The sequence below is a fragment of the Euleptes europaea genome, chromosome 16, assembly GCF_029931775.1.
Source record: "Euleptes europaea isolate rEulEur1 chromosome 16, rEulEur1.hap1, whole genome shotgun sequence".
Classification (NCBI taxonomy): Eukaryota; Metazoa; Chordata; class Lepidosauria; order Squamata; family Sphaerodactylidae; genus Euleptes; species Euleptes europaea.
Genome location: NC_079327.1, coordinates 41,734,513 through 41,841,340, shown reverse-complemented (window position 1 = coordinate 41,841,340; position 106,828 = coordinate 41,734,513). Strand labels below are relative to the sequence as shown.

Genomic DNA, 106,828 nt, shown 5'->3' with positions numbered 1-106,828 from the left:
ATTCCAGGAAACCTTTATTAATCACAGAAATTTATGACAAGGGTCCAATTCTTCTGCACATGGAACCAGCAGCATCAGAAGAATATCTTCCTTCCACCACTGTCACATTCTTATACCCCCCCTTTTCTCCTCCATGAAGACCCAATGCAGCTGTCCTCCATTCTTTCCTCGCAACAACCCTATGAGGTAAGTTAGGTTGAGAGTGACTGTCCCATGGTCACCCATCAAACTTCCAAACTTGGGCATTCATTTCAGGGTCTCTGAAATCCTAGCTTGACACTAACAGCCCATTCCTGAGCTCTGGGGCCAAAAGAGCTCAGGAGGTGTACAAGTGACCGCGGCGGCGGCCAGGCCGCTTGCACTGGTGCCCAGGCCACTTGCACTGCTGAGAGAGAGGCAGGGATGCCGGTGTTGGCCCATGCGCATGCCAGCCTCCCTTCACTGGCTCAGCAGCACAGCCCCGGGACACCAGCTATGCTTCCCGCCAGTGTCCCAACGGCGCAATTCCCCGCGCCGGCATCCTGGTGGGCGTTCCTGGGGTGTCCCGGGGGTGGAACTGCAGGTAGGCAGCTTCCTGACCCATTTCAGGCTGGGAATGCCCCCTCCCACAATAGCATTGCTATGCCAGGTTTTTCCTGGCGCAGCCCCGCTGTTTTCAATGGGGGAAATGCCCCATTTTCTGCAAAGAAAAAATAATTAAAAGGCTTTTTAAGACTTTCAACAGCCAGTGAATGGCTTTGGAGGTGCCGCAGCAGCGCATCGGCCACGATGTCCCTGGCCGCCGAAAGCTTAGGAATGAGCTGTAAGCACTGTAAACAATTATATATCTGCATTATTTCCCTATTGAGTCAGTTAAGAACCTAGGGGTTATACTCAACACAGTATTATTGCTGAAGCAAGTTAATGCTGCTGCAAAAAAGGCTTTCTTCCATCTTCATTTAACCCAGAAGATAGCTTCCTACCATCACTTGGCTGTTCTTACGAAGTGGGCCCATGTCACAGTAACCACAAGGTTAAATTATTGTAATGCAGTCTACATGGGTCTAATCTTGACATCAACTCCGAAACTCTAGTGGATGCAGAACACTGTAGCTTAGTAACCATTGGGAGCTAGATGGAGTATACCTATTCTATAGTCAATCCAATCTATTACCTCGTTCAAGATACTGGTTATCCACTACAAAGCCCTTTGTGGCTTTGGTCCCACATGTTCTGCCAAATGCTCTTCCATGATGGCTTCACTCACCTAATCATCTGAAGGTGCCATCCTGCAAAGGAATAAGACCAGCAGATTCCTGTTCCCAAAGATTTTCTGTTGTGGCTCCCATCTTGTGGAATAGCCTGCCTGAGGAGGTCAGGAAGGCTCCCACACTTCTATTATTCTTCAGAATGTGTAAAACAAAATTGTTCGGGAGAGCATTTATAGGAAGGAAATAAGATTGTAATATAATGCTTCAGGAGGATACGTTTACAAGTTTTTTATGATGGTTGCATTGTTTTTTTAATAGATGAGTGTGTGTGAGAGAAATCCATGAGTCTCGGTGAGAGATGGCCTATAAATTCCACCCTCTCTGAATGCTAAAAGTTCTTCATACTCCACAGAGAAGATTGGATGGGGTATGAAAAGTATGCACAGACCACGTATTCACTGTCCTGTCCTGGGATGGTTTACGCTTGCACGTGGTGCAAAGAGAGCTCTGTTGAGCCCTGTAGGGATCCCCCCACAATCAGGTGCTGTGCCTTTGCTTGAAAAGGGATCACAGCACCAAACCAATTGATAAAATTCGAATGTAAAGTTTATGCCTTTATTTTATCAATCACTTATTACCTGCCGACATTAGCCAATTAAGACTATATTTTGCAAGCACAGGCAGACCTTGCTAACTATTCTGATAATTAGGGTGTAGACCCTGGCTAGTATTTGGATGGGAGACGTCCAAGGAATACCGGGGTGTGACGTGGAGGCAGGCAATGGCAAACCACCTCTGAACGTCTCTTGCCTGGAAACCCTACAGGGTCGCCATAAGTTCGCTGTGACTTAATGGCAAAAAAAAAAAGGTAGTTGCTTTGGAAAGCTGAGCTTGTTCTTTGAGTATTAAGCTCCTGATTACCTCCAACTGCTCCAAAGCATGAATGAGCTCATTTTCAGGCTTAGCCTTGACTTGCAGCAGAACTACAGCTGAGCCCTGTCCCAAACTAGAGCCCCTCAGGGCATATTAGAACAATCAGAAAATGCTCCATCCGGGCCCAAACTGGAATGATCCAGATTCAGCCCCCAGAATTTTGAATTATAATACACCTTGCCCAGACTCCTGGTTTTCTTCCACTCGTTGGGTTGTGTCCACAAATCTTTGCTCTCTTTCAAGTAACGTTTCTACTTCTGGTCCATTTGCAGCACTGCAACCCAGTTGTCTCCACTGAACACATATTATTATTTAGACTAACTTTACCGGGTATTTTAGACAATGGCTTCATAAATTATTTTCATTATGTAACAACAACAACAACAACAACAACACCCAGTATCAGAGTTTTTTGTTTGCTTGTTTTACTATCAAGTTGCAGCCAACCTATGGTGACCCTGTAGGGTTTTCAAGGCAAGAGGCGTTCAGAGGTGGATTGCCATTGCCTGCCTCTACACAGCGACCCTAGTATTCCTTGGTGGTCTCCCATTCAAACAATAAGCTGGGCGAACCCTTCTTAGATACCATCTGATGATATTGGGCTAGCCTGGGCTATCCAGGTCAAGGCACACCAGGTAATTAGGGCTGCATTAATTTAACTTTGTAACACTGGGGAGTAGTGATGTTCTTGGGGAAACTAGGAACCATGGGGTGTCTAACACAGGGACCTTTTCTGGCAAAAACAGAGATATGGAGTCTTCTCCAATGCAGCAGCCATAACTTTGGGCTGTGAGAATGTTGCCTTCATGTTTTAAGCAATCAGAAGGTTAAAATTTCTGCTGGTGTGCAGGAATAAACATCATCAATACTTACCTTGCCAATCTGTATTTGCATGTGTGTACTACCAGTATGTGTTAGAAATTTGGAGGAAAACAGGTTGCTTACCTGTAACTGTTGTTCTTCAAGTGGTTCACCTCAAGGTTCACCTAGCAGTCATTTTGACTTTTCTCTCAACAGCTGGTGAAACTATTTTTCTGAGGCTTTAGATTTTATCCTCTGAAATTTCCTCCTACTCCTCATGGGATTTTCAACATGTCCTCAATCAATTTATGGGGAAACCATTTGATCCTATTGCAACCTGGGACCTCAGGAGATTATCATTTAAGACAGCTTTCCTCATCTCTATTTGTTCCAGCAGACAGGCGTTGGAATTGACACCCTTTCTATGATTTCACCGTGATAAAGTAAACCTGACCCAGCCTTCCTACCTAAGGTGGTAACAGAATTTCACAACTCCGGATATAGTCTTACCGACTTTCTTCCTGTTGCAAGCTTCAGAAGCAGAGAGGTCATTCCATTCCCTGGATTTCAGAAGGGTGCTAGTCTTCTATGTGGACTGCTCCTCCTCCTTTAGAAGGCATAGAAAACCTTTAGTAATCTACTTGGGCGGGCTGTGGTAATCTCCTATGTGCCCAATGTATCAGCTGCTGGATATATAGTACCTTACACATTTGCTATCAGCTGGCACATAAGGCTCTATCTGCCCATATCAAGGCTCCTTCTGTTGCTTTTGCAAGAGGGATTTCCTTGCCAGAACAGTTTTGTACAACAACCTGGGCTCAAACATCCACTTAGACATGCCTGGACACTAGGGTACATTGGGACGCCTCTTTTGGCAGACCCGTACTACACTCTTTTCTCCTAAACACAACTGTACTAGCCTCCTCTGGGTCACTCAGCTCACTAGTCTTCACCCATTGATGTGATTCACAGAGTCTACAAAGAAATAAAAACAAGTTCCTTACCTGTAACTTGTTCTTCAAGTGGTTAGTCACCTGTGCATTCTCATGACCCACCCACCTTTCCCACAGCAGGCATTACATTTTACACTGCATCGTATTTTATTAAGTCAGAAGGAACAGAGTGGGATGGAGCAATTCCTCCTCCAGGAGCAATCACAATTTGCCCCCCCCCATCCCATGTTCCTTGGGGGGAGGGGCTTCAAGCCAATTTTGTAACTCTAAAAGTTTCCAAATTTGATCTCTGCACAAGTGCAAAGCCCACAGAGATCACACAAAGACCGCACAGATGAAATCTATAATAATACAAGGAGGCATCCGTTTGTCTGTAACATGCACAGCTCATCAGAAAGCAAAGCTAAGTGCCTCAAAACTGGCCAGCAGCTTCAGGAAGATTGTGGGAGTTGCAGTGCCAAACATGAAGGGAATTGGAATAGTCTGGTTCACATTAGATCCAGACCCACCACGCTATTTGCAATGGAACCTAAAGTTGTCTGTGGCAGACGTAACTCAACAAAAAATAAAGCCAAGGTTCTTTGTTTATTGCAGGTATAACTTAATCCCGACAAAATGGAGGTGCTACTGGGGGTGGGGGGGATGGTCTGACCCAGGAACTGGGACATCTCCTGTTCTGCGTGGGGTTGCACGCCCCCTAAAGGAGGTTTGTATTTTGGGGGTGCTGCTGGACTGTGCCTCCTGCTTGATTCAAGGTGCTGGTATAGTCTTTTAAAGCCCTATAGGGCTTGGAGACCGCATACCTGGCCAGCCTACCCTCATATGAACCTACCCAACCACGACAGTCATCTTCTGAGGCCCCTGCCATCTGAGCCTAGACAGCTGGCAACCTGAAGAAGAGCATTCTTAGTGCTGAAATTTTGTCACTCCTTCCCCAGGGAGATTCATCTATCTCACTCTATTGTTGTCTCCTGCCAGCACGTGAACTTTTTAATTTGCAATTCCCTTACTAACACTTATCAGCCCTCCTCCCTGATCGTGTGTTTATATGTTTTGTTTTAAATATATATGTGTATGTATGTATGCATTTAAAATACCTTTAAATGTTTGAAATGTTTTGATGGTCACTGTCTTGGGGGCCCTGAGTTTGGGTAGAAGGTGGTATAGAAATGGTTTGTTTTTTTAAAAATAAGTAAAATGTAAAAATGCATCAGAATATGAAGCCAGGAGTCTCAAAATTGGCCACCAGCTTCAGGATGATGATGGGACTTGCAGGGCTGAAAATGAAGGGAACTGGAACATCCTGGCCCAGATTAGCTCCAGAACATTCCTCAGCAATTTACAATGGAAGCAAAGGTTTGCTCATGAGAAGTCAGGAAGGTGCAGCCAGCACAGACAGGGATGGTGAAAAATATTCCGTTACAAAATATCCTCCCTAACCTATCAGAACCTGTGTGGTGTAGTGGTTAGAGCATCTGACTAGGACCTAAGCGTGTGTGTGTAAGTGCCGTCAAGTCGCTTCCGACTCATGGCGACCCTATGAATCAATGTCCTCCAAAATGTCCTATCTTTGACAGCCTAAGAGACCTAAGGTTCAAATCCCCGATCTGCCATAGAAGTTGCTTTGTGACTTTGGGCCAGTCACATCCTCTCAGCTTAACATACCTCACAGGGTTCTTGTTATGAAGATAAAACGGAGGGCAGGAGAACAAGGTGAGCCACTTTGGGTTCGCACTGGGGAGAAAGGCAGAGTATGACATTTGTTATCAATTTAACTTTGGCTACAAAAGAGGATGATCATTCTGGCTGTTGCTTCATCCAGTATTACTGAAACTCTTTTGTGAGGAGGCAGAACTGCTCATTCAGTATTTAAACTACCGTTAAATACCACAAGCGCTGTGAGCTACAGGGTTTTCAAGCAGAGCGAGCAGGCTCACCTAGTTTTGCAATAATTCTTAACATTTTGGAAAACAGCTTTTCACTGAAATCACGTGCGCAGTTGCCTGTGCTGGTCATTGACTGTAATAAAGCTCTAATCTAATCTGTGCACAATTACATTAAATCTAAATGATTTAATCCTACGTAAATATTCCTAGTATTGGGTTGTGTTGCTGTCATTTTAAAGTCTCTATTTTAGGAGAAAAGGGAGGACATTTTGGAAGCACCAAGTCTTTTTTGGTGTAAGAGTGGCAAGGAACCAAGTAAAACCTTCCTCTCAGAAGTGGTACCCTGTTCCTTCCAGTCAGTCTTTGAAAAACTGGATGAAAAGCAAAGCAAAAAAATCTTAGGATCTCCAAATGTCCATGTTTCATCGAACAAGATGAGGCTACTGGGAGGAAACAAAAACCTGTTTCTCAGTCAGAAGTAAAAGGGTGTCAGGAAAGCACTGAGACTTTATACATGAAGTTCACACACGAAGCAGTTAGAGATCCCAAAGTTACATGGTTATGCCTGATAATGAACAGATCTTCGTTTTACAGAGTAAGTTTTAGGTCTGATCGACATAAATGTTATATTTTATACAATACCTAATATATAAAGATGTTCATCTCATAAGGAAGCAGAACAGGCACAGTTCTATGACCCAAATGCCATGCCTACTGTCCCAATATGAAAAATAGCAATGTTTGAAAGCAAACTTGCAGTTGTTTTCCACAAGAAAATACCTTCAGGATTTTTAAATCTTAAAAGAAAAGCAAACTTTATCTGCACTCATCACTCTCACATGCCACACCAATGGCTACATACAAAATTCTAACTCATGAGCAACCCCTGGCAAGTGTGCCAATTAGGTCCAAGTGTGACACATTAGGTCCAAGCAACTGAGGAACTGCCAGCATTGCTGGGGCCAGTGGTGCAAGAAAAGAGAACAGGCATTGCTTACACCCATCATTGTCTCTCAGACCTGCACAGCCCCAGCTGAGTCAAAGGTGGATCTCTGAGATGCTGGCAGCGCCCACTGGGGCTTGGCTTGCACCAAGTGTGTTTGGTCAAGTAAAATCCTTATTCTCCCCCACCCCCATTTTGTTTGCTAGAATATTAGTATCTTCATAGGCAATTTTTGCATTTCTCCAGCACTTGGGGCTACTCCTTTTCTAGCTATTGACCAGAATTCAAAGTACTGAGGACAGTGTTCCATTTACTCATGAGGACATCTCAGTTGCCCACTTCCATGACATTCCTCTCACTCCAAGGAAGCATCTCACCCAGGGTCAGGAGGTCCCCCATACTAGCACCCCATAAGATGCAGGGGCTTGCACCTATAAGGGAGAACTATGCTTCCCCAGAGCATGTGCAAATTGCTTTCCACTTGTGAACTGGGGGCAGAATTCGATCCAGTCAGTACTCCTTTTATAAGCTGGAATTATATTGGAAAACACGTCTTACACATTTGAAATGTTAAGCTGTGTTTTCAGAACGTGGACATTCCTTTCTATTGTTGTGGGGGGTGGGGGTCAGTGAATGAAAAGAAACCCCAAAACTCTCAAGTGTTCAGTTGAAGGAGGATGGATTAAAAATGATAACTATGCCCAGTAAAAGCTGAGCCAAATGCAGTGCGTGTTAATGCTGCTGGGTTGGATTCCATCTCAATTCTGTGCACAGAAACGTGACCGTCCTCCCTCCCACTGCAGCCCAAAATGCCCCCTGAAGTGCTACTCCTAGGGGAAAGGAGACATCCCAGGAGCAGCATGCAGGGAGATGAAGGACTGCTGCTGCAGGGGGCCAAAACTGCTCTCCTCCTCCTCCTCTGTGCATATCTGTTCCACAGATTCCAACACATTTCCCATGAACTTGTGCACAATAAGAGACCAGAACACATTATAATAGTAAATCTAAATCTAATATTAAATCTAAGCCTCAACTGTCTGCTTTTCCAAATCTCTTCCCTGGACCACCGCTTAATTCCTCCCCCCCTTCCCTGGAGTATCCTACTGGGAGAATTTGCCATACTGAAACAGCAAAACATTTTAAAATTATTTCAATCACACGTATACTTGCTGTTCTAAAGTCAACTGGTACAGAATTGGCCCAAGCATGTGAGAATGGTTGCCACCTGCTTTGAGTTTACTGGGCATGTTATGGCAACCAAAACAGCAGTATGCTCGTTGTTATCACGATACTGAATGTGGCCATCACGTGCTGCAGCACTGTGTCACAAGCGCTTGGAAAAGTCCGGGCTGATAGCAGTTGCACTGCCCTAATTGTGGGGGGGAAATAGCCCAGGTCCACACTTAAGAATGTTAATTAGCCCAGGTTCTCTTTAAATGTTATTTATTTAATTCTAGTTGTAGTCAATTGTAACACATATACACAAAGTGCTGTATTTATGGCAAGATTTTTTTTATTTTTGCAGAATACTTTTCAAATATAAATGACACAATCATTCAGAAACTGTGACAAACAAGAAATGAATACTGAGAAGTATATTATTTTTAACACACTGAAATAGTATTCATTTTGACAGTCAAATTCTTGTCTTCCCTTAACACCAGGGGTAGTGTACAGAGACCACCAAATACAACCCAGTAACACTTTCTAGCAGGAGCTCCAAAAGCAGGCAGAGTTCCACTTAATACCATTTGACTTAACCTACACAAACAGAAGTTGATCACATTTTTTTGCAAGAAGTGTCAAAACGTTAAGACGAATTGCTGTCATCACACACAAGTATAATGATGATGAAAATTGCTCTGTGTATGCACTAATCATATACCTAGCCATTGAAAAACAAAAATAGGAAAGCCTTCCGTTACTACAATCCAAAAGGGCATCAGAGCTGCTGAAACTCAACCCCAGCAGATCAAGGATGATGCTGTACAAGAATGAAATAACTCAAGACCATTTCCTGATGACTGTTGGTAAATACTGACATTTTAAATGGCAGCCATTGTAAACAAATTTTCATTCCTCCTAATTACAGAAAATACCATTATTTTCCTTTAGGCTTCCATCCCCTCTTGAACCATTACTTTCAGTTAGCTTGTTTTAATATTCTGGGATCAGTATTTAAAATTTAACACACCAAAGAGATGTAATAGAGCAGACATTAATGACAATGCCAAACATTTTTATTTTTGGTTAAGATTATGCAAGTTTTTCAATCAGATGAAGACAGAGATATGATTTACAAAACCAAATGTCATGTTAATTTAACATATTCAGACATTACCCGAATTATAATTATCTGCCATAAATGTTGCTTAATCACTATCGCAAAATGACAATGAAGGTTTAATAGTTTAAATAAATTTAACACAATGTTTGTGTTCCAAATACTGCAGGGAATGTGGATTTGTTTCTGACACAATGATGACTTTCTTTGGTATCAGGCCTCCATAAGGCATTCTTAGATTGTAAGTAAAACCAAAAGTTTGACTTGATGGTGTCCTATATAAAAACTGTATACATTTTACAAAAAAAAAAGGCTCGCTTTTTGTAGGAAATAATTCTTTGGAAAACTGAAGCTGAATATAATAGCATAACATTTTCATACACTTGCAAGACACAAAAAGTGGCACTTTCAGGAATTTAAGGTGACAGTTCAACGTTTATAAACTTTAACAGAAAAGTACAAGCAATTGGTGTACAGGCTAAGGGAACTTTTTCTTCTAAAGCTATAGAGCCCAACTGAAGAACTGATCTAATGTGACATTTAATGATTGCAGTATGTATTGCAATTTTACCAGTTTTGAAGGAACTTCAGCAGTGGTGTGCATCCAATGATCTGTGGACTTTCCCTCTTCCTGTTGCATCTCTCTGCCCCCCCCCCCCCACACACACACCAGTTTTGGCCTGGAATAAGTGAACCTTCAGGGACACCACAGGGACAAAGTGGGGTCTACCCTGGTTCCAGACCATGCAACATCCAAGGAGATTAATCCATTATTACTGCTAGAAAAATGGCAATGTCCTTAAAAACATACATGAAATGCAAGGCCAGAAAAGGCTATAAGTCCAATGGAAATTAGGATTACAATGTAAAATGAGTGATTTAGAAGAAAAACCATAGAACAGAAATAAACAGAAACAGAACAAATGGAAGAATTAGCAACAAGTTTAAAATAAACAAATTCACCGCTAGCATTTTGGTTTATATTTGTAAGATTGTAGGAGCACCCCACATGGTTGAATGTGCATAGCAGCAGATGTGGAATCCTGAAAAGCCCTGGTTTTCATTCCAAGCAATAACAAAAACAAAAACCTAGCAGGTTTCTAGTAAAGAGTAATCAGAAAAACACTGAAGAATTACAGGCAATTTTCTGCTAAGGCTCAGAAACTGAAAAGGACTGGTACAAAATCTGAATTATTCTGCAGAGTAGACAAAGCTCTGGCTTCATGTAAATCACAGCCAAAGGCCACATTATTGCTATTGTGCTTCTCCAAACATGTTGCTGTTTGAGCTGCATCCACACTACATGAAATGGGTCCCACTTCACTGGGGCACTAGGATTAAGCATTTGTTTGTTTTTTTGAACCATGTTTTAAAAAAAGAAGTATGCCACTGAACATAATAAAACTTGGAATGTAAGACCTAGGAAGAACTCTAAGGAGGTGAGTAGTTCTGGGATGATTTCCTGAATCTGAACCTAAATGATTTCTGTAACATATGCATAAAAAACTCTGATAGTACTATATTACTCATTAATACAGTAAGCTCACAAGCCCCTTTCCTAAAAAAGCTAAATAGAGACCTGTCACCTTGTTCCTTCCCTCGTTCAACAGGAAAAAATGTTAAAGCCATAAAAGACATATTTGACACCACTGAAATTAAAACAATCTACTTATGCAGAATAAGAAAATGTAGGTGCACCATGCAATGTTTAATGGTGTTTAAATTTATTTATTTTTAAAAAAAGCCAACATTGCAGGTGATATTTTGATTTCAGACAGTGCCAAGGATACGTGGTACAATATAAGACAGACAGCAAAGCTGATTAAAAAGTGACAAATAGAGAACATAGTATTTTCATTTCAGCTATCAGAAACAAAACCAGCTCTATGGTTCCATTCTACTGTATGACAAATACTGAGTAACAAAATTTCAGTCTTTAAAATACATCTTAAAGTAGATCTTTTCCTTCAAGGAAAATGAGTTACTATAAATAAATTACAATACAGTGAATTTGCCTGAACTCACTTTGTTTCTGTCTTCCAGCCTTTTAAGTCAAATAAAATGGCGTAAAAACTGTACATGCTCTAACAGGATAATTGATTTTTTTTCATATAAAATAAGTTGTCATCAGAGATGCCAATTTCACAACAAGGAAAAACCAAGCCTTGTTGCTGTCACTATTATAAAATATATATGTATATATTTATATATATGTTTTTGTTTACTTTTAATTTTTTTTTACAAAATGTGTATATTAATAGTCTTTGCACAACAATTTTACAAAATAAACTTAACTAGCCTAGTAACTTCATCTTAAAATAAGAACAAGCAGAGGAATACTTCATGTTTACAAAGTAACATGTCATACATCATCAGCTGGCAGAGGAGGTATGTTGATCCTGGGCCTGGTAAAGAACGCCATCTTCTCCCTGCCAGCGCAGAGGGGAAGGAGAGATTGTTAGTTGTAAGTGACGCTGACATGAATAGCAGACCTCAACCCCACTATTATAACAAATTCTAACGAATTTACCTATGTTCAGACTGTTTAAAGACAAGAAACACTAATTTTAGTACCACAAATCCTTCAGCAGTTTAACAGCCCATTCCTGAAGGGTGGGGGCAAAACCTCTTAAAAGACAGCGTGACCCCGCCGCCAGCGTAAGTGCATGTAATTGCGCGATTACACGCAGTTATGCTGGTGGGGACCGCGCCTCGCCCCTCCGCCGCGACCTCTCCATGGCGCAGGCCACGGTGTAAAGAGGCCGTGCCGGCACAGGGGGGCATTCCAGGGGAGGCAGCTTCCTATCCCGGTTCGGCCTGGTACGCCGGTGACGGGAATGACGGTGCTGCGCCTGATTTTTAGAGGGTGCAACCTTGCTGTTTCCTATGGGGCAAAAGGCCCCGGTAAAAATTTTAAAAGCCGCAAAACGGCTTTTTTTGTTTTGTTTTACGGTATACAGGAAGAGGCTTAGGAAGAGGCGCCGTTGCGCCTCTTCCCCGCCGTCCCCGTACACCATCATTTCAGGAATGGGCTGTTAGTCTCACGCTGTTAAAGGACCAACAAAGGTTCGCCACATTTGTCAATCATGCAAAGACCCTGTATAGAAGTGAGGGGTTTTTAATTTTTACACTATATAACTATTCTACATTTGCTACATTAAATGTAAGCCACTATGTGTAAGCTAGTAAATTTAGCTATAAGAGGCATAGATATTTTTGCATAAGGCAAACAACAAAAAGTAAAAATGTGAAGCACCAGAAGACTTGAAAACGTGACTTCTGTATCTTACACCCGCCACAAAGTAAATGGTTTTGTTCCTATTTTATTACTAACAGGGTTGCAGTCTGGCAGCCCATTCCTGACCCTTTAGTGGCTGGGGACGGTGTGGCAGAGGCGCGGCCACAGCACCTCCAAAGCTTTTTCCCAGACACTAAAAGGCTTTTAAAAGTATTTTAGAGGCTTTTATTTTTTTTAAATAGGGCATTTTGCCCCATTGAGAACAGAGAGTTTGCGCCAGCAAAAAAGTGGTGTACCGGGCTGAAAGGGGACAGGAAGCTGCCTACTGGCAGCTCTGCCCCCTGAGACACTGGTGTGGGGCTTTGCGCCGGTGGGATGCCAGAGGAAGGCCCAGTCAGCATAAGGCCCAGCCGGCATCCCTGGGCGGTGGTGAAGTGGCAGCACCAGGAGACTGGCATCCGGGTCCCCCAGCTGGCATCCTAGCTCACCTGGATGGCGTATGTAGGACAGCCAGCGGCCATTCCACTTATGCTGGCAAAGCCCTTTTTTGACCTCCAAAGGTCAGGAATGGGCTGTTAATGTCTGTGAAAAATCTTAAACACTGAAAAAAACTGCTGTTTACTGAATGTACAATATTATTTTTCTTTCATTGTTGTCTAGTTTTGTAATCCAGTCTTATCCCATTGTTTGCTATATGTATTATACCAGTCTCTTTTGCACTGTTTTGCCATTCTGTAATTCACTTTGAGCACATTGCTGAGGGGTGGAGCGAAGCTCCATAAGAGCAGGTGTTCTTATGCCATTAAAGGTTTTTTTAAGAAGAGCTGGTGTGACTCCACACTGGCATAAGTGTGACCTTATCACGAAATAAGGTGGCACGTACACCGGCACGGAGACAAAAATGTTAGCATCCGAGAGCCACGCAGCTCCGCCAGCCCCTACTGCGAGTGCAGCCACACTGGAAGGGATTTCCCAGAACGGAAAGCCCATGCCAGCATGGGAAGTGTTCCCGGGAATGCTGCCCCAGGAATGCTCCTTGAGCAGTGGCGTTGCTACACCACTTTTTTTGGTGGCATAGTCCTGTTGCTTTCTATGAGGGCACTTCCCCCTTTTCCATTTTGAAATTACTTTTATTTTCCTTGCAGCAGCCAGGAAGCCTCTCTGGAGGTTTTGGCTACTCCCGGCAGCTGCCTAACTGCCCCCCTTTCAGGAATGGGCTACCTGAGTCTCAATGAAAAAGGCATACTATAAATGAAGTAAATAAATATTTGTGGAAAATATTCTTCCTAGCACTGGAGCTCAAACTTGGATCCCAAACTTTAAATTAAGAGGGACCAACAGGAACCATTCTCCCTGTTAACTACATTTCAATCTACAGGGAAATTTTTGAATGGAAGAGCATTCAAGTATTTGATCCTAGGAGTAGTCTGAAATGGTACTATCTTAGCGAGAACTAAATCTTTGTCTGGGGTTCTGAGCCATCTGTTTAGGTTGAACTGTTCCTAATACATTTTTTAAAAATTACTATAAATCAAACCCCAAACAGAAATAAAAAATATATAACAAAATATAGCAACTATGGTGGTGTCTGCAGACAAGCATCTATAAAAGGTTTCCAAATATCTAAATATCTAAAAATACGCCCATGTGCAATTGTCATCTATGTGTCATCTATGTTCCAGTGTTGATCAGGTTGTAAAGTCCTCAATCCACTGGATTACTGAAGGTGGACATTTATCTTTTAGCAACAGTAAAAACATGGAGGGTCAATTTTAATGGACCATCAGTTAGTCTCCAGGCAAACAGTTTAAAAGTACATAAGCATCCACAAAAATCAATGACTATTCAAAGACTACATAACTGGACAGTCACAAAGTATATATTTAAGAGACACATCATTTGATTTACAACATCAGCAATTAAACACTTTACTTAGTCCTTTACTGAAAAGACACTGTGGTGACCAGTACATTCTAAACATAATTTTTTGCTGAATCAGTCATAGCTGGACATCCACAGAAACAAGAGGTATAAGGTTTAGGGCCATATCCCATTGCATCGCTCCTAATGAATGGCTTCCTGGGGACCAACACACAAAGTCCCCCATGATTTTAGAATATTTACAAGTTGGGACCCGCAAGAAACTTGCAGGGAGGGTGAATCTCATCCCCTTGCCTTTGCTTCCTTCCCTCTCCCCCATCCTCAAACAATCTTCCACCCCTTCTTTCTCCCCCTTCCTCTTCTCTGAAAATCTCCCCTTCTCTTTCTCCCTCTTCCCCATCTCTTGTCAATCTTCCCCCCTCTATTTCTCCCCCTCCCCTTTCCTGACAATCTACCCCGTCTTTCCCCCTTCTCTTTCATTATTCTCCCCATCGCTCTTTCTCCCTCCTCCCCTCCTTGCCATGACCTTGTTTTTACCTGCAGTGTCGTCAGCAGGCTCCCAGGAAGCCACCGCATTAGTGGCAGGGCCCGACGGGGTCCTCTGGAGCCATGTTGGCAGCAGGGACCCCAGCAGACAACAGGGCTCCTGGGAGCCCCTGCATCAGCTGCACAGGTAAGTAATCTGAGCATGTGCACATAACATTATTGTTTGGGGGATTAAATATACATAACTTGTAAGATTTTTCTGCAATCCTAGGGGTCCCCCAAGTTTGGATAAAAATTTCCTTTCTCTCAGTGTGGGCTCAATCCACTGATTTAGATCCACAGATCTGCCCACACTTGAGAAATAGATATATAGATAGGTTGGTCGTCCATTATAAATATTACTTTACTATAAATCACAGCTATGGAACACCTTTGTATATTACAGTACTTGCATTCTATATGATGAACTCATACTATGTCAATGGAATTTGAACTCAAACCGCAGAACTGTGTAGGGGTTCACATATTAGGAGCCCCGTGGCGCAGAGTGGTAAGCTGCAGTACTGCAGTCCAAGTTCTGCTCATGACCTGAGTTCGATCCCTACGGATGTCAGTTTCAGGTAGCCGGCTCAAGGTTGACTCAGCCGTCCATCCTTCCACGGTTGGGAAAATGAGAACCCAGCTTGCTGGGGGTAAAGGGAAGATGACTGGCGAAGGCACTGGCAAACCATCCCGTAAACAAAGTCTGCCTAGTAAATGTTGGGATGTGACGACACCCCATGGGTCAGGAAAGAACTGGTGCTTGCACAGGGGACCTTTACCTTTTTTTTTTTTTTTTACACATTATATGGAGAAGGAGGAGATAAGGTAATGAACAAGGTATCATAAGTTAGCAACATGAACGTCAAGGAAGATGATGCTCTGCAGCAACAACATATTAGCACGTCAGAATCTATCTGAAAGGATAAACACATTAGGTGCATCGAACTCCTTACCGAAACGTCTGCACCTGAATAGGCTCTTTCTGGTTTTGACCACGTAGCTGGTACACTTCTTTGGATGCTTTCTTGAGCAATTTTTCAGCTGCTTGTTGTTGGCGATGTTCAAATTTGGTCTGTCTTGTCTAAAGACAAAACAGAGGAGCGCACACTTTATGTGTGAAAGTATTATATGTATTACAAAAGTTTGTTTTCTACACTGGAAGGAATACTGGAGTCAGCTGCTTTCACACTAACTCCTAAGGCAGGGCAAAATAAAGTTCATCCTAGTCAACTGCCCTCCCCTAATTTCCTAACGGTGTCATTATCCAGATGCATTTGGTGTTTGAAGAGCTTGGCAATCAGAATATTTGCAGGAGAGTGGGGGTGGGTGGGAAAGGCTGACACCTCTCTGTCTCTCTGGCACTGAAATTAAACATTTGGTCACATTTACTAAAATCACCATGCACGATTTATGGGGGAATGGGAGGCTTGGATGAAATATTGTCAATATGAATTAGGACTGGGGAAAATGGAAGACTACCTTTTAATCTGATCTAAACGATACTATTAATATCAAGAATTACAATTAATTATACTTATAGAATATGTTATATGAAACTTAACTGAGATATAAGAAGATCAGACCAATCACGATGGGTTAGAATACTTTACTAAGAGGCGTACGGAGGTGATGGGGAAGTCGAAAAATTTTCCGTTATCTGGTAGTTTATAACGTATATAAGAAATTACAACAACATCTAGTTAGGATTTAGAATTACATGTTACCCTTATTGTTGTTTGTTAATATGGGAAATTTGTATTATAAAATCCAATAAAATTTTAATTAAAAAAAAACGTTTACTAAAATCACTGTTTTAAAACTCTTATAAAGCCCAATTGCTTATCTCAGTTCTTTTTTATAATAATCTAAACCCGAACAGCATCTTCTACAGACTCCCTGTAGTCATACCTGCCTCTCTGCTTCCTTCAGCAAGTTTCGGAATCGGTCATCCCGAAGGACCCAATGAGGCAGATCAGTTTGCCCTCTACGCTGGGCATCCTCCAAGCGCTGCTGCAGCTCTCTCAGAGTGCATATGTCCTCATTCAGCTGCCTCTGCTTTGTTCTGATGGCCTGGAGATCCAGCTCCAGGTCTAGTGATGTCCTTTCCATAAGGTCAGCCAAAGAGGACCTACAGGACTGCTGAAATATTAATTTAAAAATGCGGCAGTAAGAACCAAATTAACAAACAGAAGAACAAACAGAAACAGTGCTAGATACCTGGATATGAGGTGGCGTTTTTTTTTCCAGATTCTCTTATCTTACAAGACCTCATGTAGCCCTCCAAACAAGCTAAATCAGTTCAACAGAAATCTACACATTGGTTCACTATTGCAACCATTTTTTCTTGACTATAATTCACATTCCCTGACTAGTATTCCATTGGAGACCTCCAAGAAATAACAGGGTCGTGACTCAGAGGCAGGCCATGGCAAACCACCTATGAACTTCTCTTGCCTTGAAAACCCTACGGGGTCACCATAAGTCAGCTGTGACTTGACGGCAAAAACAAACAAACACCTTTGCTATATGGTAACCTTTACCTTTAATATTGAAACATTATTAACAATGAAGTCAAAATACCCCTTCCTTTTCCCAAAACATGTTAACGGTGCAAAACTGTAGATGTTACCTTATTCACTCATATGCTATACCTGCTTATAACGCAGCGTCCGCCTTTCCAGAGTATTTCTGATGAAGGGTGACTTTCTTGGCAGGGTTGAACTGTCACTGTCACTACGGTACAGCTGAGGGAAAATGATATGATACATCAGTTGTCAGTAATCGGCAACAGGAAGAGGTATTAACAAAATGGTCCCATTAAAAGCAGCATGCATTGTAGGAATCCCATAGTCCCAAAATTGTCTCTGTTCTTCTCCTGAGGAAATTGAGAGCTCAGATTTTGCCAGGGAAAGGGACCTGAGGGGATTTTCAGCAGTTGATGATCCTGGAGCTATCAGAGCCATGTGAAGATACAAATAATTCTTGGGTATCAAATCTAGAGAAGGAATTTACAGACAACGGCCTATGATTCTTCTACCTACAGCAGTCCCTGGAGTGGCTCTTGTATTGGTACTTTTTTACTACCCTTACATACACTTTTCTTTGGGGTCCTGCAGTGAAACCAACAGGCTTCCCCCTTGCTGCCTTGCTTCACAGACACTGCATTTTGAACATCACTAAAAACAAAGCCTTGATCTGTGAGTGGAATTGGGTTGCACATTGTTTGGCCAAGTCTGGGAGGAAAGGGTTGGCCATGAAGAGGGTGGAGGCTCCAACCAGTAAAGATGCTGATGGACTGGTCTGATGCAGGCCCACAGCGATGGTTTAAGCTTCCTTCTCCAGGTTTGGTGTGTCCTATCTAGATGTGCCATGGTGCAAGAATGTGCCAGGACAAAAAATGTACACACACACAAAAGAAAATCAAAAGACTTGGTCCTCAGAAGCACAGCTTGAAACATGCTTCCAAAGGAAGCAGAAACCAAGTAAGAGCTGGTCCTGCCAAAGACCCTCCTACCTACTAGGAAGAATAGTAGTTTTACACTAAGTGCAGGATAAATATGATGTATGAAACAGCTTTCTGCCATAAAAATTTTCCCCCAGCTAACTTGGAAACACATACTCAGGTCCTGAGAACAGTTTCGAAGGTTTCAGGCAGAACATTTTCCTGTGAGATACTGGGATCTAACCATGTGCCCTTATATAGGAAAAGCAGTTGCTCTTAAGTGAGGCTACAGCAAATGATACTGTATTTTATGTATAATTCAGCTTTAAATCCTAGTTCCAATTTGCTTGTTTGAGGCCAATGCCATACGTAATTTCTACTCACTCGACAAACATACTGACTTCGTGCACCAGGAGAGAATGTCTGTGAGCGAACAATAGTGCTACTGCGAACAAATGCAGACCCTCGGGATCGACGGCCAGATCTGCTTTTGTGAAGCAAAGCCATTTCTTCCGCGAAGAGATCTTCTGTGTTGGTCTCCTTATCCACCTACGTCAGATTCAAAACCATATGTTCTATTCCAGTTTTTCAAAAAGAAAAGCACAATCCCATTTATAATATCCTCTAATAGTAAACTGGCCAAACACAATGTTGATCACTAAGGCACCAATACAATATCAGTATAAATGATGTGAATGCCAGAACTTCAACACACCCTAACCGAAAGAAACTGGAATATATGCCACCTGCTAGAGCTGCATCCCACCTCAACCCAAAGTATTGAAGTCTAGATGCCTATCTAGAGAGATGAAAACGAAGCTACATTGCTTAGAAAGCTATACCAGAGCACCCCAAGATGTAGACTGGCAAAACCAGGAAGGGAAAAGTTGGAACACAAGAATCATGATGGCATAGCGATCAAAATGACTGAGTAGGATGTGAAGACCAGGGTTCCAGTCTTCGCAAGAGTCTCTAGGGTGATATCAGACCAATCACTCTTTCAACTTAACCTACTTTAAAGAATAAATTAAATAAAGGAAAGCAGAGTCAAGCTGAGTTGCTTGGGGGAAAGGTGGGATTAAAATGTGAGGGAGTACGAATTCCAGATATTATGTGCACTAACCTTTAGAGGAGGAGGCTGGACTTTTCCAGAGGTATACTCATCAGTCTGAGTTGCAAACATATGTAATGTTTCACCACAGTAAGCCTCGGAGTAATGAGGGCTGGTCTGCGTGCAATTACTACAGCCACTGTCAACTGATTCTGCTTGCCAACTCCTGCAGGTGAAAGATAAGAATCATACACAGAACAGCTGAAATTTGTCTGCGTCGATACATTTCACACTTGCTTTTATGTGTTTGGCTTTTGGATGTGAGGGCAGGGAAGAGACACCTACTTGCATGGGAATTATTAAAGTTCATTGTTTCTCCAGAACCTGCTCCAAATGACCACAAACTACAATAATCAATTAGATAAAGATGACTACTGCTGCTGCTTTGTTATGAATCAGTCAATGCAGGCTTACAAAGATTAACATGAAAAGTAACAGGATTAACATGTAGCAGCATCAGTAGTGAATCAGACACAGAGTACATGAAATAAGACTAATTCTATGTCGTTTTTAGAACGTTACCTCTCTGACACAGCTTCCACCTGATCTTCCTTTTGATCCATCTCTAGTAATTCCTCTTCTGTGTATTCCAGTTTCACTGTCTCCTTTGCTAGTTCTCTTTCGACAGCTTTCAGTTGAGCTTTGGTCTTAGCTAATAGGGCAGTCACAGCATCCTGGAATGGGAAGTGACATTCAAAACACATGCTACTCTCTTTCAGAGACAGAATCATAATTAACTTTTCACTGGGAGTATAGGGATGACAGTGGAAGAGAAGGCAGCATGGTATAGCCCAATCTTCTCAGATCTCGGAAGTTAATCAGGGTCGGTACTTGGAAGGGAGACCACCAAGAAAGAGTCTGCAGAGGAAGGCAATAGCAAACCATCTCTGCTTCTCACTTGCCTTGAAAGCCCCTCGCTGGGGTCGCCATAAGTTATATGTGACTTGACAGCACCTTACACACACAACGGGATGACAGAGTGCAAACTGCAACAAACCAGCTATGCAAAGCAGGCTACTTCATTATAGAGTTAAAATGCGGCAATTTGGAATGGCTCCGATTTTTCAATAAGCCACTTTATTTAACACTTTAGGCACATTATGTAACTATCTCAATCCTTTTTTCAAACCAAATGTCACTTATGAATATTAAGAACACATTTATCTCCACACACCAGGTAAATATACATGAGAAATCCAATTTATTGTTTAAAAGCTTTATCTATGACCATACCATTTTCACTGTAGTCTTGTTTTCAGAACAATGAGAAGTGCTTTCTTCACACTTGGGACTGTCCTTGTTTAGCTGACAATCTGAGCCACTGAAGATCTGGATAGGATACCAGTCGAGCTGCATCTCACTCAAACTCTCACAGCCAGCTAGGCTAATCTGAGCAATGCCCTATGAAGATGATAAAGCAAGATGAGTCAATCTGTCATCATTAGTGAAAACATTTCCTATACACAAGACTATTCCCTAAAATATGAAATGCTCATTGGAATGCCCAAAACAGGTCTGCATGCATTATTTGACCATACCTATATCCTGTTTTCTAAGAGCAAATGGAGTTTATCTTCACATCAGCCCTTTGAATAATGCAGGCTGAGTTAGTGACTTGCTTCAGAGACAATACAAAACCATGGTTTATTTTAACTATGGTTAGCTTGGGAAACCAGATTCATCTCATAAATCACTCAATCCCGACTTGCCTCTACAAACATTGGCTTCATCAACTGTGCTCTTTCCCCTCACCTCTCTCATGGAGACCCATCACCCAAGCACAGAGCACTCAAGCTCTTACTTATGGCAAATGGTGTGCCAGAAAAAAACTAAAAGGGTTTGCCAACCTCACGACTTGCTAGAATGTAATGGACAGCCAAATGGCTAGTTTTCTCTTCCTCTTGAGACAGGAAGATCAGAAACACCCAGGGCCAAGGAAGACAATGAAGATGCAGGCCAAAAAGCTCTTCACCTTGGATGGGCACAAGACATGAAGGACTAAATCTTTACCTAGAACTCCCTCTTGCCCATGTGGCAAGGGACAATGGGGAGAAGTCCCAAATCTGAGGACTAAGGTCATAATGGCCTTTTATCTACTGCAAGTTCAAGAAATACTACCCTCGTTAATTGTTTAAATTTTCTTATATTTTGAATGTTTAAAGCTTAATCTCTATAAACACACCATGCCTATTCAGGCTTGATATCTAAAGGGCAGTAACGAGGACAGGTAGTGTGTAGGCTTACCTACAATACACAATAGCTCAAAATTGGGCCATTGCAATAGATCAAAATTGGGCCATTGCAATAGTATAATGACAACACAGATTCAGGGTGCTAGATGTGCAACTCTTTCTAGCAGGAGGCACTCTCAGATCTCCCCTGGATCAAGTCCATGATGTTAATGCTTCTCATTATACTACAGTGCCTCTTAAGAGAATGAATGGGTAGAAAAAGATTGAAAAGTAAATTAAGAGGAAAGAAAAAATAACTGATGTTCTATAAAGAAGAACTCTCTTAATGTTTGACAGAGCCTTCCACACACAGAGAATGGTAGTCCTGAGTGCAGCATAATTTCTGAAAGACATTATGAATTAGATCCTCTCTGGTTTGCACAAGAGGGTTTTCTGTTCTACCTCTCAGCCTAATTTCTTGAATGACATGGATGGCATTAGAAGATGGGGAAAATGGGAAAGATCTGATCCATAAGTGGAACTTTGCTTATAGTTCTTTGGATTCAATTTGTATGTGCAAATAAAAATTTATTTTAAAACCCTAAAAATATTTACAGTATTATTTACCTTCACATTTACCTCTAAATTATGTGCTTCCTAACAACATACCAGTAGGGGGCTCTTTTGTTTAAACAATATGGGTATAATTTTTTTTTCATTTGAATGGTATGCAACAATTCAGCAGCTGTACAAGGCCATTCAGAAATACTAACTTTATTTCTGCACCCACACAAAAAAAGGTTAGAAAATATGTTAAATATTTGTTTTATTGCATGCACGAAAGAATGCTCCCTGGAGCTGTGTTTAAACAGGTGGATAGAGTATAACAGAGGAGTGCTTAAAATAAATATAGAAAACAGCTAAATTATAGCAAATTATTCAAAGAATTTAGTGACAAATGCTCATTTATAGTCTGCTGTGCATTTAAAAAGAAATTCTCAGGCCAAACTCAGACTTCTTCCATAAATATTGACATCCTTCAGGCACAGAAGGATCATTTTAGCGTTTTAAGCAGACAAACACATTTAACTTAAAGCCAAAATAACAATAACAATAATAATAACTCTTTTTTTGAAAAAAAAATCAATTAAAGCAATTAATTAGTTATATTTTCTTCATTAGTTAGGCTGCATTATCTGCGAACTGACAAATTCAGAAAAAAAAATTGTATGCATAGCTACTAGACCCTAGAACTGAATTTACTTAAGAAAAAGGACCTGGGTGGAAAATTTATTCTTAAGTAGAAGCATGATTAGAAAATACATGCTGTTTCCCATATTGAACACTTATAGCATGGGCATTCCATTGTAATTTAAATAACGCTATGGGAAAAAAATCACAATTGTATACAGGGTACATTCACTACCCCAAGCCAAATTCCAATGCATCTCAGAGTAGTCTATAACGTCCCACAAAAATCAATCAATCGTGGGAGGGGGTTGAGGCAAAAGACAGTTTGTTTCACAACTTCCAAATATTGTTTCAAACACCCAAAACCTAGATACTCATTCTCACAGGAGATGGAACATTTCTTTTGTTTAGAACCCTCCCCCTGCATATTTATTACATCACACCAGTCCTTGAGAAATATTATCAGGTTATCTTTCTGTGAAAAGAAAGAGGGGCTATATCTCTCCAGCACACTTAACAATGCCTCCCTGGAGCAGTGTTTCCTGGGGAAAAAAACTCGTGGGGGCTTTACCTCCAACATCCCCAACCCATTACACAGTCTGGGGCGCACACACAGGCATTGCAAAATGGGTTGATTTTTCCTCGACTGTTTTACGACAAAGTGCTTTTTTTGTTTGCAGAAGAAACTGTAAGCAGCAAGTGGCTATACTTTGTTTACTATAGTACAGATGACAGTCCTAAAAGGAAAAGATTCATAGAGGCACATTTCTATGTATTCTGTCAAAAAAAGGTGCATTTCCCCTGGAAAATGAGTAAAGGAATTACTAATCCTCTGCTAAACACAGCGACATCACGAAGAGCACAAAAAGAGAATTACACATTGACAATTAAAGCTCTGCTAGGCTCACCCGATCTCATCAGATCTCAGAAGCTAAGCAGGGTCGGCCCTGGTCAGTATTTGAATGGGAGACCACCAAGGAATACCAGGGTCACTAAGCAGAGGCAGGCAATGGCAAACCACCTCTAAACATCACTTGCCTTGAAAACCCTACGGGGTCGCCATAAGTTGGCTGCAACGTCATGGCAAAAACAAACAAACAAAACCTATGAAACAGGAGATATATCTATATCTATCTATATCCCCCCTTTTGCTTTGTTGGAATATTGTATTTTTGCATTCAAATTACACTTTATGCTGCTCTGAGCTACAGGAAAGGCAGACTGCACATTTTTTAAAAATAAAATGAAAAAAAAAACTGGAAATTCCAACTAAAATTGTAAATAAAATGTAATACATAACTCATTTGAATTTTCAGAAAAAGGCAGCCCTTACCAACAATTCTTCTTGTTGCTGCTGGCCAACTGAACATATATAAATCTGTAGTGATTTTAGTTGCAGGATACTTGAATGAACAGGGATCCGGAAGACTTCATTAAATATTAAAGGTGTTTGGAATTCCAACGCTCTAGAACAATGAGTGGTTGGAGAACCAGACTCAAGAGATGGTAAATATATTCTCACATGTCTGTAAACAGGAAAATAAAGTCAACATTTTCAAATGGTGGCACTAGTCATTTTAAGTAGCTAAGTAAAATGAAACAAAATATAATTCCCATTATTGCATCTCAGAGTTCTCTTAGTTCAAACAAGGGCTTTATTGGTAACAAAGGTCTGCAAATATCTGAACACTACAGAGAATGTCCACAATTTTAGGAATGTTGGTGTTCACAAGCAAATGCTGACAATCCCTGATGAACTTTGAGAATGTCTGAGGGTATACAGAATTTACTTATTCAAAATATTTGTATGCCATCTGTCCGGTCAAATGCTCAAGGCTGAACAAGAACTGGCTGCAAAGATGCATGAACAGAAACAAAATAGCCATTATCATTGTTATTTATTTAATTTCTACCCTGCCTTATGATCCAGAAGGAACCCCAAGGTAGCTTATACAGAATTATAACATATAGTTAATTTGAGGATGTTTCCGTCTCTTCTGCTATAGCAACACCTGAGTTGGCATCTCATGATTCTCTTCCATTTTTCCCTAGTTCTGTCTACCCTGATGATAACTGGATGGTCAGGCTTGTGCTCCGTATGTCTTCCCCAGAACTGGTGGGCTTTTATGCCTGTCCACGAGCAGAAAGGAGAAGGCTGCACAGCCTTGCCTCAGCTGAAGTTCTGGGTGATTGCAGTTACTTGAATTCACAGCTCTCTACTTGGTAGGTTCTGTCTCAGTTCTCTTGCTCCCACTTGTGAAAACTCTTCTGCAAGTAGAATCCACCTTCAAATGCAATTTTACTTCTTTTAGCTTCCATGAACAGAAAACTCTTTGGCACAAAGAAGGGCATAAATTCCCAACTTTAAGGCATGTACAAGGTGAACACTGACAATCACCTTCCAGTAACTGTTAGCATTCAACAGTGCATCTTTGTATTTTTGGTCATTTGCAAAATTGGCCTGGACTGTCAATGTTCACACAGTAAAATTCATCGACATTCACTGTGACATGTACATAAAGGTTCTTCGTGCTATTTTCTTAAGGCCTTCGTTTTTAATGTGTTTAGTGAATGAGCTGCTACATAAACTGAAAAATATGTACACAGACATTTGGAATCTTTCTTTTTATAGGTTCTTGTAGGTTATCCGGGCTGTGTAACCGTGGTCTTGGAATTTTCTTTCCTGACGTTTCGCCAGCAACTGTGGCAGGCATCTTCAGAGTAGTAACACTGAAGGACAGTGTCTCTCAGTGTCAAGGGTGTAGGAAGAGTAATATATAGTCAGAAAGGGGTTGGGTTTGAGCTGAATCATTGTCCTGCAAAAGGACAATGATTCAGCTCAAACCCAACCCCTTTCTGACTATATATTACTCTTCCTACACCCTTGACACTGAGAGACACTGTCCTTCAGTGTTACTACTCTGAAGATGCCTGCCACAGTTGCTGGCGAAACGTCAGGAAAGAAAATTCCAAGACCACGGTTACACAGCCCGGATAACCTACAAGAACCAATGAACTCTGACCGTGAAAGCCTTCGACAATATTTCTTTTTATACTTTCACATTTCAAGAGACGGCATAGCTGGAAGAAAATCGATTATTACAACGTGGAAAAATATTTTGCTTACATTTTACAGCCGTCTTTCACAGCAAGACCCGTAAAATTCATTAGTTGTAGCACATGGACCAGCAGGCACTCACTTCCACTATCGTGCCTGGAAAAAACAGATGCCCAATGAGTTGCCTGGCCAACATGGGCTACACAGAGACCATGAAGATGAAACATGGCTAAAAGACAGGGTCATATTGTTGGAGCCAAAAGATTTATCTTGATCTTTAAACTACTGTATTATTCAAAGGTAGGCCTTGTACCTGAACCTGATAGCCAGTTTACATTAGGGATGCTGCAAATTTTGCCATTGACATATTTGACAGTGGAACTTACTATGTTCAACAACGCCAATCAAACATGAGCCGATCACTCAGGTTTTTTTGGTTCATGCCTAACAGCTGTGGACGCCTGCCAAACAAGTTTGCACTGGGTTTTTGCAAAACTGTGTATATGCAAGAGCACTGCCAATTCAAACTGATTGGCAGCTATTAGTGTCATGAGGGACTACTTAGGCAAACAACAAAAGCCAGGATTTTATTAAAAGAAATCATTTATTTCTGACATTTATATTGGGGGTTCATTAATTGGCCATTTAAACTACTGCCTGCTGAGTGGAGTGATCAGGCAGCTAAGGGGGGGTTAGAATTCATTCAGGCTGTGCAAGATCACGCATGTGCAAAAAGATGATTGCGCTCTACTAGACAAAGAAATACAGAAAAGCAACCTGAAGGAGCCATCATCACAGATCTCTGTCTTTTGGAATACACAAGAACATTCTACAAGACAGTCTGAATTATGTTTAGGCTGCAGTTCTGAAGGGGGGGAAGCTCCTTAGGAGCTGGCATGACCCTACACTGGCGTAAGTGCCCATTTAACCCAGGATAAGGGGCACTTATATCTGCCCCGAGAAGCCATGCTGCTGCGCGGGGCTCGGGCATAAACGCAGCCTCCCACTGACGTTCTTCCTGCATATTTCCCCACGTCAGCATCCTGGGAGGTGTTCCCAGGGACACAGCTGCCTTTAGGCAGCTTCCTAACCCCTTTCAGGCCGGGAATGGCCCCTTTGCCCTTACTGCACATTACACCACCTTTTTAGGTGGCGTAGCCCTGTGAAACGCTATAGAGAGGTTCCATGGGGCTCGCAAGTAATGGCAACGTTTTAGCTTCGGCAGGGGGCTGGATCCTGCTTTGGAAGCAGTGTGGCTGAGCTTGCCTCCAGCTGCCGCCTAACCACTACACTATCAGGAATGGGCTGCCCTTCTCTGCTTTCATAGTCTCTAAAGTCACAACTCTTAACATTGAGTATCTTAGGCACCCTGGCTTCCATTTGTTCAGGCTAGCTCATCAGATCTCAGAAACTAAGCTGGGTTGGCCCTGTTTTTTATTTGGATGCACTAGGGAAGTACAGGTAGCTACACAGTCAATGGCAAACCACCTCTGAACATATCTTGTCTCGAAAACCCTTCCAGGGTCACCATAAGTCGGCTGCGACTTGACGGCACTTTCCACCACCAATTAACAATGGCTAAGGAGGAACAATACTTACAAAAATCCAACTTGCATTTTGGGCTCTTCACTGACTGTATCACTGTACAATGATTCTTCAACATCCTCATTCCTATGTGATAAGGAAAATAGATAAGCAATAAATATTTAATCATAGAACACCACTTTGCTACCGTTTGTGATAAAATAAACCGAGCTATTCAGAATATGCAAAGTGTACATTTCAACTGCAGCTCAAAAAACAACTTTATCTGGATGAGAAATTTTATACTAAATTTCCAATAAAAGTTAAATTTAAATTACAAAGAAGCTGTTGAACTCAATGATATGTTGAAAGTCTCTTCAGGGTGGCAATCAAAATTCACTCGCTGAGTAAAATATATATTCCTTTACCATCATCAAACATGATGGTATTCTACACACACAAAAAAACTTAAACTGGATATGTTTTGTTTTTCCAAATTCCTGAGTACCATCATCAAATTTCTAGGCACCCAAGATATATTTTTGCAGTTCTCTTCAGGGTTTAAGATACTGTTTATAGAAATAAGTTTTTTCTAATCATTCAGTTAAGACATCCTGAGTGTTAGATTTTATATTGGGTCTTGCTGCATGTGCTCAATTTTCCCGTTTCCAACACGTCACAGCTTTACAAATTTAGAAAAATTGTTGCATGCTTCATAACAGAAATCAATTCATTCTTGAACACAGCAGGGGCCTCCGTTTCTAATATACGGTCATTTTGCACTGCCTTTTGTGTCATACAAATACAGGAAACTGTTTTAGCATTAAAATGTATTCCTAATATTCTTAAGTTATAAAACATGTATCAAATGATCATGTGCCATGACACTCTCAATAGTTTGTTACCTTTTTAAAGCAGCTGTAGATCAAAATTCCAATACTACAGAAATGTGATAGTGTTGAAGGGGTGATCAAATAGAGCATCAGCATGCATTTTAGAGGGAAATACATATTGTGAAATAGTGTACAAACAAGTAGTATGCCTGAAGCAAGAATACCATGTGCCCAAGACACATGATATATCTCACTATTGAGTGTTTGGGAATGTAGTTACAGATGCAACCATGGAAGAGTTTGCACAAATCACTTGAGCAAGAATAGGGGAGAGCAAGACCCCCTGATTTTTCCTTTGTAGTGCAACTGGCCGTCTGCACTGCATCCCACGCTGTTCCTGAGGGATTCAAGCCCTTTAAAAACTTTAATCAACTATTTTTAAACATAACTGATCTTTAAAAATTTGACTTGTATAAAGTGTCTTTTCTAAAAAATACTCTGGTTTAAATGAAATCTGAATTTAATATAAAACTGCTAAAAATCTAATATGCTTTCTTGCAACTGAATTAATGAACTTCGCAAACCTGTTGCCAAAAGCCTCCTTTAATTTATCAAAGGCTCGCACACAGTGCATGACCAAAGCTTTTAGAGTATGTCGCTAGATAGCATTAAAAGGGCTCTATTTAGCCAAAAACAAATATGTCCTAACAGCAGCAAATGCATGTATTGCAAAATGGGAAAGGGTGAACTAAATCACTGGTTTCAAGTCGTTTCTCTTGTCAATTTAATTCATTGGTCTAGTTGTATGGTTTAAATTAATTCATCCTGCTATTTTACAGCATTAAGCATTAGTCATAATTCAATAGTAGATATTAAAAAGGCATTTACCAAATATTTTTTGCCTTATAGTTCCAATTTACAACACAATTATACACCTGACCTTTTGCTTAAAGCTTCAAACACGCCACTGTCACTAGCCAGTGAATAATTGGACAGACATGCTGAGACTCGCCTGGCTCTCCTCTCCAACCTTCTAGCACTGTCTTCACGCAGAGTCACAACTGTAACATGGGAAAACAGCAAAGACAAGGTCACACTGAAGGTATTTCCAGCAACAGGTCAAAGCCAAAAGCTCTAGAAAAGCAATCAGTACAAATATGACATATTTAGGGTTGCCAAGTGCCAGGTGGTGGCAGGCAAACCCCCGCCAATCCACCTGGCTGCCCGCCGACCAGCTGAGGGTCGGTGGGCAACACGGGCACGCATGCCTGCCACTGCACCATGTCACTTCCAGTTGTAAACCGGAAGCGCCGCATCGCAAGGGCCATTTACCACTCAAACTCCCAGTAAAAGGCCCGTTGCGATGCGTTTACACCCGGAAATGCAGCATCGCAATGGGCCTTTTACCACTCAGTTTGAGTGGTCGTGTCGGTGCGCGATCGTGTCGGTGCGCCCTCACGCGCCCATGCGATCTTTCCCTACCTCTGCCCCAAAAACCTCCCGCCAGAAGAGAGGGAGGACCTGGCAAACCTAGACATATTACAAATATGAAAGAAAATATGTTTTTAAGCTGTTCCCCATAATTCAGTGGGGGGGGGAATTGATTCAGCATGATTCAGCCAACACTAACACTTTTAAGTCCCTCTGATTTCAATATACTTGCCACGTGAATACATCATTATCTCATGACTGTATGCAGTTCACTGCAAGATGAGCTGCTTAAGAAAAATAAACTTACAAATTAAAAAATAAATTTAAAATATTTTATTTGTACTTTCTTGCTTTGCCCCACTACAAGTGTAAAGGTAAAGGTCCCCTGTGCAAGCACCGGCTTATTCCTGACCCATGGGGTGACGTCACATCCCGACGTTTCCAAGGCAGACTTTGTTCACGGGGTGGTTTGCCTGTACTCAATTTAAAATATTAGATTCTTGCACAATGTAGTATTTAGTTTGCTGAAAATTAGTTCTTTATACTACGAGAATACTGCTGCTTTCTAATACACACAAACCAAACCTGTGAACAATTTTGTTTCAAGTTTTTAACTTTACTTTCATAAATAGATGAACACATTTATTACAGGGCACACTCTAGACCATTTCATTTGGAACACACACCACATGACCAATTACTCTCACAAGAATTTCACAAACATAAAATCTATCAGAAGGTATTCATGTACAGCAGTCAAGATATGAAACAGAATTCTGAAATTCTCACTCAATAAAAGATATAGACTACACATATGAAGTGGGAAAGCTGTTCAAAAGGGACATATAAGGTACTATTACTCCTGCTGACTTTGAATTAATTTTGTGTTCATGCCAAAATACTCCAAAAGGCGTTTTAAAATTTGTGAAACTGAAATTATTTCTTGCGACTACACGCTCTTGTATTGTTTTTATTAGACTAGACATATGAACTGAGAACTACAGAAACAGGCAATGTGATGTATATTCTCTGCATAGTTCCTCCAGTCTGATTTCAGTGAGCTTAGACTGGAATCCCTCTGCACAGGATTTCGCTAATAACTTCTCAAGGACTATGTCTAAAGGCTACAAATGTCCCACAGGACAAGCTCGTATATGGCAGCTATTTGCTTATTTAAAAATGTATCAGTCACAGTTCAGAGTTGAAAGCTCTCTGACGAAGAGTTCAAAAGTAAAGGCCGTGGAATAACGTGTGTGCAAAGTGCCTTCAAGTCGCAGCCGACTTATGAAGACCTCTCATGGGGTTTTCAAGGCAAGAGACTAACAGAGGTGGTTTGCCAGTGCCTTCCTCTGCCCAGCAACCCTGGTATTCCTCGGTGGTCTCCCATCCAAATACTAACCAAGGCTGACCCTGCTTAGCTTCCGAGATCTGACGAGATCAGGCTAGCCTGGGCCATCCAGGTCAGGGCCCATGGAATAATACATGGTCAAAAATCTTTACAAGTTGGGGCTAGCATTCATGACCAAGGGCAGACTGCTAGTCAGCCAGAATTTCTAAATATTGATCCTGCACCAATTAGCACAGCTGCATTTTGACAATGAGAATGGAACTCTTCCCCCCCCAAAAAAAACATTCTGCAGATGAACTTCCAACTGAGAACACTATGCTGTATTTACTAGTCCGATTTCTTACTGCCAGTGGTGTTTACAAACAGAAATTATGAATACTGTACGTTAAGCCCTATTTTCTTAAAAGCGTTAACATAACTCTTCAAAATCACAGCACTTTCGTTAAATTGTGATGGTCCGAAAAGGCAAAACAGTAAACTATCGCCATCAGCTCACTTCCTCAGAGCTACTGTACCTTCGATATTATAGAAAATGGCATTTGGGGATATAAGGTATCAAGATGCATCATGCAAATGTCGCAACTCAGGTGTGTTACAAAATGTTTCACTTGTGTTATTTTGCTTGGTGCTTGCCATGGAAACAGCAGAACATCACATTGCCCCAAACTACAGTAGGTAGTAGCTTCTGGTGTATATTTTTGATTAAAAACCAGCAGGAAAAGAGTTTGACAACTAGAGACACTATCTGAAATATCATGCCAGTGGGACACACACACACACACACACCCAACAGCATTGAAACTAAAATACGGAAACTATGCAAAAAACATCTCAAAGCGTTTTCTTTCCTCAAGGCAGAATATACATATCTGGTAAAAAAGCAAAGCAAAGAACAAAAAAGAAAAGGTCATCAAACATCACCTAGTGAAAATAAACATTACCATAAAAATGAGCAGAACTAGATACTCAAACCAAAACTGTGTTTTAAATGCTTTGAGTTATGTACACATCAAAATAAAAAATAATATAACTATACACACACACAAATGTATACTGTTGCACACTTGTAAATCCTCACCCACAGCTTATCAAGCACATTTAGGATAGCAACTGAAGCTTCAAAACACAGAACCTTCAGTAGTCAATAGCAATGAATAATGGCTTGGATCCAGCACAACATTTCCACTTGTACTAGACCATGGTAGCCTCTTGCACTAACTCCAACTTGCATTTCCACTTGTACAAGATCTCATGCGACCAATTTCTGGGCACTATAATATATAAGGAGCAAAGTACTAGGTGTTGTACAGGATCTTGTGAAAGCAGAACTGCACTAAATTTCCACTTGTGCATTGCTCGATCCAAGCCATTCAGTGCAAAGTATTTACCGATGGAGAAACTTGAAAGGGCTACATGGCTGTGCATATAAAGATACTGAACAAAAGCAATGGAGCAACATTCCTTTCTTCCTACATGCAGCAAATACAGAACAAAAAGGCACACAACACACAGGTTTTTTTTACACACAGGGTTTTACAAGCAGAAGGGGGAGGCACAATAATGAAGTCTAGGTTCACTTACAGCATACTTTTCTGTGGTGCCACATGAGAAACAAAATTTAAAAAGTAATTTAAGTACAAAGTACAAACTGTGAAATCTATTTTTTAATTAATACAAATAAGATTACTTAAGAACAACCTGAAACTTCTTAAGTCATGAAAAATATTAAAGGTGCAAGGATAGAAAATATGGACATCATGATCTGAATAGCTTGTTATTTGGATTTTAACAGTCCACATTAAAATGTGGCACTTTTCCATTCTCTGGATTTCACACTACACATGCATTTATATTAACTAAGCTATTTCTAGAGATGCAATCAATTCGAGGGGGAAAAGAGAAATTAGTTTCTGTAAGTAGTTCTTCATTTTAAAGAGATAGACGCAATTTTAAAGCCCATTACCCTCTAGACCAAAGCTTCTTGAACTGTGGGTTGCGATCCCATATTTCTCAGGTGAAAAGGGGTTGCGAATTGAAAATTTTTAAGAAGACCTGCTCTAGACTATGCCAATATTTCCAATAACCGAATTTTAAGTCTCCTTATAAGACTAGCTTCATATGTTGCACTCCCATCATGGCTGTTATTAACAAATTAAGTCATATGAATGCCACTCTGTATGCAAGGCATTTTTATTTATTTAACTTTAGTTATATCCCCCCTTTCTCCCTAATGGGCTAAAAGTGCTTTACATAGTTCTCCTGTCCTCCATTTAATCTGCACAACTCTGTGAGTAGGGTTGCCAACCTTCAGGTAGCACCTGGAGATCTCCTGCTATTACAACTGATCTCCAGCCGATAGAGATCAGTTAACCTGGAGGAAATGGCTGCTTTGACAATTGGACTCTATGGCATTGAAGTCCCTCCCCTCCCCAAACCCCTCCCTCCTCAGGCTCCACCCCAAAAGCCTCCCACTGGTGGCGAAGAGGGACCTGGAAACCCTATCTGTGAGCTAGGTTAGGCTAAAAGTGTATGAAGGCTTTTACATTTATGTGAAGTGGCTCCTAAACATTTCAGACCAACTTGAAATCTGCTAGCAAAGCCCCTCTTTTGGGAGAGGGCATACTGGTATGTGAATATTTGAAATAGATCCAAATATAATTACTATCTAGCATATCTAAAATAACTCAGTGCTGATATAGCTGATGAAATGGAACTGAGGACCAGTTATGCCTATTATATAAATAATACAGAAAATAAGTCTGTATTATGCTTCTCCACTATTAGGAGGCAGCTATTCTACACTGTCTACACCAATTTAAAAAGGGACCCTTTACATACAACTTTTCCCATATAGGGAACCACTTTTTTAAAACTATGCTCGTGAGGTCAAACTGCACAAATCCTAACCACCAAATCTGAACTCCACCAGGAGAAAAGGTGGTTTTCCATGGAAAAAGCCTATGCGTCCAGCCCTTGACCACACGCATGGGTCATAATAACATTACACTAGCCACATGGAACCTGTTAATGGAAAGGCAAGCCCCACACAACTGGGGTAGCATTTGAAGGTCCCATGATCAATGATACAGAAAGAAAACAAAGGAATTTGAAAAGTTTAAATGTTGAAATTCTTCAGGAATTCGACACCCATGGCATATTACTTAACACACAAAGCTATACTGATTCAGACCACTGGTCTGCTCAATGTGGTCTGCTCTGACTGGCAGCAGCTCTTCAGTGTCTAAGTTAGTCTTCAGGCTCTTTCATACCACCTACTACCCAAACCGTTTAACTGGAGATGCTGAAGATTGAACCTGGGTGGATATATGAAGGACTGGGGGGCGGGGGAGAATTGAGACTAGGAAAAAGGGGTTCTCTTTGGTTTAAGGTCTTATTTCAATTTATCTGACAGAAAAATTGGGAAACTTTGTGCAGCTCTAGGGAAAAAAACCCTGTGACCTATTTTCTCTTTTAGAATGAGTAACATACTTCTTAAAACAAGGTTTTTCTCACTTAAAATGTATAGCATGAGGTAGTACTCAGACGTTCTCAATTTATCCAACAGAAAACTTTGAAAAACCCTGGAAAAAATCCTCTGATTCCCCACCCCCCTTTTTGGAATGACAGAAATGAAAGGCAAAGTTTTACTCAAAGTGTGTAGTGTGAACCTTTTTATGCAATACAATATTCAGTATTATGATAATTCCTGTGTGTACTGTAGACATATACAACTTTTAAAATTTTAATGTAAATAATTTTGGCATAAGGTTAAATGATAATACATTATTAACATTTTCAATATCATGAGGTTTAAGTTAACAATTAAATAAGTTGGTAATCCTATCTGTTGTGAGTACAGTCTTTCTGTCCAAATATACTTCCTTTTGTTTACTGCAGGATTTGTTTTCTACCGTCAACTTTTATTTTTCCTTCCTCTCAGATGTCAAAAAATGAAGATACATGTGCTAGGGTGCAGCTATTTGGAACTATGAATACTAACAATTTTTCTTATAGAAAACAAAGACACCCATACTTTTAAATTCCATAAATATGCCAGTAGTCCAATTATATAGGTTAACTAAGTTAAAAAGGATGCATTTTATGTTCTTAAATCAGTAAAGGTAGTTTAGGTTTGATATGAAATAAAATATTGCATATATTTCAATTTACAAAAAAAAATCTGGTTTTTTTTTTTTACTTCTGTGGCTTTAAGATTTCCAGAAATTTTACGTCTCTAAACCTGGGACCTTCTGCACGCAAAGCAGAGACTCCACTACCACTGAGCCACAGCCCCACCTCAAAAAATGGTTCAAATACAAGAAAGCTGAGGAGGGAGTTCTAGTCACCATATCTCAAAAAGGATATTGCGAGCTGGAAAAAGTACAGAAGAGGGCAACCAAGAAGATTAGGGGATTGGAGCGCCTTTCCTACGAGGAATGGCTGAAGAGTTGAAGAGCCTGGGACTTTTCAGTTCAGAAAAGAGATGACTGAGGGGGGGGACATGATAGAGGTTTATAAAATTATGCATGAAGTAGAGAGAACAGACAGTTAACTTTTTCTCCTCTCACAAAATACTAGAACTCAAGGGTGTCCAATGAAGCTGATGGGCAGTAGATTCAGGATGGGAAACAGATGTATACTTTCTTTTTTATTTTCAGTTGGTTTCAGGTAGCCGGCTCAAGGTTGACTCACAGTGCATTCCTAAGAGGAATGCCTGCGTCGGTCATAGGGGGCAGCGTGGTGTTACACCTAAAAAGGTGGTGTATCTCAAGAAAATAAAAAAGGGGCGTTCCCGGCCCAAAAGGGCTTTGGAGGCCGCCTAAAGGCAGCTCCTCCCCCAGCCTGGCTCTGGAACGCCCCAGGAACGCCTCCCAGGACACCAGCGTGGGCTTTGACGGTGGTGGGATGCCAGCGGAATGCCCCGTCAGCGTCTTGGGGCAGCACTGCCATGGCAGCACCCGGCGACCAGCATCCAGGCCTTTCCACTGGTGTTCGGGCCACTTATGCTGCCGTAAGTTGCCCAGACGCCGGCGCAGTAGGCCCTAACACCGGCGTAGTGCCTTCCTGGCCTCCTAGGGGCTTTCGCCCTTAGAGCTCAGGAATGTGCTGCCAGCCTTCCATCCTTCCGAGGTCAGTAAAATGAGTACCCAGCTTGCTGGGGGCAAAGTGTAGACGACTGAGGAAGGCAATGGCAAGCTACCCAGTAAACATAATCTGCCTAGTAAACGTCGGGATTGGATGTCACCCCATGGGTCAGTAATGACCCGGTGCTTGCACAAGGGACTACCTTTACCTTTATACTTTTTTTGTCTGCTTTAAATCGTACTATGCATAATGTTTTAAAAGCCCTACACTTTTACTTTTTACACTGCCTCAGAGGGAGGTAACTCCACCTGCACTCCAATCATTCTGGTTGCCCTTTTCTAGCTCTGCAATATCCTTTTTGAGATGGGGTGACCAGAATGTTATTCATTGATACAAATGTGACAGCACAAGGCTGTCTACGTGGAATCCAGAAGTGTCAGTTATCTTTTACAGCGGTGGTTGCCAACCTTTTTTTACTTGCATACCCTTTGGCAGCCCATTCTCATAAACTGTACCCCTCATATTACCAAAATATTTGTAATGAATATAGTTACTGTTATATCAAATGCCTTTTCCTGCCATTACTCTTTTTTTTTTTTGGGTGTACCCCTAAATGCCCTGGTTTGTACCCCTGGTTGGGAACCAGTGTTTTACAGCAATAAAGAATTAAGGATGTGTGTAGAGAATGATTATCACTCATCATTCTGTTCAGTTCTAAGAAGAATTTAAGTACTGAAAAGAATTTAAAGAAGAACTACAAAGGATAATAAAACCATTCAGAAGCCAAGTCACAGGAAGAAAAACTGAAGGAACATAGTAAGAATACAGCAAGACAGAGAAGAGATGCAAGCTGGAATTTTTTGAATGTTTACGATAAGGTCAAAAGGAAGAGAGGAAAAATACTTTATAGAGAGAGAGAGGAAAAATACTTTATAGAGAGAAAACAATCTTAAATTACTTCAAAACAGACTAAGAACTTAGACACAAAGTACTTCGTGATGATGAGCAATTTAATCAATATAAAGAAACTAGAAGGATATAAAGGCTTACAGCCCATTCTTGAAGAGAGGAGCAAGTTAGGCAGTGGCCAGGAGCGGCACAGCCACGGTGCCTCCACAGAGTCTTCCCGGCCACCAAAAAGACATTTAAAACATTTTTAAAATACAAAAAAAGAAAATTCCCCCATTGACCGCAGCAAGGCTGCGCCATTAAAAAAGATGATGTAGCAACGCCGCAGTGTGAGGGGGCGTTCCTGGAGCTAAAGAGGTTAGGAAGCTGCCTAAAGGCAGCTCCACCCCCAGGAACGCCTCCCAGGATGCTGGCGTGGGGACTTGCACCACTGGAAAGTTGTCAGGAGGTAGCACCAGCGCCCAAGCCCTGCAGCCAATGCCATCCATGATGGTGTAAGTGCCCCTTATCCCAGGTTAACTGGGCACTTATGCCATCACGGGGTCACAGCAGCACCTAAGGACCTTCAGCCTCCCCCTTCAGGATTGCAGCCATAGTCACTGGAGGTTTACAAGAGGGATCAGCCCAGTAGTCTGCCAAAGTTCTTTAAGTATGATATCCCATGCATTATGAGGGTGTGCACTCCAGTGCTTGTCCCCTCCAGCACATGCAGCAGGAAAAACAGAAAGTGTTAATTTTTGGCTTTGTTGCAAGAGGGCATGAAAAGGACAACTCATGGTATCTCACTAGCCACTTTACTTCCTCCATACCTACATAGCTTTATGTTAGTGAACATGATTCATGGTATGTGCGCAAACTGATTAGATTTTCTTCTTTTTTCACCCCTCACAGAGAGGAAAAAAGCACATGCCTTGTTTCATTAAAATGAACTAAGGGGCTTCTCTGAGACATGCTAATGCATTTTATAAAGACTTGACAACTAAAGCTGTTTTCAGACACACAGAAAAACTACACTTCATGGCTGAAGAAGGGTAAAGTCCTTCAGAATATGCACCATTTCCACCTTCCCACCAAGTCTGAAAACTTCCTAAAGCAAAAATCTTCAGATGAATTACAATTTCTTGTGATATCCAAATTTGTCCACTATAACAAACTGGAATTCATTTTTTGCCCACAATGTGTGATTCTAAACCACAGCTTAATCCTGATTTAGGTTTGTGGGCAAGCAACAAAATCAAATTTCTTAAAGCACCAAAATTTGATGCAACTAATGCAATTTTGCTGTACTTTAAGAATCAAATTTTTGAAGGCTGATGGATGACTTACCTCCAGAGGTTGGAATGTTTGCCAGCTGCAGTCCTTCATTGTCTGGGAAACAGTCATGAGCCTTAGACGACACTGTTTCTTGTGATTTATCTTCACCCAAAACAGAAGCATGAGCTCGAAGCACATCAAAGGCCCCTGTGCCCATCATTTCCTCATATCCTTCTGATTTTTGGGCCAGTGGGGAATCCCGAGAAGCAGGGAGGAAGGGAGTGTCCAGGGGGGAGCTTGGAGGAGACAATGAGGACAGAGAGGACCGTGATGAGAGGGATGCCAGTGACAGAGGTGTATCCAAAGATCTTCTTTGTTTACTGAAACTAGAAGGTCCAATGGAGTCAACATACTGTATGTCTTTACTGGAACAATCAAATGGAATTGCATCAAATCTCATGTGCTGCCCGTAGTCAATAACACTGTCTGATTTCTCATATTGAGGAAGACCATAGATGTCTGTGAAGCTTACAGAGCTAAGAGAGCCCCTGCTGGACGCCAATGATCCACGGCTGGATGCCAGTGATCCCCTGCTGCCGCTAGAAGATATTGTCAGGGTGCTGGCAGACAAGCTGGAAGACAGAAACACACCAACACCCACACCCTATTATTTATGAAACCAGAAAACACAAGTTCAAAACGAAAATTGTTTAATCAATTATTTCAGGAAAAAGAGTCAGCAAAGATTAATTTATTTGTCTGTCGTTACCTTTGTGGCTATATCAACAGACAAAAATGGCAAAAAGCACTAGGGGAGGCAATTTGTGATTTCATGGTTCTGGTAGCTCTGTGTAGCTTTTCTGGTAGCTTTTACAAGGCTGGGGGGACGGAAGCGCAACAAAATCTCTTTCAGTTTTTACACCTTTATTGCCAATTTAACTGATTAAAATTTCTCTATTTTCTACTTTATCACTCTCAGCTTGGTTCAGCAATAGCACATATGCTATAAATTTATCAGAAGGATTTTCTTTCTATATTTTTCAAAATGCCAGTCAGGAACCTACCAACAATCCATTTGCCCAAGATAAATTTGGTGTATATTAAGCTTCAGAGACAGAATAACAAAAGAAGGAACAAAAGAGTGAATGTCTACAGTCAATGTCTCTTTTCTCAATAAGGGTTTATACTAACAATCATTACTATAGCAATTTAATTGACATACCAGAAATATTTTTAAAAGTTGCTCAGAATTGTTAGAACCTTTACTTATTTTTATCGTATATTAAAACTTGGGGTTTTTCAGGATTTGTACAGACAATGGGAAATTGAATAGTGTTTCTAGCTCAATGAAATCACTGAAACATAGCTTTGCCGATATTTGTAACCATAAGTAACCATAGTAGGTCAGGAAAAAATAGGAATCCTTTCTCTTATTTAGGTTACAAAAATTAAGTTCTGTTACAGAAATCTGTTACAAAAATAAATTACAAAAATTAAGTTCCACTTACACCTCTCAATATTACATCATGGTATGCTTCAAGCACAACACTCTTTCTAAAGAACTAACCTTTTAAACTGGGACTGTAAATAGGAACTTAAACGAGTTGCTTCTTCCAGCTGCATGAGCAGACAATTAGTCTTTTCCTGTAACAGTATCCTATAAAAGAGGAAAGTCACCTTCATATATTGCAAAAGCAGACACTAAAACGTCCTTTTTACTTGCTTTTCTTGATAGTATAATTCCCTTCGAGGCTTCTGGTAACATCTACTCAGGATCTAAACAATCACAATGACGCTGGCTTCAATGTTGAGAAAACAGGTGATGCCAGTGTAGTATGTAGTTTCAAGCCTCAGCTGTCCACCTGCAACCCACGCAAGTATCACACAACCTTGAGAGTTTTGTTTCAGGAGGGATAATAATCTGTTTAGATAAGAACACCCTCCTGCCTGCCTCCATACCCCACTTCCCTTGCTCCAAACGTATGAATCAGTGGCATGCAAAGGGCGGCAAGGCCATTTTGGAGGCTTCTACTTGCAGCTTTCCCTTCTCTCTCTGCTCAAAGTCCCTACAGTGCTGCAGGCAGTATACCTGGCACAAAACAACCAAAGCTCCTTGCACCTGGGCTGCTGCAGCCTTCTGAGTGCCTATCTTTGAAAGAGGGAAGGAAGGGCTCTCAAAAAAATTCTCCACAGGGATTTTGCTAATGCTGTTCTGTCACTACCAGGTTAACAGTAAGAAGGAAAGGTGCTAGGGTAAAGTTCACTGGAGGAAGAGGGGCATTTGGAATCTGTCCCAGTATCACTGGGATTCTGTCAAGAAGTTCTAGTCGGGTGGTGAGGTGTTTTCAAAAGTTTTTGTAATTGCTCCTTAGTAGTTGACATGGAATATAAACATACCCCTACCATATTACTCCCATACCTGAATAGTGACAGAAGGCAAAAGGGGGCTGAAAGGCTTGGTTAATAATACTCTCATCAAAATCCTTTGAGTGAAGTGATCAGAAAGTATATCTAGGGAAGCAGAGAACTTGACGAGCAATTTTAGTATTGGCACATTAGTACTCTGTTCTTCTATTCTGACATTTCGATTACTCCAGCCTCTACCACAATATCCTAATAATCAGAAGCAAACAATATTTAGTTTTTTGCTTCTATTTAACAAATGTTTCAGAAGCAGAGACTTAAATTATCAGCTTTTGGGAGTAAACTTGGGATGTTTCCGATGACCATGTGACTTCTTGATTTTCAAGGAAAATACAAAAGGTGACAAAATTCCTGTTGAGTCTGACTAGATGGCCAGTGGCATGATTAAGACAAGCAATTCTTACAGGATTACAGACATGGTTTGTAAATATCCCAACACTATAAAAAATTATCAAATTCCCAGACCTTTCTGCAGCACCGTGAGAAGAACTGGCCCGAGCCTGCTGGATCTCGTCCTCTAAACGCCTTTTTTCGTCCTCTAGACGTTCAATGTCTTCGGGGGACCGCCGCTGCTGACTGATGAGCTGCAGATCTTGCAGGAGAGCCTCCTTCTCTCTGATGAGCTGAAGACGATCCCTGTCAGCCTCTGCCATCCCTGGCCAGGATTCATTATCTAATAGGGCCAACTGTTGCTGTATATTGGAAACTCTTTATTATAATGGGAGACAAAGAAATAAACAAAGGTTAAGAGAGGAAAAAAATTATGAGAAAAGTAAATTAATGTATATTTCAAATAAGGCAGAAGGGAGATTACACATTTATCTGCTGCCTTTATACAGTAACAGTGCATTCCTGAGGTTGGGGGCCAAAACTCCTGTGGAGGTGGCGTGACCCCTACGCTGGCGTCCGTGCCAGTTGCGTCATGCAAACTGGCACGGACGCTGGCATAGGGGCACTGGACTGGGGCGGCAGTGCGGCCCTCAGACACCAGCACAGCCTCCCACTGGCATTCTCCCGACATCCCAGGAGGGATTCCTGGGGGGCGGAGCTGCCGTTAGGCAGCTTTCTAACCCCTTTCAGCCCAGGAACAGCCCTACCGTAACGGTGGTGCCGCACCACCACTTTGGTGGCACAACATCGCCGCTTGCAATGGGGACTTTTGCCCCATTTTCAGGAATTTTTGTTTTAAAAAAGCCCTTTACCCCCCCCCCTCGCAGTGGCCACAAAACCTCTGTGGAGGCACCGCAGCCACTCCGTCCTGGCCACTGCGGCTTTCAGGAATGGGCTCTGTTAGTATCTGGGGGAAAAACAAGAGCTTGAAAATAGTTTGTCTGAGGCAACTAATTAAAAAGTACTCCTAGTCACTGTAGATTTGTGTCCTTCAGCAGCACAGACACCAGGAACCCTCCTAGGGTACATACTTGCTTATTCAAGAAGAGCATGTTTCCGTTTGTAACAAAAAAAACTAAACCCTTCCTAATCACCAGAAACACTAGCTGCCATTACGCTTCTCTTGTGAAGATTTGGATCTGCTTTATTCACACACCTTCATCACAACAGTTTAAACCGAAGAAGGCACGAAGAGGTAAACAGTTTAGTCTTTGTCCAATATTCTGCTTGTTCTGCCTTTAAATCAGATTAATATATTTTTTAAAAAAGCTAAACCATAGTTTTTAATAAAATGCCAATGGAAAAACATCTCCAGTTTAAAAAAAAAATGTTTACCTATGCTGCCTAGATCGCAAGGAGTGCAAACACATTTTGAAGTTTTCCTACAGCCAGCCGTTCGCTGCCATTTCAAATGTATTCTTTGTGGGAAGGGAGAAAAGAATGGCAGTGGAAGGACTCACTGGTGATGGGACAAGCAACTATGTTCCCGAATTCAGGCCTTAAAATGAACTTTGCACGGCCTCTGCTCTAGCTAGGAAATTCTCCCCACCACTACCTCCCCTGACCCACCCACAAGAATGTTTGCTTTGGATGGAGTGGGACTGGCAGAGAGGGACAAGCCCCCCCCCCCCCCCCGCAGGTGTTTTTCTGAGCTTTCTTGGTACAGGATGCAGAAAACCATTTATATTGTCAACAATAAAATTCAGAGCTTTTGTGAATCAGCAAAAAATCTGAAGACAAACATGTAGGAGCTCCCCACACTAGAAACCACTTCTGCTGCCATAAGACACAGGTGATTTAAAAAAAAAAAAAAAAACAAGTTGAAACACGCCGGCTACCTATGACACCATTTATAAAGATCAGGTGTTTGTAATGTTAGGCTCTCCATCTACAGAAGTGCTAGCGCTAGGAAACATTTCCCCTCCCCACGTCTTATCATTTGCTGCTGCGGCATAATACTAATACGTCAACCACTCTGCTGTGTCGGCTTTTTCACATACAGCACAACAATGTTTGCCGCAGTTGCTCATCTCCACAAATGCGGGTGTATTTGTGTGTTGGGGGTAGGGGAATCTCGTTTTTATTGGTATACTTCGAGGGTTAGTCAGGGCATCTTATGAAGAACGGTAAATGGTTGCATACTAAGGACAGAAGAGAGACTAAAATAAGCAAGAACAGTTATGAAAATTAATAAAGTCAGTGCTGACAAGGAAGCAGCAACCTCACAGCCAAATTTATTTGTAGCATCCCTCAGCTTTCCAACAACAACAACAAAAATCAAATGTACAGACTCAGGAAAGCCCAACAGAAACAAACTTCCAGAGTTTTTTCATAGTACGGTCTGTGTAACATTCAGTGCCCACGATACCAAGGGGCTAAGAGGCCTGTAATTTAAACAGTCTTAGTATTTCTCCCTACTCCCCATGTGCATTGATATTAAAAAGGGTAAAGGTCCCCTGTGAAAGCACCGGGTCATTCCTGACCAATGGGGTGACGTCACATTCCGACGTTTCCAAGGCAGACTTTGTTTGCGGGGTGGTTTGCCAGTGCCTTCCCCAGTCATCTTCCCTTTACCCCCAGCAAGCTGGGTACTCATTTTACCGACCTCGGAAGGATGGAAGGCTGAGTCAACCTTGAGCCGGCTACCTGAAACCGACTTCCGTTGGGATCGAACTCAGGTCGTGAGCAGAGCTTTTGACTGCAGTATTGCAGCTTAACACTCTGCACAGTTCTTTTAAAACTGAAAATAAAGACTTTGGTTGTTTATTCTAATAAAAGGAAAACCACACATTTAACTCAGGCTAGGCCATACAATTTAATACTCCTCTCTCCCCTCCAACTAACACTGGGCCTTTCTTAAAGCCTAGAGTCTTCAAGGACATATTGGAAGGACAGCAGGTTACATTCCAGCAGTTTGTCATACTGCAGCAAGTACCGCTACCTGGCATGCTCAGAGTTTCATTGTATTGCAACACTCTGGACTTAGCCCTACCGCTCTCATCCAAGTCGTTCACCAAGAGTTTCAAAAATATGTAAACCCACTTATTTATGGTGGGTACTTACAGCCCATTCCTGAGCTGGCGGCGTGCGGAGACGGCGGGGAAGAGGCGCAGCCGCGCTTCCGCCTAAGCCGTTTCGCGCATGCCACAAGAATGAAAAAAGCCTTGAGAAGGCTTTTTTTTGTTTTCAATGGAGCTAAAAGCACCATTGAAAACAGCGAGGCTGTGCCTACTAAAAAGCCCTCCCCGGGAATGCCCCCCTGCGCCAGCGTGGCCATTCTAAGCTGTGGCCTGCACCACAAAGAGGCAGCGCCGGCAGCGGGGCGGGTGCAGCTTCGTGGTGCTTGGCGCCGGCAGAACTGCCCTCGCCGCCAGCGTAAGTGCGTGAATTGCGTGATTACATACACTTACACTGGCGGCGAGGACACGCCACCTCCAAAGAAGACTCGACTTCCCCTCAGGAATGGGCTGTTACTCTTGTAATATTTTCTGTTCATGACGCTTTCTGCAACTTTTGAAATATGCTGCAGCCAGACAGGACATTTTAACAGGAAAACATAAGTAAACGTTGTTTACTTATTGGTTTACTTATAGTTGGAAATACAAGTATATGAATACCACAGACTCCTTGTGTCTTTCAAGAACGAACCCTGACAGCATTATCTATAAATTCATATTGTAGGGAAAAACAGAAACATCTGATTCGGTGTTTCCATGTTGAATCCTAAGTTGCTGTCCACAGAAGTTTCCACTCACAGAAGGGCTGCTTTAAACTAAGAAAGTGAATTAAATACAATTACCGTAGATTGTTCCTCTTGTGCAAGTAAAAACTTTGGCTTGCCATTGCCTGACTCTGCATAGCAACCCTGTACTTTCCTGGTGGTCTCCCATCCAAATACTAACCATGGCCAACTCTAGCTACAGGCAAATATGCAGCATGTATTCATGTTCCCATTCAAAACCACAAATTTGTGAAATCTGGCCTCAAAATGATCTTACTTCAACACCATTTAAACTGATAGTAATAAATAATAATTATATTGTTATTTGTTGTGCAGACAAAAAAAAGCACCACTGAGATCACATAAGAAATTAGGTGCTGTCCAAAGAGGTTAACAATTTACTAAAGACAAAATACATATACAAAATAAATAAAAACTGAAGGGGGGGGGGAAGGGTTAGCCAGATTAAAACCATAGCAACTTAGTCAGACTAGCTTAAACCGATGACTTGTGAGATGTTTGTGAAACAAAGGAAGAAAATCAATTTGTTGAACACCAGCCTCCAATGAAGTCCATAAGCAAGGAACCATAAGAAAGAGGGGGGAAATTAACAAGTGAAACAAAGGAGAAAAATGAACATTAAGAAGCAAATCAGAAACAGAACACAACTGCTGAAAATAAGACTACAAAGAAATCAAAAATAAGCCACCTTTTTATATTAGGCGCTAACCGCAGAATTCAACGAAGGGTTACTCTTGTCTAAACTCTTGTCTAAACCTATTTAGAGGCTTACAGCCTATACCTGAGAGCCGCATTAGCCGGGGACGGCATGGCTGCGGTGCTGCCATGGTGCCTCCAATGAGGTTTTGCGGCTGCTGTGGGGGAGGGGGAAGGGGTTTTTATTTTTAAACAGTGATGCTGCACCAGGTTGTGCAGCAATGCCATTGCATAAGGGGGCCTAATGGCAGCTCCAACCCCCCAGAATGCCTCCTGGGACGCCAGCGCAGGGACTTCTGCTGGGAGAACGCTGGCGGGAGGCTGAACCAGTTTACGAGGGCCACGCCGCCGGCCCAGTCCAGGGGGGCTGGCGAAAGTTCCCCTACACCAGCATCTGTGCCAGTTTGCACAGTGCAAGTGGCACAGACGCTGGAGTAGGGGTCCCGTTGCCTCCACAGGACTTTCGCCCCCCCCTTAGGAATGCACTGTTAGACTAGAGAACTGAATATAACTGCAGCGAGCCTTCTACTATTTAGCATTCTCTAAAGTTGTTTGTGTGTGTAAATTCCCATCAAGTTGCAGCCAACTTATGACGACCCCTTATGGCAGGGATGGGGAACGTCAGGCCCCCGGACCGTTTACGGCCCCCAAGGCCATTTTCGGTGGCCCTTGGGAGCTCCAGGGCCCTGCCACAGAAAAACAGCGCAGCACGACCCTCCCTGAAGCCGCAGCGTGCAGGAATGCTGCGGCCCCTTTAAACCCCCTCTCACCGACTGTCAGCTGTTAATCGGCGAGAGGAGGGGGAGGGAGAAAGACGCTTCTCCCAAGGGAAGGCAAAGCGTTCCTGCACGCTGCGGCACAACAGTTTAAACCTCTCTCGCCGCTGAGGGAGGGGGGAAGAAGAGGAAAAAGCCAGCTGCTCCCGGCGGTAGAGCATGCATGTGGGAGCCGATCAGGCGGAGGAATATTGTGGACTGGGGTGGGGGGAGGTGGGAAGGCAGAAGCCCAGTCACCTGGAGCAGGCTGTGTGTAGGTGTGAAGGCTTTTCTCTCTTTTCTTCCTTTTTCTGTCACTCTCTCCCCTATTCTTTCTCTCCTCTTGTTCTGTCTCTTTCTTTGTCCCCTCTCTATTTTTTTTCTCCTTCTCTTCCTTCCTTCCTTCTTTCTTTCCTTCTTTTTTCCTTCTTTCTTCCCTTCCTTTTTTCCTTCCTTCCTTCCTTCTTTTTTTCCTTCTTTCCTTCCGTGCAGATCGACCCCAGGCTGCAAGCTGTGACCCCCCTGGCACCTCGGTTGCCTGGGCCCACCGCTGGCTGCCCTCCCACCTGGGAGGAGGGGGAAGACCTGGGGGAGCAGAGGCACCCTCCAAGCCTTACTTTGCCGTCCATGTATACAAGGAAGGCACACTCCTTCTTATATTGAATGAACTAAGCACGGAAGAACTAAGAGCTTGAAAAAGTTTCATATGAAATGGAATTATACCGGATTTCCACTGCACCACATCTGGTTTCCGTTGCCTGAATTTTGCAACCTAAATGCATGAACTTGAAATGATGATATGCATTGAGCATTTTTTGCCTATATTTATCTTCGTGTAAACACTTGTATGCTGTTATATTGAGTCTACTTTGGACCTTTTGTACATTTCCTGTTTGCTCAACCAAGGTTGTGCTTGTCAGCAATATTCTCATTATAAATTTTTAAGAGCAAATTTGTAGTGTATTACCATATTGTAGGTTTATTTTTGCTTGTGTTTGCACCTTGAATTCTAAACTCCTGAGTAACACTTGCAGCCGTTTTTTGACTACAACCTCCAGGTGGTGGCTGGAGATCTCCTGCTATTATAACTGATCTCCAGCCAATAGAGATCAGTTCCCCTGGAGAAAATGGCCACTTTGGCCATTGGGCTCTATGGCTATGCAGTCTTCCTCCCCAAACCCCGCCCTCCTCAGGCTCCACCCCCAAAACCTTCCGCCAGTGGTGAAGAGGACCTGACAACCCTAGCTTCTCCCCCCACACACACCAGGAGATCTACGCCCGGTATGGCCCCCAAACGATGTTATAAATATGCAAGTAGCCCTTGGCAGAAAAAAGGTTCCCCACCCCTGCCTTATGGGGTTTTCAAGGCAAAAGACTAACAGAGGTGGCTTGCCATTGCCTTCCTCTGCATAGCAATCCTGGTATTCCTTGGTGGTCTCCCATCCTGATTAGTAAACCAGGGCTGACCTTGCTTAGCTTCCAAGATTTGACGAGATGGAGCTAGCTTGGGCCATCCAGGTCAGGGCAAAGTTGTTTACATTTAACAAATAAACATTTAATAGAATGCATGAATTCTTAGCAAAAGTCTTTGCTCATAAAAAAAAACTACACACACACTCACATGAGTTTAACAGTGTAAAACAGGGGTGTCAGACAGGTGGCCCGCAGGCCGAATCCGGCCCCCAGAGGGCTGTTGTCCGGCCCACAAGCCAAGGCCCATGCCCCCCGCCCTGAGCCCCCCCACACACTTTCCCCGACGCAACCCAGGCGCTCCCTCCCCGCCGCCCCCACTGCCCTTTCCTGGGTACTGCTCAGCCCTGCGGGGCCCAGCGCACCCTTCCCGCCGCCTTTCCTGGACGCTCTTCAGCCCCACGGGGCCTAGCGCGCCCTCCCCATCACCCCCGCCACACTTTTCCAAGCGCTGCTCAACCCCTGCGGGGGCCCAGCACACCCTCCCCGCCATCCGTCTCCTTCGGGAGGCCAGGTCTACCTGGCCTCCTGACGGGGACTCCCCCCACCCCATGGAGGCCAGCCAATGGGTAGACCTGGCCTCCCAACAGGGACTTCTTTTTTTCCTCCCCTCTGGGGGCCCATATAAACCAATGGGTAGACCTGGCCTCTGTGGGGGGATGGGGGGAAAGTCCCCATAGGGAGGCCAGGTCTACTGCCATGCAAACTAATGGCCTCCATGGGGGGGGGGGGGAACTGTCTCCATCCGGAGGCCAGGTCCATACATTGTTTCAAGCCAATGAGTAGACCTGGCCTCCAGTTTTCTCGGGCTGTGGCTGGAAACCCAGTTTCGCTTGCCCAGCCATCTCCCCCCACCCACCCACCCTTTTCAGGCACAGCGAGGCCTCTTGGGGCTCGCACACCCTCCCTGCCATTCCCCCCCTTCCCGTAGCTTCCCAGACATAGCGAGGGCCCCTTGGGCCTGGCACGCCAAATTTGTATCTCCAGTACCTGGCATTTCATTTCATTTCATTTCATTTCATTTCATTGTATTGTATTGTATTGTATTGTATTGTATTGTATTGTATTGTATTGTATTGTATTGTATGTATTTATTATGCATCTTCAGCCCAACCAAGAGACATTTATGTTATATCCGGCCCTCCTCACAAATACGTTCGACACCCATGGTGCAAAATGACTGCCTAATGTGCTCATCCCTGAATCATGACACTTAATTTTTTCTCTGTCTCACCACTCTGGTTAAACAAAGAGGCTGATTAAAAAAAATATGAACTGAATGAAGCATTTCAATTTTTTAAGCATTTTGTTCATTTTAACCTAATACAGCACATTCCTGCCCCCACACTGTGCAACTGCACTAGATGTTTCATGAGCAAAGCAAGAGCTGAACACAGAAATATTTAGTGGAAACAAAAGCCCTACAGAAATGCCAGCAGGCTGAGGGGAAGGAATGCATGATAAATGAAGAATGTGACCACAGAGATAACTGGTAGAGGCAAATGTGCTATGAGCTGTTCTCAAAGTTTTAAAATGTACCACTACTATATATTTAATGCTAATAGTAACAATGTTGGCGATTGGAGGGAAAAGAAAACCCTAGTAATGGGGAACTCTTTACTTAATGGTGATAATTTATTCAAGAATTGTACATAACCATGGGCTGGAAAGTAAATTAAAAGATTATTTAGTTGATTACATATATTGGGAATTTAGTGGGAGGGTTTTGCACACCTATGAAAAATCATCTTGCGGAACTTTAAAAAAATGATATATATCCTCTTTGTACAAGTTCTCTCCCCCCACCCAGAGATCTCCCACTTAGATTTTAATCAAGTCCTTATGTATGTCACATCATGCGCTGTCAGGCTATTCACTGGATTCTATCTTGATGAACTATGTCCAAGTATAATATAAAGGCTAAACGTTTCAACTTCTATACTTTATTGGCTCTGATGGCCAGACTGAAAGTATATTTCTCCATCAAACACTACCTGTGATTTGTTCTTTAAGGGCACCACTTCACAAAGCAATTATAATTACTACACACTCACTTTGTGAACTGATGATAGTTTTCTCTATAAGCAATCAATCTAAAATTCCTAATTATAGCTATACTCAAGCATCACTGGCCCTCAGCTATTCACCTTGTTCTCCTGATATGAAAACACCAGAAGTCAACGATTTCCTGACTTGTTAGGGGACTTGACATACTGAACAGCTAAAATAGCTACTCTAATGTGATTGTTGTACGTTCCAAGTAAATGTGTACCCAACATCTCTTGCAATGGTGTAATGTTCTGTTTCCTTAGCTGCCATACCTTTAGGTTATCTAGGCCAGGGGTCCCCAACACAGTGCCTGTGGATGCAGTGGTTTAGCAAGGGGGCAGGGCCAGGAGGACTCTTCCCCAGCAGGGTTTCTGATTGGCCATTGGAGGTCAGAGGCAGCTTCAGCAACAGTAGAAGGATCATTGTTGTATAACAAAGTAAGCTGCCACCAACTTTGGCCTGTGGGAGGTGACACCAAAGCTCTCTTTTGCACAACCAGCAGAGTGGCTCTCCTGAGCACGGCTGGAGCCCGGGACCCCAATAAGGGAGAGGAAATTCCATTCCTTCCTGCCGGCTTCCTTTCCTCCTGAGCTTCACCACTGCAGCCCAGCAGAACAAGCCAGCTGGTTCACACAGAGAAAGAAAAGCCCTTATTTTCCTGCCTAAACCTGCGTGCTTCCTCTCATCTCAGCCACCACTGTTGCAGCCCATAAAAGGAGCAAGCCAGCTAGTGAGCATCATAAAAGAAAGCTTCCCAGTTTCCTAACCCCCAGAGGGCTCCTGCTGCACCCATGTATGTGTGGGGAAAGATAAGCCCTTCCTTTCCCATCCAAGCTTGATGCCTTCTTCTCATCCTGTGCCACTACTGCAGCCTGGGACCATGCTGGCCAACCTGAATGGGCATGGGGTGGGAATAGTGGGTGAGGAGGGTAGCTGGCAGAGAGGGCAGCCTGCAATGCTGCCTGGGGATTAACAGTCCCAAGGAAGCCTGCCTTTGCTCCTTTTGTCTCTAGAATACCCTGCCCCCCCCCCCATGAATGTTGTGTTGCTTTTATTCTCTCTCTCTCCATCCTTTCATTGTGTCTTTTAAAAAATTCACCCATTCTTCGCTGCACTTGGGTTTTGCGCATGAGAGAAGGGGGGGAGAGAGATTTTTCCTCTCCTGTTGTGTTGCTTTTATTTTCTCTCACCCCACCCCATCTTCTTTGTATATTTTTAAAAATTCCCCTCTTCTCTCCTGCACTTGGATTTCCTCTTTATGTGATCCCTCTCATATTGTGTTGTTTGTATTTTCTCTCATCCCTCTTTAAAAATTCCCCTGCTTCTCCCCTGTGCTAGGTTTTCTCTGTATGACTGTTTGATTTCTCCTCCTCCTTGGGCTTCCCCTCTCTGTGTTTTTTATTCCTCTTCTTTTCACTCCACTTGGGCTTCCTCTTTATATAAATATACGTGTTTTGTTCTCCCTCCCCTGGGTTTCCTTCTGGTTTTTTAATTCCCCTTTTCCTCCTGCAAATTATGTGCCCATGTTAACTATTTTTGTGGAGTTTTATTGTATTCTCTATGTCATATTATATCATTACACACATCTGGTTTGAGTGGTTGGTATAGTGCAGACAGTGGCTTTATGTAAAGTACTCTACCTGTGCAGATAGCAGGTAAAACATGGTGGGACTCACTTCTGACTAGATATTATATGGCTGCATGGCTAAAATGCTTAATGCACCTTACTAGAACTTCTACTGAAGTCAGCAGACTGTCCCAGTTTAAATTTATTTTTATAATTCAGGTGAAAGTGGATAACATCACTTCATCTGTGTTTGTTCTCTTTCCAAAAACAGTTTATTTTCCAATCAAAATCTGGCCAGGATCTGTACATATGTGTACAAATCTCTCACTAGCCCTTCAGCACCAACTGACATGGTTCCAAGAAATAGTGCAGTTTAAAAATGGCTTGGCTCATGAGAGAAGGGCTTGTGTCATAGAAGGTAAAGAAGCATTCTTTGCTTTTCCTCTTGCATAAGTGTGCTAAATGCCTGCAAAATGAAGGCAGATACTGCCTGATGAGGGTTTCTTAGTTAGCTCAATATGTATACTTACTCTGTATGTATGCAAGAAAATATTCTTAAACATTATCATTTTAAAATGATGCAAGAGGGGTAATGAAAAACACACACGAAACAATCCCAGCAAAATAATGAGATTTGGTCATGATGACTGATATATGGTCCATTGATTTCAATAGGATTCTGTGATGGCTAACTGCCGCTGGAATTCACTCCCTGACACTCCAGCGGCAACAATTTTCTGACTGTTACCACCACCCACTGTCAGAACTTCAGTGGTGCCCACAGGCTGAAAAGGGTTGGGGACCCCTAATCTAGGACATCTAGAGCAAGTTATTTGGGGGGAGGAATGGACTGATACTAGACAGGAAATTAATCAACAATGTGTCGTAAATAATTTGTGTATCTACCATGATACACAAAACTGACCAAACCACTGAATAAAAAACACTATTTGTTCCACTATTTGTTTAGAAAATTTATAAGCCACATCTCCAAAGACCTGTTTGAGCCAACTAGACGTTTAGAGTAATGTCCACTTGTGACTGGTTATTTCACTGGACCTTAAATTTACTAACCTCTTTTGAGCCTCTTCATACTGTAGGGCCAATCGTTCTCCATCACCAAGCCGTATTTTATCATCAAATCCAAACTGTTGTGAGGAAAGAAAAATGGTAAGGTTAACACTGAACATGATTAGAATAAGAACACTGTGTGAGAAACGTAATTAAGTTTACCCTCAACACCTCAAGCCAAATTTGGCTAAAGATACAAAGAGTATAAAACTTGTACTTAATTGTGATTCAGAATATTGACTATAGACCGATTCAGAATACCAACTATAGAGAAGACTCAGCATGATAGATAATAGACTGTGGTAGATAATGTAGCATGATTACAATAAAACGTTGAAATCAGTGCAGACCTGTTCCGAATGTCAACCATGTTCAATATATCATAACTGTTCCCATACCCTTTTTCCCTTCCTACTTTTTATTCTGAAAAACCTAATAAAATATTTTTTTAAAAAACTTGTACTTTCAGAACTGAGGATCCTGTAGCACAAATATCTACAGCTAATAACCAATGAAAAATCAGTTGAGATCATGCTGAACTTTAAAAAAAAAATATGAGTATAAACGTTTAATATACACAGGGCTTTTTCTGCTGCATTTTATGGTATTTAAAACAGTTTAAATGTTTAGAATCCCATGCCTATTTTTACCAGTTTCAGTCTCACTCACTTCTATGAGATTAGTCAGGATAGCGAAGCACAGAACAGAACTGTGTAAGTTTGTTTTGTTCTCTCCATATGATTAACTGCGTGAGCGTATAACTCAGCGTCTGAGTTGAAAGAAACAATAACATTAATTTAAATCTTCCCCTTAAAAATACAACCAAATTATATTGAAGCCCTAAGTAGATTGGAAGAAATCCCTCTCCTGCACAAAAGGATATAAGTTTGGCTACAAGTCTTTTGTTAAACTAAAACAGGTCCCAAGATTTCACATCTTATGATCTCTAGGGGCTCTTTCACACAGCACACAACCTGATGATAGTTAAGAAAAAATCTCATGCAGCAACTCCTTTTATTCACCTATGAGTCCTCAGTAATTAACTTGTCATCGATCCATTTTTTTGTATATTTATATTCCACTGTTCTTCCAAGCTCAATTTTATCGCTCCATTTTATCCTCCTACAACCCTATGAGGTAAGTTAGTTCAGTTCTGGTTCAGAAACACTGCTATCAATGTAGACTCAAGTACAGAGGTTAGAAGCTTTTTCTACCTTTTCTTTTCCAAATTACCTGTTTTATTGATGCCTTTGACTCTCTGTGCTTCACCAGTTCATATATCTGTCTTTGGTTAAATGCTTCAAGCTTGAGTAACGCTATGTGTGTAAACAGTCATGCAATATTAGTTATCTATATGAAAGTGAACTAAGAAGGTACGAATGACTATTCCCTACGTGGGGCCTCACAGACTCTGCCCATAAAGTATATCCTCCGAAGCCATCTTTCAAGGGCATCCTAACTTGAGATAAGAAACATTCTATAGAGGGCTGGTGGCAATGCAAGAACACTGTGGAAAATCTCTTCTAATAACAAGACTAACAAAAGGGAGTAGCCAAAGACTTTCAGGAGAGTAGTTTGTGCTTGAGAAACAAGGAGTTCATCAATAGCTCTTTACGGTAATTACAGAACAGTCACTGGTTGATTGTTTTGTTAAATGTTTTTGAGGTCTCAAAGTGAAGCTTCCTGTGGAAACTGGATAAAACTTATCTTCAGCTTACCCTCCAATAAATTATATAGAAGAAATGAAAAATGGAAGTGGGCAGCCCATTCTTGAAGGGAGTGGCTGCGCTGGTGGCGGCTAAAAGAGAATTCAGGCCCCCCACACACTGAAGCCGGGAAGCTGCCCTTACTTGCAAGCCCCATGGGACAGCTCCATAGCATTTCATGGGGCTACACCACCTAAAAAGGTGGAGTAAATGCAAGTAAGGGCAAAGGGGGCATTCCCGGCCTGAAGGGGGATAAGGAAGCCGCTTTAAAGGCGGCTCCGCCCCCCTGGAGCCCCCCGGGACAACGGCACACCTGGGACAACAGAGGTGAGACGTCAGGACACCGGCAGGAGGCCGAGCTGGCATCCCAGGGTTGCGCTGCTGCAGCAGCACTGGGAGTCTGGCATCCGTACTAGTTGTGGCGGCATAAGTGGTGTGGATGCCGGCACGGGCCCTTCCGAACCTCCTAAGACATTTCACCCTCCCAGGTCAGGAAAGGGCCCTTAGAAGGGTACCTTTCTGAAGAATATCTGGTTATGTTACCTGGCTTTAGAAATTTAGCATCTTTTTTTTTTTTTGCTTCTGTACAAGATAAAGAGAGGAATTACATTTCTTTTGAGAATCCATATGTATTTATTCTTCTTTTGAACTGGAAAATTGATTTAAACTATAACACCATGCTATGTATCAAAATGCCCCTTTTATATATATTGCACTGCTACACATACCTCCCCAATGATGTCAGTTTGAGAACAAGCATCACATTGTTGCTGAGATAAACAGGAGTCAGTGTGTGAGCTAGAATTATACTGAAGATCCTGCAGAGATTCTGTAATACAGCAGCTATTCCTGAATCCCTCTGTCAGCTTGGCCAGACTCTGAAAAAAACAAGAGAGAAATGGGGGAGAGGGAGGCAGAGAAAGAAAAATGATCAGAAGAATCTATTTGTGGTTTAATACATTCTTTTTTAAAATAGTGGAATTACTAATAGCCCAGAGATTTTTCTTATGACAAGATTATCATTATACGGAACAGGGTCGTTACATGCATACATACAGCAGATTTTAAAAGTTATTATACAAAAATAAACGTAATCCATACAGCAACTGGTAAATATGGCAAACATCCTTTGGTCTAGACAGATTTACAGAATAAATCAACTAAGAAAACCCCACAGTAAACCACGAACCAAAAGCAACAAAAATTAAAGAACAAAAAATATTATGCTGGAAGTGTCTATAAAATTTATCCTGCATATTACTGAGATGAGAGAATAAACAGCTAATTCGCCAGGGCAGAATAGGACGACAGGCAGCACTGTCATAAAGATACCTTCAGTATTTCAATATGGTGGAAGGAAAATTAACGCTTTTATCCAATACCTATGCAATTTCTCACACTTACTTTGAACTTTCTAAGATAAAGAAACAAGACCTAATTTACCTTTTTTTTCCTCTTACATTATAACATCATGACATACCATACAAAGAGAAGAGGTGACTTTGAAAACTTCTGCCAATGTAAGGAGATTTCAGTGGAGCAATACTAGAGTAAGTAATTGGTAAACGGTCTCCACTTAGCATAAAATCTCATCTGTCTCCTACATCTTACTCTAGTCATAGTCATTCATTGCAAATATCCTTCAATGTTTTCATTTGCTGTAACGAAGTAGTATTTCAAAAATAAAATCTCTGAATGCCAACCATGAGAAAATATAGAGATGATTCCATAAAACTGGAGTGGACCATAAAACTTGAAGATAAAGATGGAACACTTTGAATTCCTCTTTGAAGCTTTTATAAATATGCCTCTTTTTCAGAATGGTGTCATTGCTGCATTTGGCAACATTTCTAACTGTGTTGCCCTATTTAGACCTGACTAATCCTTCCTGACATGTCTCAGACTCCTCTCACCTATATTTTGACCCAAGTGTTGTCAAATTTTACAGCAGCCCATTTCCCAAAAACCTACGCAAGAATGAATCATGTCTCCCTAGTCTAGAACCACCACCTACAATGGTCATACTGAAATTACAAGGTAGTTATAGAGTGATTCCTTTTCTGAAAAACTTGTCACATTTATCATAATTTCAACTTTCCATAAATATTGATCTTAGAACAGTCAAATTATAGGTTACAATACATTTCAATGAGGCACCTAATCGATTCTACACAGTGTTTTAGCATTGTAGAACAGTACAGAGAATGAATATACTGCAAGACTGTATGTAAACTATTCATTGTGTGTGTGTAAAGTGCCGTCCGTCAAGTCGCAGCCGACTTATGGCGACCCCTTTTTGGGGTTTTCATGGCAAGAGACTAACAGAGGTGGTTTGCCAGTGCCTTCCTCTGTACAGCAACCCTGGTATTCCTTGGGGGTCTCCCATCCATATACTAACCAGGGCTGACCTTGCTTAGCTTCTGAGATCTGACGAGATCAGGCTAGCCTGGGCCATCCAGGTCAGGTTAAACTATTCATTACTTGAAAGTAAAGTAACTAACTATAATCTTGCTCAAACATAGACTTGCTCCCTTTTCATTCAAAATTATCTATCAGAACAATAAGAATGTGAAACCTTTACCATCTGATAACACTATCTATAAATGCTGGGGTTGTTTTAAATAATCTCAATAAGCCTTAACATTCTGGGGAGGGGAGACTAAGAGATAGCAGCTTGCTTAAGGCCTCACAGCAAATTTACAGCTGAACTGACATAGTTAACCTTCTTTGCCTTGTTTAGCTCTGCATCTTACAACTAGTGCTGTGCAAAAAAAAAAAAAAAGCGTTAAAATTTGGGTTTGGGTTTATGGGTCTCAATTCAAATTTCCCATACCGGTAAATATGTAAATTCGGCTTTTTTCAGGGTTTCCTGAAAAATCCGGGGCCAATAAAGCCTATAGGGCTTTCCGCGGCTCCTGGGGGGCATTTTGTGCAGGTCGAGGTCCCAAATTTTCAGGGTAGCTAGAAGGGACTGTCCTTGCAATAACCCCCAAGTTTGGTAAAGATTGGGTCAGGGGGTCCAGAGTTAAGGGGTCTGGAAGGGGTTGCCCCCATCCTCCTCCATTGAAAAGAATTGGCAAAATGGCTGTAGTCAGATTCTTTAGTGCAATCTTCACTATGTATCTCAATGAAGAAGCCTTGCCCAAGTATTGAACATCAGTGCTTTAGAAATGCTAATGGCCATTCTAGCTGGAGACAATGAAATGGCCAGCTCACACCTCCAGTTGCAAGCTGACCCCTAGAAAGAAAACGGATACTTGGGAGGTGTAGAATGTATTTTCCTGGAGACTTCACAAAAGGATTCTTTGACCCAAAGGGGGTGGAAAAATAACAAAATCCCTTGGTAGAAGGGTCCATTTTGGCAGATTCCATCTGCGGGAAGAACTTATACCCAAGCTCCAGTTGAAGGCCACCATTGCCATGTGGAGCAGACAAAGGGCTGGCTGCCTGATAATGGGAAGCGTTTAAAACGTTGTAATTTCTAAATTAAAAGAGCCTGCCTTAGAACAAAACCAGCTAGGGCATGTACAGGGAAAGGGACACAGAATAGTGTGTTATACCTTTTTTTAAAATTCCTTGCACAGTCGGTTGCTGTGCTGAGAGTGTACATGTGGATATTTTACTTTTTATAAATCCATTACTGTTCTGAGCATTGGTAACTGGTCTCCATACCACACAAACCTCCACCATTGAACATGCCATTTAAAATGAGTGCCAGGGAAGAGGTGATCAGTTGGTAAATCGCTAATTCCCTGGGAGTGTGAAGTATGGTAAGGCTTCCCTGTGGTAATCTGTTGCAGGGTAGTAGGAGACACAAGCACAAAGTGGAGACCATCTAACAGCAATGGAGGATGGGAAGCTGGGAGCACTGTCCCTCTCGGCGGGTAATTCCTAAAATGACCAGTTGGTAGCGGTATCAAAAGGGGGGAGACCTCCTCCGGGGATTGGGTGAGCTGGGAGAGCAGCATGTAGCTGGAAGGAGACACGGGCAGCTGCTGGTGTTGAGACCTAGAGAGGGCCGAACAGAGAAGCACTCATGCATCAGCAGGGCCGTTCCATCACAACCACTGTTAAGTAACAGAAAGTGTCTTACCTGCATTAGGTCTTGCCTCTCTCTCTCACCCATACAAATAGCCTTCCTGATGGTTCGGAGTTCATTCATTATTGCTTGAGCTTCATCCAATTTATATTTCATATGGGCATTTGATATCTTACGATCAATCCTGTCACAAAAAACAAGAAATAGGAAGTTTGCTAACTGCTGTCACTCCCAGGAATAACAGCCCAAGAGGGAGGGCTGGATGAGGAAATGGAAAGTGTTCCAATCTCCCATTCCAGGTAATAGCAGTGACTGTGGTGTGCAGTGGCTTTATGATGCCTTGCAGAGGTTCCTCCCTGCACATTCACTTTCAATCTCTGGGAAGAGACTGTACCCCATGTCAACACAGTGACTAAAACCTTTTCAGAACAGTGTATTGCTATTTGAATAACAGAGTGTAAGACAAAACTTTCATAAAACTACTTTTTAAACACTCTTGTGATCAACATATTAACTTTTGTTACTAGAATTCCATAAAACATTTCAAATTCTGCTGCATTTCAACTCACTCTTGCAATGTCTCCACTCCTTTCTCTTTGTACTGCAGCTCTTGCTTCATCTGTGCCAGTTCTCTCTTTAACCTAGAAAGCTTGATTTAAAAAAGAAAAGTAAAGGAGGAAAGTATTCAACTAAATGGCAAGAGTTTATGTCTCTTTCTCCATTTTTTATAGTTTCTATATTAGGCTATTTATTGCACTGTGATCCCACATTTCTTTCAGTGAGCTAAAAACACAACTTAAAAACCAATAAAACCAAACAAAACATGTCATTCGAACAATTAAAATCAAGTTACAATATACATACAATATAATAAATACACATATATAAAAGCAACAATTAAAAATTGAAGGAGGAATCTCCCGCTGGCACAAGACAGCAACAGAAAGGGACAATCAAGTCCCTCTGGGAAGGGAATTCCTCTGTGCCATGACTGAGAAGGCCCCCTCCCAGGTTGCCACCTAATCTTAGAAGCTGGGGGCACCCAAGGCAGGTCCTTGGAAGATGAATGTTGCAGTTTGGTAGGTTTGTAAGGAAACACAGTCCTTCAGGTATGCTTTTCCAAAGCCATATAGGGCTTTAAAGGTCAACACCAGCACCTTGAATGGTGCCTGGGAACACATTGGGAGCCAGTATAGATGGTCCAAGACTTGGGTGATATGGTCTCTATGACTCAATATAGTCAACATCCTAGCTGCAGCATTCTGCACCAATTGAAGTTTCCAGAAACTTTTCAAGGGGAGCTCCACACAGACAGCATTACAGTAATCTAATCTAGGACTAACCAGTGCATGTACCACATGATCAGATATTTTCTGCCCATGAAAGGCCACAGCCATAAAAGCGAGCAAAAGGCTCTCCTGGCAACAACTGCCACCAGCTTATCCAGCAGCAGGCCTGGGTCCAAGAGCACCACCAAACTATGAACCTGTTTTCTCAAGGGGAGCGCAACAGGTGACACCTTATGTCCTGGGTCAAACCTTCTGCTCAAAAGCAGCACTTCCATCTTCTCAGGATTAAAGCTTCATTAGCCTGCATCCACTCCAGAACTGCCTTCAGGCACTTGTTCAGGATTTCTACAGTCTCTCTGGGATAGGCCAACAGCACAAGTCAGAGCCAAGTGTCCACCTGCATACTAAAGACAACCCAGCCCAAATCTCTGGATGAACTCACCCTGTGGTTTTATGTAGAAGATGAAAAACATAAGGAATGAGATGGAGATTTGCAAGACCCCACAATAAGCCAAAGACCAGAGCAGCAGTCTTCCAGCACCACCTTCGGAAACCTACCCTCCAGATAGGACCAGAGCCACTGCAAAACTGTGCTACTCAGTTCTAGCCTGGAAACGCAGTCCAGAAGGATACCATGTTTGATAGTATCGAAAGCCACTGAGAAATTCAGGAGAATCAGAGTTGCACACCTTTTGTCCATCTCCTGGTGCAGGTCATCCACCAAGGTGACCAAGGCTGTTTCAGTCCCATAACTGGGTCTGAAATCAGATTGGAATGGAATCAAACAATCTGCTTCATCCAGCAATCCCTGAAGTTGGCCAGCCACCACTTGTTTATTGAAATCTCCTGTGTCCAAAGAAAACTTCTTTAGTAGTGGACACACCACAGCCTGTTTAAAGGCCACACCCTCTGTCTCTTGAGGAGGCATTAGTTATCTCCTGGACCCAGTCAGCTGCCGCCACCACCACCCCCAGCAGATTCAAGTAGTCAGGAAGGGCAAGAGTCATACATAATATTTGCATAACAACTCCTGTGAGGTAGCCATACTGAGGTAGCCTATCAACTTCTGTATCTGCTTTTAGTTACCCAATGCAAAAATCATTAAATATTCTGTACTTGTTCAAGTGTGCAAGAAATTAACTGAAACAATGGGATACACAAATAAGGCATTATTTCTTTATTCATTTCACTTATACTCTGCCTTTCTCCCCACTGGGGACCCAAAGCGGCTTACAACATTTTTACCTCCTCCATTTTAACAACCCTGTGAAGCAATTTAGGCTGAATGTGTGTACTGTCCCAAAGTCACCCAGCGAGCTTACATGGCTCAGTAGGGATTTGAACACGGGTCTCCCAGACCCTAGGCTGACAATATACCATGCTGGCTTATGCGTGTGTGTGTATCCATATGACTTAAGAGTGCAGTGACACCTTTCAGAGTGGCAAAGGTGATCTTCAAACTATGGTTCGTTTTACATATTTATCATACTCCAATAAAGTCCAGGTTTTTTAAAAGGTAGAAATCTGTAAACTGGACATCGTTTACTGGTAAAATCTGATAATTCACAAAATGCCAATATCTTTCTAATACTACACATTGCATAGAAAATATAATGGCTTCATAAATTCTGTAGTCTGATGGCTTCCAAGCTTTTACTAAGAACAACAGCTGTTCTTTGTTACCACTGTGATTCTTTCCCCCAGTAGTCATTCCTTTCTAACTCCCACTGGCAAATTTTCTGGATACCTAATTTCCTACTAAACACCTATCTCCAACAAAACCTGGAACTAGTGCCAACAATCGGATCAGAAACATAAAAACACAGCCATGCCATTTTCTATCCTCGGAACATTTACAGTGTTCACATGAGCAGCACTGAAGGATTTGCTTCATCGTGAAGTACTCGTTCATGCATTGATTTACCACACTTTGCCTTCTTCTAGCCCATGAAAACAGTCTCACAATAAATGTTTAGTGCCACTGAAAACGAAACAAGCAAGGATCAAATAAGTTGACTCTGTGCTTTCTGCAAATAACTAAAATGGCAAAGTACGGAGACTCCAGGGGTGATCAATCTATCTAGAAATTATTTGAAAAGAGAAAGTATGTGATTTAATGGGCAGAAGATAGAAGGATGTTCCCAATATGGAGAAGAACATGAAACAGGGACCTCAGCCAAAGTATTCAAGACAGGACACATTCAAGATCAAGAACTGAAACCCACTGTGGTGCTGTGATTATGGTTGCCATATTCCAGTTCCCTGTATCCTGTGGCCTAATTTGCATATTATGCATATCTGCATATTATGTAAATTATGCAGATAAGCCAGTGCGATGAAGTAGTAAAAAGCGGTGGACTCTAAACTGGAGAACCGGGTTTAGTTCCTCACTCTTCCACATGAGCGGCGGACTCTAATCTGGTGAACTAGGTTGGTTTCCCCACTCCTACGCATGAAGCCTGCTAAGTGACCTTGGGCTAGTCACAGTTCTCTCCGAACTCTCTCAGCCTCACCTACCTCACAAGATGTCTGTTGTGGGGAGAGGAAGGGAAGGTGATTGTAAGTCGTTTATAGAGTCCTTAAAGGTAGAGAAAATCAGGGTATAAAAACCTAAAACCAATTCTATTAATAGTTGCTTACTTAGAAAAACAAGTGTTGAACTCTAAATATGTGAAATAATAATAATGGAAATTGATTCTCTAAACATGTACTAAGAGCATTCTTCACCACTAAGTAGTAAGTATGTTCCTACTAGTCTGGCATTAGGTATCAAGGCTTCCAGTATGCTTCAATCTTGGCACAATTTAGATACTAAGTGTATGCTGTTCTCTGAAAGTTATAGCAACAAAAGACTGGTGTAAAATACTTTAATGTTGCCAGTTGCCTCGCAAATATATTCCTCCCACAGGCAGAACTAAAGAACATGCTATTGTTCACATTCATACCTTTTAAAATTTTGTAAGCTCGTTCTGAAGCTTTCACTAAAAAATATAAACACAACATGTGTGTGTTTATAAGTGCTGTCAAGTCACTTCCGACTTATGGTCACCCTATGAATGAATGACCTTAACAGCCTTGCTCAGGTTTTGCAAACCGAGGGCCGTGGCTTCCTTGATTTAGTCAATACATCTCATTTTGGATCTTCCTCTTTTCCTGCTGCCTTCAGTTTTTCCTAGTGTTATTGTCTTTTCTAGTGACTTTCGTCTCTCATAATCTCAAAATTTCCAAATACACTGATGAGGTCTGAGCTGATAGTAACTGACCAGGAAAGACATCCGGAGTTTTCACAAAGAAAATGGTCACTAACACAGAAATGCATCAGTTCTTCAAAAGTATGTATTCTTGACCAAAAGTGTTTGGAATGCTCATAAACATATCTCTCTCTATATATATTCTAATAAAAGAACTTGCAATTTAGAAGCATTGTTTTCTGTCAGAAAGGAAGGATCACCATGGCAGCTCAATTCTGCATATTTTTGTGTTCTATAAATAGTTCCATGTTGACTAGAGTGTAATTGTAAACACAGTAGCATCATAACTATTTTGAGAGTACACAATATGCAAATATACTATTTTTCTGTATACTGAGTTTAATAGAAAAGCACAGTCAAGTTGAGTACGTCTATACCAGCGGTTCCCAACCTGTGCTCCACGGAGCACTTGGTGTTCCGCAGAACATCTCTCCTGAAAAGTGCTCCATGACTCAAAAAGTTTGGGAACCGCTGGTCTATACAGTAACACCTCCTATAACATTGTTTTGTGACACTGCTATTCATTCTGAGTGTAACTTTTATTATAAAAAGCAGAGGAGACGGATCAGGCAGCAGCTGTGCACCACTATCAGATAGCCTCTCAAGAAGCCTCAATGCAGAAAGCAACCTGGAGGCTTCCTGGAATGTTCCAGAATGGGAGTCTAAGAGACAGCGGGCTGTGCCACCTCTCCCAGTCAGAGGCCAATATGTTACTCATAACATAAGCAACACTGTAAACTAAAGATGTAAAATTTCTGGAAATTTTGAAGCCACGGGGAGAAAAGTTCACGCACACCCCCGAAATTTCCAGAAAAATAGACAGTTTGGGAAAAATGGAAATGTATGCAATGCTTAGTTTCCTTTCCAACCTAAATGCCTTTTTTTGATTGAACAACATACAATGCATAATTTATAACTCTGTTAGCATATAAAATTATACTTTTTGGTATAAATATCTTCATTTTCTATAAAAAAACATTGCAAGTAGCACTTGAAAAAGAGTTGTAAACTACTACATGTTATGCTACTGTAGGGCATGTATCTTAAATTTTTGCCATCTAAGAGGAAGAAAAAATAAAAGTTGAAGGTAGAAAACAAATTCTGCAGTAAACAAAAGAAAGTATTATTTGGAAGGAAAATCTTATACATTCACAACAGGTAGGACTACCAGCATGTCTAGTCATTAAGCTAAAAGTTATAATGTATTATCATTAAACACATTACAGCATATTAATTGTTGTCAAATTTATTTACAATTATTAAACAAAAAATCCTGAAAATGTTGCGTACGTTTTATACTGTAAGAGTTTTCAGGAGTTTTTTGTTTTTTTACAGTGCTCCTCAAAATTTCCCAATTTTTCCATTGAGGAAGTCCTCAGACTTTTTCACACTGCACATTTGAAATGGGTGGAATGCTTTGTAAGCAAGTATTTCTCAATCACAAAGAGAAAGTGTTTCATAGGAGGTTTCTTCTAAATTCCAAAATTTAAGTTTTGAGAGTAAAAACCTTGCTTTTACTCACTCTTGAGAAAAAACATTTCGTAGGTTTTTTTGCAGCGCTGCTCCATATTTCCCAATTTTTCTCATTGGACAAACAGAAAAGAATCCTTGGGAGGAATGGGGGGGGGGAATCCTTCAGAATATTCCAGGGGCTTCACATCTGTACTGTGAACACATCTCTAGTAGAAGAGAGCTATAATTACCTCCTGCAGTGCTGTTCTACACAATGCTGTTTCCAGGATCATATCCACAGCATTATAGGAGGCATTAGTGTGCAAGTCCAAGTACACATACGGTACATACTAAACCAGGTTTACAAGGGGGGAATTCTCTTTAGGATTATACTGTTACTGCACTAAGTATCTGTCACTTTTGCTCCAGCCCTGTATTTCATGGCACTACAAGCCAGTTATGGTATTTTTCAATTTAAAACATGTATAGTAAAATAGATAACACAACAGCAAACTATAAAGAAATGCCACTGGTAGACAAATTTATACTAATGCACCGTGTCTCTCAATGGGTTGTAACACAAGAATTTGCAAAAAACATGTTTTACTTCATTTACAGCCCATTCCTGAGCCGCGCTGGTGGCTCGACCCAAAGGCCTTTGGAGGCCGACGAAGGCCTCCGCCGGCGCAGGGGCCCACAACGGTGGCACCCGGAAGCCGCACGCCAGCGTGAGTGGCCCCTGCACTGGCGTGGAGGCCTGGATGCCAGTTTCTGGCCCCCGCCATGGCAGCGCAGGGCCCAGACGCCACTGGACCCTCCCGCCGGCCTCTGGCCGCCGGCACAGGCCACAGCGGCGCCCCGGGAGGCATTCCCAGGGCATTCCGGCACTGCCCTGGGGGCAGGGCCAACGTTAGTTGGCCTCCCAAGCCATTTTGGCTCGGGAACGCCCCTTTTTGTTTTTGACAAGATACGCCACTGGCGCAGGCATTCCGCTCAGGAATGCGCTGTTAGATACAAAGAAAGCATGGAAATAAAAAAGGCAACATTAAAATATTTTCAATATATCAAAGTAATAGAAAGGATTACTCACTCTGTCACGTCGACTTGCTATTTCTGCTTTAATCTGGCATGGGTCATATTTGGTATTGGTTGAAAATCCAGAGAATGCTTGACAGAGGGGGAAATGTCTTAATTTTTAAAATAAACACTTGTAAAATAATATGTAACAGTATAATAGGATAACCAAATGTTTTTAGCAGTTGGATCTTAGTTACCATTTTCCTCTGCTAAAGCTAAGGTTACAACACAAAATCAAGTCATCAAGTCAATAAAATAGAAGATGTCTACAGTTAATCAGAATAAAGTACCACACAAGATTCTATTAAAAGGTATTTTATGTTTTAGGTGTGAAACAAGTTTCCAGACTATATTTACTTTAAATGAGGCAAAACCAAACTGATTTCCTTTAAACACCACTTCATTTACATTTCCAGGACATCTCCCCCTTCCCCTTCTGAGGTGTGGGCACCCTTTGCTCAGTGTGGATCAAGGGCCTGCTTGGGGATCTTGGGGGGGGGGAATGTTGGGGCCCCTGCCTACCGTCAGGAGCCTGTGAAGGGACTTGGTCCTTTTCAGGGGGTAGGGCGTGTGTGCTGTGGACACGGAGCCAGAATCCTTGGCTCCACCCCTTTTCACCCCGGGCTGTGATAGGTGCTTGGCTTGGCCCGCATGTCTGGTGACCCGTGATTGGTACTGTCTGCCCTTTCCGTGCCCCTGCAGCCTCACCACATCACCTCCCATGGCACGCAATGGTGCGGTTGCTGGGGACGCTGATGCATTTGCGGCCATTGAAACCCAGCTACTCGTTTTCCTGCAGCCGCCACCTACACCAACCGTTTAGGGAGCGGAATAGAGGTGCCACAGTTACGCCATGGCTGGCTGCTGCAGCACAGGCACGCCTCATGATTGCTCTGCCTGTGTCCTCTCAAACCTAAACTAATTTTACTACTTTAACAACATAAAATGCATCATTTATAACATACTTAGCATATTTATGGAATTTAAAAGTTATAAATGCCTTAGTTTTGTACAAGAAAACTGCAAGCATACACCCTATGCCCGTGTTGGCGAACCCATGGCATGCCGAGCCCTCTCTGCCGGCACGCGCGGGTAAGTTGAGCAGCTGGGTGGTGGGGGCTTTGAACTGCTCCGAGCGGTTCAAAGCCCTCCCCTTCCCTGGACTCCCCGCCGCCCAGCTCCCCTTCCCTGGAGACAGGAAGTTTGATTTGGTCCTGTCTCCTGGAAAGAGCGGGAAAACACCCACATCTGAAGATGCCCTTGCCTCGGTGGAGAAGCTACAATTTGAGGAGTGGTGGTTTGCTTTGGGAAAGCAGCAGAAGAAAGGTTTCCCCACCAGAGCTGTCAACCTGTACAAGCCACCACTTTGTGATTGGATCCACCCACTAAGCCATCATATTGTGACTAGTATCTCTCAAGGTTCTTTGAGCCAGGTGCAACTAATACAATTTACAAATTAATTAGCAAGAATAAGATTTGTTCATGCCCACATCATAGATAAGAGCAGGAATGACTGAGTCTTGCCAATTTAACAGAGCAAGTGAGGCTATGTGAATGCTATTTAAAATTATTTCGCATATGGAAGCCCAGAAAAATATACCATCAGTACCAACACCCATAGTTATGATATTGTTATGCTTGTACAACTTAAACATTAATTTCTAAAACTAAAAATTTTAAACAGTTTTTATATTCAGTTAGTCTGCTGCCTTCCATACAGCCATTTAAAGGGCACTAGCATTTCCATCTTTTAAGTCAACTTCCGACAAGAAACATCAAACTGGCTTCTTATGTCCAAGTCTCCTTCTGTTATAATCAATTTTTCTGGCTCAAAAAAAACTACAAGCAGGCCAATCAATTAAGAAAGAAAGAGACCTTCGTTCTCTAATATTCTGCCACATAAATAAAAGTGTCCTTGTTCAAGAAACCTGTAATAGCTCAAAACAAAATAAAACAAAATAATGTCTCAGGGAGCCACTGACAGTTTTAAAAACTAAGGAAAAATATTTTATAAACATAATGACTCATACTATGAAGCATCAATTATAACGAGAGTACTTTTCCCAGTTCTATTTCTGTCATCATTGGTGCTTTCTATATCTCTCACCACAAAAGAAGGAACTAAACTTTTATAGAAAATTGGTTTGGCACTTGCCCTTCCAACATCAACACTGAAATTTTTTAAGATATAGAGGAGGAAAAGGAAGATGGCAATAGAAGTGCTGAGTTATTTCATTTCAACCATGGGTACAAACGAATATGTGCTGCATTTTTATATTTTTCAAAATTGGATTTGTGTCAAGAATTGACAGAAATTTAAACTTTTTTAAAAATAAAAATTGCATCTTGAAATACAGACCAGCGAGCCAGTTTACAAGGGTGTGCTCTTTTTCAATTATATCACAGGAGAGTGTCCCGTGTGCTTTTTCAAAGTAACTCTGCACATACAGCACAGCATGTTGGATTGGCGAATGGAGACGGTGCAGGCACATGGATCCGTTTATACCTGTTGTTCCTCACCCCAACCATAAACCTAGAATGTAAACATGAATTTAGTTTAAGAAGAGAAGTAAAACTTACAGCTCGTGTAAGAACGACTGTCATCCTCACACATTTTATGCAGCTGCTGGTATTCTTCTTGTGCTAGCTCAAAACGTTGCTGCTTAATTTGGTAAATTTCCTTTTTGGCATTAAGTGCCTCCTGGGCAACAATTAAATATTCTTTTAACATTCGCTCTTGCTCTCTTCTCCACTGCTCTCTCGGGTCCTCAATTTGTGTCAGTTCTGAAGAGAAAACAAATTAAAATATATTAAGTGATAAAGTATCAAAACACATGAAACAGCTATGTCATGTGAGCCATGCTAATATCCCATGTCTGAGAAACAGGCAATCCTTCATACACTGATTTTTAACATGAATTGTTATTTGTTACTTTGCATCTCACTCACCCTGTCTACTGAGCAGCCATAACAGCAGCTCCCCCCCCCCCAATGTACGGAGTTGGGCCAAAGACAATAGTTTTGATTTGATTTGAGACTATAGTAGATGCTATTAGACTAGGACAGGGGAAACTCAGGGTCTAGGACTGGCTCTGCCATACGTGGCCAAACAATGCACTGAGCATTACCTTGCAAGAGTTTGAGTAATTTACTCTGTTTTAAGCTTAGGCTACTTACTTCAAAAAACATTCCTTAGGACTTGGAGATTTCTATTACATCTTCCCCTATGTGCTATTTAATCTAGTTCAGGCTTCTAATTTAAAAAAGAAAAAATCCACTTGCTCCCCAATGTTGTGGGAAATTGCACAACAACATGTTCAGTTCTTTTGATCTTGTCACCCTTTACCCTATTATAATCTCTCACTTCAATCATGCTTGTTTCCTTTCCCATTCCAGTCATCACTTGCCAGTTTTAGCCCTTCCTAATAAGTGTTCTTATTCAATCATTCTGTCCCGTCACAGTGTTGTTATTGTACTCAGGTCTTCAACCTTTCCTTCCAGCCAATCTGACTCCGAGATAATCTTGCTAAATTTTGCAGGAACAACAACAAAAATTGTATCCCTTTTGCCACTGAAAGACTCCCAAAGATTCAAGAAAGGAAAGGAAATGGGAGAAAGATTTCCACTGTGTTTTAGGGGAAAAAAATTAAGCAAAGCAAAAGAAAAAGAAATTTTAAGCAAAGGAATTTTCTCTCAGAAAGAATTCCAGGTACTTGAACATATTAAGACTGCCTATACCTGCTGCCCTACCTACCATAAAATACAGTGTAATGTTTACATCAAGTCACACACGAACTGTCTTTATAACAAATAGAAACAATTAACGTTTTCAGTGTTGAAAGGAGTGAATTCACCAAAGGAACAATTTGGAAATTTCATTTTTTTTATCCTTAGCCAATATTATAATGTGAACATACAACTATGATTTCAATGAAATTATCTTCTGTGCTCAAATGAACACATGAAGCTGCCTTATACTGAATCAGACCCTTGATCCATCAAACTCAGTTTTGTCTACTCAGACCAGCAACGGCTCTCCAGGGTCTCAGGCAGAGGTCTTTCACATTACCTCCTTGCCTAGTCCCTTTAACTGGAGATACCGGGGATTGAACCTGGAACCTTCTGCATGCAAAGCAGATGCTCTACCACTGAGCCACGGCCCCTCCCCTCAGTACAACAGAGAAAAATAGTCTAAAATATAATATTTTAAAAATTCCTACTACTTACGATTTATATGGTCCATGTAATAAATACCAATCTGTTGATCAAAAACAGTTTCCCAGCCTAAAGGCAGCTCATCGCCTACACAGTCAGCAAAAGTTAAAGGCTTCGTAATCCTACAACATAAAAAAAAAAAGTTCAAAAGCACAGCATTCAACTGCGTGACCACCACTATTGTTTATAAAATAGGTTTTCTCCTCTGAGAAAACCAAGGCTTGTACTTAAAAAACCCACACACATTAACCGTGCAATCCTGAAGGGGGGCCGAAGCACCAGAGGAGCTGGTGTGACCCTATGCCAGCGTCTGTGCCACTTTGTGCCATGATAAGTGGCATGGGTGCCGGCTCAAAGAGCACTTACGCCAGTGCCGGGGAGCGACACAGCAGCGCAGGCCTTGGTTGCCAGTGCTGCCGCGCAGGCAGCAAAATCCCAGAAGCGAGTGCAATGGCATCGGGGTGGGGGGCGTTCACAGGGGCAGAACTGACACTAGTCACCTCCCAAACTCCTTTTGGTCTGGGAACGCCCCTCTATGCTGCAGTGTTGCTACGCCAGCAAAATAGCTGACGTAGGAGTTACACAGCTTTCTAATTTTTAATACATTTATTTCTTGTATTTTTGTGTCAACTAACTACTCTCCCCCACCCCTTTAGGAACGGGCTGCCCAGCTATTACTTATCTTATAAGCTACATAGAAATTCTAGAGATGCATATTCAAAGATGTCTTGGAGAACAAGAGAGACAAGATTCTTTTTCACTTTCTAGGCTTACCAACTTAATTATTATGGCATGCAGTCCTGCCAGTTTTTCCTAATTCTAGTAAAAATGTGGTTTCACATCAAAATAATTGCAAGTGATACCAAACTCGTCTTACTTAATCCATTCAAGTCATGTATTGGAATATATAAAAAATGTATTTAGGGAAGTATTTCCAATTAAAAATGCCCACTACTCCAACAGGGCATAATGTTGAAGTCTGAAAAAAAAAAACTATAAAAAAGAACAATTTTTTAAAAAACATCTCAAAATATAGGAATTTTGTGCTTATGAATAAAGCTGAGAACACGTCATTAACTCTGCATATATTTGAAAAAGTACATAGAAGCTATTCATTTTCATTTTTCTCCCAAAATACCATAACCATTATATCAAACATTGCATAATATTATTTATGTTTGGGAAACTGTCAATACAAGAAACTGGTACTATAAATTAAAATCCTCTCTCATCAATGAGATCAGTATAAAAGAATGCTACCGAATTGGACACCATGACAATTTCAGGTAGACTATAGTTTGTTTTTGAAATCTACATCAATTTGCCACACAATTAGTCTAATTTGTGTGCACTTGGAGGTCTCACAGGAAATCTAGAAAGGCTGTGACAAGTGGGCTATTACAGGTTGCAATCTATCTCATACAACTCATCTGCTTATCTGCTGGGTTGCACTTTGTATTTGGTAGCACACATACTGGCAATATTATATGACAGCTGCTTTGGTGGGCGCAAGTCTACAAACTCACAAAAAACATTCACAGCAGTGCAGATCCACACTAGGTTAGCCATTTCCTAGACAAGCCACTGCCTCTTTGCTAGCTGTGAAGATTTTTTCTTTTATGATGTGCTACATCAAATTTTGTTCAAAAAATACCAGAAGAGTTAATCACACGCTCACAAAGTGTGTGTTCACACAGGAGGTATAACGTAGATTTACAGCCAAATTATTGCTTCATAAATTTAATGTTTCAGGCCTATGATTGTTTTGGGGAGTTTTACTTTACCCTCAAAATCAGGATAATCACCACCATATAGATGAGGCCCAGGTCTTTCCTTTTTGTACAATTCATTTTAATGTCGTTCTAACAAAAAGGTCTACATCACCCTTTGAATCTGCAGTTTGGCAACCATCATCCATCAATCCATGCAGATGAGTCAGCTCTATCTTGCGTTTCCAGCACATGCCAGGAAGGCTGTGGAAACCATGAACAGGTGCCTCGAGGTTTTGGGATGGATGAGGGCTAACACTGAAACTTAATCCCAACAAAACAGAAGTGCTATGGGTGAGGGAATTTGGATATCTCCTGTTCGAAATGGATTTGCATGTGCCCTAAAGAATCAGCTTGGGAGTGTTGCTGGACCCATACTTCCTGTTGGATAAGCAGGTGGCAGCAGTGGCCAAGGGTGCTTTTCACCAGCTTCATCCCTTCCTGGGCAAGAAAGATTATTGCAATGCACTCTACATCAGGGTGCCCATGAACACTGTCTGGAAGCTACAGTTGGAACAGAATACTAAAGCTGACTGAAATGGGTTGTAGAGACCATATCACTGCAGTTTTGTTTCACCTACACTAACTCCCAATTTGCTTCTAGGGCCAATTCAAGGTGCTGATACAGACCTTTAAAGGCCAACATGGCTTGGGGCCTGGAAACCTGAAGGACTGGCTTCTCCCAAATGAATCTACCCATCTACTGTGGTCCTCTTCAGAGGCCCTGGTTTGGGTGCCTCCACCATCTGAGGCTAGACCCAAGAAAGCACATTGTCAGTCATGGTGCCAAAACTCTGGAACTTCCTCTCCAGGATAATTCATCTGTCTCCCTCTATCATTGTCTTCCACCAGCAGGTGATTACTTTTTTTGGGGGGGGGTGTACCCCCAATAACTGTTAATGGCCTTCGCTCCTGGTTATGTCGTTATGTGTTGCTTGTGTATTTATGTGTTTTTATTGAATTGTTTATTTTACATATACTTTAAATGCTGTCTTAATGTTGAAATGTTTTGATGTTCACCACCTTGGGAGCCTAATAACTTTTTGTGCATAGTATTTTAAGTACATGTTGCTGCATCAATGTTTATTTTGAAATTAACCTGCAAACCCCACTGACTTCAAATGCTTATTCTTATTCTGATGTACAAGAACCATATCTATCAAATACATGTATTGGGTTGATGCAATTCTTTAAAAAGTAATTAAGATATATACATATATCACAAACAGAAATAAATATAAACCTACTCTTAGGGCAGTCATTCAAGAATACACTGAGAACTGTTAAGTAACCATTCTGTCCACTCATTACACAGCATCACATACAAAACTTCCAGAAATGAATAGGCCAAAAGTACTGCTTTATTATATAATTCACATTTTAACACTTACAAGTCTTTGCTCGTGTACTTTGCTCCTAAAAGTATGCATGAAAAAAGTAAACAATGTAGGTTTTTAGATCCTACTTTCCCAGTACTGAGCTATATCCAGCGGAAGGTTTCACAGAAGGAATTGGTGGAGTGGATTTGTCCTCATCTTCCCCTGCCCTAATTGTGTGTGTGTGTGTGTGTGTGTGTGTGTGTGTGTGTGTGTGTGTGTGTGTGTGTGAAGAGTCGTCAAGTCGCTTCCGACTCATGGTGACCCTATGAATCAATGTCCTCCAAAAAGTCCTATCTTTGACAGCCTTGCTTAAGTCTTGCAAATTGAGGGCTGTGGCTTCCTTTATTGCCCCAATTAGGCTGCTGTTTGTCCCAGAGCTCTTCTCGGAGGATGATTTGGGAGAGTTCCATAAGCAAGATATCTGCCTTCTGCTCATAGCCTGAATTAGCAGAGGAGAGAAGGCGAGGTAATTTTACCCAATTCCTCCTTCGTCACTGCAGCATCCCACCCTATGACATATTTTGCTTACAAGGTTCTCCTAACCATCAGAAAAGACTTTTGGGATAGACAGTGGGCTATTTATGGAAAAGGAAGGAATGAAAAGATCCTTTTGCCAAATCCTGTGAATTCTTCTCCACCCATTATGAGTAGTTAACATCATGAGTAGTTAACCTGGTCTACTCTCTTTTATGCATATAGCAAGAGACAGACCTCAAAATCCATTATATAACTGAGTTTACTGAATCAGAATTTACCAGCCTTCTTTGTCATTCCATTTGATGTTTCACAGAGATGCACTGTTGCTGTAGGGCCCTTTTCCTCGAGATACCCAGAGATCATAATATCTCTCCATCTCTTTCCAGACTTGGGACAGTGTAGTCCTGGGGTCCCCCAACATGGTACCTGTGGATGCCATGGTGCCCGTCAAGTGTTTTTGGAAAGGGGCCAGGGCGAGGTGGAGCTTTTGCCCACAGGGCTTTTAACTGACCACTGGAGATCTGATTAGCTGTGTGAATTCAAAAACGCATTGCTTCAGCAGCAGCTGCCACCACAGCACAAGGATATTTCTTCATTGTATGACTTAAGATAATCTGTGTATATGAAAGAAAATATTTTAAAACAATATGTTCATTCAGGCAACATTTCTGCCTGAAACACTGAAGAGTTACTAACAGAGTTATGCGAGACCTCAATCCCTAATGTTTTGTTGTTGGCCCCACCTCCGGTGGCAGCCATTTTGTGGTTGTACCCACCAGCCTGTGCCAGAATTCCAAAGGTGCCTGTAGGATCAAATAGGCTGGGGACCCCTGGTGTGGTCCTTATACTGCTTTCCTCTTTGGTATTGCATCAGCAGAATCTCATCCAGTACAATTATTTAGGGTGATTCACAGCCCGTTCCTGACTTCTGAGGACGAAAGTCCTCAGGAGGCCAGGAAGGGGCTGCGCCAGCAAAGCCCCCCCCCCAGTGATGGCATCCGGGCTACTTACGCCATCGTGCGTGGTCCCAATGCCAGTGGGGAGGCCCAGATGCCGGTCTCCCAGCACTGCTGTGGCAGCACCACCCCCGGAAGCTGGCTGGACTTTCCACTGGCATCCCACTGGTGTAAAGGTCCGCGCCGGCGTGGGGGGTGTGCTGGCATCCCGGGAGCATTCCTGGTCTGGGGCTGCCTATAGGTAGCCTCCTGTCCCCTTTCATCCCAGTATGCCACTGGGACGAACAGCATTGCTGTGCCTGCTTTTTAGCAGGTGCAGCCTCATTGTTTTCAATGGGGCAAAAAGCCCCATTCAAAAAACAAAAAGATTTTTAAAGGCTTTTTTCAAGCTTTCGGCAGCTGGGAAACAGGTTAGGAGGTGCCGCAGTGGCACCTCCTCCCCACTGTCCCTCAGGAATGGGCTGTCAGAATCAGTTGACGGGATGAGACAGATTAATGGAGGACTGTTCTATCGGTGGCTACTAGCCATGGGGACTAAAGGGAACCTCAACATTCAGAGGCAGTAAACTTCTGATTGCCAGTGCCAGGAAGCAACATTAGGGGAAGGCTTAATTCACAAAATATGGATGTATAATGATTTTGTGTATGTGCTATGCCAAACTGCTGCAAACAGCAGAATTACTTTGTAATTGAAAAAATAAATAGGAATCTTGAGTGATTGTACAGTTGTATATTTATGAATATATAGGTTTAACTCAAACATACAAAAACAGTCATTATCTAAAATGTATATGTTCTACTTTCAATATGAATTCTAACATGAAATTTAAACTCCCAACAGTATCCTACTGTCAAACATGCAAATGTTAGAGCAGGGATCCCAACCACGGTGCCCACGGGAGCAATGGTATCTACGAATACCTTTTCTTGCCAGGTTCTCTCTTCTTTTTGATATTCAAATATGAAAATTCCAAGCATGCAAAATAGCTAGGGCAGAGTTAATGGATAAGAATGAGATCAAAACAGACAAAACATAGTCTGATTTAAATCAACAGCACTTCATTTATTATAATGGGCTTACACACTGTCTTTCCCTAAACTGCAATGACACATCCCAACTCAATGATCTGTTACAAGCAAGAGAGCTCTTCTTTGCACACACGCCTCTGCTGACCAGAAAATTTTCTATTCAATGGAAGGAACCAGAGTGCATGCATTTTCTCCCATGTTCATGGATTGGATAGCCCAGCTGAAATGAATAAAGATCTCCTGAAATGCCAAGAGTTTCCTGGTACAAGTGTAAACATGAAAACAGATGGGTAGGAGATCCTTTCATTCAAAGTAGCTCTTAGACCCCCCCCCCCAGTTTTGCTAGTGGCACTTATGATTCAAACTAAAGTCCTCAGAAATTGCTGCTCAAAAGCTTGCACAATGTTGTGCGTCATTTTGGTTAGCCCTGATAAAAGGTATTACACGGATTTTGTATTTTGCTGCTGAATTTGTGCCTTACCACATAACTGATAGAGCCCATGTGCTTGTCTTATTAAGCCCCTTTGAATTATCTAAGCTAGGCAAACCATTCATTCATTTTGTGAAGCTTCATCACTTCTAATGCAACAGTGTCACTGTAGTAAAGATGGCAGAATCCCACCCAAGAACAGTTTGTGTTGTTCAAAGATTATGCGGACAAAAAAACAAAGCTATTTCACAGATCATCTATAATGCAATTCTGGGCTTATCTCTAGGGATAACAAAGAATGTGCAAGTATCGTAAGGTCTGCAAGCCACATGCTGTTTGCCCCGTTCTAAACTGAAGACAGCATCTTAAATACAAAAACAGGGATTAATAATTTAACAGAAAGCTGAGTAAGGGGAACTAATATTAGCTTTGATGAAGCCAAGGTGTCTATATTCACCAACCTACTGAAAATTTAGCTGAAATGCAAGGGAAAGTAAAAAATAATTCTGGAATACATACAGGGGACCATTTAACCATTTTCAAAAGAAAGCAATCTGACAATTATTTAAAGTTACTGGAGACACCAGACTTTCTATAACTGTTTGCTCTCTCAGAAGAATAATTACCCTCACACAGAGGTGCTATTAAGCAGCTAATGACAAGATTTAGATGCATCTTGTACACAGAAAAATAAAGAGCATATTGTTTGAAATACCAGTTTTGAAAACTACTTTTATTTTGAAAAGGGATTAATTAAGAGGCTCCAAAGTGACAAATGTGGGCAGATTGTTTGTCAAGATTATGTCTTAATAGTACAGAATGCAGGAACAGGCTTTGGCATGTCTTCATTTGTAGAATTCTACAGAGTATATTAATGAGTATGAGACAATGCATGCACACACACACATATATATATATATATAAATACGAAAAACAGTGTCAGACTCCCAAAGTTGCATCAGTAAAATACGTAGCATAAAGACTATATGTGGAACATTTTTCAGACAAAAGGTATGAGGAGTAAAGGACAAAAAGTAGAATATGTCAACTGTTAGTAAGAGAAAAGTGACACATTAATAATTCATGTAAGTAGTTAATGGACAGGTACCCAAAGCTGTTGAATATGCTTTTTACCAATATTCTGAGTTCATTATTGGACCATATTGGGGTGCACAAGACAGTCAAAATGTTAAGCTCCTAACAGGTTTGTTTGTCTGACATTTTTGAAATTTTCCACTTATCTCTCTTGGCAAATATACTGTCACAAGAAGAAAACATGGGGTAAAAGGTTTCTGTTTCACAAAAACTATTCAAAGGAAAAGCTGCTTACTGCCATAGTCCAGAGCTGAAAACACTTCACCTTCGTATCTACAGCCTGACTAGGGGTATACTCAGTAGTTTGGGGTGCAGGGAGCTAGTGTGCCTAGCCACATCTCTTCTGTTTTTATCACTTATGCTGAGATATCCATTTATCTTCTAACAGAATTTCAATTCACATAAACTCAGCATAACAATCTAAAAACTGACACACTCCTAACAGGCGGAATTCCTAAATTATTCATATCAGACATCACATACAGTGGTGTCACTCCAGGTGGGATCTATCATGGTTCTTCTGCTGGCAGGAGCATCCACAATTTCTCCCTTGGCTGAAGCTCTATCCTCAATGGTGCCCCCAATCCTGTTCCCAAGGACCCTCCCCCAACCATCAAGAGAAGCTTTTTTGAGGAGACACAAGGAGCTGAAGGAAGGGGAAAAAACATGAGTTATGACAGCTATATATCACTCATCTACCTATCTCAGGAGAACAAGAATTGCCTACAAGGGCCAGACAGAGAAGTATTGATATACAGAATGAAAGTATTGTTGGTTTGTGTGTGCACAACTTACATTCATTGACAGTGGGGTAGTAAATTGCATAGTCTTATTCACAATGCTGACCTATAAAGCACTACTGTGAGAAACATACTGGTATCTGGCTTTCTAGATATCATCAGGTCCATAGTTATTTCAGCATTTCCATGATATCATGGAATACCTTATTGACTGTTGGTTATATAGTTTTACAGCATATATAAAACCATCTAATGTTACAAAGAATTGTATCGTTTGCATTTATTTGTCATATGAAACTAGTTATATTTACATATTAGCAATTTGTTTAGTAAAAAAGGAGGAAAAAAGAAATCATGTAATACCAAGGTCCCTTCCAAGGTATTCTCCAATAAAAAGGTAAAGGTCCCCTGTGCAAGCACCGGGTCATTCCTGACCCATGGGGTGATGTCACATCCCAACGTTTACTAGGCAGACTTTGTTTACGGGGTGGTTTGTCAGTACCTTCCCCAGTCTTCTTCCCTTTACCCCCAGCAAGCTGGGTACTCATTTTACCGACCTCGGAAGGATGGAAGGCTGAGTCAACCTTGAGCCGGCTACCTGAAACCAACTTCCGTCGGGATCGAACTCAGGTCGTGAGCAGAGCTTGGACTGCAGTACTGCGGCTTGCCACTCTGCGCCACGGGGCTCCTGTATTCTCCAATACTCATTGCTTAATTTCAGTAGACCATCATCATTTGTGGATTGCAGACCATGATTCACAGTTTCCCGCCCATTTTTACTCCCACCATGCCATCATCATAATTGTTAAATACTCTGTAAGCAATCAACTTATTTTCCTGGAAAGACTACAACATCATAATTATTTATTGAATAATCAAAGAAATTTTTCTGGAAAGACTACAGCATCATAATTATTTATTTAATAATCAATCATAAAGAAATTGTTGCAATCAAAATTCAAATTGAATGAAGAACAAGTGGTTGCTTTACCAGCCACGGAATTTCCAGTGTCAGAAGATTTAAGCAAGTGTTTAGAATATAATATTAGGCAAGATTCTACTTTCTCCCCAGTTACCACTTCTACTCTCCTCACTATCACCAAGTTAAAAATAGACATTTCCGTTTCCTCTAATTATTTCCCTTGTAGTTCCCAAGCTCTGGAAGTGTTTATTTATCATGTCAACTTCCTATGTTTGTATTTGTTAAAAAAAGATCAGCACCATAACATCCTTTGATCCTGACTACCATAGAAATATTTATCCTTGAAATACTTTGTAGGTGTTTTTCTCTGAACTCCACAGATAGCCAGCATGATGGTGTAGTGGTTAAGAGTGGTGGACTCTAATCTGGAGAACTGGGTTTGATTTCCCAGTCCTTCACATGAGCAGCACTCTAATCTGGTGATCCGGGTTGGTTTCCCCACACCTACACATGAAGCCAGCTGGGTGACCTAGGGCTAGTCACAGTTCTCTTTGAGCTCTCTCAGCCTCACCTACCTCACAAGGTGTCTGTTGTGGGGAGAGGAAGGGAAGGAGATTGTAAGCCGGTTTGATTTTCCTTTAAAAGGTAGAGAAAATCAGCATATCAAAACCAACTCTTCTTCTTCACAGTGCAGCAAGTTTCATAAAGGAAGTAGTGTTATACTTTATCATGTCCTAAAATGCCTAATCTAACCACTTACACACCACCCCTTTCAACCACTATTATATATGACTCACACAGTGGTTGTTTGAGAGTCTTTTCTAGTAATGTAAATGTTTCATTTTATTTCATTAATTTATTTAAAACATTTATTAGCCGCCTTTCTATTTTGCCGAACACCAGGCAGCTTACAGTGTATGTAAAACAATGGTTATAAAAAACCACAATTTAAAATCTCAATTAGAACTGCCAATAAATAAAACTAAATTAGTCAAATGCAGTCCTAAATAAAACTGTCTCCTGGCCTCCTAAAGATCAAAAGTGAGGGGTCCAGGTACACCTCCCTGGAGAGCCTGTTCATTAATCTTGGGCTACCACTTAAAAGTCCCTCTCTCCTATGCTCACCAGGATGAGCTTCTCTGATTGGTGGGACAGTCAGCAAGGCCTTCTCTCTCCATGGATCTTAAGTTGAGACTTACTCAGCCAAAAATTATGTTCAAGATATTTTGGACACCACAGCGACTCTTTAGTAAAGGAATGAGTAAAGTATATAACTGTTTGTGTATTGCAACTCACTGGACGTGTTCCTTAAACAAATGTTTGGGGCATGTCCAGTCATCCAGTTTTTTTTTTTGGGGGGGGGTAGACATTATCACTCATGTCAATTTTGTATTATTTTTTTCATTGATTTTTGAGGATGTCTATGTACTTTTAAGCTATTTGCCTTTCAGAGTCTAACCAATGGTCAACGAAAATGGACCCTCCGTGCCCTTACTACAGCTAAAAGACTTATACTGCAACACTAGAAAGATAAAAGCCCACCTCTGGTAAATCAATGGATTTAAGACCTTAGAACTCTATTAGTATACAGCAAGATTTAAAAAGATGGTCAAAACTTAACTTATCGTGGATGGGGAGAATCGCAGTTATAAAGATGAACTTACTACCAAGGCTGATATTTCTCTTTCAAATGCTCCCAATACAAATCGAGGATAAGATGTTGAGGGAGTGGCAGAGACAAATCAATAAATTCGTTTGGGCGGGAAAGAAACCAAGAATTAACTTCAGAATTATGCAAAACTAAAAGAAAAGAGGCGGACTTGCCCTATCAAATATCAAGCTTTATTACCAAGCGGCAGGATTATCATGGATTGAGGAGTGGATAAAGAATACAGATGAAACAAACTTGAATATTGAAAAAGGCACATGGAATAAGGGATTTCACTATTACTTATGGAAAGCAAAGAATTCAGAAATTTTTGGAGAGAAACATGTCATCAAAGATGGACTGATGAATATATGGCTTAGAAACAAACAGATTAAGCCCGGTACCTCCACGGATAATGTCCCCTACAGATACATATCTAACTAAGGGAGAGAAGAAAAATGTAGATATGGTAAGATATCAAGATATGATAGATAGTTTATTTGCAGCCCTTGGCCAGATAAAACAAAATACATGGACTAAAATGATCTCATTGACAAAGGTATGTTAAATGAGCAAGAAGAAATAAAACCATGGAATGAGATTAAGAAGAATAGAAATATTGGCTGGCTGACCTATAATCAAATTATTATGAAAATGCGACAAGATTGTTTCCAACAGGGGAAGATAAGAAGGAACACTGAGTTTGAAGGTTTAATTAGTAAAGATATGGATCATATTTTGGGGGAAATTTATAGATTTTTTACTTAAATTTGAAACAGAACAAGAACAAGTTAAGACATGTATGATAAAATGGATGGAAAATTTCAAAAAGGAAATAACACTGCAGCAATGGGAAAGACTTTGGACCAAGTCAATTAAATTCACGGCCAGTAATACTCTATGTGAGAACTGGTACAAACAATTCTTTAGATGGTAAATCACACCAATAGACATTAAAAAAATGAATGAATCATATGACTGCCGGTGCTGGAAATGTAAAGACAAAGATGGAACATATTTTCATTTGTGGTGGACATGCAAGAAAGTTAAGATATTTTGGATACAAATTCATCAAGAAATTCAGAAAGTTTTAAGAATCAAATTTCCTTTGAACCCAGAAACTATGTTGCTAGGAATTGAGCCAGATAATTTGGACAGAAACCATAGAGAAATATTTGGCTATCTGACAACAGCGGCTAGACTAGTACTGGCAGCATCTTGGAAACAGGAGAATATTCCAGATTTGGAAAAGAGGCAACAAAAGATGGACGAATTTGCGGTGATGGCCAGACTGACCAGCTTGATGAAAGAGAAGACGACTGAAGAATCCCAAAAGAAATGGGAATGTTATTTTGATTATGTTAAATGGAAAGAGTAGACTGTTAGATATAAGGATCAGCTTATATACAGTATAGAAGGAATTTATTATCTAAAATGTAGAATATAAGAACAATGTATAAGATGTTTGAAATGTAAGATGAAATAGACTCCCCGAAGGAGTGCAAACTGTGTGAATGTATGTGTATATTATTTGTTTTTTCTTGAAAATGTTAATAAAATATCTTTTAAAAAAGAACTCTATTAGTATTGGACATGGCATACAGATGGGAATTGCACATGGACTTGTTTCTAGATATTTGGAAACCTTTTACAGAAACGTATGTGTAGATCCGCCACCAAGGTTATTATATTTTTGTATTTATGTCTATTCTTCTTAAGGTTTTCTCTCTCTCTCTTTTTTCCTGAAGGAAATAAAAAAGGAAAAAAGGAAGGCCTTTTCCTGTCAGTTTAATCCATGGGCAGGAATGTATGGAAGAAGACAGTCCTTCAGACACGTGTCCCATGCCATGGAGGTCTTTAAAGGGCAAAAACCACACCTTGAATTGGTTCAAGAGCAAACTGGTAGACAGTGTAATTACTGCATTGGGGTCACATGTCCCAGCTGCTGGCTCCAACCAGTAACTAGTTGCAGCATTCTGCACTAGCTGCAGCTTCCAAACATTCTTCAAGGGTAGGTCCAAGGGTAGCATTGCAATAATCCAGTCTAGATGTTATTATGCATGGATCACACTGTGACTAGATCTGTCTGAACCAGGAACAGGCACACCTGATGCACCAGCCAAAGCTGGGCATAATCACTCCAAAGCCATATGGTTTTCTAAGGTGACTGCTGCGTCAAGCAGCACTCCCAAGCTGCAAACCTGGGGTTTTAAGGAGAGTATAACCCAATCCCAATCTGCTTTTCTACTAACTCAGAGAAACCTCTGTCTTGTCAGGATAAAGTTTCAGCTTGTTCACCCTCATTCAGCCCATTACTGACTTCTAGCACCAGTTCAGAACATCAATAGCATCCTCGGAATTAGGTGGAAAAGAAAGGAAGAGCTGGGTATCATCCGAATACTGGTGACATCAGAGCCCATACCTCCGGATGATCTCTCCCAGTGGCTTTGTATATATTAAATAGCATGGGGGATAACATTCTTTGTATTAATTTGAAAATAAAAGTTATGATCTTGTGGCTAATTTTTGTAATGATATGACTTATGTTGTGAATATCATAAACAAAGGCAGCAGCTTTGTTCCTAATGAATGCTTGTGAAAAGCTATTGCTAAATTCATTGTGTGTTATTTATTGTGCAAGTTTTGTTCAATATACTTCCTGCTTACTGTACATAATTGTGTCAGGTGATTGACACCTGTGTTTGCCTCCCATTGGGAAGGTAGAATACAAATTAAGTAAATTTAAAAAAAATTAATATCCCTGATGAAGAGAGCTCTAACTCACAGAAGCTTAAAAAGGTAAAGATAGTCCCCTGTGCAAAGCACCGGGTCATTACTGGCCCATGGAGTGACGTCACATCCCAATGTTTACTAGGAAGATTTTGTTTACAGAGTGGTTTGCCATTGCTTTCCCCAGTCATCTGCAGTTCACCCCCAGCAAGCTGGGTACTCATTTGACCGACCTCGGAAGGATGGAAGGCTGAGTCAACCTTGAGCCAGCTACCTGAAACTGACTTCTGTCCGGATCGAACTCAGGTCATGAGCAGAGCTTTTGACTGCAGTACTACAGCTTACCACGCTGCGCCACGGGGCTCCTTCACAGAAGATTAGCCACAAGTAAATTTTGTTGGACTTTAAGGTACCACTCGACTCCAGGGGCTTTTTGCCACTACAGACTAACATGGCTATTCACCTGGAATTGTCAAACTTTACACTATTTTCAATTTTTATTTTACTTAAGAAAAACTATAATGTGTGTGTTTAGGTAGCATAGGGTATAACAGTTTGCATCTCCTTCTGGCAATGAATATATTTGTAATTGTATTTGAACAGAACAAAGCTATTTATGCTTTTAAATTCATAAATATACCAAACAGTCCAATTTTATAAACTACATCTGAAATACATTTTCTGTACTTAAAGAAGTATAAGTTTAGATTTGATAAGAAAGCCAACAATGCATATACTTTAATTTCCCCAAAATTTACTTTCCCCAAAAAAAACATTTCTGAAGGGAAGTGAAGAGCTAATTTTGGGGAATACGTTGATCATAAATTAACAATACTGCTCCACTCATCTGTGGCAGGATATGCCTCTGCTGATGCTACACAAGCCTTGGATTGTACCCTACCAATTAAAGAGACTACGATCAAGCTGCCCATAGCAACCAAGTGAGTATCTAAGTATTCCAGCAAAAATACCTTTTCCAATGGGCAAGGGGGCTCCCTTTGGATTTACAGAAGAAAAATATTTTGATCTGGAAAGGGAAACAGCATGAATAGGACCCTGCCTGGCACACTGGAAGTATTCTGCCTGAAGGCACTAGTGCAAGCATACCATTCATTCCACACCTCATAAATGCCTTCTAAGAGTTTCTTACATATAACAACTTGACTTTAACATCGAAGCTACAACTCTATCCTGTTTGTTGTTCAAGAGAAATTTTGCCCTGTTTTTTTTACAAAGCTGAACACCTTGATCAATAAAATCTAATAGAAATTTGTACATAAAATGTTTGCTTAGCCTGCCCTCTCCCATCTCATCTCTTTAAAAAAAAATCTATTCTTTTAAAGTATTAGGCAACAAGCTTGAAGTTCAACAACAGCTGTGTTTCAATTGTGAATAGTACAATGCCACACAAAGATCTGTTTATTAGGTAAATTTCTTCACAAAACAAATGCTTACATTTGTTGGTTTGTTACAAAAGCTGAATACCGGTGACATTGATTTGGGGGGGGGGGGGTAGTTCGTATTTCTATCTTTACCAGAAGACACCATAAAGTTTTTAAAGCTTGATTACTTTTTTCTTTAAATATATATATTTGCACCTACTCACGACAGAATCCATAACCTACACATTCACAATCCTGTACTCTGAAGGTTTCTATTTATGGAAAAGCAAAGTGAATGTGTTTCCATGGGCAGGGCACATATTTTCCATGGGACCAGAGTCATACTTTATTTTCAAATTTTAAAGCATATTTTTATGCTTCAAGTCTCATCTTAAAAGAGCATTACGTTCCCCTTACATAAATATAGCCCATAACACTTTAGGTTTTCTCAATCCTCTGAAAAACCTGCAGAACAGAACCTGTTAGAAATAACTGTGCAAATTTCAAAACCCCTTGGAGTTCTACTAAGCAGAGTTAGCTATCTGCTAATATGCTGCATATAAAATAAGTATATGAACAGTTTCCCATGGAGATTATGGAAAATGTTACAAAAAAAATGTTTCAGCCAAATCACAAACTAAAAAAAAAAATGATCTAAATGTTTAGGACAAGTTCACATATATACATAGCTTATGGCTTATGCACTGTACAACACAGGAACAAGCTGCAGGCCTGCCCTTTCCTCCACTAGCATAATCTTGAAGGTGAACTGATTCACCTCTCAAAATGGCTGAGTAACCCCCCCTTTTTGCCATCAAGTCACATCTAATTTATGGCGACCCTTGTTGGGGTTTTCAAGGCAAGAGATGTTCAGAGGCGGTTTGACATTGCCTGTCTCCATGTCACGATCCTGGTATTCCTTGGAGGTGTCCCATCTAAATACTAGCCAGGGTCGACCCTGTTTAGCTTCTGAAATATGTCAAGATCAGGCTAGCCTGGGCTATCCAGGTCAGGGAAAGTAGCCCCATGCATCCATTTATAGCATGGAGTGATATGTGACCTGGGTAGAAATGTAGGAGTGGGTGCTCTAGTCCACTGTTCTATGTGGATAGGGTGGAGAGGCTGTGAGGCTAAAAACTGAGAACACAACCTACCTACCAAGCCACATGTAAGCCTGCTTTTAACCAAGTCTCCCAATACAACCAAAGAAAAGCAATATGAACTGAAAATTAGCAAAAGAAAAAAAAGTTATTAGATTTTTCTTCCATTTTTCTGTATTTGAGTGTATATTAATCTTTAAGCTGAGGAAAAGTGCAATTTTCCAAGCTGACCAGCAGCAAATTCTAACCTACATAAAGTTGTTTGTAAGCCACCTTGAAACTATGTTATAAAAGACAGGGTATGCTTTAAATAAACAAATCATAAGAAGTGTAACGGAGTTAAATGTTTTGTTAACACTGCCCATCACAGCAGCCAACAATATGCTAAAACTTACAAAGGAAACATCAGGTTATCAGAACTCTGCCATCTCTGAACACAGAACTTATACAGAACTGCCTTGCTACCACCATCAGCTTAACTGAGAAAAGGTCTTCATCCTAGAATAACCGTGCAATCCTGAGGGGGAGGGGCGAATGCCCATAGGAGCCGGCATGACCCCTATGCCAGCATTTGTGCCACTTGCGCCATGCAAACTGGCACGGAGGCTGGCATAGGGCAATTTACACCGCCCCCCCCAGACCGCGATGGCAGTGCAGCTCTTGGATGCCAGCGTAGCCTCCCACCGGTGTCTCCCCGTCTTCTCTCCCTGCGCCAGCATCCTGGGAGGCATTCCCAGGGCATTCCTGTCTTTAGGCAGCTATCTAACCTCTTTTGACCTGGGAATGCCCCCTTACGCCGCAGTGTTGCCACAACAGCTATTTTGCTGGCATAGCCTCGCTAAAGTGGATGGGGGTCTTTTCTGAAGTTTTCTTTTTAAGAGCGTTTATTTTTCTTTATTCCACTGGGAAGCCTCTGTGGTGGCAGCGTGGCTGCATCACTCCCGGCAGCTGCGTAACTGCCTCCCCCCTTCAGAAATGGGCTGTAATTCTCCATAATACATTCCTTCAGACTCTGCCACGGTAAGCTTCTCTAAAGTGCTCAAACCATCAAACATAAACATTTATTAATAATAGCTTTAAGATGTTTATATTAATTTATATTTTACATTTATATCTCACCCCTCCTTTACTACAACAGGACTCAGGGCAGGTAACAACAAATCAAATACATTTAAAAACAGAAACGATTAAAATAGATTAAAATCCATAAAATTCAAATAAGATGTGTTTACGGTGCTTATCTTCAAAAAAACTCCAGGATTTTTTCACCTCTATCTTTTCATGCATTCACAACACAATATCTAAAGAAGGTATGTATGTGCATTCTTCATTCCATTTCAGATACAGTATACAGAAACTGATTACACTATCATTATATATGAATAACTACTTACTACGTAACAATTATTAGCTTACCTGGACCCATGTTTCACATAAACTAAGTTACAAACTTTGCCTGCAGACAACAAAAGATAAATCCAGAACAAAAGACTTTCTCATTGAGAGGAATAACTACATTCCTGAAATGGGCACATTTTGACTCTTAAACAGATTTTCAAACACTGACGGATCTCACTTAAATTTCCATGGGCATAAGGGAGGGCACAAGGAGTTGGCATATTTGCCAAGTTCTTCCTCACACAGCAGTCCAAAACACACCCTGGGCTGCTGCTCCAGGGGAAATCCCAGAAATGGCTTAGGGAGGAATCTGAAATTTCCCACGGGTGTGTGTGTGTGTGTGTGTGTGTGTGTGTGTGTGAGCAATTGCACTGCAAAATTTTGCTCAATCTCAGCTTATTGTAAACCTTTATAACTTCATTATTAATATTATGCTTCTCCAAGATAAAGGAATGTAAAGTATTACAAGCCACATGTTTGGATGGTTTAAAAAAATAGAGAATTTTCTACTTTTGTTGATCGTCCTTTTAAATCCAGGTGTATTTAGAAGCTCTCTTCCTGATAACTAGAAAGCTCAGCTGTATTGGTGATATTGCCTGATTTTGTTCAATATCTTTTTATGCACATATGGAAATTTGTTGACTAGCAGTACTCAGACGTTCAACCCTCTGTTTCAGTATAATTCCTTTATCAAAAACCTCAGTTATAAAGATTAAGATATATTCTAGACTGCACAGTTGAACAAACATATAAGAATATTAAAAAAATTAGTATGCTAAGAAACACAAGCCACTGAAAACATAACTAGATTGTTAAATTCAAGCAACCCTATTTTAGTTTATAAAAATGAAGTTTAAAAATAATCCAATTACAGCCTCCCTAAGACCTATATTAAAACTTTCAAGATAAAAATCATTATATCTAGAAATAACACATGCACACCTGTTATTACAAGCTTCTTCATGCTATTGCAGGATATCCAAGTTAAGTGACAGACAAAACCCTTTATATCAAATTAATTACCACTTTCACAACAAGTTCCCTAACCAGTTTTGTGCCTGAATCATGGATGGGAACTTCAGAAGCATTCTGCCACAGACAGGCATAAATTCATTTCTATTCCAAAATATATGGGGCTATAACACCAGGACCTAGAGGACACAGAGGTACTGTGTTGCATTTTCTACAAATCTAACCACAGACATATCCAGATTAATAAATCAGCACATATTCTCATTTTATCACCCACCCTGAAGTATGGGACCTCCAATACTCTGTTAATCCATTTCTCAGATCTTTTAATTCCAATGGATACCACCATTTTTCTAGCTCACATGCTGGTATTCCAAGCAGCGTCTATAGATACAACAAACGGCTGTAACAAACCCAAGATGACACTTTGAACATTATTCTGGCAACCTGATTAATGTAGTCTGCAAATTATAAATCTGGCCTTGGTCTGATGGCAGAGGCACAAAGGTGACAAGTTGGCTCACTTGCAACCAATTATAAAAGGCTAAGCCTGTACACAGCCAGGTGTCCAAACTATTTGCAAGAAAAAACCGACTCATATAATTCAATTAATGTATTTGTATTAAATAAGATAGCCATTTGGGTTTTTTTCTTTCCAGCATGCAAAGGGTGCAACCTGAAACTAGCTAGCGACATCCTGTGCCCACTGAAGTCAACGAAGCAACCTACATAGGATGCAAAGACGCCTTAGGATCTTTCCCCCCCTCCACTCTCCCCACCCTTTTAGCATCTAGTATGATGAAGAGTTCTGGAAAACTCAAAAATGTCTCTTGCTTTTTGACTAGTCTTAATAAAGGTATTACTTTTTTTAGGTTTTGCTATGGATCAACACAGCTACCTAGACATTTGACTTGCCGGTTATACTGGAGCAAGTCTTTTTTTTGGGGGGGGGGGACCTTATGTAAAACAGAGACCTGAATATACCACATATAATTCCAATTTTAGAATATCTTCATTTGTTCTTTTTGAATGAAAAAAGTTGTTAATTTTCACACTGTAATGGGTGAGACCGTCCACAAATCTCATAAGACATTAAAAAATTTCTGAAGTGCAGAACGGACTTCAGGCAGCCCTTCTCCCCACGTGCAACATTTGACAACCAGCAGAAAAGCGCTGTTTTGTACTCCATCCTCCCGTATAACATCCAGATCATAGATTTCTTCCCCTTGTTGCTTAAAAAGCAGCACACAGAAATAATGATTCAAACCTAAAATAAAGAGTTTGCTGGTGTCCCACTGAATGAGTGAATTTCATGCACAAGGGTCCCTCTGAATGTATTTCTGAGATCTGTGTATCACGTGCATCTATATAAAGTTGCCTGTCTGGAATATTGGGTTTTTTATGGCAAATCTTTTTTGCTGAGAGGAGGGGCATTTGATGATAATGTTATGCATTTGGGAGGTAGCACTGGCTTAAAGATATAAGAGACCACTAGTCTAAGAAGAAAAAACCATGAAATTTTCTGAGGCCACAACATTGGTTATATGCTTTCAAGGTTACTGGTATATTGGCCATAAATTAAGCAGTTGTCTAAATTTATCTAAGATACCAGCAAACCATCACCTAACATCCTCCACTCAAGTCTGTAAGCAAGATGGAGATTTTATTGAAACCAAAGGCATTCTTTATTGAGAAGTCTCATCCAAGCTTTTATACAACACTCAATATTTCAACGTGTGCTAAACACTCTGTGCCAGTACTACATCAGGCCAGTAAAGATTGAGCTAGTAATTTTGTAGACTCCATGTGGAAGCCCGAATAACTTCACTTCAACCACACAATGCCAAAATAAATATTTAAAGTACTTCAAACAATAAGCATCCGGGTATGGACTCCAATTCTTTTTTTTTATATATATAAATTTTATTGGGTTTTATGATAGAAATTTTCCATTGCATTAAACAACATCTATAACAATATCGAATTTCAATTCTAACCTAAAGTTGTTATAATTCCATATCATATAATAAAAAAGAGAAAAGAAAAAAGAAAAAAAAGAAATGGAAAATTTTTTGACTTCCCCATCACCTCTATCTGCCTCTTAATAAAAAGTTCCTCCCGTCATAGGTAATCTAATCTTGATAAAATATCAATACCATATATAAAAAACCATAATCTGTTAGTAAATATAATTATGTTTATTCAATATAAAAAAAAATCAAAAATAATCCTCTGGATCAGATTAGAAAATATTCTTCCATTCTTCCCAATTTTAACTCATATTCACAATAATGCATCCACGCCCCCCATTCCCCCAAAAACCGAACGTCATTTTCTTCATTTAGAATAGCTGTGAGTTTTGCCATTTCTGCCACTTCAAACATTTTAACAATCCAGTCTTTTTTCTCTGGAGTTTCTAGCCCTTTCCATTTCGCTGCATAAAGCAGTCTCGCAGCTGTTGTGGCATATATCAAAAAGGTTCTTTGTGTTGCTAAGTCGTCTGGAATCATACTCAATAACATCATTTCTGGTGTTTTGGATATATTCTTTTGTAGTATTAATCTCAGTTCGTTATAAATCATGTCCCAGAAGTCTTTGGCTTTGTCACAGGTCCACCACATGTGATAAAAGGAACCAATTTCTTTGTTACATTTCCAACAAGTAGGGGACATCGTTTTATAAATCTTTGCAATTTTCTTGGGTGTTAGATACCATCTATACATCATTTTATAGATGTTTTCTCGCACTGACTGTGCTTTTATTCCTTTTAAATCTTTAGACCATAATCTTTCCCATTTATTTAAAACAATATCATGTCCCACATTTTGAGCCCAATCGATCATAGTTGGTTTAATCGTGTCCTGCTCACAGTATATTGTTAAAAGGAGATTATACATTTTAGAAATCAGCTTTGTATTATTGTCTAGTAGAATCCTTTGAAAAGGAGATTTTTCTTTAGAGAAACCTTTTTTTGCATCTTGTACAAAAACTGATTTGATTTGGTAATATTGAAGCCATTGTAAATCATCCTTAAGCAGTTGAAAGTCTTTTAGTGAGCATTTCTTTCCTTCCCAATTAGTTAGATCTTGATAAGTAATAAATTTGTCTGGTCTAAGTGGGCGCAAAGTTAGCATTTCTTGGGGCGATATCCACATCGGTGTTTCTGGTTCCAAAATGTGTTTATATCTCATCCAAATACGAAGTAGAGAGGACCTGATTATATGATTACGGAATGTTGCTTGTAATTTAATTTTATCATACCACAAATAACCATGCCATCCACTTAAGTTATTATAACCTTCCAAGTCTAGCAAACGTACATTTGACAAATTCATCCAGTCTTTTAGCCATACTAAAGCTACCGCTTCAGCATAGAGTTGAAAGTTAGGCAGTGCTAAACCTCCTCTAGTTTTTAGATCCACCAAGTATTTATAAGCAGTCCTTGGTTTTTTTCCTTGCCAGATGAAGTTTGAAATGTCTTTCCTCCAAGTTTCAAAATATTTTGTTTGTGATATTATTGGTAAATTTTGGAATAAGAAGAGCATCCTCGGTAAGACATTCATTTGGATCGTTGAGATACGTCCCATTAATGACAATTTTTTGTTTGACCATATAATCATATCAGTTTTAATCTTACCCCATAACTTGAGGTAATTGTTGGTTAACAGATCTTTATTCTTTGCAGTGATCCAAATTCCCAGGTATTTAACTTTGTTAGCTTTCTCCCAGCCAGTATATGATATAAATTCCTGTTGTTGTATTTCCGATAAATTTTTAAATATTATCTTTGTTTTTTCTTGATTCACTTTAAAGCCTGATACTTTTCCAAAATCATCCAAAGTCTCCTGAAGTATATTCATTGACTGTGTTGGGTTTTCCAAAATTAGCAGTAGGTCATCCGCGAATGCTCTCAACTTAAATTCATGTTTTTTAATTCTTAGCCCGCGGATGTCCTCCATACTTCTTAGTTTCACACATAGCGGTTCCAACACCAACAAAAATAAAAGTGGAGACAAGGGACATCCCTGTCTAGTCCCTTTCGTGATTTGGCAGTTATCTGACATTGATTCATTAACCAAAATTTTAGCTTGTTGGGAGGTGTAAATAGCCGATATACCTTTCTGAAAACGATCTCCAAAATTCAATTTATCCAAAATCCGTTTCAAAAAGTTCCAAGAGACCATATCAAAGGCTTTTTCTGCATCCAAAAATACAAAAGCCGCAGTTTGTTGAATATTATGGTCATAATATTCCAGTGAATCTAGTAAAATTCTTACATTGTCTTTTATTTGCCTTCCTGGTATAAAACCTGCTTGGTCCTCATGTATAAGATCCTTAATAAATTGCTTTATCCTACATGCCAAAACCGAAGCAAAAATTTTGTAATCCACATTTAGGAGCGATATAGGTCTGTAATTAGATGTTTTTTCTGGATCTCTTCCTTCTTTGGGTATCAGTGATATAAATGCGTGTGACCAAGTCTCCGGGGATGTTCCCTCGTCCAAAATTGCATTGTAAAGTGAACCAAAAAATCCAACTAAATTGTCACTAAAAGTTCTATAAAATAGTGCAGTAATTCCATCTGGTCCAGGTGTTTTATCCGTTTTTTGTCTCAGTATTGCTTCTTGTATTTCTTCCCTTGTTACTGGAGCTTCAATACATTCTCTCTGGGTCATTGACAAAGCTTTCATCTGTATTGAGTTTAGAAATTTGTCTATTTTCTGTTTTGGAGTATTTTCTTTCTGATATAACTTAGAGTAAAATGAAACAAATTCTTTCTGAATTTCTGAAGTTGAATAAACTGGTCCTTTAGCAGTTTGGATTTGTGTTATAATCTTCTTTTGAAATGAGTCCTTCAGTTGTGTTGCTAAAAAATTTCCTGGTTTATTTGCATATTCAAAATACTTTTGTTTAGCAAGTTTCAGATTTTTATTCATTTCCTCCATTATTACCAAATTTAATTGGTGTTTAGATGCAGAAATCTGTATTTGAATTTCTCTTCTCTCCTCTTCCTGTGTTACCATTACCAATTTCTGCTCCAAATTTTGTAAATTCCAAAGTATGTTGTTTGTAAATTGCAATTGAGTCTTCTTCCAGGCCGAGTGTTTCTGTATCATAAAACCTCTCAGAACAGCTTTGAATGCGTCCCAAACTGTATTTAAAGAAGTTTCCCCATTAAGGTTAATTTCAAAAAAGTCTTTCATTAAAACCTGTAATTCCTTTTGTATCTGGTTGTCTTTTAAAAGTTTATCGTTCATTCGCCATCTAAATGCTTGTTTATTGTTCCAATCAAAGGTAACAGGATTGTGATCAGAAAAAGTTCTAGGTAAAATATGAATTTTACGTAGTTGCGTGAAAATTGATTTACTGGCCCATATCATATCGATTCTGGAGTGTGAATCGTGTCTTGCTGAATAAAAGGTGTATTCTTTAGCTGTTGTATTCATTGTTCTCCAAATGTCTTGTAATTCTAATTCTGAAGCCATGGCAAAGAAAGTTTTAGGCAAGCATCCATCATTGATATCTTTTGCTTTTGATTTTTTGTCCAGAGATGGGAGAATAATTCCATTGAAGTCGCCCATCAATAAAATTTGGTCTTGTGAGTACTGGGTTATCAGGTCATGTAATTTTTCATAGAAGGATTTTTTCCCTTCATTGGGTGCATAGATTCCAACCACTATTGTCCTTTGTCCCAATATTTTAGTTCTGATAATTACAATTCTTCCTTCATTGTCTTTATATACTAGTTCTGGACAGAGACTGGGGTGGGCATAGATTACCACTCCCTTTGTTTTAGTTTTAGCAGAAGCAATAAATGCTTGTCCAAGCATCTGTTTCTCCAAGTATTTTTTATGCTTTGAAGCTATATGGGTTTCTTGTAGGCAAATTAGGGAGTATTTATATTTCTGTAGATATTTGAAGATTCTGGCCCTTTTAGTTTTCTCATTCAGTCCATTTACATTCCAAGAAATTGCTTTTGCCATAATGTAGTTTTAGCAAAATAAAAAGTCTATAATTTAGTACCACCTTCTGCACCCTGTACCTCTTCTTCTTCCTCTTCTTCTTCCTCCTTCTCTCCAGGTAATTCTTTAAGGTCCATTTTATATTTTCTCAAAAATTTCCCCACATCTGCTTGGGATAGAATTGTCGTTTTCACTTCCTTATAGGTGAAAGCCAAACCTTGTGGCATAATCCAACGATATTTGATGCCATTAGCTTTCAGTATAGACACAAAGTCTTTGTAGTTATTCCTCTGTGAAAGTAGATGCCTTGGAATATCCTTCAGTAGTATAAGAGAGGAGTCTCCTGCTGACACTGGATTTTCATAATGAATCTTCATAATCTTGTCTTTAACTCTGGTGTCATAGAACACTATCATCAAATCTCTTGGCTTAGATCTTCTCATTCTAGCAGGTAGTGGTATCCTGTATATTCTATTAATGGCTTGTTTTAATTCTTGTTCATCTATCTGAAATAAGTAGGCCAAATTTGGTATTGCAGATTCTTTATTATCTCCCATCATATCTGGAAAATTGCGTATACGAAGGTTGGTCTCTTTCACTCTCATCTCCATCATTGCCATTTGATTTTTTGCCGCCATCTGATCCGCTTGTATTGTTTCAATCTGTTTTTCTTGGCTTGTTAATTTTTTCTTTGTGTCCTTGTGCTCATCCATCACTTTCTTAATTGATACATCCATCGCTTGCATATCTGTCTTCATAACAATCATTTGAGTTTTTACTTCTTTCAAGTCTCCAGTGACCACATCCAACTTCTGATTAATAGCTTGGGATGCTTGACCAAGATTTGTCATCATAGAAGTCAACTGTGCCATCTGTGCAGACATTTGTTCAAACTGTTTATTTGTTGCCTCAGTTTGTTTAGTTAGCATATCCTGTAACTTTTTTTCCATGGTCGAGGTTTGTAAAGAGTCCCTTAGTTTAGTATAGGCAGGGCTGTGTAGTGAGCCAGAGCGGGGTCGAGACATTTACATTCAAAAAAAGCTGGTAAAATACATGTCCACCGACAGGGCCTTTAAGGTGCTGGTTAAAAGATGATAGTTCAAAGATCAGCCTAGTAATTTTTTCGGGTTGAAAAGAGTCGAAATTGGCTTTAAAATTGTATTTTAAAGTTTTAAAATACCAGTGAGTTTTTTCGGTCGCTCTAGGTCGGATTAATCAGGAAGTAAACAGGAAGTTACTAGTGCTGCAGACCTTCTATCGACTCTTCTCGATGGTTATTCCTTCAGGAATGATTTGAAAGTAACTCGAGTGCGACGGATATTCAGTCCCGCGGCTACTTCCTGTTGTTTTAGTTCCAATGATAGAGAGGGTGTTATAGAGAGTCTTCCGTTCCAGGCACTCCCTTACTGCAAACGTGGCAGGAATTCGCCGGAAAATCAGGAAGAGAAATCACCCTCCCCTTCCTTCGGACCTTCTCATTGGTGATAATTCTTGTCAGTCTAAAAGGTATCCTTCCGACTCTTTGTTATGGTTTAGGCTGATCGATCCGATAAGGCTCCTGTCGCTAATCCCGATGACTAACTCAGATCAAACTTTTTCAGTTCGGATTATGGAGGGGTGGGGGTCCCAGAAATATTCTTATCAGCCTCCCGTCTGTTCAAATTTCTAGTAAGTAGACGAAGAGTTCTTTTGTACTCACTTAGGTGTCAAGAGGTGAGGTTCTTTTCTTTATGTAGTCCTTATGTTGGTATTAAGGCGGTGGAGGGTAGAGCTTGCTGCCAAAGTTGCGTTTTGGCGATGTCCTTCCCTAGTGCCCTCGCAGGACCGGCGTCTAGGACTCCGAGGCGCTTAAAAAAGCCCCCTCAGAGTACCTAGGAGGTCAAACCGCGTTTGCGGGCTGCAGGGAGTTCCTGCTTTCCAACCCACTTGCAAGGGTCGGATTGGGGTATCTATGTACCCCAAAAATAACGCAAACTTGGATTTCTCCCAGGACAACCTGGGGAAATGGAGTGCTCTCTCCAACGGCACCACCGGAAGCCTGGGTATGGACTCCAATTCAATGCTGTAAGCATTCTGTGACAGGGCTAGTAAATGAGGAAATCAGTATTGGCTACTTAATTAAAAAAGAGATGAAGAAAAAAAATGGTGCAGCGGGAAGAACACTTTATTCTAAAATATTAATAACCCCTGCGCTTTTCGCATTAAGCTTTATCAGGGGGATCTGTGGAATATACAAGCAGCAATGCTCACATTAAACCGGCCCTTCATTTTCTTCTACTTAATTAACAAAGCTTAGAAATTTCTAGAGTTTTTTCCTTAAGACCTAAAGCAGGCTTCAGAACATACAGGCAATGCCCAGTAGCACCTCCTATTCAGATTAGGACTGCAGATTTCCAGTAGGTCAGGTATAGGCCTTCAAATGTACACATAGCTTCTTTACTTTGCCCTTGAGAAGAAATGGGGTAAATTACACAGTATCAATACATATATTTCCAAATTAAGCTTTCATTGGTGAAGGATGCACATCACTTTAATACTTCTTTCAAAATAGAAAAACATGCATTATACACATCCTATAGCTATGTTCTGGGATCTGCTTCCGCATAAAGCCTGTTAGGGATGTACATTTAAAATATCTTGTAGCATAAATCATGTTTCAGAACAAAAGAGCAAGAATGTTTCTTAAATAGTGATGGGGACTTTAAAAAGTAAGATTTGAATGGGTATGGAAAGGAGAAAGTCTGTCATTCACTGTCTAGGGTAATTAATTGGATTTCAGTTGCAGCTTTATTACTGAGCTGAACAACAGTCACAGAATAAATATTTTTAAAAATGTAAAATTACTGAAAGTTAGGCCAAGATCCCCCCCCTTTAAGAGTAGGAATTGCACACATTTTTAACTGCACTCTTTAACAAAGGCTCAATTTAAGCATTTCTGGGTCTTACTTAACATTCCATGCATATTTCTGGTAAGGTAGTTCTGGCTGATATTCAAGCTTCCCACTTATGAAAGAACAATCCAAATATAGAAAACATTCACAGATATTTCTTGTTTCATGGGCATGTAAAGTACTGGCAAGCGCTCTCAATCATTTTCTTAGAGATTTAAACAAAAGGCTTGTGACCGGATGCACACTTACAAAATTATCACTTGAATGAAACAATGGAATATCAGATAAAGAAAACAAATGTAATCCCATTGGAGTTAGCCCTAGTTAATATTTATCTATGCATGTGTCACCATATTTTTAGAGCACACAACTAGTCACATTTGGAAGGAGTGCAGACTACCAACGTATGAGAAGCAAACTCACTGTTCAACAAAGGTCCCAAATCCTGTCAGCCACTGTTAAAAAAGAATGTGCAGGATGAAGCTCAATTGTTCCTTTTGTCAGTACACCATATTTTAACAGCTACTTTTGTCTATTGCAGCACATGTTGCACATGAGGCATGGCAGTGTGGAAGTGAGAACAACTCACCTTTGCGGTACTCTACAAGAATATCGGCTATCACAAATCCTGAAAAGCTGATGTAAACCTACGTACATAATGTTTGGGGCAATCTTTTTAATAAGAGCAAGAATCAGCAGAACGTCAAGGAAGACATACCCCATTTGTCATATTATTGAAAGATGTTAGTACAAGCCCTGTGAACTGCAGGATGTACAAGGGATTTGTCATTGCACCCATTTCTTAGAATTCATCACAAACACACAGCAATTCTTCTTAGCCCTATCTATTTTTGTGTATTTGTCAATATTCCTTCATCCCTGTCATTGCTAGACAAACTTGGTTATGTTCATCTCAGCAGGGTTCGTCAAGGCATATGAAAAATTGAAACTCTATCTGTTACACTCCACAGAAATAATGGCCTCACTCCCATACGACATTCCCATATGGGAAATCTTAGTGACAGCAGCTACAATCCTAAACACAGTAAACGATACTTGTTCTCTTCTGCTGTTACCCTATACAATAATCACAAACAGGAGATAAGATGTTTACACAAAATATAACAAAGTTCCTAATGTTACAAAAAATTCACATATCACTTTGCAGCATTTCCCAACCATGCCTGTGAAAGACATCTGAGGAAGAGAGTTTAGCATCAAAGAATGTTTTTTTAAGATTGCATTACAGCATTCTATTCTTAGTGTTTCTATGAATTTCAATAGCATTTAACAAGTGTAACATGGCTTTACTACAATTTTAATGATTCCCCTTACAACTGTCAAGTATATTTCTGAAAACATAATTCAGTATACATTGACATCTCTGAGAGCATGTTTTATGGTCTTCGTGGCCATTAGTACAGATAGTGCCCAAATTTAAACTTACACACTTAACGATCCAATTCCATTCATGCTTGCTCAGAAGTTAGTCCCATCAATTTCAAGGAGACCTGTTTACAAATAACTGTGCAGATGACCACAGCCTCAAATTCTTTTACTGTGCTAAGTTTGACTGTTACAAAACAGCAGTAATATGCTATAATATGTACACATTTAAAGCATTTATCTACCTTATTATTACAAAAGAAGACAGCAGCAATAGGCACACAAAGGTATTTGCACATGAGGGTAAAGAATACTAGTTCTGAAACCACATGTATTCTATTAACTATTTTTAAGCTACAAGTTAATGCAGTTGATGCTATGTATATTTAGTACTTACCCCTAACATATAAAAAAAAACACAAGACAACACATTAAGAAAAGCTGAATGGCTTTCAACAAAACAGGTATAATGAAATCGAAAACATTAAGTGTTGGGAAAAAAAACTTCCATTCTGTTTCCAGCAAAGATTCAGCACAAAGACACTGAGATGCTAACAAAGGCTCATTAGTTACCACAGAACATTGATATTTTCCCCCAATCTAAATGTCAACATTTGGACAGGCAGAAAAGAAGGGTCAGAGTTGATGGCTGTATCAGAGAGATCTGACTTCCAGAAGGAATTATCAGTTTTTAAAGGAAATGTATAACTTGCTGAAGTGAGCTGCAGCTTGAGACTCTCCCAGGCTCGTGTCCAGAGAACAATGAGGGATGCAACAATAAAAAATCAGGATTAACTTTGTCCACAAGGAATAAGATGGAGAGGCCACGTTATGGAATCAGAGATTCTGGGGGTTCTGCAAAATGCGTGGGAGAAGCATGGACTCTTCTGAAGCTGCCTCTGGGGGATACCCCTAACAGCTAACTGCGAGGCCATAAAGATGGAGGGAAGGAAGCATGGTACAGCCCGACCTCGTCAGATCTCAGAAATTAAGCAGGGTCAGCCTTGGTTAGTATTTGGATGGGAGACCACCAAGGAATACCAGGGTTGCTGTGCAAAGGCAGGCACTGGTAAACCACCTCTGTAAGTCTCTTGCCATGAAAACCCCATAAGGGGTCGCCATAAGTCAGCTACGACTTGAAGGCACTTTACACACACACAGGCCATAAAGAGCAGGCCAAGCCTCTCAAAATGCACGGGAGGTTTCGCCTTGGATTTGCCGCTCTCCAGGTGCACATTTCCCCCCATCTGAATTCTCAAAACTCTGCACGGGGGCTTATTGTTGAGTTTGGGAATTTGGATGGGGGGAAATGTGCATCCAGAGAGCGGCAAATCCAAGGCGAACCCCCCACCCCACCCCACCATGCGTTTCCGCCCTCAGTTTTGAAGGAGGAGAAGGAGAAATCTGCAAAGGGCCCGTCAAGCACAGAGGCAAGCTGGCCAGAACCCCCAGCAGGGATGTTGTTTTCCCGAGCCAAAGGCTTTCCTTTACTTCTAAACACTAATCCTACAGGCTTCCTACCGCCAGGCCGGGGCACAGAATGCAAAGGCAAGGAGGAGAGCAGAGGCCGCCAGGTCTTTAGGCACATTTCTTACATAAGAACATAAGGAAAGCCCTGCTGGATCAGACCCAGGCCCATCAAGTCCAGCAGTCTGCTCACACAGTGGCCAACCAGGGGCCTCTAGGAAGCCCCCAAACAAGACGACTGTAGCAGCACTATCCTGCCTGTGTTCCACAGCACCTAATATAATAGGCATGCTCCTTTGATACTAGAGAAAATAGATCGGCAGCATGACTAGTATCCATTCTAACTAATAGCCATGAATACCCTTTTCCTCCATGAATATGTCCACTCCCTTCTTAAAGCCCTCCAAGCTGGCAGCCATCATCACATCCTGGGGCAGGGAGTTCCACCATTTAACTCTGCGTTGTGTGAAAAAATACTTCCTTTGATCTGTTTTGAATCTCTCGCCCTCCAGCTTCAGCAGATGACCCCGTGTCCTGGTATTATGGGAGAGGGAGAAAAACCTCTCCCTGTCCACTCTCTCCAAACCATGCATAATTTTGTAGACCTCTATCATGTCTCCCCTTAGCTGCCTTCTTTCCAAGCTAAACAGCCCTAAGTGTCCTAACCGCTCCCCTTAGGACCGTTGCTCTAGTTTCCTGTCACCACCTGGAGGTTGGCAACCCTACCAGATACAGCAAGGAGAAATGGTCCCTATGAACCCACTGCTTCATTTGTTATAGGGGGCTGTCGATGTTCCATCTATCCCAAACAACCTGGATGGATCCTAGCTATTCACTCGTTATTTCAGGATGGGGTTTTTTTACCCTGTGTTTTTGTGATACCACTACTACCAGCCAAACCTAAGTATTTGGGAAGCAATCTCTGCTCCTGATCAATGCAGCACAGCTTTACCTATTTAGAAACGTGTGTCCTCACGCGCCCCTTTATTGGCAGCAGCATGTTCTATAGCTGGGCTTCCACATATTTATGGATGTGATGAAAGTTCAAAAAGCCCAAAGTTTGTAATTTCTTTGGTTCTTGTGGGTTATCCGGGCTGTGTGACCGTGGTCTTGGTATTTTCTTTCCTGACGTTTCGCCCGCAGCTGTGGCCGGCATCTTCTGAGGAGTAACACTGAAGGACAGTGTCTCTCAGTGTCAAGTGTGTAGGAAGAGTAATATATAGTCAGAAAGGGGTTGGGTTTGAGCTGAATCATTGTCCTGCAAAAAGTATCAGAGGTAATGTGCTAATCATTGTCCTGTAAGTATGAAGATAATGTGCTAATGAGGGTGTGGCATGTTAATATGGAACCATTGTATCCTGAAGGGATCTGTTAACGTGTGAAATCCAAAGCTAATCCACATGGCTATTGTGGACTGTAGTCTTTGTTAGTCTGGAGGTTTTCAGGACAGGAAGCCAAGCCTTATTCATTCTTAAACTCTCTTCTTTTCTGTTAAAGTTGTGCTGATGTTTATCAACCTAACCCCCTTCTGACTATATATTACTCTTCCTACACACTTGACACTGAAAGACCCTGTCCTTCAGTGTTATTCCTCTGAACATGCCTGCCACAGCTGCGGGCGAAACGTCAGGAAAGAAAAGACCAAGACCACGGTCACGCAGCCCGGATAACCCACAAGAACCAACGAACTCTGACCTTCGACAATATTTTGTAATTTCCATTTCTGGAATTTACCGGCCTCTGTTTTTTTATCTGAACGGCTGCATATTTCATGTAACAGTGGTAATATGACTTATGCCATTAAAGGGTTGTTTGTTTGTTTTTCATTGCATGTAACAGTGGTAATATGACTTATGCCATTAAAGGGTTGTTTGTTTGTTTTTTCATTGCATGTAACAATCGTAATATGACTTATGCCATTAAAGGGTTGTTGTTTTTTCATTGCATGTAACAATGGTAATATGACTTATGCCATTAAAGGGTTGTTTGTTTGTTTTTTCATTGCATGTAACAATGGTAATATGACTTATGCCATTAAAGGGTTGTTTGTTTTTCACTGCATGTAATAATGGTAATATGACTTATGCCATTAAAGGGTTGTTTGTTTGTTTTTCATTGCATGTAACAGTGGTAATATGACTTATGCCATTAAAGGGTTGTTGTTTTTTCATTGCATGTAACAATCGTAATATGACTTATGCCATTAAAGGGTTGTTGTTTTTTCATTGCATGTAACAATGGTAATATGACTTATGCCATTAAAGGGTTGTTTGTTTGTTTTTCGTTGCATTCATTTTCACATTTATTTTAGAATATTACATTTCCAATGGATCACATTCGTTTTAAATGGCTTGCAGGCCGATTGCAAATTGATTGCGTTCATTGCAAATTGATTTTAAAGAATTGCAGACAGCTGCAGAGTGAGACCCTCGCGCGGGGCTGTCGCTCCAGCAGCCCCCCGGATCGTTTTGGGGGCTCTTTTCTCCCCCCCCCCAGCCCCCTCCTCCTTTCCCCTCCCTAATCCCAGAAAGTGGGGTGAGGTGGGGGGGGGTGGGCCTGACCTGTCCCGCGGGTCGATCCACGACGTCTGCCGGGTGTTGTGGTCGATGTAGAAGACGCGGCCGTCGAAGTCGCGGGCCTCCTCCCAGCCGGCGGGCAGAGGCAGCTCCGAGCTCTCCCGGCCTCCTGGCCCGGCCGGCGGCGGCCCGGCACCGGGGCCCATCGACGACGACGACGCCGCGGCCTGCTGCTGCTGCTGCTGCCGCCGCCGCCTCCGGCGGCCTCCGCTCAGCCACGGCATGGCCGCCCCGACGCCCCCGACGCCGCCAGGCCGCAGCGCCTCTCCGCCCCGCGCCGCCTCCAGCCCTCACTAGGCCCCGGCGGGCGGCGCGGGCCTCGGGCGGCTCCGGCGGCGGCGCTGCATCCTCCTCCGCCGCCGCCGCCGCCTCTCGCTTTCCCGCCGCCGCCGCCGGCCCTCACAGGCCGCCCCGCCGCCGGCCCAGGGAGAGAGCGCGGCGCCACAGGCCGCCACCGTGGAAACCCCCCCCCCACACACACACACACACGCTCTCCGCCTCAGCCGCGCGGCGGCCCGCTCAGCGCCATCCTGAGGCCGGCCGCCCCGCCATCTTCCTCCCCTCCTTCCTTCCTTGGGCCGGAGGATCCCTCCGCCCTCGCCCGCCCCGCCTCTTCCCTTCCCTTCTCCGGGGCTCCTGGAGACCTCTGGAGCCGGGCCCGCTTCTGCCCGGCCCGGCCCGGCAGGCTGGTTGGGCGAGGCTGGGCCGCCAGGGAAGGAGGAGGAAGGACACCAAGCGGCGGCGGCGGTGGCGGCAGAGGTTCGCTCCCGGGGGCGTCAGGACATCAGGAAGGCCCTGCAGGAGCAGGCCCGGGCCCATCACGTCCAGCAGTCGGCTCACACAATGGCCAGCCAGGGGCCTCTAGGTTCCACAGCACCTAATATAATAGGCCTGCTCCTCTGATCCTGGAGATAATAGGTGTTCATCGTGACTAGTGTTCATTTTGACTAGTAGCCACGGATAGCCCTCTCCTCCATAGGAACATAAGGAAAGCCCTGCTGGATGAGACCCAGGCCCAACAAGCCCAGCAGTCTGCTCACCCAGTGGCCAGCCAGGGGCCTCTAGGTTCCACAGCACCTAATATAATAGGCATGAACCTGGAGATAATAGGTATGCATCATGACTAGAGTTCATGTTGACTAGTAGCCATGGATAGCCCTCTCCTCCATGAACACGTCCAGTCCCCTCTTAAAGCCTTACAAAAGAACATAAGAAGAGCCCTACTGGATCAGGCCCGGGCCCATCCAGTCCAGCAGTGTTCACACGGTGGCCAGCCAGGGGCCTCTAGGTTCCACAGCACCTAATATAATAGGCCTGCTCCTCTGATCCTGGAGATAATAGGTGTGCATCATGACTAGTGTTCATTTTGACTAGTAGCCATGGATAGCCCTCTCCTCCATAGGAACATAAGGACAGCCCTGCTGGATCAGGCCCAGGCCCATCCAGTCCAGCAGTCTGCTCACCCAGTCGCCAACCAGGGGCCTCTAGGAAGCCCACAAACAAGACGACTGCAGATGCGTTGTCCTGCCTGTGTTCCACAGCACCTAATATAATAGACATGCTCCTCTGATACTAGAGAGAATAGGTATGCAGCATGACTAGTAGCCATTTTGACTAGTAGCCATGGATAGCCCTCTCCTCCATAGGAACATAAGGAAAGCCCTACTGGAGCAGACCCAGGCCCCTCAAGTCCAGCAGTCTGCTCCCACGGCGGCCAGCCAGGGGCCTCTAGGTTCCACAGCACCTAATATAATAGGCCTGCTCCTCTGATCCTGGAGATAATACGTGTCCATCATGACTAGTGTCCATTTTGACTAGTAGCCATGGATTGCCCTCTCCTCCATAAGAACATAAGGAAAGCCCTGCTGGATCAGACCCAGGCCCATCACGTCCAGCAGTCTGCTCACACAGTGGCCAGCCAGGGGCCTCTAGGTTCCACAACACCTAATATAATAGGCATGATCCTGGAGAGAATAGGTATGCATCATGACTAGTGTTCATTTTGACTAGTAACCATGGATAGCCCTCTCCTCCATAAGAACATCAGAAAGGCCCTGCTGGATCAAGTCACAGCTGATTTATGGCGACCCCCGTAGGTTTCCAAGGCTAGAGACGTTAAGAGGTTTGCCATTTCCTGCCTCCGCATCATGACCCTGGTATTCCCTGCTTAGCTTTCAAGATGTGATGAGACTGGGTTATCCAGGTCAGGTCCCAACATAAAACCCACTTTTTCTTCAAAGGACATTTATATTTTTACAGGTATTCAATTATTATATTTATCATTTACAGAACGTTTTAGGACACAAAAAGGTTACTGCTAGCGTTCCAAATGGTCATAGATGGATAATCTGTGGCAGGTCTTGATTGCGGGAGAACTGGTTTTTAATAATAATTATGAAAACCCTGTGTCCCTTTGGTTGAGAAATGCTGGTATAAGGCAGTGTGATTCTCAACTTTTTGAAGTGGGACCTATTTCTAAAACCATTCTACTTTGGGGGGCAGATCATTGCGGCTTAAGCCCAGCTAGGGCTTGGGGTGCAAGTGAGGGCCCAGGGAGCTGTGCATTGTGAGGGGAACACAGAATGAATCATCTAGAAGCCCATGTAAGATCTTGGCAATCCTGGGCCCAGCTGCTGATGGTAAGGAGAGTGCGTACACTATAAAGCAGCTTTTTGGCTACCAAACTGCAACACTTGAGGGGGGGGGAGAAAGAGAGCATCCCCATAATGTTTGGAGAACACAGTCCAAGCACATTGTCAGGATGGGAAGTTGCACATTATCCTGAGTCTTGCCCACATCCTTCTGTCAGCAAGCGGAGCCCCCCAATAATGAATGGAAATGCAAGGAAAAGAGAAAGACAGAGGTAATGTGGCTGTTCCACATCCTTTTCTTGTGGCCCCAGCCCTTTGGGGGGGGAAGGGGGGCTCGTTACCCCAGGGGAAAGCCCATACCCTGATGACTGACCCCCAAGCCCTATCCAAAAATGACTAGTACACCGTAGCTGGAGTGGAAAAGGCCACAACTTTTATTGATTACAGTGTTAGGCATTGGCAAGCATGAAGGGCAGGATCCAGGTATCAGCTGACCCGTCTGCCAGCTGATAGCACCCTGCGCCCAACCCACCTGCTGGGCGCAGCCTGAGATGGCAGTATGCAGGGCCCCCACGTGGGTGGAAGCCAACTGTGTGGTCCATTGCCACTTGGGAGGAGGCCAAACCGCAGCCCCTGAGCCAGGCTTCACCAATCCTGGCCTCCCCCCAAAACCCCTTATTAGGGTCCCCAGAGTGGAAAGCGGGGCACGCAGGCCGTCTTTCCCCCAAACTGGATCCGGCCCCATGCCCAAACCACCACAAAAAGCAACCGGAGATGCCTACCCCCGCCTCTCCGGGCGTCTCCTGCCAACGCCTAATGCTGCAACCACTGGCAAAGCCAATGCCGTATGTCCTGTATAGGGCTGTCCTTGTGAGGAACAAGTGCCACTATAGCATATGTATCTATATTTTTCTGTCAAAGGACTGATAGCAGCTTGGGGAGGGGGCAGAATTTAGATCAATGAAACAACAAGGGGGAAGATTAAACAGCCCTTTTCCCAGCACAACTGCCCCAATCAAATTTGTAGCTCTCTGAACCAGTTTTAAGCTTTAAAAAAATGGAGAGCCAGTCATGTATTTTTCTGATCATCTGGTTTTCCCATGACATATACAGAAATATGCATACTAGAGGACATATGCATACAAATAGGGAGATGGCAGAGAAGTGAAATGAATTCTTTGCAGCTGTGTTCACTGTGGAAAGTGCGGGGCATGTTCCTATGCCACAGCCACTCTTTTCAGGAAGCAAGTCTGAAGAACTGAGCCAAATTGAGTTGATGAGAGATAAGGTTCTTGGCCTAATGGGAAAATTAAAAACCAGCAAGTCTCCAGATTCTAGTGGCATTCAACCAAGAGTTTTTAGGGCACTCGGTGTGGGATTGTTGCCCTGCTAACCAGTATATGTAATTTGGCTCTAGAATCAGCTACTGTACCACAAGACTAGAGAGTAGCAAATGTTACATGATTATTTTTTTTAAGATCTAGAAGGGAGTCAGGAAATTACACTTACCCTAATGTCCGTCCCAGGTAAATTTTAGAAACTAATCAAAGATCAAATGATTAGGCACATAGAGGAATAAAACCTGCTTAGTGAAAATCAGCATGGCTTCTGCAAAGGGAAGGTCTGCCTCTCCAACCTTTTTGAGTTCTTTGAGAAAGCGAACACGCACGTAGACAATGGTGACCTGGTAAACATTATATTCTTGGACTTTCAAAAGGCTTTTACAAGGTACCTCACCAAAGACTCATGGGACAAGAGGACGTGTTCTCTTATGGATTAAAAATTGGTTAAATGACAGGAAGCAAAGAATGGGAATAAATGGACAGTTCTCACAATGGAGGGAGGTATGCAGTGGGGTCCCACAAGGATCGGTACTGGGGCCGGTACTATTTAATTTGATCATAAATGATCTGGAACTAGGGGTGAGCAGTGTAATGGCCACATTTGCAGATGACACAAAATTATTCAGGATGTTGAAAACTAAGGATGACTATGAAGAGCTCTAGGAGGATCTCCACAAATTGGGTGAGTGTGCGGCAATGTGGCAAATGAAGTTCAATGTTGGTAAGGTGATGCATGCACACCGGGACAAAAATCCCACCTTCAAGTATAAGCTAATGGTGTCTGAACTTGCTGACACTGACAGGTGGGAAAGATCTTGGGTTGTAGCAGATAGCTCAATAAAACCCAGTATCAACCCAGTGTACCACAGCAGTGAAAAAGACAAACTCTATCCTGGGGATTGAAGGGATTGAAAACAAAACAGCCAGTGTTACAATGCCCCTCTATAGCTATATGGTGTGGCCTTATTTAGAATATGATGTGCAGTTCTGGTCACCATATCCCAAAAAGGATCTTGCAGAGCTGGGAAAAGTACATAAGAGAGCAACCAAGATGATTAAGGGGTTGGAGCACCATTCCTATGAGGATAAGCTGAAGAGTCTGGGACTTTTCAGTTTAGAAAAGAGATGACTGGGGGCGGGGACATGATAGAGGTTTACAAAATTATGCATGGGGACAGAGATAAATTTTTCTCCTCTCAAAATACAAGAACTTGAGAGCATCAAATGAAGTTGATGGGCAGTAGATTTAGGACAGGCCAAAGGAAATACTTCTTTACACAGTGAGTGATGAAAATGTGGAATTCACTGCCAGAGGATGTAGTGATGGCCACAGGCACAAACAGCTTTAAAAGAGGATTACAGAGATTTATGGTGACGAAAGGGAAGCCCCACATTCA

The 106,828-nt window shown here is 41.5% G+C and overlaps 1 protein-coding gene across 2 annotated transcripts; it reads right to left on the bottom strand.

Annotated features, from left to right (window-relative positions):
• Positions 1-10,700: 10,700 nt before the first annotated feature.
• Positions 10,701-101,721, bottom strand: WWC3 (WWC family member 3). 2 transcript variants are annotated; one of them, XM_056861925.1, is made up of 24 exons: positions 101,483-101,608; positions 69,200-69,309; positions 67,553-67,756; positions 64,986-65,062; positions 58,473-58,552; positions 57,958-58,087; positions 54,593-54,742; positions 52,162-52,235; positions 40,884-41,126; positions 39,562-39,651; positions 38,408-38,626; positions 38,067-38,290; positions 28,908-29,028; positions 27,210-27,281; positions 25,680-25,766; positions 23,886-24,078; positions 20,424-20,591; positions 19,713-19,864; positions 19,203-19,356; positions 18,464-18,628; positions 17,289-17,381; positions 16,546-16,776; positions 15,591-15,718; positions 10,701-11,419 (listed from the first exon to the last, which is right to left on the bottom strand). In XM_056861925.1, exons 2-24 carry the CDS (start codon positions 69,213-69,215, stop codon positions 11,353-11,355), a joined length of 3,138 nt encoding a protein of 1,045 aa, XP_056717903.1. In that variant the 5' UTR covers positions 69,216-69,309; positions 101,483-101,608; the 3' UTR covers positions 10,701-11,352. The 2 variants fall into 2 exon arrangements, with proteins under 2 accessions (XP_056717903.1, XP_056717902.1); XM_056861924.1 differs by having other exon boundaries at positions 38,067-38,626; positions 101,483-101,721.
• Positions 101,722-106,828: the final 5,107 nt, after the last annotated feature.

Coding starts and splice junctions, on each gene's coding strand:
- WWC3 (XM_056861924.1), bottom strand. CDS start 101,721: ATGCCGTGGCTGAGCGGAGGCCGCCGGAGGCGGCGGCGGCAGCAGCAG. Junction 54,743..57,957: donor AGAGGCAAGACCTAATGCAG/GTAAGACACTTT, acceptor TGTTTTTTTCAG/AGTCTGGCCAAGCTGACAGA. Junction 39,652..40,883: donor TCTCACGGTGCTGCAGAAAG/GTCTGGGAATTT, acceptor CCTCTTTTATAG/GATACTGTTACAGGAAAAGA.